Here is a 144,179-nt window from a genome sequence, read left to right as displayed (position 1 = left end):
TTAAAAAAATAAATAAATCAGCTACTTTCAATATGTTCAAGGAGCTGACTGAAACATTTATAAAGAACTAAAGAAAAGTTTGAGAATAATGTCTCACCAAACAGAAAATATTAAGACATGAAATTTATTTCAAAAAGAACCAAATACAAATTTTAGAGTTGAAAAGCACAATAACTGAAATAAAAAATTTACTAGAGGAGGTCAACAATATATTTGATCAGGCATAACAAAGACTCTGAGAACTTGAAGAGAGGTCAACTGAGATTATCCAGTCTGAGGAAGAGAAAGAAAAATGAATGGGCAAAAGTAAACAGAGCCTTAGAGACCTCTGGGATATCATTAAGTGTGCCAACATATGTACAATAGGACTCCCAGAAGGAGAGGAGAGAAAGGAGCAAAAACAATATTTGAAGAATAATGGCTGAAAACTCCCCAAATTCAATTTAACAAATTAATCTGCATATCCAGGAAGCTCAACAAACTCCACAGAGAATAAATAGAAAAAGGGCCACACCAAGACACACCATAATCAAACTTTGAAAGACAAAGAGAGAATCTCAAAAGCAGCAAAAGAGAATTGACCCATCACATTCAAGGGAGCCTCAATAAGATGAATAGCTAATATCTCATTAAAACCATGGAGGCCAGAAGCAATACAACACATTCAGAGTGCTAAAAGAGAAAAAAAGTGTCAATCTTCTATGTTGGCAAAACTATCCTGCAAAAATGAAGGAGAAATTAAGATATCCTCAGATAAATCAAAAACTGAGAGAATTCATTAGTAGCAAACTTGCCCTGCAAGACATACCAGACAGAGTCCTTGAGGCTGAAATAAAATGATACTAGATAGTAACCTGATCCCACGTGAAGAAATAAAGTAAAGGCAAGTTTATAAGTAAACAGAAAAGACAGTATTCATGTATTTTTGTTTGTAAGTCTTTTTGTTCTCCTGTCTGGTCTGAAAGACAACTGCATCAAGCAATAATTATAAATCTGTGTCAATGTCACTTAATTAATAAAGATGTAATCTGTATGACAATAAGAGCACAAAGGAGGGAGGGAAGAGAATGAAGCTATATAGGAGTAAAGATTTTGTTTATTACTGAGATCAAGTTGTATTAGTCAGAACTAGATTCTGACATGGTAAGAGGTTCATTGGGCAACCAGCAAAACAAAAACTCAAAAAGAAATGACAAAGGAATGAAAATGACACAGTAGGAAATATATCTTTACTACAAAGACAGTAAGAGAGGTGTTGGAAGAAAAGCAAGCAGAAGTGCAGCATGAGAAGATAAAATTGGATGTAGGAGGGACCCTAATAGTTTTGCAAAGACTGGTAAGCCACGACTGGGAGTTTGGAGTCTATTCAAAGGGCAGAGGTACAGGATTCCGAAGTCTCTGTCTCTCCCTTTGTTTCTCTCTCCCTCTCTCTCTCTCTTTCTGTCTCTCTCTGGTAAATAAAATGAATAGCAGGCAAAGTCTTGAGTGTACTTCCTGTTTCATGGGGACCCATGACTGATACAAGGGTAAATAATGTGTAGAACCAAACTAAGAAACTAAGATGGTTTAGACCATCAGATAATTAATCATTCAAGGAAAGAACAACTTTGAAAGCACAAAAATAATGCATAATTAACTGTTTTGATGCATTGCTACTGAGGTGAACATTTTTCTATTTTGTGTGAAGTCAAATGTCAACTTGGACACCCTCTGGAGTATTGTAGTGCTGATTAATGAGGCTTAATTTTATTAAATACTTCTTGGTGGCAGCCCGAACAAAATCCTTTCAAAGCCTTTCCTAATGTCTTGGTATGACTCACAAAAGGTGAAGCCATAATATTCCTTGCTCTTCATCAAAGTTGGCAGGAAACGAAAACAGGGCAAATTCTTGCAAGTATGTCACCATGTGAGCTGAGTAACCGGAAACCTGGAGGGGTCAAGGTTACTGTGTTTGAAAACCAGTTGTTGAAGAGACTCATAGTGGATCTTATAGGAAGTTTCAGAGAAAATTGAAGGCTTGCACCCCAGATTTAAGCAGAGGGATTTTTCCTTTCTTCTTCTTCTCCTTCTCCTCCTCCTTTTTTTAAGGAGGCTCCACCCCAGAATGGAGCCCAACGTGGGGCCTTGAACTCACAATCCTGAGGTCAAGACCTGATCTGAGATCAAGAGTTGGACACTTAACTAACTAAGCCACCCAGGCACCCAGATTTTTCCTTTCTAACTGCACTTTTAAGAATGGATACTTCATGTCCCATGCCTTGTCTTTGTCAGAGCTCCTACATTACAATAACATCAGGCAAATTAAAATAAGGCTTTAAATGGGAAACTATTCCCCCCACCCCTACCTTCCACAATTCTTTTTTTTTTTTTAAAGATTTTATTTATTTATTTGAGAGAGAGAGAATGAGAGATAGAGAGCATGAGAGGGAAGAGGGTCAGAGGGAGAAGCAGACTCCCCGCTGAGCAGGGAGCCCGATGTGGGACTCGATCCCGGGACTCCAGGATCATGACCTCAGCCGAAGGCAGTTGCTTAACCAACTGAGCCACCCAGGCGCCCCTTCCACAATTCTTAAAACATACTCATTCTTATCCTATTTCCTCCTTTGGTCCATCCATCTATAAGGTACATTGATGGCTTACAAGATTTCATTCATTCATTCAATGAACATTTACTGATGCACCAACCCTGCCCTTTGGGTATGCAAAGATGACTGTGTTAGTTATGACTCTTGGTTGTAGGTAGCAGAAACAAACAAGAATATTCTGGAAGAAACAGATGGGAAGCAGGGGAAACGGGCTTGGAAAATGGACAGGAGAAGGAGCAGCTATGGAGAACCAATAAGCAGGAGGACAACCACCATTTTTTAGCAGAAACCACTTGGTTGGAATGCTACCCACTGCCACTACAGGTCACTGCTGGATGCCACCATCACCATGAGCAAGGCCTGCTCATCTCACTGTCATCTGTGTCATTAGCTCAATATTCTAGATGGGAGAAGCGATTGTCCAAGCCAGGTCCCATGTCCATGCCTTGGTGGCTGGAGACAAAGAGTGTTTCTTGTCCTTTTATGCTTCCATAGTGGGAGGTAAACTATACAATGGCAGGGGAAGGAGGGAGCTCAAAAATTGGGAAGGGCCTTGGTAGCTAAAAACAACTACACATTTCAAAAAAGGAAGGCACTGACTTTGCTCATAAGACATTCCAAGTCTTGTAGGAAAGACAGACAGCAAATAGAGCAAACCCAACATAGAACATGAAACCAGAGACATGATCAGAAAAAAGCACAGTGCCAAAGTTCTGCACACAAACTTGCAGTCAGTTGAGTTGGGGTTAAATCTTGGTTCCACTAGATGTAAGCTGTGTTACCTTGAACAGTCATCTAGTCTCTAGTTGCCTCCTGACTTGTAAGGAGAGATGAATAATAGTAATCTCTTCAGAGGATGGTTCAAGATAAAGTATACAAAGTGGTTGGCATAGTGCGTGGTCACAGTAACACCCCAGTAAATGTTAGCAATGAGTGTTATTACAGAGGGCCATGGGAGCCCTACCAGAATTGGCCAGAAAGTTCATTGCTCACATGCACAAAACTGAGACCTACAAGCTCTATCCACTCACATCTTTCCAGAAAATAGAATCATTCTAACTTTGCCTTTGGAAGCAGGTGACTCTGCCTAAAGCAGGGACATAAACTACCAGCTTATCTTCCTATCTTTTCCCCAGTTCCTCATTTAATTCATAGAAAAATGGGCGGAGGTAGGTCAAAAGACTTGCTTCATATTCACAGAAGGTTGAACAACTTCAAGAACAAAGTTGGGAGCCCCTACCCTAGAAGGAAGCTGTGCAGAAAGAGGTTTTGAGAATCGTGATGTTGGGAGAGGAACTGGAATTATATGCACATACCCAAGCAGGGATGTCCAGAGAGGCCAGGTGAAGTTTTTTAAAAACATTATCCACCTTTCCTGCCTCTCTGTCATCCTACCATTATTGAATATTCTGGGATTATTTAAGAGAAGAGTGTTTCTCTTTGTGGTTCCACTGCCTTGTCTTATGATCTCTGCCAAACCAGACAATCATTTCATTTCTTTCATCCTCCGAAGCTGCCCTGTCCACTAGAATTTTCCACAATGATGGAGACGTTCTCTATCTGCACTGTCCAACATGGTAGCCACTGGTTATTAAGTCTATTAAGAGTCTTTGAAATATGGCTAGCTTGACTAAGAAACTGAATTTTTATTTTAATTAATTTAAATTTAAATAACTATGTGTAGCTAATGGTTACTATGTGGGACGGTTAATTTTATGTCAACTTGTCTGAGTTAAAGGATGCTCAGATGGCTGGCCAAACATTATTTCTGGCTGTCTGTGAGTAGGTTTCTGGAAGTAATTAGCACTTGGATCGTACACTGAGTCAAGAAGATCACCCTTACCAACGTGGGTGAGCATCATCTAAACTGTTGAGGGCCCAAATATAACAAGAAGGTGGAGGAACAGTGAATCAGAGCACAGTCTTTTAAGATTTTGGAGCAAGACCCTTCCATTTTCTACACATAACCACTCTGCTTTTGAGAAACAGCTTTTGGCCTCCTACTGGGCCCTAGTAGAAGCTGAATACTTGACAATGGGCCATTAAGTTACCATGCAACCTGAGCTGCCTGTGAACTGGAAGTGTTCTATGCCACACCAAGCCATAAAGTTAGGTGTGCCTGGCACCACTCCAACGTCAAATGGAAGTGGTATATTTGTGATCAGGCTGGAGCAGGTTCTGAAGGCCCAGGAAAGCTACATGACTGAGTGGTCCAAATACCCACGGTCCCTACTCCTGCTACGCTGCCTTCTCTCCCCCAGGCTGCACCTATGGCTTTATAGGGAGTTCCCTATAATTAGTTGACAGAGAAAAGACTCAGGCCTGGTTTACAGACCGTTCTGTAAGATATACAGGCACTGCCCCAAAATGGACAGCTACAACCAACACTACAGCCTCTCTCTGGGACACCCCTGAAAGGTAATGTTAAGGGAAATCCTCTCAATGGGTAGGACGTCGGGCAGAGTACCTGGTTATGCACTTCGCTTGGAAGGAGAAATGGCCATACATGCAGTCATGTACCAGTTCATGGTCTGTAGCCATGCATGTCAGGGACTTGGAAGGAAATGATTGGAAAGTTAGAGACAAAGAAATTAATGTAGAGAGAGGTATGTGGATAGACCTCCCTGAACGGGCAAAAAATGTGAAGATATTTGTGTCTCATGTGAATGCTCACCAAAGAGTGACCTCAGCAGAGGAGGATTTTAATAATCAAGTGGACAGAATGACTTGTTCTTTGGAGACCACTCAGCTTCTTTCCCAACGCACTCTTGTCATCGCCCCATGGGCTCACGAACAAAGTGTCCGTGGTGGCAGGGATGGAGGTTATGCATGTGTTCAGCAACATGGGCTTCTACTCAACAAGGCTGACCTGGTTACAGCCACCACTGAGTGCCCAATCAGCCAGCAGCAGCAGAGACCAACACTGGCCCTTGATATGGAACCCTTCTCGGGAGTGTTCCACCAGCTGCCTGGTGGCAGGTCCCTTCCACTGAACCTCCACCATCATGGAAGGGGCAATGTTTTGTCTTTCCTGTAATAGACACTTACTCTGGATACAGACTTGCCTTCCCTGCATGCAATGCTTCTGCCAAAACTACCATCCGTGGACTTACAGAATGTCCTATGCCCTGCCATGGTATTCCACATGGCATCACTTCTGATCAAGAAACTCACTTCACAGCAAAGAAGTACAGCCAGGGCCCATGCTTATTGGTCTTAGAATGTTCCCCACTGTCCTGAAGCAGCTGGCTTGCCAGAACAGCAAGGTGGTACTATGCTGTTGAGCTATAGCAAGGTTCTCCAGAGTCAATAGATGCTCCGAGTCTGTGTCCAATAGATGGTTCTTCTATCTGGTAGCCTGGACCCACTGGTCCAGGAATCAAGAGGTGGAGATAGGAGTGGCACCAGTCACTATTACCCCTAGTGACCCACTAGCAACATTTTTGCTTCCTGTCCCCACACCTTTATACTCTGCTAGCCTAGAGGTCTGTTCCAGAGGGAGCAATGCTTCTACCAGGAGATGTAACAATGACTCCACTGAACCGGAAGTCAAGCCTGCCACCCAGCCACTTTGGGCTCCTCATGAATCGACAGGCAAAGAAGGAAGTTGCAGCAAACTGGGTAGCTATTCAATAATGAAGATAAGAAGGAGAATGTCTGGAATACAAGAAATTCGTGGGGGTGTCGTTTAGTATTACCATGCCTTGTGATTAAGGTCAAAGGAAAATGACCACCATCCAGTCCAGGAAGGACTCCTAGTGGCCCAGACCCCTCAGAAATGAAGGTTTGAATATCTCCAAGTAAAGAACCATGATCAGTTGAAGCACTTGCTGAAGACAAAAGGAATATAGAATGAGTAGTAGAAGAAGGTAAGTAATTATAAGTACCAGTCATGACCATGTGACCGGCTACAGAAACAAAGACTGCAATTAGCATGAGTATTTCCTCGTTTTGTGATGACTATGTCTGTGTGTATATGCGCACATATTAGGCAAATATTTTAAAATATATTTCATGCATACTATATAATACATATTCTATACATATACCTTATATAGAGAAATATAGGTGTAGGTACAGACATTTGATATAGATCTCTCCATCCTATTGGTTCTGTTTCTCTGGAGAACCCTGACTAATACAAGAACCAAGATTCACAAGCTAGGGCTCCCCCCCCAAAAAAAAACTTAAAAAGGACAATGTATGGCTTCAGTAATGGGAGAAGAGGTTCTAATCTAACACATTCTGATGATAATACCAATAACAGCTAACATTTATGATGTGGAGACACTGTTCTAAGCATTTTATGTGACTCTTTTATTTTTATTTTTATTTTTTTAAAGATTTTATTTATTTATTTGAGAGAGAGAGAATGAGAGACAGAGAGCACGAGAGGGAAGAGGGTCAGAGGGAGAAGCAGACTCCCCGCCGAGCAGGGAGCCTGATGTGGGACTCGATCCCGGGACTCCAGGGTCATGACCTGAGCCGAAGGCAGTCGCTTAACCAACTGAGCCACCCAGGCGCCCTATGTGACTTTTTTAATAATAGCTTCATTCACATACCATACAACTGACCCGTTTAAAGTATACTTACAATTCAGTGGTTTTTAGTATGTTCACAGAGTTGTGCAACTATCACCACAACCAATTGTAGAACATCTTAATCACCCCAAAAGGAAACCCTGTGCCCATCAGTAGTCCCTTCTCATTTTCCCCCAAGTCCTCCAGCCCCTGGAAACCCTTAATCTACTGTTGTCTCTATATTTGCCTATTCTGGACATTATATAACTCATTCTAATCTTCACAACCACCTTATGAAGTGGGTACTGTGACTGTTCCCCTTTTATGCATCAGGGAAGAGAGGCATGGCTCACACAGGCAGACAGTGGTAGAGCTGGGGTTTAAACCCAGTTTCTCTCTGTAGTCCACAGGACATCACCCAGGTCTCATCAGCGGGATCTGCCCTTTTGAGCTATGTTTGAGCAAACCACTCCCTGCATCCCAGGGAGCTTGAAGGTAACGCCCCATGTAAATCCCATAAACCACAGAAAGATAACAGCTAACACACTTGAAGTGGATACTACCAGCTAAGCACTATAGTCCAAAATAACCCCGTGAAGGAGAAGACCTCAGTTCCCCAAGAGGATTGCTTCTGTCTTCCTTCCTAACAGATGTCGCTGTATCAAGAGCAGCCTACAGAAAAATCAAAATGCATCCCCAATTTCACTGTCAAACTTACAGTGTGAATTGGGGAGGGACAGATGTCCATCTTGAGTCTAAATTTTGTTCACCACTGAGATTCACCATGTCAGGCCCATCTTGGAAGCATTTGGGGAAGAGAAGGGCTAGCAGCCAGAACACCAGGTAGCTGTGTGCAGGCTGGGCTGAGAAGTTTATGGGGAAGGCTACCTCTCAGGTTGAAGGGGAAGAACCACAGGCTTACCTAAAAACAAAGCCTTAGTCACACAAGTCAATCATTCCTAGGACTGCAAACTACCTTGTCTTCAAACGCGCCCCTGGCCCGATCTCAAGACCCACGCCTGTATCCTAGGGAAGGGAATTATTCATCTGGTTGATTTATTTTTTAAGATTTTATTTATTTATTCGAGAAAGAGAAAGCCAGAGACAGAACAAAAGCAGAGGGGGAAGGGCAGAGGGGGATGGAGAAGCAGACTCCCCACTGAGCAGGGGTCCTGGGATCATGACCTGACCTGAAGGCAGACACTTAACCGACTGAGCCACCCAGGCGCCCCATCTGGTTGATTTAAGCAGGACTATGTGCAACAGTGTGCTACCAGCCTTGCTTGAGGCTCTCTCGGAAAGCAGGAAGAGAGAAAGTGAGCACTCACACCTCTACGTTGCCTCAGGCCAGGAGTATCTCTAGGATTCAGGTACATCACTAGGACTCTGCAGGGAGCTGGTGAGAACGGTATTAGGACCGCTCCTTTTCCCACCGACAGCTGTTAAGTGGAGGACTGGGGGACTGATGAATGGAAATGTGGTTGCCTGCGCCCAACTCCAGAGTCCACCAAGTAGATACCTTGCCGGGGGCAACGGGACTGCCTACAATGTGTGTGCGCCTGTGCACGGAGATGAGCTGCCCCTGGAAGCCCTTAGCAAAGCTTAGCGCCAAGAACCAGTGGATTTGGGTTTATTACTGCTAATATGACCCCTTGAAACGCAGTGTCCAGCCTCTGATTAGGTTTTAAGAAGCACAAAACTGATCCTAAACAGCCTTCCTACTTTCATTTCCTCTTCCTCTGGAAAAATGTTTAGACTTCCCTTTACATTTTATTTGTTCAGCCAACATCTGTTAAAGCGCTTACCACATGCCTGGGGTTATGCCAGGCCTGAAGACGTGCAGGTGAATAAAAGTGGCCCTTGTCCTGGAGGATCTTACGGTCTAGGGAGAAAAGCAGAAGCAAAATGGGCAGGACCAAGCTGGGAGGCGGGAGAGCACAGGGAGCATTGAGTGGGACGCACCTCGCCTGGGGGGAGGAGGGAAAGCCCACATCCCCCAGGGTGTCTCCTCTTTTGACTTCGGAATGACAGTTTTCCCCCTAGAAACTCTTCACTTAAGAGCTCAAAAAACCCCCTCCACGGCCCAAGTCTATTGCTACATTTTTACGGTCACCATCTGTAACCTTCTGCATTCTATTTGAATAAAAATGGAAAGACTATACATTATCTTCCTTAGGGTTACTCATAAAAACCACATTTGACCACCTTTGCCCATTTCACCCACCTCCCAAAAGTTTGTACAGTTTGAAGGTGATTAAAAGGTACAAACTTCCAGTTACAAGTCTTGGGGATGTAATGTACGGCCTGGTGACTATAGTTAACAACACTGTGTTGTATATTTGAAAGTTGCTAAAAGACTAGATCTTAAAAGTTTTCATCCTAAGAAAAAAAATGTAAGTGTGTGGGTGATGTGTGTTCACTGAACTGATTGTGGTGATCATTTCACAATATATACATATGTCAAATCATTTTGTGTGCACCTGAAACAAACAGTGTCATTTGTCAGTTCTATCTCAATTCTAAAAACTGAAAAAAGGGGAAAATACATTATTAGTATTTACTTTTCCATTAAACAAGAGTGAGCGTTGCTTACAAAACTTGGTAGTAGAGTCATGCGATGGATATAAAGCAAACAAATATTTACCCCTTAGAATAAATCAGAGAGAAGGAGAGACATAGTTAAGGACCAGTTTCCTAATAACAATGTTTATTCTATTAATAATGCCATATTAATAATTAACTTGTTAATTACCTACCATTAGTCATTACACTACTATCAATAACTATGTTGTTAGTTATCAACAATAAATAATAGATGGACCCTCCTAGAACCTAGATATTCATTAGCAGCTCAAACATTCAACCAACCTTCATTTCATAGGATCTTTAGGACTTGAGCAGTTCAGGAGAAGAAGGCATTATTCTACACCCTTTTTCTAATCACTCTTTCTGAAAAGCATTTCTAGCTAGAACTAGTAGTCTAACAAATCGGTGACCCATGTTACCTCTTACAGGTGCTGTGTGGAGAAGTAATAGTCCAGGATTGGTCCTTAATTGCCTTTGGTTATTAAGATACCATTTGTTTTATGGCTTCTCATAGTAGGTTGATTTATTATTATTAATTTCTTGTTTTTCATAGATTTATTTAAACCTTCTTGTGTTTAGGTCAAGTATTGACTTAAAAAGCTCTAGAGGGCACCATCAAGGGTGAGAGAGAATCACTGAGAACTTACTCTACTCTCAGGAAAGTAACTCTTGAGTAATAGTGTAGTCATTTTCCAAGGTGGCAAGAATCACTTTCACCTCATCAACACCAAGTGCATGTCTGCATGGTGAGTGACCCTGGCACAGTTGTAGCTTTTGAAAGTTTTTCTAGGGGCGCCTGGTGGCTCAGTTGGTTAAGCATCTGCCTTTGGCTCAGGTCATGGTCCTAGGATCAAGCCCTGCTTCGGGCTCTGCTTAGCAGGCAGTCTGCTTCTCCCTCTGCCTCTGCCTCCCCTCCCGCTCATGCTCTCTCTCTCTCTCTCTCAAAATAAATAAATAAATAAAATCTTAGGCCGGGGGGAAGAAATTTTTCTATGTCTCACACATCCTTGGTCATTAATTTCTTTAAGAGCTGGCCAGGCTGCCGTCAAACAAAACATTCACCTTGTGGGGTTCAGGACTCTTGCTCTCTTCTCTCTGGTTTAATGACCTCGTCCTGTATTTTCTGGGCCAAGGGAAGAACCTCCAACAGTGCTTTTTATTTATTTGTTTGTTTGTTTATTTTTGTTTGTTTTGCTTAACACCATATAAATGTATTATCTTATAGTTCTGGAGGTCAAAAGTCCCACAGAGGTCTTTGGGGCTAAAAATCAATGTTTTGGCAGTGCTGTATTTATTCTGGAGACTCTAGGGGAGAATCTGTGTCCTTGCCTTTTCTGGAGGCCACCCACATTTCTTGGCTGTGGCCCCTCCTTCCATCTTCAAAGCACACCACTCCAACATCTGACTGCAACCTCATGTCTTTTCTCTGCCTCTGACCCTCCTGCCTCCCTCCTATGAGGACTCTTGTGATAACATTAGGCCCACCTGGTAAATCCAGGATACTCTCCCCATTTCAAGATGCTTCAGATTAATTTCATAACACCTGCAAAGTCTCTTTTACCATGAGCTAGAGGCTGAACATTTGTGTCCCCCAAAACTCATATGTTGAAATCTAATTCCCAGTGTGATGGTATTAGGAGGTGGGGGCCTTTGGGAGGTGATTAAGTTGCGAGGGTAGAGCCACCACGAATGGGTTTCGTGCCTTTATAGAAGAAGCCCCCGAGAGCCCCCTCAGTCCTTCCACCATTGGAGGACACAGCCAGAAGACAGTCGTCTGTGAACCAGGAAGCAAACTCTCACCAGACCCTGAATCTGCCAGCACCTTGATCTTGGACTTCCCAGCCTCCAGAACTGTGAGAAATACATTTCTGTTGTTTATAGGCCCCCCAGTCTATGGAATGTTACAGCAGCCCAAACAGACTAAGGTGCCGTGGAAGAGGAACATTCACAGGTTTGGGAATTAGGATGGGCACGTGTTTGGGGACCATTATTCAGGCTGCCACAGTGAGGTTTTTAAGCTGTGAGCTGCCTATAATCCTGCTTTTACAAATGAATCAAAAATGGAATTTGGGGCGCCTGGGTGGCTCAGTCGTTAATTGTCTGCCTTCGGCTCAGGTCGTGATCCCAGGGTCCTGGGATCGAGCCCCACATCGGGCTCCCTGCTCAGCAGGAAGCCTGCTTCTCCCTCTGCCCCTCCCCCTGCTTGTGCTCTCTCTCTCTCTCTCTCTCTCTCTCTCTCTCTGACAAATAAAATCTTAAAAAAAAAAAAGATTGGAAATGTGTTGCTTAACAGTAAAGGGAATAATACAGGTTACTTTAAATAATATCTTTACCTGAAAGCCCCAAGGTCCATCTCAACAAATCAGCGGATGCCGGTATTTTATACAACTGAGCGAACAATGACATTAAAGATATTTCTGTGTTCAAGGAAAACAGATGGCACAATTTGTTGCGCCATTTTATTTTTTGCCTGTGAGCTCATTCTTTTTCAATGATCTCTCACCCAGAGGTATGAGGAAATGGAAGAGCAGAAGGTAAAAAGCTCAAGGGTACAGGGCATCCACCTGAGGTAACAAGACGAACACCCGAGAACAGAATCCAGGTCCCGTCCCGCCTACTCCTGACCTACTAATCATTGGTAAGTCGTCCTAAGCAATAGCCCTGGCTTTTCAACTGAAAACTTGTCATGAGAGACACTTGCTTCATTTCTCCACGGCTGTGTCTTTACCTGAAAAATATCAGTAAGAATGAGAAACTTGAGCAGGGGACACTCTTCACGTTTTATTTGGAGTTCTAAGTTCAACTGGTCTGCGAACCGCTGCGGAATGGGGTTGACGAGGTAGATGCAGAAACAGAGCACAACGTACAGAATCCAGCGAGTTCCTAACAGGCAGAACATTAGCTGCAGCCCAGGCTGGGGCTGGGGAACGGTCGCCAGATTCCATCTATTTAGAAAGCAAAGACTGATACCAATGAAATGTCAAAGATGAGCAGAATGTCTGATGCCCTGGGTGGAGACATTGTATAATTAACTCCAGTTCAAAGATGTGGGCTTGAGAGCCAGGTGGAAAAAAGCCTGAACGGGTGCTTGTGTGGCCTGGCGGACCCAGTTCCCCAGTTCTGGCTGCCCTTCTTGGCCAGTTGCCCTGAACCAGTCTCGGGGGGCCCTAGCAAGCAAGCTTGAGAAGCTTCCAAAGCTCTCCATAAGGGGACGAGTTTGCAATCCTAGAAAGGCATAAATAATAAACCTACACATGACGAGGAAATAAAGTTTTGATTTAAATTGTCCATCCTGGGGCACCTGGGTGGCTCAGTTGTTAAGCGTCTGCCTTCGGCTCAGGTCACGGTCCCGGGGTCCTGGGATCGAGCCCCGCATCGGGCTCCCTGCTCAGCGGGAAGCCTGCTTCTCCCTCTCCCGCTCCCCCTGCTTGTGTTCCTGCTCTTGCTGTGTCTCTCTCTGTCAAATAAATAAATAAAATCTTTAAAATAAATAAATAGTCCATCCTTGTGTGAAAAGTTGTATACATTGTACTTCTTTTTATAGGCTTTATTCAGTTTTCAATGGTTTGAAACATTTCAAACAGTCTGATATACTAGAGAATTTAACATGTAACTTTAATTATAATCCTAAGGAAGATTTAACTAAGTGTGCAGTCAACATTTAAAATGCTGAAGAGTTTTCTAAATGTATAAGTTTGATTTTTAAAATACAGAAGTGTTTTAGGATTTTTGTCTTGGGGCACCTGGGTGGCTCAGTCGGTTAAGCATCCAAGTCTCAAATTTGGCTCAGGTCATGATCTCAGGGTTCTGGGATCAAGCTCCACGTCGGGCCTCCTGCTCAGTGGGGAGTCTGCTTGTCTCTCTTTCCCTCGGCCCCTCCCCCCTCAAATAATAAGTCTTTAAAAAATATTTTTATATTACTAAATGTATTTTTTTATTTATTGGATAAAAGTTATCCAAATCCCTTTCAAAACTGTATTATTAGATTTGTAAGGCTTTTTTCTTAGGTGCCTACAAAATTCAGACTTAAGGAAAGGAAAGACCTTAACCTTCCTACATAAACCATACAGGAGAATAAGTTTTTTATGAAGAATACCAGCTAATGAATTCAGAAGGAATGATAGGCTTGGAAAGGTATCTTTCTGCAAACTTTAATAAAGCAATGATTCTGGGCAATGACCATCACCTGCCAAAATCAGCAGTGTAAAGCTGAGGAGTTATGTTAACAACAGATACATCTGGCAAAACCTGAATCCATGGATCCTTCTTCACATCACAAAAAGAGAAACAACCAGTTATTATTTATCTCCTGATGGAAGAACACAACACGGTATTGAATGTATTCTTGCCAAAAAACCAAACCTGAATGTGATCAAATCTCTAGATTATGGTTGCCAAATTTAGCAAATAAAAATACAAGATGACCAAATATTGCAAGGAGCATTCTTAAACTAAAAAAAATTCACTGTTAAGTTGAAATTCAAATTTCACTGAGAGTCCTGTATTTTCTTCGGAAACCCTGCTCTAAGTCTACCTACCAGTTCGCAGGAAATACATAGGCATGCAATCAGCAAAATGTAGAATGTAGAAAATTCTACTAGACAAACGTCCTTCAACAAATAAATTGCAAAGAAACAACAGGGTTTTTTTTTCTAATTGGAAGAGAAAAATGATTTGTTCCTTGACAGGTAAATTGCAAGAATGGAAAAGAGTGGAGACCTATAGATCCTTTAGATTCAAAGAGACTAAAAGGCATAGCAATGAATTTAATACATGGATTCTGGATACTGACTTGAATAAACATTTGTGGCACAACTTAGGGAACTTGAATGCTAACTGAATACTTGGGAATTATTACTACAAGTTTTAAGTGTCAGGGTGCCTGGCTGGTTCAGTCAGTAGAGCATGTGACTCTTGATCTCGGTAGGGGAGAGGGGGTGGTCGTGAGTTTGAGCCCCATGTTGGGCATTTACTTAAAAAAAAAAAGTTTTAAGTGTCATGGCTGTGCTTCACAGAATATTGGCCTCCTGATGATACATACTGAAGTGTCATGCATGAAATGATATGCTGTCCCAGATTTGCTTCAAAACAATCCTGGGACAACATGGGATGGGAAAGGGGCTGGGCTAGAGATGAAATGAGATGAGCAGGTGCTGACAGGTATGAAGCTGGGTGGGAAATGTGTGAGGGTTCTTTATACCGTATGCTCTTTGTATATATTTGGAATTTTTAAAAAAGTTTTTTTAAAGGGGTGTTTAAGGAAAACTAAAGCTTAAACGTGTAACTTAAACAGAATATTAAGATGCAATCAAGTATAAATGAGCATGCCTTCATAATAATTGAAAGGAATGATGCAGGGGCGCCTGGGTGGCTCAGTAGCTAAGCGTCTGCCTTCAGCTCAGGTCATGATCCCGGGGTCCTGGGATCGAGCCCCACATCGGGCTCCCTGCTCAGCGGGAAGCCTGCTTCTCCCTCTCCCACTCCCCCTGCTTGTGTTCCCTCTCTTGCTATGTCTTTCCTTGTCAAAGAAATAAAATCTTTAAAAAAGAAAAAGAAAAAGAAAGGCATGACACATTTAAAGTATAGCTTTAGTGAAAATAAATATGCTACCGTTTCCCCATCTGTTTACAGACTCCTTGAACCCACCCAGAGACTCCTCTGGATCCCTGAGGGTCCATCCATCTCAGATTAGGAACTCTGAAGTTAGCATAACAACAACAACAAAAAAACGGTTTTGGAGGTTCCCAGGAGTGGAAGTGAAATGTAGGCGGAGAGGGTCGGCATAAAGATGGGGGACCACATGGAAGAAACATTTTGGAAACAGAAAAATGTATGCCTCACACTCTTTAATTCCACAATGGCTTGAAAATACACCTGAAGGGAGAAACCTCAATATGCAATTAGCACTTAGAAAACCTGAAAGTAGTTAAAGAACTGTTGGTGCACTATCACACCTGGTTAGAACAATTTAGCAACTATTTACCAACCATTTCCCACAGTATTTAAGTTATGATACCGTAACTTCTGTATGATACCATAATGATGGAGATACATGTCATTATACATTTGTCCAAACACATAGAGTGCAGGACACAAGAGTGGCCCTAAGGTAAAGCACGGGCTTTGGGTGATGACAGTCTCAGTGTAGGTCCATCAATTGTAACCAATGAGCCACTGTGGTGGGGAAGGTTGATAATGGGGAGGCTGTGCATATGTAGGCGCTGCAGGTATGTGGGAACCGTCGGTACTTTCCATTCAACTCTGCTGTGAACCTAAAAACTAAAAATAAAGCCTTTTTTTTTTTTTTAAGTCTGGTATCGGGATGCCTGGGTGGCTCAGTGGGTGGAGCATCCAACCGTTGGTTTTGGCTCAGGTCATGACGTCAGGGTCATGGGATCGAGCCCTGGGTCGCGCTCTTCACTCTGCGTGGCATCTGCTTGGGATTCTCCCTCTCCCTCTGCCCCTCCCCCTGCTCTCACGCAAGCGTTCTCTCTCTCTCTCTCTCTCTCAAAAGAAAAAAAAAGTGAGGTATCACTGCCTATCTTGGTCTGCCTGCCACTTCGGGTACCCACACTGATCTGTTTAACATGTGTATTTCCAGAATGTTCTAGGTTTTGTTTTGTTTTTTTAAGATTTTATTCATTTGAGATAGCACAAGCAGGGGGAGGGGCAGAGGGAGAAGGAGAAGCAGACTCCCTGCTGAGCAGGAGCCCGACGTGGGGCTCCATCCCAGGACCTGGGATCATGACCTGAGCCGAAGGCAGATGCTGAACCCACTGAGCCACCCAGGCGCCCCCAGAATGTTTTCTACATGGACACATACATGCCCCACAGAAAATGCACAGCATATCATATTGTGTGTTGTTGTTCACTTGTCCTGAGCAACTTTCTTGCCATCATCTGACAGTTATATGACCCCTGATTAAGGTGAGGAAATCAAGATACTGACGGATAAACATTGTGAAAACACTCTTGTATAATTTGTTAAAAACAAACATAAAACGACTCCTTCAGGCTAACAAAAAAACACCAAGAAGCTAAGGATTTGGGTTAGTAGATAAGAACTTGCTGTGTTGGGGCACCTGGGTGGCTCAGTGGTTAAGCATCTGCTTTCGGCTCAGGTCATGATCCCAGGGCCCTGGGATCGAGCCCCGCGTCGGGCTCCCTGCTCAGCGGGAAGCCTGCTTCTCCCTCTCCCTCTCCCCCTGCTTGTGTTCCCTCTCTCGCTGTGTCTCTCTGTGTCAAATAAATAAATAAAATTAAAAAAAAAAAGAACTTGCTGTGTTACTGACAGTGGCGTGAGCCTGAGGCAGGAAAGCAGCCCCCCGCCCCCCACACTGTCCCCCCGCTGGCCACCCTCTCAGCTAGGTTCTGCTGTCCTCCTGCTGAGCATCCACAGCGGACAGGGCCACTCTGGGACCAGGACGGAGCCAAACAGAACCCGGACCGCAGGTACAACCTGAATACCATTAAGCCATAAAGTACCAACCACCCCCTCCCCCAGCCAAGGTGAGCGGCCCCTGCTGCGGCTTTACCAGTACCAGGGGCAGCCTCTCTCTGCTCTCCCCTTCCTGTAACCTTTATTTAATGTACCCAATCATAGAACGAGCCTTGCTTCCCACGGGAATGTAACATCCAACTCAGAGCAAACCTTCGCTCCCATGGCCCCACATGGAATCACCTCCCACAAGTGCAGATCCTGTAATAAGGCCCCACCCTCTCACGGAGCGAACCAGGGGGCCCTGGGGAGTGCTGGGCCTCTCTCCGTGGAGGAAGCCAGCCAGCTTGGTTACCGACGGGTGTTCCTGGTGATCCTAGCCTCGCAAGCTTTTTTTTTTTCCTTGAAAACTTTAAAAACTGCCCTCAAAAACTCATAGATCCCCTCTCATTAACCATTGTTTCCCACAGTGGCTTTAGTGATCTGATCTCCTTCCCAATATCCATCTCCCGTGTCTCTGGGTAACCACCACTACTCTCCTTCTTTTGGGAAACCGCCCCCACTCAGCCTACCTGTTCAACTCCTTGGCTTCCAAGGGCCCCAGAGCCTCAGGTCCTCAAAGAGGCTGGTGTAGACCTCCTCTCCTGCGGGTCCCACGGAGCCACCGGGACCACCCTGCAGGGTCCTCCCAGCTGACTGCCAAGCACCTTCCCCGGGGCTGGGCGGGCCCAGGGCCTCACTTTACCCAGCCCCAAGGACCCACAGCTGCTCTGTGGCGGAGGGGCAGATGACCTGGAGTTGGAAATGATTCTTATTCCATGTTTATTTTTTTCCCTTAATCCACATTTAAATGTGTGTGCAGGTTTTTGTTTGTTTGATAAAGTTGGAATTCTAACATAATAAATAAAAGTTCTTCACTGTATATTTTTTTCCTAATATAGCATCCTTGGCTCCAAATAGCTCCTAATTTCTTGAATTCAAATGTCTTGGAACAGACCTCAGCTCATCTATTTGAGGTAAAATCTCTCTTTTTTAACTCTTTCTATTCAACTTTTGAGACTATTTTAGAAGAGTCCCTGGGGTGTTTGGGTGGCTCAGGCGGTTAAGCACAGGACTCTTGATCTTGGCTCAGGCCTTCATCTCAGGGTTGTGAGTTCAAGCCCTGCATTGGGCTCCGTGCTGAGTGAGGAGCCTACTTATACTTGTATTTATTTTTTTTGCAAGAGAGAGAGCGAGCAGGAGCTGGGGGGAGGTGCAGAGCGAGAAGCACGCTTCCCACCGAGCAGAAGCCTGACGTGGGACTCGATCCCAGGACCCCGGGATCACGACCTGAGCCGAAGGCAGACGCTTAACTGACTGAGCCACCCAGGCGCCCCCGGAGCCTACTTATAAATAAATAATGAGGAGTCACATTTTCTTGGCGCCATTGTCATTCCGAGGACTATGTAATATACACAATGACAGCACTTTTTAGGGAAGGACTTTTAAAATATGCTTTTGTCACTACCTATTAATAACTAAGCTATTAACCTTAAGGTAATGATGACAGTCTGCTTCCTTGAGACCAGAGTGATACTGTGTTTGAAATGGGAAACACACCCATAAATTTTATTTAGTGATAAATCTGTTCAATAGAACCTTTAAAGCACAAGCACATATTCTTTGGCTATGGGCTTTTTCGGCCCGTATAAACGTGTTGCCTCAGGTACAGCTGTCCCATTTAAAACAAAATTGAGGGACTCAAGTGCTTTGCACCTAGCTGTCTCCAGCACACAAAAATCTTCTCAGTCAGGCACTGAGCAGCCAGCAAAAACTTCTTTTTCTATTTAAAAAAAGTTGCTTGTTTGTTGGTTTTGGGCAAGGAAGACTAATAATATTTAACTAGTGTTTTTTTTTATTTTTTACATTAAAGAGTCAAAGCAACATAGTAAAAAAAAAAACAGTTCTAAAAGTTAAAAATAAAACATAAACATCTTTTTTCACCCCAAACCCTTCCAGACCTCTTCTCCAGAAAACATTCCTATGACTAGCATATGCTTCCATTTATAGATGTATACGTATATATTATTCTTTTAAAAAGCAGAAATAGGACCACAGCTTATGCACAGTTTGGGTGTCTTTTGACTTAACATATATGGCAGCACATGTAATCCGTGTCCATGTTTTTCCAATGGTGCATAATATTCCATCGTATGGACATAGCACAGTTTATTCAGGCCCCTCTTGATGATCATTTAGGTTGTTTCATTTTTTTCTGCTAGACTAAACAATGTGAAGGTCAACATTTTCATACTAACATATTTTTTGAAGATTTTATTTGACAGCGAGAGAGGGAACACGAGCAGGGGGAGTGGGAGAGGGAGAAGCAGACTCCCCGCTGAGCAGGGAGCCCAACATGGGGCTCGGTCCTAGGACCCCGAGATCATGACCTGAGCCGAAGGCAGACGCTTCATCAACTGAGCCACCCAGGTGCCCCCTAATCCATTTTATTTTAGAGGAGTTTTAGATTTATAGGAAAATTGCAAAGATGGTACACAGTCCCCATATGTCCCACACTCAGTTTCCCTCTTCGTCAACACTTGACATTAGTTGTCCCTTCCTGTCATTTTTCTGTTCCAGGCTCCTATTCAGGATCCCACATTACATTTAGCTGGTCATGCCTCCTTTAGTTCTGCTTGGCTGTGATCATTCTTCAGACTTTCCTTGTTTTTGATGACCTTGACAGTTTTGAGTACTGGCCAGGTGTTTCATAGAATGTCCCTCAGGTGGGATTTGTCTGATGTTTTTCTCATGATTAGGCTGGGCTTATGGATTAGAGGGGGGAAGACCCCAGAGGTAAAGTGCCCTGTTCATCACACCGTATCAACTATTATATCATACTGTCAACATGACTAATTACTATTGCTTTTGACCTTCACCACCTGGCTGAGTGAAATACATTTATAAACTTCCTGTGTTGACATAAGCAAGGTTATGGTGATGAGTTGAGTCTTGAGGGTTTCCAAAGTAAATTGTGGTGGCAAGGCTGAGTATTAGGGGACATGAGACCTCTAATTCTCTAGGAGACCCTGCCAGGGGAGTGGAGAGAACTGTATGCCAGAGTACAATGAACTTTGAGGCAATACTGGAAATGTATAAATACGTTGTTCAGAATAACCCCAGTGGGGTAAGTACAGTAGTCTTCCCTTAGTGGCAGGGGATATGTTCTAAGACCCCCAGCAGATGCCTGAAACCACAGATAGAAACAAACCCTATATACTGTATTATGTTTTTCCCCATGCACACATACCTATGATAAAGTGTAATTTATAAATGAGACAAAGTAAGAGATTAACAACAATAACCAATAAAGAACACTTATAACAATACACTGTAATAAAAGTTACATGAATATGGTCTCTCTCAAAATACCTTCACTGTACCGAACTACCCCCCGCGCCCCCCGTGAGGATGTGAGATGATAAAGTGCCTACGTGATGACTTGAAGTGAGGCGATTGGTGTGGGTGTTGACCTTCAGGCTACTGTTGACCTTCTGACCATACATCAGAAGGAGGATCATCTGCTCCTGGATCAGGGCCGACTGTGGGTAGTTTCACAGAAGTGAACTGCAGATGAGGGGGACTACTGTACTGTTACGTACAGTTTGCAGAGGAGGAAACTGAGGCACCATGCTAAGGACACCAGCGAGCTGAGATGCAGTCCACGAGGTCTGGGCACAGGGTCCAGGCTCCTACCACTGTGTGCACCGCCTCACCAATGGTATCATTAGCCTTAACTTGCATTTCTCGGACCATTAGACCAGATAAGTTGCCTTTGGTTTATTAGCTAAGGGAAGTCTTTTCAAGACCTCCTTTGTTGCTAGTGCCAGCCGCTGGGATCACCCCAGGGTATAATTTCGGCATGACCTTGGGCTAGGGTTGCCAGATTTAGCAAATAAAAATACAAGATACCCGCTTAAATTTGAACTTCAGATGAACCACAAATAAGCATGTTCCAACTGAAATTCAAATTTGCCTGGGCATCCTGTACCTTACCTGGCAGCCTACCCTCTGGCTACAAGGGCCCCCAGGCCTGATTTCTCTGAAGTTGAATGAGAAGTATCACTACTCTGAGAAACTTTTCAGCCATTCTCCCACGTCAGCAAATTTCTCACTCAGCGTGTCCCTCCCTGGGGCTAGACCTACTGCCAGGTGTCTCTCTCCTCCCCACAGCTCCCCAGGGAGCATGCAATTCCTCTCACCTTATTAGACGGGAAAATTAAGCTTTATTTTTTTGTATCTTTTCTTTAATGGCGCTAGAGGCAGCCCACCTCTCATACCCAAAGAGGCTCATCAAAGTTATTTCGCTATACATGAGTAATCTGACTACTTTATGTTATACCCCTAATATGTGAAAGCCGTTACAACCAATTGTTTTCATTTGGTCCTGCTATAGTTCCAGGGAGTTGAATTCTATTTCCTTGTAACCTGTTTCCATTAATCCTCCTTTTGACTTCTGGAACTACAAGAAAAATCTGTCGGCCATTGGACGTCAGTGTCTCATGCCTTCTCTTCATCTTCTCTTTACAGGTCAAAATTTTCCAACTTTTATAATAATTCTTCATTTTATATAGTTTCCAAACTCTTCCCCGCCTTGCTTATTCTTTGAACTCTGTTCCTCTAAAAATGCCCAGGAATTGAACAGAATGATCCACAAGCGGGCATAAAGAGAACTGTTACCTCTCTCTCTTCATCCAAACAATTAAGGCTGAGATTTTGTTGACTTTTGGCCATAAATGCACCTTGGTTGGCGCATACTGAACATGTAGTTAGGTAAAATCTCTAGGCCTTTTTTTTTTAGATTTTATTTTTTTATTTGAGAGAGAGATAACAAGTGAGGGGAGGGACAGAGGGGGAGAGAGAGAGAGGCAGAGAAGCAGAACCCTTAGCTCTTGATTTGATGCAATTATCCCACATCCAAATTACACATCTCAACTCTGTGTCATGGGCCAGTCTTAAACAAATACATTTTCCCATAGGCCATACATCAGAGATTGCTGCTCATTCTTCCTGTTAAAGCAATGACACCTGACTTCAGCTTTACGTGATGATTTTATTTTCTCCTTACTTCAGGTTCTGCCTTTCTCACTCACTTCCAGAATTGATACTGGTAGAATCCTCCAAACCACCTCGCCCACCACCTGTATTTTAACTAGGTTTCTCATTTAAAAATGCGATTTAAAATCAGTCTTAAAAGATCAGATTTTAGGGACACCTGGGTGGCTCAGTCGGTTAAACGTCTGCCTTCAGCTCAGGTCATGATCCCAGGGTCCTGGGATTGAGCCCCACTTCGCTTCTCCCTCCGCCCGCCGCTCCCCCTGCTTGTGTTCTCTCTCTTTCTGACAAATAAATAAATAAAATCTTAAAAAAAAAATGTCAGATTTTAGCAGTGTGTGAGAAACGTTCATACTCAAGAAGGTGTGGGACGGGATTTCAAATGGCTTTTCTTTTCTGATGGTATACGTTTGTTCAATCACTGGATCAATGAAACTAGGGTGAATCACAGGTGAGGCAGATCTTCCATTTCGCCAAGTAGAGAAACAGGTTTAGACAAGTCTGGATTAACCTTTATCCTCAACCTCATTTCAGACTGAGGAATTGATGAGGGATTCTCCAAACGAGGTCTCTGCTGCCCCCTGGTGGTAATAATTTCTCAGCCTCAAAGATGTAAATATTCCGGAAGTTCTGGGCTCTAAAAATTACACCTTGAGCTCCTTTCCGCCATCTCTGCTTCAGATTTTCCAACTCTATCAGAGCCTTTTGTGGAGAAAACAAGAAACAGTATATCTTCTATTTCTACTGCACAAACGTTTACACTCTGTTGTATCATATGTGTCCAAAATCTTCACAGGAGGAAAAAAAGTTTTGATTCCTTTAAGGTTACAGATTGACCCAAGCCTTTTAAAGCCAACAAAAACACTAGTTACTGGGATGCTTTCCAAATGGGAAAGAAAAATCACTTATGTTGGGTTTTCTTTCTCTTTCTTTCTTTTCTTTTTTCTTTTTCTTTCTTTTTCTTCTTTTTCTTTTTCTCTTTTTCTTTTTCTTTTTTTTTTCTTTTTCTTCTTTTTCTTTTTCTTTCTTTCTTTCTTCTTTCTTTTTCTTTTTTAATGTCTTTTTTTCCATTTCTGATTTCCAGTAGGAAAAGAACAAACATAGTATTGCCAGGTGCTCTAAATTAAGAAAGTAACAGGAGAAAATAATGTCTGGCCTGGCCCTGGCCTTTAAGCCAGAGTCCCTCCCAGCCTGGGCCAGGGTGTCCATGCTAGCAAACTTTCAACCTTCTGAAAGCAGGGGTGGTGGGGGCGGGGTGAGAGACAGTGCCTTCCTGAATGGCAATCCAGAGCCCTGAAAGCCAAGAGCTCAATGACAAAACAAAGGTCATTTTTAACCTAATCATTTTCTCTTCCTTTTTATGACATCCAGCCTTAATGTAGCAAAATAAAGGTAGGAAGGAAAGATTGTTTTCAGATCTAGGCTACCGTAATAAGTATTTTTATGACAGAAGAAATGTACTTTTCTCACCGTTTTTCTGTTAGCCCAATCTGAAAGAGTTTATCCCTGGGCCTTACCCATACACGGACAGGTAGTCTCCCCAGGTGGTGGCAGCTGGGGATTTCTGAAGTCTGGTTTGGGAGGGAATAACCAGTCTCCCAGGATGAGTTGTATATTTTCAAAGTGATAGCAGATGCTACATGTGTCATCTACTTCTGGGAGGTTTTTTTTTTTTTTAAAGATGTTTTTATTTATTTGACAGAGAGAGAGAGCACAAGTAGGCAGAGTGGCAGGCGGAGGCAGAGGGAGAAGCAGGCTCTCCGCTGAGCAGGGAGCCCGATGCGGGGCTCAATCCCAGGACCCCAGGATCATGACCTGAGCTGATGGCAGCTGCTTAACCGACTGAGCCACCCAGACGCCCCTACTTCTAGGAGTTTTAACTACCTTTCGGACCACAGGTGTGGCTGGAAAATAATTACAACCACCATAAGGGAACAGAGTCAAAGGACTAAAACTGGAATGAGACACTAGAACCTAAGATGGAGGAAGGAATTGATTTTTTCCTCCCCTACGTCGGGGAGGACAGAACAAGCCCACAAGCCCCTGTGCGATCGGTTACAAGACCCACTGATCATGGAGCACCTGGGTGGCTCAGTCGTTAAGCGTCTGCCTTGGGCTCAGGTCATGATTCCAGTGTCCTGGGATCGAGCCCCGCATCACGGCGGGAAGCCTGCTTCTCCCTCTCCTACTCCCTCTGCTTGTGTTCCTTCTCTCGCTGTGTCTTTCTCTGTCAAATAAATAAATAAAATCTTAAAAAAAAAAATCCACCGATCATTACCCAAGAAAGTCTTCAGTTAGGTCCAGAGCAGGTCTAGCATGTCCCAGTTGATGCCCAAAGTTCATACTTGCTTCTCAGAAACCAACTGTGGTGAATCACAGTGTCTCGCTTTTTTTTTTTTTTTTAACAAACTTTGAGATAATTATAGATTCACATGCAGTTTTAAGAAATAATACAAAGACGGGCGCCTGGGTGGCTCAGTTGGTGAAGCGACTGCCTTCGGCTCAGGTCATGATCCTGGAGTCCCGGGATCGAGTCCCGCATCGGGCTCCCTGCTCAGCAGGGAGTCTGCTTCTCCCTCTGACCTTTCCCCCCTCTCATGAACTCTCTCTCTCTCTCTCTCTCATTCTCTCTCTCAAATAAATAAAATCTTAAAAAAAAAAAAAGAAATAATACAAAGACACTCTGTACCTTTTGTCCAGTTTCCTCCAAAGGCAACATCCTGCAAGACTTCAGTAGACTATCATACCCAGGATGTTTCCCCCCCCCCTTTTTATAGCTTTATTGAGCTGTAATTAATATTCTAAAAATTGCACACTTTTAATGTATACATTTTGATGATTTTGGATATATGTATAAACTTGTGATACCATCACCACAATCAAGGTAATAAACACATCCACATCTCCAAAAGTCTTGTCACACCCAGGATATTGATTATTCACATTTCTCCAGTTTCACCTATTTGTGTGTAACTGTGCAATTTTATCACACGTGTAGGGGTGTATGTGCCACAATCAATATGCACAACTGTTCCATCATCACAAGGATTCTTGTGCTGCCCCTGGACAACCATACTTCCCACCTGCCCCTCCCCCATCACCTGACAACCAGTAATCTTTTCTCCAGCCTGATAATGTTGTCATTTCAAGAGAGGTATGTAATGAGAATCATACTACTTTGACCTTTTGGGATTGGCTTTTTTTTTACTCAGCATAATTCCCATAAGAGTCATCCACGTGGTTATGTGTATCTCTGGCTCATTCCTTGTTATTGCTAAGTAGTGTTCATGGTACAGAGGGGCTATCATTCACCATTCACTTGCTGCGGGACATCTGGGCTAACTCCATTTGGGGGCTGTCACAAATCTTAGCCATTTTAGTATGATTTTCTTTTTTTTTTTAAGATTTTATTTTTAGGTAATCTCTACCACCCAAATGGGGCTTGAACTCACAACCCCGAGATCAAGAGTCACATGCTCCACCGACTGAGCCAGCCAGGCGCCCTGGTTTCCTGTTTCTCATGTCTCACCTTCCTGTGGTTACTTGAACATTTTTAGAAGCTCATCTCGATTTATGTATATATTTTTTTCTCCCTTCAAATTTTTCCATTGTGACCAAATATACAAAATATAAAATTTATTATTTTAGCCATTTTTAAGTGTTATAGTTCAGTGGCATTAAGTATATTTATACTGTTGTGCAGCCATCACCCCCGTCCATCTCTATAAATCTTTTCATCTTAGAAATTGGAAACTCTATATTCATTAAGTAATAACTCCCGATTCCCTCCTGCCCGTAGCTGCAGGCAACCACCATTCCACTCTCTGTTGATGATTTTGACCACTCTAAATACCTTATGTAAGTGGAATCATACAGTCTTATGACTGGCTCATTTCACTTAGCATAACGTCCTTCAGGTTCACGCATTTCGTAGCATATTGCAGAATTGCTTCCTTTTTTAAGGCTGAGTAATATTCCCTTGTATAAACATACCACATTTCACTTACCCACCCAACGGATGATGAACACTTGGGTTCTTGCTTCTAGCTATTGTGACTAATGCCACTACAAACATGGGTGTGACTAGTGCCGCTACAAACATGGGTGTACAAATACTTCTTTGGGACTCTGCTTTCAATTCTTTTAGGTTCATACCCAGAAGTAGAATTGCCATTAGTTCCACATAGAGCTGTGTGGTAGTCCTATTTTTAACTTTTTGAGGAACCACCATACTGTTTTCCACAGCAACTGTACCATTTTACATTTACAGTGTTTTTGAGTGTATCGCACTATATAGTTCTCTTAGTGGTGGTTCTGGGTATTACAACATGCATGGGACAGCACAGCCTACTTTACCCCTTTGGGTGAAGTGTGGAAACCTTCCTTCCATTTAAGTACCTTTACTTCCCCACTTTTAAATATCATTGTCTTGAGTACCAAATGATGTTATAATTTTTGTTGTGATCGTCAAACATGATTTATATAACTCATGAGGATAATTATTGCATGGACCCATATTTCTGCTCTTGCCACGGTTCCTTCCTCCTTTCTGATGCTCCAACATCCCTTCTTCTAACATTCATTTCTGGTTGAAAACTTCCTTTGGCTATTCTTTTAAAGTATGTCTGCAATTGCAAATTCTTTTTATTTCCCCTTCATCCTGCAGGAGAGTTTTTTTTTTTTCTTTTTAAAAATTTTTATTAACATATAATGTATTATTTGTTTCAGGGGTACAGGTCTGTGATTCATCAGTCTTACACAATTCACAGCGCTCCCCATAGTACATACCCTCCCCAATGTTCATCACCCAGCCCCCTCATCCCTCCCACCCCCCACCACTCCAGCAACCCTGTTTGTTTCCTGAGATTAAGAGTCTCTTATGGTTTGTCTCCCTCTCTGGTTTCATCTTGTTTCTTTTTTCCTCTCTTCCCCTATGATCCTCTGCCTTGTTTCTTAAATTCCACGTATCAGTGAGATCATATGATAATTGTCTTTCTCTGACTTATTTTGCTTAGCATAACACCCTCTAGTTCCATCCACGTCATTGCAAATGGCAAGATTTCATTTTTTGATGGTTGCATAATATTCCATTGTATATATATGCCACATCTTCTTTATCCATTCATCTGTTGATGGACATCTAGGCTCTTTCCATAGTTTGGCTATTATGGACATTGCTGCTATGAACATTGGGGTGCACGTGCCCCTTTGGATCAGTTTATTGTATCTTTGAGGTAAATACCCAGTAGTGCAATTGCTGGGTCGTAGGGTAGCTCTATTTTCAACTTTTTGAGGAACCTCCATACTGTTTTCCAGAATGGCTGCAACAGCTTGCATTCCCACCAACAGTATAGGAGGGTTCCCCTTTCTCCACATCCTCGTCAACATCTGTCGTTTCCTGACTTGTTAATTTTAGCCATTCCTGCAGGATAGTTTTGCCGGATATGTAATTCTGGGTCAATACTTCTTCTCTTTCAGCTCTTGGAAAATGTCCACTTCTTCCAAGCCTCCAGAGTATCAGATGAGAACTTTGTTGTCACTTGAATTGGTGTTCTCTTGGAGATAATGTGTGGTTTCTTTCTGGTGCTTTCAAGATTTTTTCTTTGTTCTTTGTTTTCAGAAGTTTAATTATGATGTATCTTGACATGGATTTCTTTGGGCTTATCCTGTTTTGATAAATTAATAAATTAAAATTTTTTAGACAAATGAACCCCAAGTAGTTGAATAGTAGGTTTATGTTTTTCACTAAATTTGGGAACTTTCTGGCCGTTATTTCTTTGAATGCTCTTTCTTGAAAACTTCCAGGCCCCTTCTGGGGTTCTGATGGTCCAAATGTATCTGTTATTGTCCCTAAGATTCTGATCTTTTTTTTTTTTTCAGTCAACTTTTCTCTCTTCAGGTTGGGTAAATTCTATCCTCAAATTCATTAATCTCTGTCATCTCCATTCTACTCTTGACTTCATCCAGCAAGTTTTAAAAGTTTGCTATTGTATTTTCAGTTCTATAATTTCCATTTATTTTTTATAACTTCTATTTCTTTGCTGAGACTTTTCCATATTTTTGTTTCAAGAGAATTTGTAATTGGTTGTGGAAGCTTTTTTATGATGGCTGCTTTAAAATCCTTGTCAACAGGGCACATGGGCGGCTCAGTAGGTTAAGTGTCTGCTCAGGTCATGATCCCAGGGCTCTGGGATCGAGTCCCGCACTGGGCTCCTTATCAGCGGGGAGCCTGCTTCTCCCTCTCTCCTTCTGCTGCTCCCCCTGCTTGTGCTCTCTGACAAATAAGTAAAATCTTAAAAAAAAAAAATCCTTGACAAGAGATTCTGACATCTATTCATTGCAGTGTTGCATCAGTCAATTATCTTTCCTATTCAAGTTTGTCAGCCTGGTTCTTGGTGTGACAGGTGATTTTCTATTGTATCCTGAACATTTTGGCTATTATGTTAGGAGGTGCTGGGTCCTATTTAAATCTTATATTTTAGCAAGCAGTCACCTTGTTCAGGTTTAATGTTTATAAGTGGGCCTGGCCTACTTTGCTGGACTGCAGTTCCAATGACAATTTAATTTTCAGAGCCTTTGTGATGTTATTTTGGGATGCTTAATTTATCTGGAGCCACTGGGGCTCCTCTGGTCCCTGCTGGTGCTGTCTGAGGGGGCCAAAGGAGTTTTCCAGGCCGGCTGCCTGATCCCTCCGGGCGTGTGGGAATAAAGAGGCTTCCTGAGCCAGGTGCGATGATGAGATTCCCCTTGCCAGTGTCTCTAGCCACTTGGTGTCTCGGTGTAAGTTTGCTCACTGGTCACCAGATGTCTTTCAGTGGGGAAGAGGGTCTCAGACCCAGATGGGAGGGAGAGCATCTCCCCAGTTGCTAGACATAAACGGGACTGCCTCGCTGCTTGATGTCAGCAAGTTCCCAACCAATCTTTCGCTGGGGCTGCCTGGCTCACCTGGCCTTGGTGGAGCTCTTGTTTCACCTGGGCTGCCTTCTACTGCTAGGCTGGGTGTTGGAAAATGCTGGGTGCAGGTTGCTTTCTTCAGCTGCGGGGGGAGGGTTGTAAAATGTCCTCCTTCTATGTTGTTCCTCCAGCCCTGGCTTCCCTATCAAGTCACCTTTCTTTTTCCACCTTGCAGAGTTCTCTGTTTGTCACCTGTATTGTTTCCAGAGTTGACAGTTGAACTTTGCAGGGAGAGGCAAGTATACCCTGTCCTGTCCAGACCAGAAGTCCTGGTGTACTACTGTACCCATTTTGGTATTTCCTAGGTAGTACTGCTGCAAATGAAAAGTTCTTCTTTTACATCTATTACTAGAGGATGTCATAAAGTATTGTCAAGTGAGAAAGGCTAACTGCAGTGTAAAGCATATAATACAACCACATTATTCTACAAACAAAAAATACCTTCTAGTATTTGTTTGCACATTTGAATGTGAGAAAAGTGTGTAAGGATAAGCATAAGGCTGTTAACACTGGTTGCTGGGGAGGCAGGAGGAAGATTATTAACTTTGTTTCCATGTATTCTTTCACCGATTGCAGTGAAAACTTTGTTTTTGAAGAAATTAATTTTCAAAAATCAATTCTGAAGACTGGAAACAACACAAATATCCTTCAGTAGGTGAAGAGTTAAACACACTGTGATCCATCCATACCATGGAATATAAATTTAGCAATAAAAAGGGACAAGCAACTTGGCTGGATCTCAAGGGAATTACAATGAATGAAAAAAGCCAGTCTCAAAAGATTATACACTGTATGATTCCATTTATAGAACGTTCTTGAAACTACACAATCCCAGATATGGGAAACAAATTGGTGGTTGCCAGGAGCTTAGGAGGTGGTGTGTGTGGTGGTGGTGGTGGGGTGATGGTGACTATCACGGGGCACCATGAGGGACCACTACTCTATGTTGACTGTGGTGGTGGCAGATACATGAATCTACATGTGATAAAACCGCAGAGAACTAAACACACACACACACACGGGTGCATCTAAAACTTGTGAATAAGGCTGATGGATAGCACCAAAGTCAACTTCCTGGTTGTGATATTTATTACAATTACACAAGATGTTGCCATAAGGAGAAACTGGGTGAAGAATATGCCAGCTCACTTTGTATTATTTCTTACAACTGTTTGTGAATCTACAATGACCTAAAAATAAAAAGATTAAAAGAATAAATTCTGAAAAACCTCATGGTTACCAGAGGGGAAGTGGGTGGGGAGATGGGTGAAACACAGGAAGGGGATTACGAGGTACAAACTTCCAGTTATAAAATAAATAAGTCACAAAGGTGAAAAGTAATAGCACAGGGAATACAGTCTATGATATAGTAATAACATTGTATGGTGACAGATGGTAACTACACTTAACCATGTAAGTACTGAATAATGTATAGAATTGTCAGATCACTATGTTGTACATCTGAAACTAATATAACATTGCATGTCAACTAACTTCAATAATAAATAAAAATAAATAAAATTTAAAAACAAAAAACTAAAAAAAAAACAAAGTCATGAAATGTAAAAAAAAAAAAGAAGAAGAAATTCTGGCACAATAATAGTGGTACAGAGGGGCGTCTGGGTGGCTCAGTCGTTAAGCGTCTGCCTTCGGCTCAGGTCATGGTCCCAGGGTCCTGGGATCGAGCCCCGCATCGGGCTCCCTGCTCCGCGGGAAGCCTGCTTCTCCCTCCCCCACTCCCCCTGCTTGTGTTCCCTCTCTCGCTGTCTCTCTCTCTGTCAAATAAATAAATAATCTTAAAAAAAAAAAAAGATAGTGGTACAGAGAAGTATCAGCCCCCTGTGCTTGTTCTTAGTGAAGCCGCTCTCTCTGGGAAGCATTACTGAGGCTGACCATACCTATTTCCCAAAGAGAAGGTTTTTCATATCTTTTTGCCTTAGTGTCAGTATTCCCATTGTCGCCGTCCTAATTAAGGCACAGAAATAGACTTCTAACCAGTGTCCCTTTCCACCATCTCTTCACCTCTAATTTGCACAAGGTCAAATTAAAACCTGACCTGTCACTCTCACACTTAACTCTCCTTGATGGCTCCCCATTGTCTACAGCAGTTATTTCTCAAGTAAGATCCTCAAATCATGGGTGCTCCCAATTGGTCTGCAGGTCAAGCCCTCGAAGGGAAAAAGATAATTTGGTGTGTATATGTGTTTCCTCAAATTTGACATATAATGTTAACTACAATTTTAATAAACATCTCATTTCTTAATTAGTATGTTCTTGATATCCTCAAAGACTGCACATGTGCATATAAAGACTGTGTTGGCCATTTCATCTTGTCTATCAAATGAGTATGTTATCTATTAAATTTACATTTTCACTATTACTAGTATGTAGCAAATCTCCAATTTGCAAAAATGGATCAACGGCTTAAAAAGATTAACTGAAAAATAAAAAGTGATAAAAGTGGACTGATTAACTTTCTTACACCACACACAAAAAGTAAACTAAAAATGGATTACAGACCTAAAGTTAGGACAAGAAACTATAAAACTCCTAGAAGAAAACATTGGCAATAATTTATTTGATATTGGCTGTCACAACATTTTTCTAGATATGTCTCCTAAGGCAAGGGAAACAAAGACAAAAATAGACTATTGGGACTACATCAAATAAAAAGCTTTTGCACAGCAAAGGAAATTCTCAACAAAATGAAAAGGTAACCTATGAAATGGGAGAAGATATCTGCAAATGATGTATCTGATAAGGGGTTAATATCCAAAATATATAAAGACATATAAAACTCAACACCAAAAAACCCCCAAATAATCCAAATTAAAAGGGGCAGGATACCTGAATAGACATTTTTCTAAAGGAGACATACAGATGGCCAGCAGACACATGAAAAGATGCTCAACATCACTAGTCATCAGAGAAATACAAATCAAAACTACAATAAGATATCCCCTTACACCTGTTAGAATGACTAGAATCAAAAAGACAAGAAATAACAAGCGTTGGTGAGGGTGTGGAGGAAAAGGAATCCTCATGCACTGTTGGTGGGAATGTAAATTGGTACAGCCACTGTGGAAAATAGTACAGAGGTTCCCCCAAAATATTAAAAATAGAAATACCATATGATTCAGTAATTCCACTACTCAGTATTTACCCAAAGAAAACAAAAATGCTAACTTGAAAAGATACATGTTTATGCAGCATTATTTACAATAGCCAAGACATGGAAGATTTATTATATACAATACCAAGGGTCCACCCACAGATGAATGGATAAAGAAGATGTGATAAATACCATATGATATAAGGAGTTTTGAAAACAAAACATAAGAATAAAAAAAAAGCAGAAACAGACCCATAAATACAGAGAACATGTTGATTGTTGTTAGAAGTGGAGGGGTGGAGACTTGGGCAAAATGGGTGAAGGGGAGTGGGAGGTACAGGGCTTTCAGTTACGGCATGAGTAAGCCATGGAGATAAAAGGTGCAGGCTTGGGAATATAGTCACTGGTACTGTAATAGTCTGTAGGATGACAGCAGCTACACTGGTGCTGAGCATAGATAGCATAACGTACAGAGCTGTCGAATCACTATGTTGTACACTTGAAACTAATGTAATGGGGGCGCCTGGGTGGCTCAGTCGTTAAGCCTCTGCCTTCGGCTCAGGTCATGGTCCCAGGGTCCTGGGATCGAGCCCCTCATCGGGCTCCCTGCTCCGCGGGAAGCCTGCTTCTCCCTCTCCCACTCCCCCTGCTTGTGTTCCCTCTTTAGCTGTCTCTCTCTGTCAAATAAATAAATAAAAATCTTAAAAAAAAAAAAGAAACTAATGTAATGTTTGTCAACTATACTTCAATTTTTATTTTTTTCTAAGAGTTCAAGTCTACTCCACTTTCTTTTTTATTCAACACTTCCATACATCACCTGGTGCTCATCATGACAAGTGCACTCCTTAATCCCCATCACCTATTTAACTCATCCCCAGTCCACCTCCCCTCTGGTAACCATCAGATTGTTCTCTATAGTTAAGGGTCTGTTTCTTGATGTGCCTCTCTCTTTCGTTTTTTTCCCCCTTTGCTTGTTGGTTTTGTTTCTTAAATTCCACATATGAATGAGATCATATGGCATTTGTCTTTCTCTCCCTGATTTATTTTGCTTACCATAATACTCTCTAGCTCTATCCATGTCATTGCAAATGGCAAGATTTCATTCTTTTCTTTCGCTAATATTCCATTAAATATATATACCAGATCTTCTTTATCCATTCATCAATCAATGGATACTTGGGCTGTTTCCATAATTTGGCTATTGTAGATAATGCTGCTATAAACATTGGGATGCATGTATCCCTCTGAATAAGTACTTTTGTATTCTTTGGGTAAATACCTAGTAGTACAATTGCTGGATTGTAGGGTAGTTCTATATTTAATGTTTTGAGGAACCTCCATACTGTTTTCACGTGGCTGCGCCAGTTTGCATTCCCACCAACAGTGCAAGAGGGTTCCTCTTTCTCCACATTCTTGACACCTGTTGATTCTTCTGTTGTCAATTTCAGCCATTCTGACAGATGTAAGGTGATATCTCATTGTAGTTTTGATTTGCATTTCCCTGATGGTAAGAGGTGTTGAGCATCTTTTCATGTGTCTGTTGGCCAACTGTATGTCTTCTTTGGAAAAATGTCTATTCATGCCTTCTGTCCATTTTTAATTGGATTATTCACTTTTGGGGTGTTGAGTTTTGTTTTTTTTTTTTAGTAGACTCCATGTTGGGCACAGAGTCCAATGAGGGGCTTAAACTCACAACTGTGAAATTAGGACCTGAGTGGAGATCAAGATTTGGACACTTAACCGACTGAGCCACCCAGGTGCCCCTGGGGAGTGAGTTTTATAAGCTCTTTATATACTTTGGATACTAACTCTTTATCAGATAAGTCATTTGCAGATATCTTCTCCCATTCTATAGGTTGTCTTTTAGTTTTGTTGATGGTTTTGTTCACTGTACAGAAGCTTTTAATTTTGAGGTAATCTCAATAGTTTATTTTTGCTTTTGTTTCCCTGGCCTCAGGGGACATATCTAGAAAGAAGTTGCGATGGCCGATGTCAAAGAAGTTACTGCCTGTGTTTTCTTCTAGTTTCAGGTCTCACATTTAGGTCTTTAATCCATTTTGAATTTATATTTGTGTATGGTGTGAGAAAGTGGTCCAGGGGCGCCTGGGTGGCTCAGTCTGTTAAGCATCTGCCTTTGGCTCAGGTCATGATCTCAGGGTCCTGGGACAGAGCCCTGCGTTGGGCTCCCTGCTCAGCGGTGAGTCTGTTTCTCCTTCTCCCTCTACTCCTCCCCCGCACTTGTGCTTCTCTCTCTCTGTCTCAAATAAATAAATAAATACAATCTTAAAAAAAAAAAAAAAAAAGAGGGCACCTGGGTGGCTCAGTCAGTTAAACATGTGCTTTCGGCTCAGGTCATGATCTCAGGGTACTGGGATCGAGCCTCACAGGGGGCTCCCTGCTCAGTGGGGAGTCTGCTTCTTCCCCTGCCTCCCACTCCCCCTGCTTGTGTTCTCTCTCCGTCTCTCTCTCTCTCCCAAATAAAAATCTTTAAAAAAGGAAAAAAGAAAGAGGTCCAATTTTCCCGCACCCTTTGTTGAAGACTATCTTTCTCCCATTGGATATTCTTTCCTGCTTTGTAGAAGATTAATTGACCATATCACTGTGGGCTCATTTCCAGATTTTCTATTCTGTTCCATTGATCTATGTGTCTATTTTTGCACCAGTACCATACTGTCTTGATTACTACAGATTTGTGATGTAACCTGAAGGAATTGTGATGCCTCCAGCTTTGCTTTTCTTTTTCAAGACTGCTTTGGCTATTCAGGGTCTTTTGTGGTTCCATACAAGTTTTAGGATTGTTTGTTCTAGCTCTGTGAAGAATGCTATTGGTATTTTGATAGGGATTGCATTAAATGTGTAGATGGCTTTGAGTAGTACAGACATTTTAACAATATTTGTTTTTCTAATCCATACCTGTCCATTTCTTTGCATCATCTTGAATTTCTTTTTTTCTTTTTTTTTCTTTTTTTGATGTCCCATCTATTTGTTACTCTTTAAAAATCTTATTTTTGACTGGACTCAGACTTAGAGGTAGAAGCTCTCAGAGAGGACAGCCTCTGTCTCTTGGCAATCTATTCCTAGAATTTTTCTTTGGCCTCCTTCATTCTCTTGGCCAAACGGTTAGCATATTCTGCAGCCTCTTCCTTATTTTTCTTAGTGCGCTGTTCCTTCAAAGCAATATGCTGATGTTTGTGTGGGAGGACACGCGGAGTAACAGGATGCTGAATCTTGGGCTCTCTGATTCTAGGTTTCTCACCTTCTTTGTTCAGGGGCTTTCTCATAACATACTGGTGAACATCATCTTCTTTAGAGAGACTGGAAGTTTGAGGATTCTGCTGGCTCTCCTGGGCCCCAGGCAACAAGGCACAGTAGTTATCAGTGAGTCCAGGAGTACCCTTCTCCCCTTTTTTCTACAATGACCAAGTTGAGAACACTGAGATTGGCATCCACAATGCAACCCCAAACAGATTTGCCCTTTCTCCAGTCCTCCTTGCTCTGTAGCAGGAATGCTCCTCAATCAGCAGCAGGCAGACTCAGCCATGGGTCGCGACACCCCGTTTCATGGGGAATCCTTGTTTGTCACTGCCACCATTGATTTGGACCACGTAACCCTTCCATTCTTCACCCAGAGCATCAGCAGCAACTTCTGTGGCCATACACTACTCATAAAACGTATGAAGTTTGCGTTCATCATCCACTTCAATGAGTTTCTCACAGCCAGAAGCTGGGAAAGAGATGTTCAGCTTCATCCTGAAGCAGCCTACCACCTCTGAGGTGCCACGAGAAAGAGTATCTTGAATTTCTTTCATCAGTATTTTATTGTCTTCAGAGTGCAGGTATTTCACCTCGTGGATTAGGTATATTCCCAAGTATCTTTTTGTTTTTGGTGTAATTGTAAATGGGATCGATTCCTTAATTTCTCTTTCTGCTGCTTCATTGCTGGTGTATAGAAATGCAACAGATTTCTATATGTTGGTTTTGTATCCTGAGACTACTGAACTCGTTTATCAGTTCTAGCAGTTTTTTTGGTGGGGTCTTTAGGGTTTCTACATACAGTATCATGTCATCTGCGAATAGTGAAAATTTTACCTCTTGATTTGGATGCCTTTTATTTTTGTTGTCTGATTGCTGTCGCTAGGACTTCTAGTACTATGTTGAATAAAAGTGGTGAGAGTGGACATCCCTGTCTTTTCCTGACCATAGAGGAGAAGCTCTTGGTTTCCCCCCATTTAGGATATTAATTGTGGGTTTTTCATACATGGCCTTTACCTGTTTATAATTTTGAGGTATGATCCCTCAAAATTAACTTTATTGAGGGTTTTTATCATGAATGGATGTTGTACTTTGTCAAATGCTTTTTCTGCATCCCCTGAAATGATCACATGGTTCTTATCCTTTATTAGTGTGGTATGTCACATTGATTTGCAAATACTGAACCACCCTTGCAAGCCATGAATAAATCTCACTTGATCGTGGTGAGTGATTTTTTAAATGTATTGTTGGATTTGGTTTGCTAGTATTTTATTGAGAATTTTTGCATCTATATTCATCAGGGATATTGGCCTGTAGTTCTCTTTTTTAGTGGTGTCTTTATCTAGTTTTGGGATCAGGATAATGCTGTCCTCATTGAATGAATTTGGAAATTTTTCTTCCTCTTCTATTTTTTGGAATACTTTGAAGAGTAGGTATTAACTCTTCTTTAAATGTTTGGTAGAATTTGCCTGTGAAGCTACTTGGTCCTGGACTTTTGTTTGCTGGAGTTTTTTGATTACCCGTTCAATTTCTTTGCTAGTTATCAGTCTGTTTTCTTTTTCTTCCTGTTTCAGTTTTGGTAATTTATATGTTTCTAGGAATTTACCCATTTCTTCTTGGTTGTCCAGTTTGTTGGCATACAGCTTTTCATATTTTCTTCTAATTGTACTTCTGTGGTATTTGTTGTTATTTCTCCCTTCTAGTTTTGATTTTATTTGGGTCCTTTCTCTTTTCTTTTTGGTAAGTCTGGCTAGAGGTTTATCAATTTTATTAACTTTTTCTTTTTTTTAAGATTTTATTTGACAGAGAGAGACAGCGAGAGAGGGAACACAAGCAGGGGGAGTGGGAAAGGGAGAAGCAGGCTTCCCGCTGAGCAGGGAGCCCGATGTGGGGCTCAATCCCAGGACCCTGAGATCATGACCTGAGCCACCCAGGCGCCCCTTTTTTATTAATTTTTTCAAAGAACCAGCTCCTGGTTTCATTGATCCGTTTTGTGTGTGTGTGTGTGTGTGTGTGTGTGTTTTAGTTTCTATATCATTTCTGCTCTAATCTATTTCCTTCCTTCTGCTGGCTTTAGGCCTTGTTTTAGGTTGTTTTCCAGCTTGTTTAGTTGTAAGGTTAGGTTGTTCATTTAAGATTTTTCTTGCTCCTTGAGATAGACCTGTATTGCTATATATTTCCCTCTTAGGACCACTTTTGCTGCATCCCAAAGGTTTTGGACAAGTGTGTTTTCGTTTTCATGTGTTTTCATGTATTTTTTAAATTTCTTCTTTTATTTCCTGGTGGACCTATCCATTGTTTAGTAGCATCTTATTTAACCTCCATGTATTTTTGGTCTTTGCAGATTTTTTTCTTGTGGTTGACTTCTAGTTTCATAGCTCTGTGGTCAAAAAAGATGCATGGTATGACTTCAATCTTCTTGTATTTCTTGAGGCCTGTTTTGTGGCCTCATATGTGATCTATTCTGGAGAATGTTCCATGTGCACTTGAAAAGAATGTGCATTCTGTTGTTTCAAGATGAAATGTTCTGAATATATCTGTTAAGTCCATCTGGTCCAGTGTGTTCTTCTAAGCCATTGTTTCCTTGTTATTTTCTGTTTAGGTCACCTGTCCTCATTGATATAACAGGGGTGTTAAAGTCCACTACTATTACTGTATTATCATCATAGATTAGTTCCTTTATGTTTGTTATTACTGTTTTATGTATGAGTGCTCCCATGTTGGGTGTATACATATCTATAATTATTATACCTTCTTGTTGGATTGTCCCCTTTATTATTATATAGTGCCTTTTTTTTTTAAGATTTTATTTATTTATTTGACAGAGAGATAGAGAGCACAGATAGTCAGAGCGGCAGGCAGAGGAGAAGCAGGCTCCCCGCTGAGCAGAGAGCCCGATGCAGGGCTCGATCTTAGGGCACTCGGATTACGACCTGAGCTGAAGGCAGCCACTTAACCGACTGAGCCACCCAGGCGCCCTATGCCTTTTTTTTTTTTTTTGAGATTTATTTATTTGAGAGAAGGGAGGAGGGGGAGGGGGAGAGGGAGATGGAAAGAGAGAATCCCAAGTGGACTCCATGCTCAGCATGGAGCCCGATGCAGGGCTCGACCCTGAGATATGATCTGAGCCAAAATCAAGAGTCAGTCGCTCAGGGCGCCTGGGTGGCTCAGTTGGTTGGGCGACTGCCTTCGGCTCAGGTCATGATCCTGGAGTCCCGGGACCGAGTCCCGCATCGGGCTCCCTGCTCAGCGGGGAGTCTGCCTCTCCCTCTGACCTCCTTCCCTCTCATGCTCTCTACCATTCTCTCTCTCTCAATAAAAAAAAAAAAAAAAAAGTCAGTCGCTCAACCAACTGAGCCACCCAGGTGTTCCATATAGTGCCCTTCTTTGTCTCTTGTTACAATCTTTATTTTAAAGTCTAGTTTGTCCAATGTAAGTATTGCTACTTCTTTCTTTTGACATTCATTTGCATGACAAATGTTTCTCCATTCCCTTTCAGTCTGCAGGTGTCTTTAGGTCTAAAATGAGTCACTCGTAGGTAATGGATGGGTCTTGACCCCACAATCCTCAGTAAGAAATGAATTTATATTGTGATCCATTATACATGTATGCGAGTGTGTGCATATACACTCATAAACAGGTTACACAAAATGATATTCACCACTCTATTTCATTTCTTTAATGCTGGTTTTTATATACTAAATTGATTTCACAATCCATTACCGGGTCCTGACCTGTAGTTTAAAACAGTGATATATAACACATTTTGAGACATGTTCTTATATTTCCTAAGTTAATCAATTTGGAATTATGAAATTCTAAGTAACAAATACATATTCTAGTAGAAATATCAAAAAGATTTCTCGTTCTTGGCACATATAATATGTGAAGAGTTGAAAATCATTCTGAAGAATAAAACAGGTGGACATCTGAGTCACAGCCACTTGGAATGCAGATAAACAAAAAATGGAAAGTCTGTGAGGGAGCCCAAATGAAGACTGGAAGGAACTTACCAGAACTCAACCAACCTGCGCAGTAGCAATGGGAGACTCGAATATCAACGCTGTGAAGCCATCTCATGTTCCTTTTGCTAAATGAAATGATTAAGAGACTCCTAGGGTTGGGGCGCCTGGGGGGTGCAGCCAGTTGAACATCCAACTCTTGGTTTTGGCTCAGGTCATGATCTCAGGGTCATGGGATCGAGCCCCATATCAGGCTCTGCACTCAACGCAGAGTCTGCTTAAGATTCTCTCTCCCTCTTCCTCCTCCCCCCCCCCCCCCCCCCCCCCCCCCTTTATAAAAAAAAAAAATCAAAAAAAAAAAAAAAAAAAGGCTCCTGGAGTTGGAAAGAAACTTAAAATATCAAATTCTATTTTCTCCCATCAGATGACAAGAGTAAATCAGCATTTCCTTTGAAAATCTGAGCAGTGGGCGCCTGGGTGGCTCAGTTGGTTAAGCAACTGCCTTCGGCTCAAGTCATGATCCCGGAGTCCTGGGATCGAGTCCCACATCGGGCTCCCGGCTCAGTGGGGAGCCTGCTTCTCCCTCTGACTCTCTCCCCTCTCATGCTGTTTCTCTCTCGCTCACTCTCATAAATAAATAAATAAAATCTTTAAAAAAAAGAAAAAGAAAATCTGAGCAGTGACTCTGGTCCTATCCCAAAGAGTTAACTTCAAAGAGGATAAAAACAATTTCACTGTAACACTGTTCAACCTTCTCTCTTTTTTTTTTTTCAAACAATTACCTGACTTTTATTAGCCAAGGGAGAGCAGCTTGAAGAGAAATAACAAACATAAGATACATCTTTAGAGTCCTTAAGTACATCATGTATTTATAATTTAAATATTATTTTTAAAAGGCCACTATCCATCAGTTCATTTAAATGTACCAACTTATATCACAGACCTACTTATCAACTAAGTTAATGTCCATTGTCCTTCGGCTCAGGAGACTGTCCTTTGTATCTGACCTTGGTCTGAAATGGCATCAGAAAGGATGCTATTCAGTGGTTTAAGGTTAACACCTTGAAGGTAAACACGGCTCTAGAGGCAGGTGCCTTTCTTCAAGAAGATTTCCACCTGGCAACGTGGCTCTGCACATCTGCCCTCCTCCTTCCTGGTGACATCCACGCCATCAAGAGCCAAACAGAAGAGAAGCAAAAGCTCATGGACAGCTGGTGCAGTGGCAGTCTTTGAGAGGAACATGCTCCAGTCTATTCAAGAATGGCTTTCTGGAGCCTCCCTCCTGGTGGAGACCTTGTCATCCAACATTTATGGAATCCCGTGGGATTTGCAACAACTCCCATGGTCTGTGAGTTCAGAATGTGCTTTCAAGCAGGCAGTGACATCCACAACCGGTGGGACACACCTCCTGGGTCCGAAACCACTCCATCATGTGGCTGGTGTGCCCACCATGCCCGCAGGTCAGGCAGAAATTGGACGATCCGCGTACGGCCACGTGGCAGATGGCACACTGGAACGTGAAGCCTTTGCAGATGGCACACTGCGCGCCACGGACCTCGTTCCGGCAGTGGCTACAGTACACACCAAACTCTGCAGGCGGTTGGAGGGGGCCAAATAAAACACAGGGAGCGTTAGTTCTGCAAAAGGAACCTGGGCATGGTGAGAATGAGGTCTTCATCTTAGGAGTCTGCAGGGATTCTATTACCACAATGATTCTCTCTCTCTCTCTCTTTTTTTTTTTTTTTTAAGACAGCAGAAGCCCTTCTTCCACAATCTCACTACGTCTTACAAAGACACTGCTGTCACTGCAGGCTGGGTGCAGGGGGACAGGGCAGGAGGCGCCTGGCTGTTGGGAGGCCTGGGGTGAAAAGCCCAGGTGATGGCTACGCCTCATCCCCTCCTAGGCCAATGGCTGCAGGGGCCTGGCTCATAGAGGTGGCCACCAACTGTCTGTTGACAGAACTGAAGGACTCGGCGACACCCAGCAAAGCTGATCAGTGTCACGGTGTCTTCCCTACCTGTACACCAGTGACCAAGTGGCACAAGATGCACCAGGTCAGGACCCCGTGGTCAGGAGCTGGTCTCCAGCTCCCCGGAAGAGACGCCGAGGGCTAACCCTACACCCGCACGCACATGCTGGTGCACCTCAGGCACGACCCTGAGTCCGGGCAGCCTGTGTCGATCCCCCGTCTCCCTTGCCCAGCTTCCAGCATGCCGCTGCAGGAACAAACCCTGCTGTGGCTGCACGCTCTCCTCCGACGGTGCCGTCGGCACCTGGCCCTGCCTGCAGCCCACCGCCTCTGCTGGCCTCTGGGGCAAAGGCTGCTTCGGTCTGGAGCCCCGAGGAGCAGTGGGGCAGGAGGGGCTGACCCGTGCCCCATTACTGCCTGAAGACCGCCACCTCTCACCCTGAGGAAATGCCACCTGGCTTCGCCATCCCTGCGTCTTCTCTGCCTTCACCTGGGGCACTCTGGAAACACTCCCCCAACCCCTGTCCCCTCAGGACTTCTGTTCTTCGTTCTCACTCTTCTCTCGACCCCGGTTCTTGGCACCATCCGTGGTGCCTTCAAACCCCACCCCCCAACCCTCTGCACACCTGGCCTCCAAGGGCCTCGCCCATCATGTACTGCCTTCACCCTTTCTGGCGACAGTCTCCCGAGGCCAGCCTGAGTGACATGGACCAACATTATCATTACTTTTTTGCGAGTCTCCCCAACTCTCCCTCCACGGAACTAACCCGCAGAACCTCCAGGCCGGATGAACGCTATCAGGTGCCTACTCCACATCTGCCCCCAGCACTCCTGGGGGAAGGGGCCCCGGCAAGATGCACTTCTCACTAAATACACGACAACCAGCCAACAGCTCCCAGGGCTGCAGAGCGGCTGCTCCGCCATTTTCCCGATGGCGCTTCTTGCTTCCACCACAGCCCATGCACTCCTGCACACCCCTGCTCCCCTCTCTCACCTGCTGGCCCCCCTCTTCCCTGAGAAAAGAGAAGCCTCCATCTCCAGCCACGAAACCTTCAGATTTCCCTACTCGCTCCTCTTCTCCTTCCACCTCTTAGAACAGAGGAAGGCTCCTTTCCTGTACCTGACCCAGTTCCTCTGCCTGAGGACAAATGGCAGTCACAAATGTACCAATGAAGACTTTTAAAATACATGGTTAAGTAAGGAAAAATTTTATGACAGTCCTAGTTTAGGTAAATCCTGTGACAAATTAAATTGGTTTGATAATGTTGGTGAAAAATAGCCATGTCTTGTCCCTTTATGCACAACTTTTTATGTTAGGTAATGTTTACGGTTTATGTTCTCATGAAAAGCTTAATTAGTTTAAATTTCTTAAATTTCCTTTACTGGTTTTATTGGTTGGACAAGATTCAACCTTTAAAATTATGACAATGTAAAAACTGTACATTCAATAAATTGAATTATGTCTTCAAAAAGGTGTTGTTCTTTGACATTTGAGATAACTGTAAAATGTAAACCTAATTATTCTCCAAATCTGGGTAAAATTATTAAAACATCCTCTCCCTGAAAAACTCAATATGCCATTAGGAACTGTGTTTCTCCATACCATGTCAGCTTAAATGTAATCCCTAAAATCGTTATTAACTTTAAGATGTTGAACTAATATTTCATTTAGTTAATTAATGAATCATTTGAGGGGATGTGGCCAATTTCTAGGTGGATATAAATTCACAAAGATAGGGAATACAAAAACACTAAGTCACTAAGTGTAATTTTAATATTTCTCTCTTGCCTCTTATTGTTCTATATAATGGAATGGCCATTAGTTGAGAAGGACAGGCACACATCTGGGCCACAGTGGTGTACAGAATAACTTTCGCCACATGTGGCGATACAAAAGGATGTAGAGTTTGTGTGAAATCACAAGCTGTCAAGGTGTCTTTTATAGGAACACTGACAAACCTGGGGAATCTCAGGGAAGGAAGCATATGCCCACAGGTATAGGCTTTGCAGGTGAAATCTGGCAGAGGCGAAGTGAATCATTCCTGGTTCCCAATGGACAAACTAATAAGGACAATAAAAAATACGTCTAGCACATAAATGATCAAATTACGATTCCTAAGGCTTTATGAAACCCCCAGGCAGAAGCCAGCTCCAAAGGCTTAGTGCCATATGGTCCTACATAAAAAAGAGCTGTCTGTATTAATTACCATCAGTTACACAAATGTAAATAAAACCAGCCAAATAAATAAGACATTAAATAAACGGAAGCAGAAAATTGCTTGACTACCTCCTCAAAATAAATGAAGCCTCGAGCCCTTTCTATAAATCTAACCCCTTAAATGAACACAATTTATCCCTAAAATTTGCTGCTGATATGGGATGACCCTTGCAGATGTGATGAGTCTGAGAGGAAACTACTGATTTTCCAGCAATTTGGAGACTAACTGTAGCTGTGGTAACCCTGGAGTAGTTTTCTCTCAGTATCTGCTGTTTGCTAGATTTGAGAAGTATCTGCTGTTTGCTAGATGTGAGAAGTCCACTTCTTCCAAAGTAATAAATAATGAAGATGAAAATACATAATGCTTTTGTCTGAGTCTATCTTTCATAATCCCTCCCCTTTGAAATCCTACAATACTGTTTGTGACGGTATTAGCTCTCACTATTCATTCTTCAGGACCATTTAAGTCTCCATGAGTTCCTGTTTTACTTCTCTGATTGGATTACAGACTTTTTGACACCACCCCCCCAAACCACACCTTGTGTTTCCCTGTATGGCCAAGAGAACTTGGCAGGATGCTTATAATAATAGATGTCAGTAAGAGTGCAATGTATCAGTTACCTATCTCTGTGATTCGTATATTTTCCTGAAAACTAATTCTAAATCACAAGTTGCTCCAGGCCTTCATTACTCTCTCTGATACACTTTCATGCACTTAGATGCTCTGAAAAACACATTGCCCAAATAACATTTTGCACCTTTGCATTTCCTGAAGTACATACACCAAAATAATCCATATTAAAACAATCCTTGTGGGGCGCCTGGGTGGCTCAGTTGGTTAGGCGACTGCCTTTGGCTCAGGTCATGATCCTGGAGTCCTGGGATCGAGTCCCGCATCGGGCTCCCTGCTCGGCGGGGAGTCTGCTTCTCCCTCTGACCCTCTCTCTCTCTCATTCTCTCTCTCAAATAAATAAATAAAATCTTTAAAAAAAAAAAAAAAAAACAATCCTTGTTACTTGATATCTCAATCTCTGTATTACTCTGGTTTGTTTAAGATTTTAAGTAATCTCTACACCTAACATGAGGCTCGAACTCACAACCCTAAGATCCAGAGTCACAGGCCCCACCAACTGAGCCAGCCAGCCACCTTGTTTGGGTTTTTTAATTAAACCTACATACATACAACTTAAAAGAGTCAAATAATGTTATATGTCTGATTAACAAAATCAGCATTCCCTTCCACTCCCTTCGCCCATCACTCCCAGGAGGAAATCCTTCCAACTCACTTAACTTTTTGTTTCTACCTTCTATCTCCAAACACCCCTGTACAAAGCTAATTCTTAATTTCCACATTTAAGCATTATCTCAACTTTCCCGTGGAAGCTTCTTTCACTCCCCAATTCGCCTTAGCCACACACATCCCTCATCTTCCCCACACAGTTCCACTATTACTTGGTTAGATCAGCGTTCTGTTTTCCCATCATCTATCCAGGTGAACATTATTCAAGCCAAGCCATGTACCATGACCACTTTTCCTTTCTCGCATGCTTAGATTTTCTTAGTAACCGTCTTGTTGTTTTTGTTTGCTTAGTTTATCATAATTCACTTGCAAACCCTCTCTCAAATATCTGAGTCTCTATAAATATACTGGACACTGAAATCCACTAGCTATTTTTCTAACTTTCTCTTCTTGGAGACAGCGCTCTTGAAGCTCCAACCTGGATGGGTCTGTTTCTCGGTCTGCCATGTGGATCTCCCTTTACCATCATCCCGACTCCCTGCCTTCCTGGATAGGCTGAAGGTTTACTTTTACATGTGACTGATCATTTGGGGGCAGGATTCTAAGTTAGAAATCATTTTCTGGAGACTTCCGAAGGCACTGCTACATCGTCCTCTCCTTTCTAGTATCTGGTTCACTGCTCCGGAGAAGTGTGGTGCTGCCCATATTCCTTATCCTCTGCATGAGACCTGTTCTCTCTCTCTGGAAGCTCCCAGGGTACTCTCTTTATCCCGGGTCTTTCTTCACTCACTACACTAGGTGCTTCGTGGGCCCTTTCAAGCTAGAAAGCTGTTTGCCTTCTCTGGAGAACGAAAATTCCAGATTTTCGGTTGTGACAGAGGCAGGCTCATAACCTGCTCTGCAAACTAGGATCAGGGACCTGGGGACCCTAAAAAAGCCATCAAACAATACTCCTGTGTTTAGTCTCACCTTCGTGCCACTTCCAGAGGTGCCATGCATCACTAAATCCTGAGCCATCAGGGGTGGTCGGGGGAGGGGAGGGGGCTGGAGAGGGGTGGGGGTTCTGTCATGTGTGGTACTGTGCGGTACTGTTTTCTGCCTGTCAGTTTAGGCCCTGTAAAATCAGCTACTACTACGCTATCTGCCTCCCTGGTCCCAAATGCTACCAACAACATGATTGCACGATTATGCCTTTTCAGGAAAGCTCTGGATAGACGCTTTGGGGAGGGGGGGCTCTGGGAGAGAGAGGAAATCAATGTGTGTTCAGACTACCCTCTCTGGTGGTCTTCGACATCACCCTTTAAAACTCTTCTCTTAGCTCCTTTCAGATCACGCTCTCGCTTTTCCCCAGAACTCACTGGTGTCCCCTTCTGAGTCTGCAGGTACTTGCTTCCCTCAAGGCCTGGAGTGGGTGGGCTCCTGCTCTCCCTGTACTCTTCCTTCCCACCCCAGGGCCCAGGTCAATGTACCCATTCTCACAGCTCCAGTACCACCTACATGCTAAAGATTCTCAAAATTGCTAGTTCTTGCCCCAGGCCACCCTTTGAGCTCCAGATTCACATCTGGCCGCCTACATGACTTTACGGTCTGGCAGCTCATACACATCTCCAGCTATCCAAAACAGACCTCTTAATTTTCTTCCAGCCTCTTCTATCTTAGAATATGGCACCACCACCTACCCAGTTGCCCAAGCTAGAAACCCAGGAATCATCTAAGCTCTGTCCCTTCCCCTCAATCCCACATCCAATTTGTTATCATTATATGTGGAGTCAACCTCTAAGAAGTATTTTGAATCTACCCCCTCTCTCTACCTCCACTGACATCACCTGAGACTAGGCCGTTGATCTCCCTCTGACTACCCTAACAGTCTTCAAACTTCTACCGCATTGTCCTCCAAACCTTTCTTCATATAACGGCCAGTGATTCTCTTAAAATAGAAACCAGAGCATGTCACTTATCTCTTAATACCCTTTGAAGCTTACCACTGGACTCAGAATACAATCCCAATTCTGAACCATGACTTGCAAGTTCCTAATTACCCTACAGTCTAATTTGGTACCCTTCTTTTTGCTGTGTTCTAGCCACTGGCCTTCCTTCACTAGTTTAATGTGTGCTGCCCTCTGCACAGATGGCTTCTCCTCCCTCTACCTCAGCCCCTCAGAAAGGCCCTCCCTGTACACGGCCAGACATCACCTGCAATTCTCCCTTCCTGCTCTCCCTGCGCCAACATCGTTTTTGTTTGCTCATCAACACTGATCACAACCTATAGTTACTTAATTTTTCTCCCCCACTAGTCTGTGAGTTCCATGAGGGGAAGGAATGTGCTAGCACTGTGCCTCACAGGAGCTCGGTATGTCTCAGCTGAATATATGAATTTGAAATCCTTCAAATCAGTATCTGAGTACAGTATATAAAACTACTTCCACTTAGAAATGTACTCTCGTCATGAAATACAAGGGTTTTCGGAAGGGGAGAGCAGACTCAAAATGCTTCAGAAATTTCCGCCTCTAAGTGAGAAGCTAAAAGACTTCACTCCAAGTCTTACATTCAGGGACAAATTAAATTATAGGACCTTTCAGATAGTGACAGGAAAAGAAGTTCATACTCACCAATCCCTTTATGAGGATCCGGAGGAGAGGAGGCAAACTTCAGCACCTCAGCTCGTTTCTCTCTCAGACCCCAGCGGTAGAGGATTTCTCCATAGCATTTCTTAAAGTCATCAAATTGCTGGGTATTGGCGGGGTCCAGAAGCCTGGATAAAACTCAAAAGATTGCCTGTCAGTTCCTTTAAGAAAAAACAAGCTCAGGGGGCGCCTGGGTGGCTCAGTCGTTAGGCGTCTGCCTTCGGCTCAGGTCAGGATCCCAGGGTCCTGGGATCGAGCCCCACATCGGGCTCCCTGCTCCGCGGGAAACCTGCTTCTCCCTCTCCCACTCCCCCTGCTCATGTTCCCTCTCTCGCTGTGTCTCTCTCTGTCAAATAAATAAAATCTTAAAAAAAAAAAAAGAAAAAGAAAAAACAAGCTCAATACCAAATGAACATAACATAGCTTTCTTACAGCAAGAGTCTTGATTTTGGGGAATCTAAGCATTATGAAAATTGCAGCTCTCACCGGGGAAGGTTGTTACCTTTTATTTTTATCATGCTGATCACGTTCTCGCTCACGGGGATCACTGTAGGTAAGACTCCCAAAGCGGATTTCTTCTGGAGAAGACTCTCCCCAAGGTGAGGAGACATGTTCTGCCTCTCTTCCCGCTGAAGCAAATCAAATGGGAAGGGAAGAGGGAAATTAGACAAGGTTTGGAAAGTGTCTGAAAACTCTCATAATGCAGAGTGTGCTCACTTTAGTCACTGGAAGAAAAATAAGCTAAGCTGCAGATGCTGAGAAATGTAACTAAGCAGAACTCTTTCCTAGCCTTACCTTTTTATTTAGATATTTACTGTTAAGGTAACCTGATAACTAAGTAGACACACAATGATTAAGCCGCAAATTATGGTACAGTGATATAAAATATTAAATAAAGCAGTCATTATTGATAAAGACTTTTTTTTTAAGATTTTCATTTATTTATTGAGAGAGAGAGAGAAAGGTAGAGAGAGAGCATGAGAGGGAAGAAGGTCAGAGGGAGAAGCACACTCCCCGCTGAGCAGGGAGCCCGATGTGGGACTTGATCCCGGGACTCCAGGATCATGACCTGAGCCAAAGGCAGTCGCGCAACCAACTGAGCCACCCAGGTGCCCTGATAAAGACTTTTTAAATGACGTGAGAAAACGTTCATGATAAAATTAAAAACAGAACACAAAATCATATATATAGAATGACCTTTCACACACACACACACACAGATTGGGAAAAATGTTTTGGAATATTAAGAGACATTATTTCTAGGTGGAGGTTCAGTGATTATTTTCTTCTATAATGCTTTTTGTAATACTGGGCATGTATTATTTTTTTTAAGATTTATTTATTTGAGAGAGAGAGAGAATATACATGTGCACACACACACACATGCAGGGCAGAGGGGCAGAGAGAGGGAGAGAATCTCAGACTCCCTGCTAAGTGTGGAACCCCATGCAGGGCTCAATCTCACAACCCTGAGATCATGACCTGAGCTAAAACGAAGTGTTGGACACTTAACCAACTGGGGCCACCCAGGTGCCCCCAAGTAATTACTTTTATAACCTCTCAATTAAAGGAACAAGGTTTCTGTCTTTCCTACCCTATTTCCCTAAATGGGTTTTCCAGGAAAGAGAAACTTCATTTTGTTGAAACATTTTAAAATTTCAAAACATTGTAAAGTTTCATAGTTTTAAAACTATTTTGAATATAATAAAATGAATTTTCCTTACTTCTTGTGCAAACGGTACTGTTAAAATGTTTTTCTGCATGACACAGAATCATTGTTGGCAAGACAGTGATATTCCCTCAGAAAATTATTTGACACTGTACTTACTGGCCACAAACTTCTGTTTTTGGTTTGGGTCTTCTTTTTTTTCTTAATACTTTGTAACTCTTCCTGTCAAACTACCGTAACCACGACTTCTTTGCCTGCCCTGCCTCTAACAGGCGTCACCTCCTACTTCAAAGTCTCTATATGTGTAGCTTCTATTCTGTAGATTGGAAAACTAAATCACCAAGCTCACTCAAGTTCTATATAAGAAAAAATAAAAGAAAAAAAAAAGAAAATTAAGATGATTTTTAAAAAGAAATTTCAAAAATCCGGAAACCACAAATACACTTATTTGTTAAATAGACCTTTACGGCCAGCTGGAGAAATCTTTATTTCTCCACATTGAAAGGAAGTATGTGGGAAGCAACAGCTAACAAGAAGTGGCAGATGACTGGGGTGGGGCAGGGGGCATGTGAGGGAGAAAGAATGAGGGTTGGGTTTACCGGGTAAACACTAAAGTCCCACTGTCAGTCTCTCAAGGTTACGAGTTGAAAAGCCACACAGCCAGGCACAAAGACATACCAGAAACTGGCCTGTTCAAGTCCAGGCCTTGCTAACTACAGCATCCCCACCATATTAAATTTGGAGAGAAATGAGAAGCAAGGAAAATATAGAGTGCATCTATTAACTGAAGCTGACACAGTAACAATTCACACACAGTTTTTAAAGTACCAGAAATCCAGCGTGGCCAAGTCAGCACCATACCAACCTATGTTCCAGCCACCAGTGTTGAGCCCTGGGTCTGACATGCTTGAGCAGGAGCCCGAGGAAGTAAAGCTGGGCTGCAGGACAAACAGGAGCAGAGTCAGAACACGCTTCCCTTTAGGAGGAGTCAAACACAACACACAAGGCCGCAGGCTTACATATCGGCTGTGGGACACCACAAGGTTAGAGGACCGGCCGGGAAAGGGTCCGAAGGGGTTTGGTATTCCCTGAGGCCGTGACTGGGCTTCAAACACGCTGCAGAGCATGGCCAATGTCTGGACATCCCGGAGTCGGCAGTAGTGAGCCAAACTGGAGGAAAAGATGAGAGAAAAAAAGTCAAGAGAAGAGATAGAAGAAGGCTAACTGTCACAGTTGTGGTGGGTTGCTGACAAAGGGATAGAAGGGAGGTTTCTTAATTCTGCTTCACAAAATCGTCAGGAACCAGGGCTTTCTATAGACCTAGCAGACTGTACTTTGAGTATGGCTAAATTTGTTTTGGAGGAGTGTCGGAGCCGCTGCCGCCAAGTCCGGATTCAACCTCGCGTGCCGCTGACGCCCGCCTGCCCAACATGCACTCCCGATTCCTTTTGGTTCTAAGTCCAAAATGGCAACTCTCAAAGATCAGCTGATTCAGAATCTTCTTAAGGAAGAACATACCCCCCAGAATAAGATCACAGTTGTTGGGGTTGGTGCTGTTGGCATGGCTTGTGCCATCAGTATCTTAATGAAGGACTTGGCAGATGAACTTGCTCTTGTTGATGTCATGGAAGACAAACTGAAGGGAGAGATGATGGATCTCCAGCACGGCAGCCTTTTCCTTAGAACACCAAAAATTGTCTCTGGCAAAGACTATAATGTGACTGCAAACTCCAAGCTGGTTATTATCACAGCTGGGGCACGTCAGCATGAGGGAGAAAGCCGTCTTAATTTGGTCCAGAGTAACGTGAACATCTTTAAGTTCATCATTCCTAATATCCTAAAATATAGCCCAAACTGCAAGTTGCTTGTTGTTTCCAATCCAGTGGATATCCTGACCTATGTGGCTTGGAAGATAAGTGGCTTTCCCAAAAACCGTGTTATTGGAAGTGGTTGCAATCTGGATTCAGCCTGGTTCCCTTACCTAATGGGGGAAAGACTGGGAGTTCACCCATTAAGCTGTCACGGGTGGGTCCTTGGGGAGCATGGAGACTCCAGTGTGCCTGTATGGCGTGGAGTGAATGTTGCTGGTGTCTCTCAGAAGAATCTGCACCCTGACTTAGGCACTGATGCAGATAAGGAATAGTGGAAAGAGGTTCACAAACAGGTGGTTGACAGTGTCTATGAGGTGATCAAACTGAAAGGCTACACCTCCTGGGCCAATGGACTGTCTGTGGCAGATCTGGCCGAAAGTATAATGAAGAATCTTAGGCGGGTGCATCCAATTTCCACCATGATTAAGGATCTCTATGGAATTAAAGATGATGTCTTCCTTAGTGTCCCTCGCATCTTGGGACAGAATGAATTTCAGATGTTGTGAAGGTGACTCTGACTTCTGAGGAGGAGGCCCATTTGAAGAAGAGTACAGATACACTTTGGGGGATCCAAAAGGAGCTGCAGTTTTAAAGTTTTCTAATGTACCACTTCACTGTCTAGACTATAGCAGGATTTTAGTTGGAGGTTGTGTATATTGTCCTTATCTGATCTGTTACTCAAGTAATATTAAAATGGCCTAAGAAAAAACATCAGTTTCCTAAAGTTCCAAATAGGAATGGTTCACCAAACCCTGCAGCTGTATCCTGGTACTGGATGATACCTGTCTTTGTAGCCCTAAATTGGTTAACGTAAGTTAGCCCCACCGTCTCAGAGGCTCCACTGCCAGAGCTGCGGTTGCTCTGCATACCAGATGTGTGTTTACTGTGTGTTCTGTCACTTCGGGTTCCTTCCCCCAAAACCCGACATGCCTAGTCCATCTTTTCCAGTCAGTCACGTTCTGGGATCCAATGTATAAATTCAATATTGCGTGTATTGTGCATAACTGTCCTAAAGGATCTTACTTTGTGTACCATGTATGTCAGAATATAGTGTACATGGCCATATAACGTAAAAAGACAATGCAGCCAACTAAGTGTCATACCAACTAAAATACCAAATAAATTTTGAACGGTGACTCTTAAAAAAAAAAAAAAATCTGTTTTGGAAAAGAATGTATCCAAGTATTACAAATGAGCTGGATAACCCATCTGAAAGCTTCTAGTTGGCATCCAGGCATGGCTCAGACTTGAGTGTGGCTCCTCCAAGAACTAAGTGGACTAAACTAACATCTGAATGAGGCCATGCATGTGCTCTTGGTCTCCCCAACTCCAAGAAGGATCATTCTTCTCTCGTAACCTAATGCTACATGAAGGTGCTCAGAACACTGTACCACCACCATGGTATGGAGAGCTGGCAAAAGACACGAAGGTGGAATTATGAATATGAGCTATTAAATAAGAATAACAAGGAATATTTTTAGCTCTTAGGTACTCACATCCTCTCTGCTCCTTTTAGGACCACTATGCTAGGATGTGAGGTAGGGATCAGAACGATTTGGTCTTTGTGATGGAATGATACTGATACTTTCCTACCGAGCAATGTATGGTATTTCTTTTTTTATTTTATTTTATTTATTTATTTGAGAGAGAGAATGAAAGAGAGAGAGAGAGCATGAGAGGGCGGAGGGTCAGAGGGAGAAGCAGACTCCCTGCTCAGCAGGGAGCCCGATGCAGGACTCAATCCCGGGACTCCAGGATCACCTGAGCCAAAGGCAGTGGCTTAACCAACTGAGCCACCCAGGCGCCCCAATGTATGGTATTTCTTAAAGTGTTTTCATACCATCATACTTGAGCCTTATGTGATGTGGATAGAACCACCATTATCATCCCTGTGTCACCACGAGGCGACTGAAGCTTCAGCACAGGTCCCACGTCCAGCCTCAACAAGTAAGTCAAGCAATCCTCCACCTGAAGGAATTACAGCTTTTCTATCTCTCTGTCAGGCTCTGAGCCTCACGGTTATGAAGGTTCAAGTGGTAAACCATTTTCACATTGTATTTCCAGCTTGCCACATTAAAGTGCAATAAATCCAACACAAATTCAATGTTTCCATAAACTGCCAAACGGTAAAAACATTATCGCCCTTGGAAAACATGTAAGTCAACACGGAATTAGAGAGTCTGCTCTTGGGGGCAAAATTCTATAGCACCCAAGAAATTTAGCATTTCAAGAGTTCAAACTCCTGTGTTCAGACTGGTGTGACATGGGCTAAAGCATAAATCTCTAAAGGACACATGAGTCTCAAATCCTTGTTGTAAATGACTAATATTGTCTACTTCCTTCTGCTATAAGAAGTTAGTTCTGCACAGAAATTATCATAGCACTAATGGGAAAGATCTCACTTTTTCCCATTCCTCATATCCCTTCAATGAACATATTGCAAGTGTTTACAGACCTAAAATTTACATCACTCATTTTCCTCACTTTTAGCTCTCAAAACCTACAGGGACTCCAGCAGCTGTCGCCCAAATGGATGTCGAGCCCAGGGTGTTTCCAAATCTGGGTCAGACTTGGGACCAAGGCAAAGATCTGTAGCGACTGTAGCCAGCGACCAAACCTGGAACAGATCGAAGAGAAACACTTGAAGTCAGACTGGTGAGGAAAGGACCAGGAAGCATGAAAGAACCCCACCTTCCTCCACATATAGCCTACAGCCTTGCTGCTCTGAGGACAACAAAAACTGGGAACATTAGGTCTCCTTCCAGACATACCGAATCAAAATTTGCATTTTAACAAGATTCTCTGGGGACTGTAATGCTCAAGAAACACTAGTCTTAAAAACTCTTATTAAGCAAATTTCAAAGAAATGACACCACGCATTAACCCCAAAGGGTTGTCTCAAGTGACTTCTGTTGCTTCATTAGTAAACAGGCCGGGAGAGGGGGGAAAAAAGCATCTCCTATCACATTTCAGATCTGTCCTTTGCCCAAATAAAGGGAAACTTTGTTGCTTTCACTACAAAAGTTGCAGTATACTCTCAAAGCTAAAGAAAAATAGGCCAGGTCAGAACAGACTTTTTGTTGACATAAAGTCTGAGGAATATCTCCAAACTTGAAATCCTGCAGGGCTTGGGGTCATCAAGCAGAAACCAATATTCATTAGGTGTCTATTAACTCCAAGATTCAGCACATGCTAATATTAAGTACATCATGCCGTCAACAGAACCTCCTTCCCTCCACACTTTTAAAAATGGAATACTATTGGGAAATCTTTCTTAGTAGCAATATATCACTGTATGCCCACTAACTGGGAAATACTATCCTAGACTCTGTGAGAAACTTGAAAAGAAGAAAATACGGACTTTAATCGAGGAGTCTATAATCTAAAAAAAAAGAATAAACAAAAATACTGAAAAATGGGTAGGGAAACACGTCAGATATGTAAAAAATCAATTAAATTAGGTGGCACCAATATACTCAGGCACCCAAGTACTGATTAAGACAAAATACATGAGGTTTACTTTTATCTCTATAACCAATGACCCACCTGAACAGTTGATGAGAGAAGTTAATGTCTCTCTGGGATAGGACAGGATGTTTACTATTCGGGCTGAAAATTTAGGCATGTTCCTTCCTCACTTTTTTAAAAAAGATTTATTTTAGAGAGAAAGAGGGAGAGAACATGGGAGGGGCAAAGGGAGAAGGGGAGAGAATCTCAAGCAGACCCCCCTGCTGAGTGTGGAGCTTGGCGTGGGGCTCAATCTCACGACCTTCAGATCATGACCTGAGCCAAAACCAAGAGTCTTCGGAGGCTTAAAGGATTGAGCCACCCAGGCACCCTGTTACTTCCTCACTCTTAATATACATTTCCTAAAGGGCTTTGACAGGAATAGTTGACACTTGGGTTTATTTCTGCAACTCTCTACGAAACAATAGACCTATCATCATCAACATGTGCATAAAAAAGAAAAAAAAAACATTCTTCAAGCATTTGCACCAATGCCATTTCCGTCTCTTTACAAGTACCATGCCACAAATGATGACAATAATTACAGGAACAGAGTGGCGAGTGTCCCATACATTGGATATTTGCCATCTAGCAGATATGGGTATGGGAGTTTTACATATATGACCTTATTCTTTCTCATTGGTACTAGAATCAGGACTATTTCATAGTTGAGGAAATTGAGGTTCAGAAGGATTAAGTGCTGGCCAGGATCACACAATATATATATTTTTTAAGTAGCATGGAGCCCAACATAGGGCTTAAAAATCATGACCCTGAGATCAAGACCTGAGCTGAGATCAAAAGTTGGATGCTTAACCAACTGAGCCAGCCAGGCACCCCTTAAAGATTTTATTTTTAAATAATCTTTACACCCAGCATGAGGCTTGTACTTACAACCCCAAGACCAAGAGTTGCATGTTCTACTGACTAAGTCAGCCAGGCAACTCCCCCACAATTTTTTTTTTTTTAATTTTAAGTAAACTCTACACCACACATGGGACCTGAACTCACAACCCTGAGATCAAGAGTCACATGCCCTACTGACTAAGCCAGCCCCTTGAAACAAAGAATTTTTTTTTAAGATTTATTTATTTGAGAAGTAGAGAGAGAGCACCAGCAGGAGAGGCAGAGGAAGAGGGAGAAGAGAATCCAAAGCAGACTCCGTGTTGAACTTGGAGCCTAACACAGGGCTTGATCTCATGACCCTGAGATCACAACTTGAGCTGAAACCAAGAGTCAGACACCCAACTGACTGCGCCACCCAGGCCCCCGAAACAAAGCATTTTTAAACAAAGCATTTTTAAAAGTATAAAAACCCCAGCAAAACAGAATTGAGAGTGCAAATGGCAAAGGCACAGATATCCACATTTATGTGTGTAACAATCACCATGATACCAGAGTAGAAATGTAATAAAAAATTCTCAGTACATGCTTTAGCATCTTCTCAACTAAGCTCTAATAAGAAGACCCAAAGCGGGAGGGTGCCTGGCTGGCTCAGTTGGAAGAGCATACAACTCTTGATATCGGGGTCATGAGTTCAAGCCCCACACTGGGGGTAGAGATTACTTAAATAAATAAATATTCTTTAAAAAAGAGAGAACCCAAAGGATTTAGAAAGCTGCCCTAGCCCTGCAGTTTGGCAAAGAAAATGGGATAGGAATTGCAAAATAGGAAGCACGCCCTGAAAGATCACTAAACCAAAATTATGAAGTGAAAACAATCGGCTCAAAAAGAAAACTTCAGATGGCCATCAGGAGGGATGCACAATACCTGGACAAGGTCCTTCCTTCCAACAAGCAAGGCAGAAGTGGCATTCTTCTGGCATGTTTCTTGAATATCATTCATATTCAATCTGAAATGTAAAAAGAATTAATAAGAAGTTTCTTTCTAGTCTAACCTCCTAAATCAGTGACCCCTGGTTTAACAGACAAACTAAAAACTGCCTCTTTAGTTGTCATCCAAAATGCTTTATCCATGTTGGCCTTAGGCTTTATTCTTGCTACGTAATATGGAGAAAAAGCTTCCCCGCAGCTCAGGCTGTGGGTTCGCGCCTGGGGAAGGTGAAATTGTTCACCTCTCTGAAGTCAGGACAGGAAGGCAACCCCAAATGTCAATTTGGCAACCGGCTTTTCTGTGGATTTCCCCAGGCTTAACGGTTGAATAAAAGGAATTTAAATATGTGCAACACTGTGGTTTCTAACACAAAGAGTGGTGTGCTGTGTATGTATTACAAAATAAACACTTTTTGTTATGTGTTCCAGTTCAAGAAGAAGGCCAGCCTCTGTATGCCTGTCACTCTTCTCCCAACTCCCTACAACCAAAGTGGCTCTGCTTTTAACTATTTTACAAATAGGTATGGAAAGCAGAATTCTGAGGCCTCCTCCCACCACACATCTAATATAATCCCCTTCCTTTAATTATGGGTGATACCAGTGAATATTGATGGGCTATCACACCCAAGATTAGGTTATTAATCAGTCTGCTGTGAATGTGTCAAAAGGGAGATTATTTTAGGTGGGCCTGACCTAATCAGGTGAGAACTTAGAAAGAAAGTGAAGCATCAGAGAGAAACTCCTGCTGGTCTTGAAGATGAAAATCAACGAGTTCTATGTCTTCAAGGAATTAAATTCTGCTAACAACCTGAATGAGCTTGGAAGAGGACTCTGAGCACTGGATAAGACCACTACCTGGCTACCTCTACAATTTCAGCCTGGTGAGACCTGAGCAAGGACCCAGCTAAGCCATGCCTGGCCCTTGACCCATGGAAACCGAGATAATAAATGTATGTTATTTTAAGCTGCTAAGTTTGTGGTACCTTGTTATGCAGCAATAGAAAGCTCATATGCTGGTCTCCTCCTAAAACGTCTTCTGAAGAAAGGGTTCCAATACTTATTTATTTTTTTTTAGGGAGAGAGAGAAAGAGACACACAGAGAGTGAGTGTGCGCAGGGTGGGGGTGCAGGGAGAGGGAGACAAAATCTCAAGGAGGCTCCACACCCAGCACGGAGCCCGACACAGGGCTTGAACTCACGACCCTGAGATCATGACCTGAGCCAAAATCAAGAGCCAATCGCTTAACCGACGGAGCCACCCAGGCTCCCCAAAAGGGTTCCAATACTTTAATATTTTTAAAATACTTTAAAAAAAAAGAAACAAAACCACATGGATTATGATGACTGTGTGATAAGTATGGCAGACTTACATGTACAGTTCTCCCAGTGATTTGTGAACAGGAAGAAGGCATGCAGTGTCCTGGATGATAACTTTCCCAGCAGCCTTGATTGGTCGATTGCCAGAGTCCGATCCCTCACGCTTGCTTTTCCATCTCCTGGATTTCTGGGGGAGATGACGAGATATAACTAATGGGGACTTTGATGAGTGGAAACCTACAGTCGCAGAGCACATCAGAGTTGGGTCATTGGTTATTTGCAGAGACTTTGCATTACATCATGCCCACAATTAAATGAATCAGCATCTGTAGAAAATAAAAGGATGGCAAAGGGCATTGAGCTCTTGGTTCCAAAATCCTAACAGGAAAATATGCACCTACTGCAGTGCTACAGACATTGTACAGGTGCCCAAAAATAGATACCTTGAATCTAGAATTTAAAAAAAAAAAAAGAAAAGAAAAGAAAGAAGAGCAGGTAAATAAGTTAGTAAAGACCACAAAAATGTGGGAGAAGAGCAACTTTTAAGGTTGGGATCAGCCTTAGGTTCAAAGTTCTTGCCTGAAACTAATCAAAGGTTTTTTTCTTCTCAGACAGCTTTAATAGGATTTGTTGAAAATTTAATTCAGACACAGCAGTGTGGGCTCTGCAAACCTTAATCTGTGGCAGGCAGACCAAGAAACTTAGCAGCTCAAGGAGAATTACCCGGTTTTTCCTAGCAGACTTGAATTACTTCTCAAAGTGATCATTTTAGAATGTCAAAAATACTTGAGCAGAGGGACCTGGGTAATGGACACGGAAGATCATGAGCAACTGTCCTATTTCCCCAGAGCCTCCCCTACAAAGGAGCCTGTGTGTGGGAAATGAGAGATGTCCCGGAAAGGGAGAATTATCAGCATAGCCCCATCTGGTATCTTCAAAATGACAACCAGCTGAGGGAACAATATTCTATTTTATTTTATTGCTGGAAGTTAAAAAGGGGGCCACCAAAGTGATTCAACTCAGGGGGGAGGTGACATACTTATTAACATAGTTGCTAGGGAAGGGACCTGCAATCTGGAGTCAGAAAACCAAGGTATGCTGGTCTTATTACCACCTGTGCTGGTTCAGTGTGACCCTGGGTGAGCTCCTTATTTGCTATGAACTTAGTCTCATGTCATCCTCTTTGCTCACCGATAACTATGCCTCAGGATGAGCTCCTTTCCAATCTTGCAAGTCTAATAAGGCCACAATGAAAAGGTGAGAGTGCAGACTGAAAATGTACAATTAAAACAAATCGGTAGTGATTATAAATGCATTATAAGCCCTCAGGAGTTTAGATTAGACCATTACTTATATTACTCACAAATAATTCATTTTCCGCTAGTGATTTTTCTACACTCTTCCATTCATTAGTCATGGTCTATAGTTAGTCGCTTCTGACCAATGATGTCCCATCTAATCCCCAAAGGTGTCCACGGCATGGAACTTCCTATGGGCTCAGTAAGGGTTATGGAACCTACTAGATCCAGGACACCTGGACTCGGTTCGTGGCAGATGAAGTTTAGCTGAGGTCTCTGAACTGTTTATCATAATTTGTAAATACATGTGCTACATTATCAATTTGGAACTTTGACCCAGTTGATCTTAGGCAGCAATTGAGTTACTTTGTGCTCTTTATTCATACACATCATTACTATCAATACAAGAGAAGCCCTGTCTACTACTGTCTGGCAGCCCTTCGATTCTTGATTTGTGCTGGCTAGTTTCTAAAGAATTATGTACACACTCACAAAAATACTAGCCTTTTAGCCACAAATATCCTGATGAGGATGCAAGTAAGGGGAGAATGGGCTAAAGAGCAAACAGCCTGTCAGAATGGACTGGAGCCAGGCGGTGTTAACCAGCACAGGACAGATGTTGTCCATGTGCGTGAAATAATTTGACGTGACTGGTTGTGGGTAGGGTAATTTTGTGGGCATCTACCAGGCAGTGAATGGAACAGCACAGTGTGGTGAATTGGAACAGGGAGGGTGTTAAGTACACAAACTTTTTCATCCAGGTTTCCAGGAGTTTAAAAATTCCAGGAAACAACACCCGTAGGTCCTACATAATTGAATATCTCAAATGAGATTTGGGGTACTGGATTTAAAAAGTAAGAAAGAAACAAAAGGAAAAGATCCGACACTAAAAAAATTCCACCTGGAATGGAATATGATCCATCTCATTGGTTTTCTGTGTCGGGTGGAAGGCTTCTAAAACACTGTTTCAGGCAGACACTCTGGCTTGTTGTTACAAGAGAAAATGAGCAGTGTTGGAACAACTGGGCACTTCACTACAGCTCCATGTAACTAAAAGGTGGAAATAAATGGAGGCCTCATGAGGGATGGGGTCTACTAGCTTTCAGACCACACTGAAAACCACCACCATGTCCATCTTTTTAAGCAAACTTAATGAAAGCAAAATATTAAGGCCCGTGTGCCAAAAGTGGTCCCTTTGCATACAGACTAGCTCATTTAAAAATGTTTTTCCTAGCAGACATGAATTATTTCTGAAAGTGATCATTTTAGAATGTCAAAAATACTTGAGCAGAAGGACCTGGGTAATGGACATGGAAGATCATGAGCAACTGTCCTATTTCCCCACAGCCTCACCTTCAAATGGCCACAGATGGTCTTATATGTGGGAATTGAGAGATGTCTCGGACACAAGTCCAAGCGTATAAATGTATGACTTAGGATTTACAGATTTGCCTGTTATTATGAACAACAGGAGCTCCCGCTCGGGGCCGTTTCCTCTCTGCGAGCGTGGGCACTACCTCGGCTCTGAAAGAGGGGCTGCTGCTTCCATTTCACAAATGAGAATGTGAGTCTTACTTGAGGCCACACTCCTAAGAGCTGAGATTTGAACACAGGCCGTCAGGCTGCTAAGCCCGTCCTTATTAACCTGCTTTCGAGTGCATGATTTTGGATTAAAAAGAAAAAAAAAAAAAGCCCTAAGACTAAGCTATCTGTTACTATGTAAACAGTTTGGCCCATTTTTAAATGGATCCATTTCTGCATATAAGGAGATCAACATCTGATGGTATCAGGCCTGTCTTGACACCCGTCTCTACAACTGCTCTCATTTCACCTCTCTGCCAAGTATCCCGAGCACATCCGGAGCAGCGTGCGGAATACCAGCAGAGACAAGAGGCGGCCATGGCTACTGGCTTCATGTGGGGCTCACCGGGCTCACACCCAGACACTGTATTTCAGGCCAGGCTCAAGAGCCTGACCCTCACACTGTGTTTCATCCCCTTTCTGGGTGTGGGAGGGGTAGGCACATTCAGAGGGAAGAGAATGGAGTCCAAAGAGATACCTTAGGACCCTTTCCTCTGCCCGTCTGTGGTCCTTGGTTACAGAGATGGGGAGAAACAAACCCGTGGGAGTCATCAATAGGTACTTAATGAAAATGTCCAAGACAGTGGACTTGGACAATTTTCTGTAATCATCCTTCACTGAATTATGGAAATCACAACCTGGATTTCCTGGGACTTGCTTGGCAACTTCTTGAGACAACAGGCTTCTAGGTGGTTTGGCCGATCCGTTCTGATGTATAGGCAATGTGTGGTAGAAACTCACTAAGCTGCCTCTGAGCTTGTAACGGGAGGTTTGCCACCACTGGATCACCCTAACCACAGCTGCCACCAAGCCTCAAACTATAAAAGCAATTATGGGACAGCGCTGTGCATTCATTTAATCCAGCAAGGAATAACTGCAAAACATTATCAAAAATCTGTAAGGGGTCATAAAAGAGTTTTGTTTTTTCTATTTAGTGGTTGGTGGTTTTTAAATACGAAGTACCTCCCCTTCAGGCTAGAGGGGTCTCCCAGTACTCCAGTCTAGTGACTAATTATTCTGGGGATGCAAATATTAACAAGGCTGCCTAAATAAACACATGCTCAATCCCCAATCAGATGTCAGGGCCTTAGGTCCTTGCTGCTCCCGAATGAGCAAAGATAACTTTTCTACAGCAAAAAGGGTTCATGTGCCATCCACACTTCCCCACGGCTTCTTTTTCCCTTACATCTTGCTGGTGATCTGAGGACTCTCTCATCTGTGCAACTGTCAGGTGACAGAACAGCGACACACCAGGCTGAGGCGTGGCTGAACGTTCCCGGTGAGGGGAGGGCACTCTGGCCTAAAAGCCCCCGAAACCTCCTGCATTGCTCCAGTCCCACTCTGACGGGCTTCAATGTGGGTGCTTTTCTGTGCAGTAGGATCAGTCCCTCTGGGAGGCAAAGGGCTCTGTGTTTCTCTTAGGTCTTCTCAATGCCCCATCATAGGAAATGCCCCTTCCCCACAGATTTCATAAGCAGGGATTGAGGGAAGAGAGACAAAACGAGACAGACAATTATCACATGATGAGCACCGGGATGCTCCTCTGAACATACCAAGAAGGCGTTCATGGAATCATAGGAAGGAGAACAGGGAGGAAAGGGCTGGGGGGGAGGGGGAGGCATTGGTGCAAATAGCACTGAAAGACAACCAATATAGCCAGCTTGCGACTGTACCACCAGTGTTACTGCTACAATCGGAGGCAACATCAATGCCAATAAATGGGTTAAATGTAAAAACAGCCCAAGAATAAGCCACCAACTGCTTCGCAGCAACCCCACCAACAATGCAAAATCAGCAGAGTGGGCAGTGAGTCAACATGAGTTCCTATTTCAATAGCAGCAGGAGCAGAGACTTCTGGAAATCAGTGGAAATCCAGCAGTCGGGTTGGCTGGGACAGGCTTTTTGAGGAAAGGCGGCCACGTTGGCTCTGCCCGCAAGTTGTCAGCAGCAGTGGTACGTGCTAATCAGGGCTCCTGATTTCAACTGGGTTCGATATGAAAAGGCTATAAGACTATTCCCCGAAAAATTTTTTACACTAAATAAAATTTACAAAAAAGCCACAAGGCTGCCTTGCACAGCCCAAGGCCACCTTGGCACTACTGAAACATGAAGGGGGTGGGAGAGGAAGACAGAAGAGGGGGGGTGGCCAACAGGAATGAGGAAGAGAGAAAGAAAAGCAAGAGAGGATGTCCACAGCAGAGGTTTCATTGCAATGCAAAATACTGATGGCAAGGAAAAAATTGTTCCAGAAAGTTCCTGAACGATTAAAAACTAGCTTATGCATCATGCCAACGAAGCAGGTGGGCACTTCCCTCTTTGAACTAGACCAAGACGATAAAAACAGAGAGACAAAATGGTGGAAGCCTCTTATATCTTCCTCTGCTTCACCCCATGCCAAAGGTAGGCTTTTGAAAGCTCCAGGAAATTATACAAATACTCCAAATGAAATCAGGTGAGCTAAAAGCTTACAGTTGGGGTTCTTTCCAAGAAACCCAGTGTTTGGCTTCATTTTCAAAGAAGCCCATTCACAATCCTTAACGGTCTCAGTATTCACCCACTTGAAACTGGATGAAACAAGGAGGAAGTCCTTGCCTGACTCCCAAGAGTGAAAAATTTATTGTGCTGGTCCTGAAAACCAGCCAGCCTGTCACTCAGGTTCCTCAAAGCCAGGCAGGTGGCATTTTATTCTTGGGCCTTTGGGCAGACAGGATTAGTCAAGGAGAGCATTTGCACAGCGCACAGTACCGGGAAGTCGTTAATTGCTTGTATGGACCAACGTCGCCGGGCAGAGCGAGGAGACATCTGTGCGTGAAAACGTTACACCCAGGAGGAGGGAAGAAAAACACCAAGAAAATTAAAAGGGAAAAATATAGAATAAAATGAAAGCTTCCCACACATCTGATGGATTAAAAGGTACCACAATTTACTGCAAAATCGGGTTTGAACGACTAAAAATCTAAACCTCAGCACAGCAATATTTGGATTCCCTCACCTCCCTCCCGACCCATTGCTCTCCCAACCCAGCTTCAGTGTCATCATTCTTCAGTTTGAAACACATCTCAAGATATAAGGAGGCTGAGGTCAATGTTGGTGTACTCTACGGAGGATCGCAGGGCAAGTCGAGAAATGGGTGGAGGGTCTCCCCTCCCCATCAAGAGCACATCTATGTGCGAGAAGATTCTCATCCCTAAAAAGGAAAAAGTTCTTTGGTAGACTTGACACCCAACTGTTTCTGATGTGTGGTTTGGTGGGCACTGGGGAAAGTGGAAGCCTTGACCTCAGGGCTGCAGGGCTATTTTCAGAGTGATGGGTAAGCAAGCGTGCATGAGAAATGGAGGGAATGAGGGAGCAAAGCTGAAGAGCTGCCCTCCTGAGAGCACTGGCTAACAACATGAGCATCAGTGTGAAACTGGGGCCGAAAAGCATTGTTTATGGAAATCAGAAATTATTCTATTAACTTCAAGACCGCCTCAGTTATTTACATTAGAGCTATTTTAGTGACATAAACTGAAGCACGGGAACAAAATTTTAGAAATGTTTATAGGCCAAGGCCTAATGTTTATCACAAATTCTGGGTCTTCTGATTTGCCCTAGGAATAAACAGTATTTCGTCAACTATTAATAGTTGGTCCAGTTACCAAATGAACGCTAGCATCTCTCCTGCTTTCTAACTTCCTATGAAATTTGATAGTTGGTTTTTATTGTTGTTGTTTTTTTAGTCTCTCACATTTTTAAGTATTTAGCAACAAACCTTGGAATTCCATCTGGAGAACATTTGGGTGAATATAATAATATGACCTAAGTAGGGCAGGTTAAAAATACATAAAAACAAGAGAAACAAACGGTAAAATCCCCACTGGTTCCATAAAGCGTCTTATAACTCCAAAACACTCTATAATTCCTTCACTGCTATACTTTAACGCAGTTATATTCTTTTCCTTGACTCTTACTCATTTAACGATCTCAAGGGTAGAGATCTGAAAGAGAATAAAAATATGTAGGGGAAAAACGGGCTGAAAATAAAGACTTACGCACAGAGAAATGTGGCAATCTGGAATCATTTTAGGAACAAAAGTAATAAAAGTGGTATTATTTGATATGTCAAACTAGATACCTAAGGATAAGAAAATACTCCTTGAGGGATAAAACTATATCGACCTCTAAGAGTAAGGAAGATGGCCTCTATAAGATACCATGGCCCCATTTCATTTCCCTGACTCCCCCACCCCCGCCCTGTGCCTCAAGTAATGGGATGGACATGAACAAGGTTCAAGGAGAGATGAATTTATTTCAGATTCATCACAAAATGACTCACTTGTTTAACTTCTTATGAGGCTGAACCACATGAAACTTTTTGAGATTAAAAATGGTCAAGTATGGGGGCGCCTGGGTAGCTCAGATAGTTAGGCAACTGCCTTTGGGTCAGGTCATGATCCCAGGGTCCTGGGATCGAGCCCCGCATCAGGCTCCCTGCTCGGTGGGAAGCCTGCTTCTCCCTCTCCCACTCCCCCTGCTTGTGTTCCTGCTCTCGCTGTCTCTGTCTCTGTCAAATAAATAAATAAAATATTTAATAAATAAATAAATAAATAAATAAGGTATCAGTAATTTCATAGGATTTCACCTAGTAACTACTATATGTCACCCACTGAGATGTGCTTTCCTCCCGAGAGCTTCCACGGTTCTTAGAATGTTCTATTTCTTGGCCTGTGTGATTGTGAATTGACTGAATTATATACTTATGATTTGTGAACTTTTCTGTACGTATATTACACAGAAATACAAACGTTTCATATAAAATTACAAGTGTCTGCCCCCATTTTATATGGCCAGTCTCTGAAATAAAACCTAAAGATCACTTAATATATGAGGTCATCTTAAGGGACTATAATAGCCTGTTTTCTGTGGAGAAGCTGTATATTGGGAGTCATCCCAAAGTGAAGTATCACATCCTTCCCCTCCTCCCCAGCGGATCCTGTCTGATAAAAGGTCATTATCTATGTGCCTTTGGTCCCTCTTTATGATTATGGTGTTTATGGTAAAAGAAGCCAGACCATGAAAAACATGTACGTAAGTAAGGCTTTACAAATGCTTTTGCATTAGGAGAGGTCCCATCGTGGAACTGGGGTTATTTTGCCCAGGCATGGCCTTTCTGCACTGTCAGAGTCAAAATGCTAGTCCACCTATTTTCCCAATCCAAACCCAAGCAGGAGTAACACATGACATGACTCAGAGGGGGATTCAGAACTGTCTCTGACTAAAAGATCTCCTCAGCCTGGCCCTGATGCTAAAGAAAATTCCCCCGTTTACCCAACCATGAGTTTGTTTGACTATTATGCCAATAAAATGCCTACTAGCTTGCTTAGAGGGGAAGAACACCTAAAAATTTGGCATGTAAAGGATTTGGGAAGATAACAGGGCCCCGAGGGGCACAACTCTGTCAGAGAGGTGAGGAAGAGGACTGCAGAGCAGCAACAGTCACTGTCCCCATTCAACGGAGTGGTTCTGCCCAAGGCTGATCCTGTCTCAAGCATCAGTCCCTGCTGCTCGTTTCAGTCACATACCAACTCCAAGACTACACAAAGTCAGAGGTGTCCAACTACCAGTGTGAACCAAGGCTAGACACTACATTGCAATCGGAGTGCAGACACCTCTAACACTTCCTGGAAATTGGGTTTTTATTTACAATAACTCAATTTTTTAAAAAACACATTTCAGTGATAGTCAATCCACCATTTCTCAATTAGTTGGGGACAGCAACAAAGAATTCCTAAGGACTGAGCTGGTTAATAGCTTGGTGGTAGCTGTGTTTAAGACATCACGTCAGTCCAAAGGCAGTTTAAACCAGCCTCTCAATCGGACAACACAGAAAGAGTTCTTAGAAGCACTCCTACGCTCTGCCAACATTCTCCATGGTGTCGTCACCAAAGGCTTCTGACAGCTTGATATAGTAGGTCAGGGACGAGGCGCTGCCGGGAGAGCCCAGGAGCCCAGGACAGGCTCCGGTGACTTTCCCGTAAGCTCTTCTGTTCAGCTGGGCACTTCGGTGCGGATTTAGTAAGAGCGTAAGACCCCTCCGAGATCAACTAAAACTTCTCACCGCTATGACGTTCTAAACACATTGAGACCCCAAGCCTTCAGAAGCACCCCTTAACTTGGTGACAAACATCAGAACACCAAGGAAGATCTGCAGCTAAATTATCCTACCTGAAACAGTGGGAATCACCTTAACAAGTGGGGGGAACAAGGATAGGATTAAGTGGGGAGTGACAAGTACGGACCGTAAGAACCAACCCATCCCTCCACACACACCATTCACAGTAGTTAAAACCAACCGGAAGGAACAAAGCAAAGGTCCTTCTTGAACAAACTAATTTTGAAAGTTAAAGACTACAGGGGGATTACTAACCCAGCTGCTTTGCATAGCAGGCAGGGAGACAAAGAACAAAAATCCAGAAGGAATAAGAATCGAAGGCCATGGCTCTGCTGCTTACCCGCTCCTTATAGTAGAAGGAGCTGATGGAGACTTGCTCCTTCTCACTGCGAGTGGGGCTCCCGCTGTATAAACGAAGGTTCCCAGGGGCCTCCGTGCGGATCTTCATGGGCGCAATCAAGCCAGTATGATAAGCAGACAAGGCTGACAGAGACCTGTGGTTGAAAACGCAGAATTATCCATACTGGCTACAGTCTTTCCATATTTCTTTTTTTTTTTTTTTAAAGATTTTATTTATTTATCAGAGAGAGAGACAGAGGCAGGCAGAGGGAGAAGCAGGCTCCTTGCTCAGCAGGGAGCCCGATGCAGGACTCGATCCCAGGACCCTGGGATCATGACCTGAGCCGAAGGCAGACGCTTAACCGACTGAGCCACCCAGGCATCCCAGTCTTTCCATATTTCCAAGTAGTGTCACTCTTAAGCGCGTGATGAAACCAAGAGAAAAGATGGGGAAAATGGGGGAAAAAAAGGAAACAAAAAAGAACAAAATGAACTTATAAAACAGAATGCTTTGCTTTGCTTTGTCTGCAAAAGCAGAGAATACTTCTGACTGTATACATAGAAAATTCAAAGGAATCTGCAAACTAGTAGAGCTAATAAGTGAATTTAAATAGGAGGCCAATCTATAAAAATCTACTTATTTCTATATATTAGAAACAAACGTTTGAAAATAAACATTTAAAAAATTTCATTTACAATAGCATCAAATACCTAGAAACAAATTTAAAATGTGCATTGAAAATACAAAATACAAAATATTGCTGAGAAATTAAAGAAGGCTCAAAACAATAGATATATACCATGTCAGGGGATTGGAAGATTCCATATTATTGTCAAGGTGTCCGTTTTCTCCAAACTGATCTACAGAGTCAACACATTTCCAATCAAAATATGAATAGGCTTTTTTTTCTTTGTAGAAACCAATAAGCCATTTCATATTTTTACAGGAATGCAAAAGACCTAGAGCAACCAACATAATCCTGAAGAATAATAAAGTTGGAGGACACACCCTAGCAGATTTGAAGACCTACTATATAAAAGCTACATTAAGAGGATAGTGTTGGCATACAGAGAAACCAATAGATGAAAGGGGAAAAAAAAACAGACTCCAGAAACAGACCCACAAACATAGGGTCAACTGATTTTCAACAATGTATCAATGCAATTTTTTTAAAAGATTTTATTTATTTACTTATTTGAGAGAAAGACAGCATAAGTGAGGGGAGGGACAGAGGGAGAGGGAGAAGCAGACTCCCCACTAAGCAGGGAACCCAACCTAGGGCTTGATCCGAGTACCCCGGGATCATGACCTGAGCCAAAGGTAGACGCTTAACAGACTGAACCATCAGCGTCCCAATGCAATTTTTTTTAAATCAATGCAAATTCAATGAGAAAAGTGAAATTTTTTCCATGAATGGTGCTGGAACAATTATGTATCTCTACTGAAAAAAGTGAGCTTAGGCCCCTATTTCACATCATACACAAAAATTAATTTGAGATTGACTACAGGCCTTAAATAAGGAGTCTAAAACCATAAATTTTTAAAAGAAAATGGAAGAATATTTTTGTGACCTTAGGTAGGCTAAGATTGTTTTTCTACAACACAAAGACACTAACCATTAAATTTTTAAAGTGACAGGTTGGACTTCATCAAAATTAAAAACTTCTGTTTATCAAAAATCATTAGGGAAGGAGAAAGACAAGCAACAGATTAAGAGAAAATCGATACATACTTCAAGCAAAGGATTTACAACCAGAATAAAAAACAACCACAAATAAATAATAAGGAACACAGTCCTAAAGAAATGGGCAAAATACTTGAACAGGCATATCACAAAAGAAGATACCCAAATGGTCAACGAGCACACAAAAGCTGCCCAACATCACTAGTCATCACCAGGATGAGATACCACATACCCACCACAATGGCTGAAGTTGAAAAGACTGAAAACACCAAATTTTGGAGAGAATGTGGAGCAACCAGAACTCTGAAACATTGCTGGTAAGATGGCACAACCACTGGGGACAGATTTTTTGGCAATGCTAAAAACAAAAATCATACATACACCTATCCTAGGACCCAAGGATTCTAGTCCTTGGGTAGAGAAATTAATATACATGAAAAAAAAAAAAGACCTGAATGTGTAGATCTACTCATAATAGCCCCAAACTGGAAATAATCCAAATATCCCTGAAGAGGAGAATGATAAAACAAACTGTATTATTTCATACAGTGGAACCACTGACATATACAACTATATGGATCCATTTCAAAAACATTAAGTTGGGGGCGCCTGGGTGGCCCAGTCGGTTAAGCATCTGCATTTGGCTCAGATCATGATCTCAGGGTCCTGGGATCCAGCCCCATGCCAGGATCCTTGTTCGGCGGGAAGCCTGCTTCTCCCTCTCCCTCTCCATCTGCCCCACCCCCCACTCATTCTCTCTTTCTCAAATAAAATCCCAAAACCAAAACATTAAGTTGAACAAAATACGTAAGACATAAAATAGCACACACTGCATGATGTTCTATTTAGATGAAGCTCAAGCACAGGCAAAACTAAAACTACAATGATGGAAGTCACAAGACTGGTTTCCTCTGGGTGAAAGGACAGGGAACCCTTGCTCTGTATCTTGGTCTGGGTGCTGGTCATCAAGGTATACATTTCAAATTCGTGTACTGTAAATTATACCTCAATAAAATGCTGTTCTGATCCAAAGCCCAGATACACATATTCTTGTTTCCCTTTGAGAGTAGGCGATTGTTTTTTAGTACAATCTTTCAAATAAAGAACCCAAAGTAGCATATGGGGTCTCTGACACTTAACTCCCTAGTCCTGTTGGCCAAGGTCTCATCTGCCTAGGTTACTGCAGAGATTGACAGACTCTCGGGACAGCAGTTCAATCTCCTTTCTTTCCTGGAAATATGCTGATTATATTACATCCAGCACACCCAGGTGTTTACAGTGGGAAGGCTTCCGTGTTATCCTGGCTGCCCCACCGCAGAACCAGAAGTCTATCATATATAACTGATAACATTTAAGCTTAAAAAACCAGTGGTATAGGGGAGGTTGTGCATGTGTGGGTTCAGAGATGTATACTAGAACTCTCTGGACTTTCCACTCAATTTTGCTATATGCTTAAAACTGTTCTAAAACATAAAATTGATTAATGAAGAAAAAAACCCTTTACTATATGACCCAGCAATTCCACTCCTACATATATACCTGAGAGAAATGAAAATCTAGGCCCTCACAAAAACTTACAAATGCTCATAGCAGCATCATTCATAATAGCCAAAAAGAGGAAATAACCCAAACATCTACTGACTGATGAATAAATAAAGAAAATGTGGCATATACATATGATAGAATATTATCTGGCAATGAAAAGAAAGGAAGTTCTGACACATGCTACATGTATGAGCATTGAAAACATTACACTAAGCGAAGAAGCCAGTCACAAAGGACCACATAACTATATGATTCTATTTATACAAAATGCCCAGAATAGGCGAATTTATGCGCAGCCATCACTATAGTCAGTTCTAGAACATTTTTAATGACCCCCCAAAGAAACTGCATCCCCCAGCTGTCAACACTCCCAAGTCCCCCATTCCTCCAGGGCTGGGTAAACACTATCTACCTTCTGTCTGTATCTGTGAATATACAACAAGCCACTGAATTATTTTAAATGGGTCAACTATATACTATGTGACTTATATCTCAATAAAACAGTAAAAACATAAAAAAAACCAAAAACAAGAACAAAAAATACAACCAGTAGTAGTAATAGGAAACACAGAGCAATGTGCCAGGCATGGTTCTAAATGCTTCTCAGGGATTAACACATTTAATCTTCCCAGCAGCTGAAGGCGGTAGGTGCCACTATCATCCCCAAGTTATTGTTGAGGAAACTCAAGCACAGTTTAGTAACTTGCCTACGGTCACAGAACAGCAGGACCAAGATGGGGACCCCGTGGCTTGGCTCCAAAGTCCATATTCCCATTTGTTACTTTAGATTGCCTCTTAAAAACAGAACAAAACAAATAAACCAAAAACCCACACACAGAAAAATAATGGAGACCAGACAGAAAGCATATTAAATTGCTAACAGTGACTCGCCAAGGAAAAGGAAAGCTTTCAAATTTTATTTTTTTAAAGACCTTTTTTTCCTTTTTTTTTAAGATTTTATTTATTTATTTGACAGAGAGAGACACAGTGAGAGAGGGAACACAAGCAGGGGGAGCGGGAGAGGGAGAAGCAGACTTCCCGCAGAGCAGGGAGCCCAACGCAGGGCTTGATCCCAGGACCCTGGGATCATCACCTGAGCCGAAGGCAGACGCTTAACAACTGAGCCACCCAGGTGCCCCAGCTTTCAAATTTTAATTTAAAATTTCCATATTGTGAGTTTTTCCAACCACTTAACATCATTTTTAAAAATTTAACATGTTTCGGTAATGTTAGAAGTGGTGTATCGGAGTTGTGGACCTGTAGATGATCTTTTTTGTTACTTTTTTATTTTTATTTAATGTTCAAATAATACTTTAGCAATAGGGGAAAAGCACATTAAAAAAAAATTTGCCTTGTTTTGACAACAGCTTTTATCAAAGTACTTCTTCTGGTGGTTTGGTAGTAACCAGATCTCCCAAATCTCAGCTTAGTGGCAATTTCGTGAACCTAATCTTTCATGAATAAATTCTTAGAGTGGGGGGTGCCTGTGTGTGTCAAATAAATAAAATCTTAAAAAAAAAATCTTAGTGTATTTACTGAAGAACTAAAACCACTTGTCCAAAGACAAACTCAGTGCTCATTCCCAGATGTCTGCCCACTTATGGCCCCATGAATGCAGCTGCCATCTGCATCTCCCAAGCTCACCTCGGAGTAGGTTCTGTCGGAGACACTGCTCGATGCATCGTCATTGGCCTTGTGAAATACACCAGAAACCCTGACAAAGGAGACACACATGTGCACATCAGGGTCAATGAGCTGCACGTGGGAAATCCTAAGGAGGCCCTAGTCATTCCTGACTGTGGCCATATGTAACAAGGACAAAGGTCAGAATCTCTAGGATCCAGGAGGGATGGGATGTGTGTGGTGTGGAAAAAATCTTCTCGGTACTTTATATTTCTTTGCTAGGGGACCCGTCCTGTGTTGAGAATCAGGGATCTGAATTAGACTCAAATTCATGCTCACCAGAATGAAAAAAATTAAAACTGTAATTTTGTTGAACATTCCTAGGATATGTCCACAGAAGCCGATTCAGCATCAGACCACTTAACACTACAGCAGTCTTTTGAGTTCCCAGGAAACAGAAACAAATGAAAATTTCCTGATTTTTCTGAGATTTCTTTACAGACTACAGGACATTCTGGGCTTCTTGCTCTCAAAATCTAGAATCAGAGAACCAAAAAAGAGACCAACCTGCTCCACAGAACCTGGCCCCCGAGGTCCTAGGGAAGGGAATATTGGCATCCTGGTATGACCCATAGGCAGTGGTCACTCGGGCAAACGTTGGTAAGGGCGGAGTAACAGAGTTTGGGAGTGCAAAGGGGTTGCTGGAAGTGCTGTCTTCTTGGTTCTGAAATTTAAAAGTTAACAGACTAAAAACCAGAAGCTGTCTTAAAGCTGACTTACAAAATAAGGATACATTAGTTTGGGGAGGAAGAAACGAAACAAAACATCAAAGCATAGGTTGGTACAAGAATCCCACCACGAAAGACTCAAGGCAGGAGACGAGCTGGCGCAGGCAGGGCTCCAAACAACTCTGGTTTCGTTTCACTTTTTGCAGGGAAGTGTCTTTCAGGATCTAGAAAAGGCACGAAACACAGTCAAGAATAGCAACATTCCTTCTCCTGATTCACTTTTCTTCTTCAAAGCCGTGGGAAGTCGTGAAGATGCAGGGAGACTGGAGCTGTGTCTGAGGCTTTGGCATCCTACTTTCCACCTGGCTCTAGAGGCTCACAGAGCACATTCGAGAAGCCCTCTCCTTAGCCAGGGCAGGCACACAAAGCCTAAGAGCACACATTTCTTTCTCGTGAATTCTACTCCTTTCCTCTCCTAGCTGAACCCCTACCCCCTCATGAAAATTTCAGTATCCTAGAAGTAATACCCAATACAAGCCAGGGGGAACAGATTTCACTTCGGTGGAAATTACAATGTATCTTTTTTTCTTTTTGCTTCTTTAAAAATATAAATCCTAACATTTTAAGGCACATGCTATAGACATAAACTGACATACACATACTGAAGACAGGTGTGTAAACTGGGCCTGCGTGGTCCAATATGGAAGTCATTACCCACATGCAGCTACACAGCAGGTGAAGTGAGGTAGTCTGAATTCAGATGTGTTGGGGCACCTGGGTGGCTCAGTCGGTTAAGCGTCTGCCTTCAGCTGGAGTCACGATCTCGAGGGTGCTGGGACTAAGCCCAGCTTCAGGCTACCTGCTCAGCAGGGAGTCTGCTTCTTCCTCTCCCTCTGCCCCACTCCCCTATTTGCTCTCTCTCAAATAAATAAAATCTTTAAAAAAAAAAAAATAGAAAGAAAAGGAAAGGGCCAGCCTCAGTTGTTAGGTGTGTGCTGAATTGAAATGTGCTGTAAGTGTAAAATTCATACCGAGTGTTGAAGGCTTAGTACGAAAAAGAGAATGCAAACTCTCGCAATAATTTTTATATGGACTACATGCTGAGATGAGAATACTTTGCATATACTTAAGTAAAAATATTACTGAAATTAATTTACCTGCTACTTTCAATTTTTTTTTTTTTTAGTGTGGCTACTAGAAAATTTTAAATTACGTGTAGCCTGCATTATATTTTTATCAGGCAGCACTGAATTGACCTTTAAAGATACTTCCTAATCCTATCATTTTTTAATCCTATCATTTTAATAACAATAGGAACATCTTTTTTGTATGTGCAAATAAGACAATGAAATATTCAAATTCCAAGTACAGAAAAACAAAAAACAGACTCCCAAATATAGAGAACAGTTGGTCACCAGAGGGCAGGTGGGTGGGGGATGGGTGAAACAGGTGATGGGGATTAAGGAGTCCGCTTGTCATGATGAGCACCAGGTGATGTACAGAATTGCTGAATCACTATTATTGTACACCTGAAACTAATTTAATATAACACTACATATTATACTTGGATGAAAAATAAAAATTTCCAAGCACAAAATGCACCTATACTACAAAATCAGAGTAGCATTTGAGAGATCCTTACACCACTTGAAAATTTTCTTGGTTACGTATCTTCCCCCAGAAAGATGGGTCAAGTGTGTATGATACAAATTAGGCAAAGGATGTGTAGCATTTGGGTCATCTTGGTTTGTCAGGACATTTCAGTTACTTCACTCATGACGCTGCTCAAACTGAAAAAGGTGTATCATGCCCAGCTTGTGGGGCTTTTTTAATGGGAGATTCTGCCTGATTAGCTCTGATTAGAACTGCCAAAGCAAGTTTCTGAGGCTGCAGGAGCAAGGACCAGATGCCAGGCTAGTCCACCTCCATTCAGGCACCGCCATCCCTTCAGATACCTCACCTGGGCAGCCAGCCAGCCTCACCTGAGGATGACACCACTTCCTTTCTTGGAATGGATTTTTTTTTTTATTGCCTTACATTTTGTTTTTGTTTGTAAGTAGGCTCCATGCCCAGCATGGGGCCCAAAGCAGGACTTGAACTCACGACCCTGAAATCAAGACCTGAACTGAGATCAAGAATTGGATGCTCAACTGAGCCACTCAGGTGCCCCTTGTTTTCCGATGATAAAATACCTTTTAGCTTCAGAATACATCTTGCCTACTGTTTCCAGATAAATGAAAATGTACTGCAGGGTTCTTAACCAGGGATTAATGCATAACTTCAAGGACATCTATGAGCAGGTTATATATAACTATAGAACTACAACTATATTTCTAAATTATGTACAACATTTGTGCAAATTTCTCTGGGGAAGGGTCCACTGTTTTCACTGGATGTTCGAAGGGGGTCCATGATCCAAAAAGGTTAAGAACGACTGCTCTGATGTTTTCCATACACAATGAAGTTAACGCTGAAGCACAGACACACAATGACTTTCAAATCTTATCTACTGGAGTTTTCATTCAACTTTACCACTCAACTTAGATGCTGATGCCTGTGAACAGACGTTTCCTCTTACACTAAGGAGAATGTGTGAACACAGACCCCCACCTTCAGCAGCTTCGCTTTCATCGTGGATGTGATGGTTGTGGGGTTGATAAACTGGAAGGAAGGGGCAGCGTTGTTGGGGTACTGCGCGGGGAACTTCACCAGCATCTTGACACGGTGGCCACTGCAGTGCACGGACACCGTGCAGCTCCTATCCGCCGCGTCCATCTGCAGATGACAAAGGGACAACTGCTCGGGAGATGAACCATCGGGCATTTCCGGACGCAAATGAATTTAAACAAGTTAACTGCAAGCTCTAGGTTCCCGGGACCTGGGCAAAGGGAGACTCTCCAGAGACAAATGAATTTGGAAGATTTAGACAACCTATGTTTAAGACAGATTTTTAATTTTAGCACTGATTTAATAAGTTCAAAGTATTTTGACTTAAAAAAGCTTCAGCCTGAAGCTGTGAGGTAGAACCGAAACTTGTTACATTTATTTTGAGATGAGAAAATAAAGCAGGAAGAAACTGAAATACCGGACTCGAGTTAAAAAGCACTCCTGGGAAAATCCATGGAGACAGAAGGTGGATTAGTGGGTGCCAGGGGCGGGGGCTTGGGAAATGGGATGTGACTGCTGATAGGATTTTTAAGGAATGATGAAATGATGAAAATGCTCTGGAATTAGGGGTGATGGTGGCACAGCTCTGTGATTATACTATGAACCACCAAATTGTACACTTTAGAAGGGTAAATTTTATGGTACATGAATTTTATCTCAATACTTTTAAAAAAGCACTCCTGGAAAAGGAATCAAGATCTCCTTCTTAAACTAGAATCACTTGGCTATCCACACTGTTCTCAACTGTTCTCAACAAAGGGTTACGATCTGAATTGATACAGGTAACCAATTAATCAAAGAATCCTTTCTCTCTCTATTTCTTGGGCTGCCAACCAGAGAAGGCAGCTGGAGTAGAGCGAAAAAAGGCACACACGTGGGAAATCTGGAGACAGATTCAAATAGTATCTCTTCTACCAAACAGCTGCTGACTTCAGACAAGTCATTACATCTCTTAGTGTCTGTTTCCTCTTTTGTAAAGTAGGGAGAAAAGCATGTATTGCAGAGTTGTTTTAAACGCCAAAGGAAGGGCGCCTGGGTGGCTCAGTCGTTAAGCGTCTGCCTTTGGCTCGGGTCGTGGTCCCAGGGTCCTGGGATCTAGCCCCTCATCGGGCTCCCTGCTCCGCGGGAAGCCTGCTTCTCCCTCTCCTGCTCCCCCTGCTTGTGTTCCCTCTCTCGCTGTCTCTCTGTCAAACAAATAAAATCTTAAATAAAAAAATTAAAAAATAAATAAACGCCAATCCTCGCCCACCTGGATGGCTCAATTGGTTTAAGCATCTGATTCTTGATTTCAGCTCAGGTCATGAGCTCAGGGCTGTGAGATGGGAGCCCTGCGTTGGGTTACGTGCTGGGCGTGGAGCCTGCTTGGGATTCTCTCTGTCCCTCTGCCCCCCTCCTCCCAAAAAGGCCAAAGGAGATAATTATGCACATGCACATATCCATACCTACTGTTAGTTGAATGTGGGCAAAAAAGAAATCAAACTTCAAAACTCCTTCACAGACTCAATTTTCTGAAGCAAAGCATTTCAATACCTCCCCAAAAGGAAGAGAGTAAACCTTTCCATGTGTTAAATGAACAAAGAGGTTTGGTGACCTTCTTACTATGAATCTAAGTCATTAAGGAAATGACCACCTTTAAAGGCAGACAGTACAGCAGAGTCCAAAGAACCTGGTGGGGGTGGTGGTCAGGAGGTTTGGCTTCCAAATTCAGCTCTACCACTAACTATACCAGTAACCTGCCAAATCACTAAGTCTTCCTGGCTCTAAGTAACTTCACACATGGTAAAATGAGGCGTTGGAGCAGCTAAGAGGATTTCAAGACACATGAGCATCGGTTTATTCCTTGGTTCATCTTACGAGAAAACACTATGGTAAGACTATAATTTGCATTTGTAAAACATCTATTTCTCTAGAAAACCTAGAAAATAAAAAAGCAAGCAGAGAGATTCACTTGTTGGTGCAGCAAAGCTCTTTGCTAGCTGAGACCAGAGCTGAAAGAGTCCCCTCGCCCCCCGACTGCCATCTGCAAGCAGGGGAACGAGGCCGTAAACGAGTGAGCACCTCCACATTGACGTTCCGGATCTGCACGTTGATCAGCGAGAACTCTTGCTGCAGAGTCTGAGGCAGCCCTGGCTGCTCCGATTTATTCTCTTCCAGGACACTGCTCGGGGGGTCTTCCTTTAAGACTAGCAGGAGAGAGAGGTTCTTCAGTTGTTGGAAAACGCTTTTGAAAATGGGTCCGAGAGCCGTTCTAGGTTATCTGCCGTAACTCTGAGATGCACAGAGGGGCACTTCCCCTGAAACACCTGTTTGACCGATTACCTTCTTCCTCCCCGTGGCTCAAGCTGTGCTGGTGATCTATATCTTGCGTGTGAAGGGTCTTCTCTGGTTCCGGCAGAAGAGAAATGCTCTCAATGAACTCATCGACACCATCTAATATGTCGTTTGCACAAAGCTGCAACAAAGGGTAGAAGATCTAGGTCTACAGATGTCAGTGGAAATGATCATCATGTCTGGTTAGGGTTCTGACTTAAAAATGGGAATCACAAAGGCTAAAGATGTCGGCCAAAAACCGATACAATCAGAATAGGTTTTACCCTCCACCAAATCTCCCTGATGAAATACACAGGAGAACAGACTTTTAGCTACCCTGGAAATTTTTCATCCTGTTCATAGTTTGTGCAAGCCTCAGAAAACATTACTTTACATTCCAAGCCTTTATGGAGTTGCTCAGCTAACCCAAGACCAAAAATGAACAAATGGTACTTTCTGGAAAAAATATATTTGAAAGGCAGTAAGGTGATGATACTTAAACAAAATGCTCAAGCGTGACTTTGTACTGAGCAGTGTTGCAAAATTTTTTTTTAAGACTGATTGATTGATTGATTGATTTTTAAGTTATTTCTACACCCAATGTGGGGCTCGTGAATCTCAGGATCATGGGACTGAGGCCCACATTGGGCTCTCTACTCAGCCATGAGTTTGCTTGTCCCTCTCCTTCCCCCTCTGCTCTTCCCCAGCCCCCACGCCTGATCTCTCTAATTAATTAACTTAAAAAGTATTAAAAAGAGAGTTGCATGCTCTTGTTCCCAGGTTTTGGCACCAAAAAAAAAAAAAAAAGAAGGAGTTGCATGCTCTACCAACTGAGCCAGCCAGGCACCCTGCAGGGTTGAAAATTTTACGCAGCATTTTCTATCTATCCTCTACAGAGCACTGGGGGGGAGGCAGCACAAGGAGGCACAGTTCTGGCCGTTACGGAATGTTGCCATGGAATGGAAGAACCATGTTGAGGCAGAGCACAGCAAGGGCCACGGCAGTTCATACCAGGTACCAACCACTGCGGTTCGTCTAAGAAACAGGTATCATTTATGGGGCAAAAACTGAAAAGGGCTTCATAGGACAGGTGCCGCTGATGGAAGTAAAGGGCTCTGGACACTGTAGGCCCTAAGGTTAGACATTCTAGTTCATTTAGAAGAAGAGAAAGAAATGAAGCCCACGGGCCATTTGCTCAGTCGGCTACCCACACTCTCACACCGGGACATGAGAAAAGGCAGTCAGAGGCTTTTCACACTTAAGAAGTACCCAACACGGGCTCCTGAAGATCGCAAAGCCTCCATGTGGCCTACACAAGCCACTCAGCCAACCAGCAAGTATTAGTAAAGGTCTCTCACGTATCCTCTAACTCCCACAAGTACTAAACCTTGTCTTTTTTTTAAGTTTCTAGCGTACCCAGTTACATTCCTCCACAACAGCACTGAATACATACCCTCTGCATCTGGGAATCCACTCGCCACATTCTCAAGGTCTGATCCCGTGACCACGTAACCAGCTGGTAGTCCTTGGACCCTAGAAATCACCAAATAATAATCCTGGAATTTTTTAAGATTTTATTTATTTGACAGAGAGAGACACAGCAAGAGAGGGAATATAGCAGGGGGAGTGGGAGAGGGAGAAGCAGGCTTCCTGTGGAGCAGGGAGCCCGATGCGGGCTTCGATCCCAGGACTCTGGGATCATGACCTGAGCCGAAGGCAGACGCTTAACGACTGAGCCACCCAGGTGCCCCTGGAATTTTTTTTTTTTTTAATTCAACATTAGTATTGCTACAGGTTGCAATGGGGTGAGATTCCTTTATCCATCCATTCAACAAATACTTGTTGACCATCTCCTAGACGTTAGGCACTGCTCTAGGTACTAGGACAAGCATGAATACTACAGTCTCTGTCCTTATAGATCTCACAATCCAGTGGTGGCAACAGACAAAAAAAAAATACAAAAAAAAATGTCTGGTGTGACAAGTGTTATTAAAAAAAAAAAAAAAAGAAAAGTAAGAAAACATAACACCCAGGATTAGAGAACTGATGGCGGAGCTATTTTTAGAGAGACCTCCCTGAGGAAGTCACATTTGAACAGAAACTTAAATGAAGTGAAATAATATCTGGCAGCTCAGCAGGTGAAGAGGGATGCTGGGATTTAACGTCACATTGAACTTTCGCCTCCACAAATGTTCCTCCTTTTATATGCTCCAGAGGAGCTGAGCATGAATATGACTTCTGTGAAACGAATTGCTTTAAATGCATAACGGCACCGTGCTGTTTAAAAGAATTTTTTGGTAAAGAGATGCATCTCTTTATAAAATGGATAATCAATCGGGGCGCCTGGGTGGCTCAGTCGTTAAGCGTCTGCCTTCGGCTCAGGTCATGATCCCAGGGTCCTGGGATCCAGCCCCGCATCAGGCTCCCTGCTCGGTGGGGGGCCTGCTTCTCCCTCTCCCAATCCCCCTGCTTGTGTTCCTGCTCTTGCTATCTCTCTGTCGAATAAATAAATAAATAAAATCTTAAAAAAAAAAAAAAGGATAATCAATCTTGAGTGTTCTTAATTGACTGAGTTATATTTCCATATATCAGGTCTGGTCAGAGGGAAACTATTCTAAAATCGTTGAGGGAGCTTTATGAAAGGATCAGGGCATTTCTGAGTAATTAGGTCATATCGAGAATCTCCTTTATGGCCATCCTTAGAGAGCAAAGAATTTAAAAGAGTTTAGAATTGAATTTCATCCAATTCCTTCATTTTACAGATGGGAAAATAGAGGCAGCAGAGAACATGATGTGGCCAAGCTAAAAGGGTGGGTGGGTGAGGGGCAGAAGTTCCTTCCCTGTGTCACTGCCCTCAGCTGGGCCTTCGCTCCTCAGCGTGTTGCTGTATTCTTGCGTGTGCCTGAGAGGACACAAGTCTTCTGAACGGCTGCCTGCCAGGAGTCCCCTGGACCCTGTACAGACTCATGTTCACGTCAGCAATCGTCTGCGTTCACATCTGGCTTCTTTTCATGTCCCTGACTGTGGAGAAAAGTTATCCCTAATTCCATTCTAATCCCAACCCCTCCACCAGCGCCTTCACCCCCATTCCAAGGGCCCTTGCCTTCCCACGTACCGCCTCTCTTGCACCCTCTCCTTGCCCTCAGACAGAGAGGGCAGCAGCTCTAAGATCAACTTAGTCTGCTCCTGGCCTGTGAAGCCGACTTCATTCACAAAACCAGTTCCTGCTGCCTCTGTTCATGTTGCCTTACAATCCGGCTTCTAGCCTCAATCTGATTCTGGAACTCGTCTCTTAATGATCACATTGGTTCCTATTTGTACCGCTAAGTGCTTTCTTCTTACTCTGCACCTTGCTCCTTCAGCAACATCCGAAACCAGTGACTGGAGCTTCCTTCACGAAGCATCCCCTTCCCTTGGCCATGACATCCCAATTCTCTTGCTAGCACTCTAAGAGCTCCTGCACCGCAGTGAAAACCCAAGTCGAAGCTTGAGGTAATCCAGTAAAAACTGACTAAGAAGCCATGGAAGTAAAATAAAATGGAGCAGCAGTGGTTGAAAAAGAAGTAAAATACAAGAATACGTGCAGGAGGATTACATTTACAAAAGGTCCAACAAGCGAGCTGAAACTATTTTGAGGAATGCATAAACGGTGGCAAAACTATAAAAATAACAACAGAAATCACTCTCATAAATATTAGGACAGGTTTCCTTCTGGGAAAGGGAAAGGACTGTGATCTGGGGCTCAAGTAATGTTCCCTTTCTAGTCTGTGGTGGTAGTTACATAGATTTTTCACTTCAAAATTTGTAAGATTGTACAGGTTTTATGCAATTTTCTGGACAGATGATACACTTTACAATAAAAAGAATTTGAAGAAACACCTGTAACTTGCACTCAAAATCTCACTACTGACTAGATGGCCCCCATGTACACAATTCAGCCTGCCAGCTCACAGATGACACAGATAACTGAAAATGGGTTGCTAAAAACTTTGTTTCAAGCCAAAACTACAGGCCAACCTCTCCCTGCCAGACTATGAGGAAACGACTTCATCTATTTACGATGGCAAAATGCAAGAAAGAAAGGAAGTTGAAAGTCAAAGTCATGCATGCAAATTAATGGGATAAAGACCAAGCAGCCTCATGTTCCTAGAAGCAGGGATATTCGGGAAATAAAGATGAGAAAATTAAGAGGATGATCAAAAGAGTCCCTTCAAAAACTATCCTGGAAGAGAGGCTTGCGAAGGTCACAAATAAGCCGGAATAAGATGAGTGCTATAATCCCAGGTCTACCCGAAACCTTTCCTGGGACCCTGGACGGGTCACACCACTCCACTGCCTGGCTTTCCTTCCATAATATGGAAAGACCAAGAAATATACTTCCTTTAGAGATCGTGACAATAAGATCTCAGGAAAAGAGAGGCTGCAACTAAGTTTGCATAGTGAGCTGGTGGAGCAGCCGAGGCTGAGGGCTTCTGACTCCATTACACTTGACCCTGCATTAGTGAGGGCTGGCTAGCTGAAGCTGCAACAACAAACAATCCCCAAATCTCAGAGGCTTAAAGCAAGGACATCTTGCTCATGGGCACAGCTCCAGCTGGAGTTTTGCCAGTTGTGGTGGCAGAAGCAAAGAGAGCGTGTAATTGTACAACGGCTGCTGATGCTTCAACCCGGAAGAGATCGTATCACTCTGTTCATGTCTCATGACCAAAGCAAGACATGCGGTCAAACCCATCTTCAAGGAGGCGGGAGGTAAAAGACCACTATGCATTGTGAAGGGAACTAGGCATACGTGGTGGTGGGTGGTGCTAATGATGACCTCAGGTCTCCTTCCTCCCCAGAGTGGCAAGGAGCAAACGCCAGGCTTCTGAGGATTGTGACCCCAGAGTTTTTCAGCCCTAGGGATGATCCAACAGCAAGTCTATCCATCTCTTACAGATCTCTTCCACGCAGGTGAGAGATGATACTGAACCTAAGAGAAGAAGCGGGAGCTTGGGAGAGAAGCCACAGCCACACACCCCTTTACCCATCTACAGTGGGTAGGTGGCGGTCCCCCTGACTCCCATTCCTTAAGCCCAGACCTGAGGGGTCTATGTCCTCCACACTGGACCACATGGCCAACTCTACTGGAGCTTCTGTGGAACAGGGCTCAGAAGGAAATCAGGCTCCCACTCACTCACCCTCCTTCTGTTTCCTCCACTGGAACTCCAGCACCACATCATCATGCCCCACAAACGTGTGGACTGGGGTGTTCAAGTCAAAGACGTTCCACAAGAGGAGACTATTTTCCCTCCGCAGCTGGGGGACCATCACAGTCACCAGTCCATTGCTGAAAGGCTACGGCAGGAAAGGGAAAAGCAGGTGGTTATTCCAGGGAGAGTCAGCTGAATCTTGAATTACCAAAGTTGGAATGCTTTCCTAACTAACATAAATGAGATGATGGAAGGCCCCAACCCATCTGGGGAAATGTATTCCAAATACCACAAGTTAACCATCACGTCTACTTTTCTTTTGCATTTATTCCCTTTTTCTGTGCATGGAAGGGACCAAAGCGAGTAAAAAATAAAGCTAAGCCAAATACTTGGAGAACTTTAAATTCTAAAATAAGCAAATGGCTTTGAACAGAACACACTGTTTCACATCCAGAACGAGTATGCAAGACACACTGGGGAAAACCCCAGAGCAGCGAGCAGAGTTCTTGCCATGTGGAAATGCACCAGAAGCACAGCATCCACACAAAGCATCGCCTTCCCACGGCCCCCAAAACTACAGCTATTCAGAGGGAAACCCTCCAGTTTCAGGATTGACACGTTTTACTTATCGACACCTAATCTGCTACGTAGCTAAGGGGGCCCATTTGGTAGATAAGCAGACTCTGTCCTGGAAGGAATAAACCACAGTCACCTAAAAGCACATTTATCTTCACTTTCCCTCCTGGCAGCACTCCTGGACATCGCTGTTTATTTTTTAAAGTGAACATATTAATCCAGAGAAGTATTCTAATTCATAAGAACAATGGCTGATTTCTTGACAAGCACTCCCAGATGCAAAAGCCATTTAATACCTAAATTATCTTCTATGTTCCACAGCGCCTCAGGGTGACAGCCTAATGCATAAAGGCAGCTTTATTCATCCCTGTACTCCCTTTCAAGCTGACACTGAAGAAAATATATTATCTCTGATCAAAAGCTATCAATGTGACAATGGGAAAATTGCTGAAAGACTAATAGCCTATCCCCTATATCTGTAGCATTTTATGGTTTCTAAAGCACTTTCACATACCATTTTTCAAAAGGAAAGACATAATCGTGCGTGTGCTAAATGCCACCGAATTGCGTACTTTAAAATGGTAAATTTTATCACAATAATAAAAAGGAAGGCCTGGTAAAAATTATATTCATATGCTACAGAGGAGGAAAGTATTGTTCAAGAGCATCCAGCAGCTTGCCCAAGGCCACACAAATATTAAATGGCTCACTGCAAATATGGAAACAATCTAAGTGCCCATCAATGGATGAACAGATAAAGAAGATGTATCTTACACCACACACACACACACACACACACACACACACACACACACACACAATGGAATATTATTCAGCCACAAGAAAGAAGGAAATCCCGTCATGTGCCACAACATGGGTGGGGTTGAAGGCATTATGCTAAGTGAAATAAGTGTACATCTTGAACTTACACAATGTTACACGTCAATTACATCTCAGTAAATCTTGAGAAAAAATTCAAAGGCACGGATGGACCCAAAACCCAGGTCTTCTGAATCTAAAGCCAGATTTCTTTCCACCACGATCTACTGACCGCAAGCCCCACAACTCTCTGGCACCACCTCTACCCCTTCCCTGCCATTAGCGACCACCTGCATGCGCCTGGGCCTCCCAGTCTATGGTGAGCAACTTTCCCACAGATTCTTCCCCAACATTCCAAGGGCAAGTTTTTAAATACATACCAGGTTTAGGCCGACATGTCATGACCGCCTTTGCCCCACCCCTCAGCCAAGACAAAAAGAGAAAACTGCCTCACAAAGAAAATAAGAGAAAAGGGCCCTTGGCCCCCATGTCTGGAACACTAAGGTGAAGTTCCCCAGCAGGAGGTGGTGTGTCCCACTCACAGTGTATCTGGCCTTCCAGACAGGCACCTGGCAAGGGAGAATACTGAGGTATTTCCGAGGCTGGCGGTAATCCCAGAACTGGAAGAAAGAAAACAGGATAATTTGTGAAATAAATACCATGAAAAAACTGCAATTGAAATAAGCGCAGCCTGCAGTCCCTTCACTCTCTGCCCTCAGTGTGTTCCCGGTAGCCCTCCTAGCTAGGGGAGAGGGGCAGACACACAAAACCTTTCCCGTGTATCAACATTACAGGAGAATTCCCCAACCTCACCAGGACCAGCCCTCGGGGCAGATCAGCGTCAGCCCATTAAATGGGCCTGCAGGTGAAAGGTCAGACTGACAAGCTTTCACCCTGTGTCACTTTTACATCATGCAGGGCAAAGTAACGACTAAAGACAGCCGATGTGCTGACTACTTACTGCATTCCAGACAGAGTTGAGAGCTTTAGGTTTTTTTATCCCATTTAATCTTTGCGACAACCAAATAATGGGTGTCATTCAGTTCTTTCTCAAATGTAGAAGCTAAATTACTAAACAATCTAACTTGCCCAAGGTCACACAGGAAAGAGGTGGCCGCTTGGGCACCAACGCACTCATGTACACACTCACCCGCTCCGCCACTGACCATGCGGAACGTGAGGCTCCAGAATGCCCAGAGTGAGCCCAACACACTCTGCCTTAGAGACGCCTGTGCTTTCAAGGAAGAGACACAACTATACTTAGAGCCTGAGCATTTGTCATGAAGCAGAAAATGGTAAAACACCAAAGGCAGGAGGCCCAAAACTGAAACTCTGAACTATTCCAGTATTAAGAAATTATTTTCAAAAAATAGATGACAGTTTGGCAGTTTCTTAAGAAGTTAAACATGCATACATCATTTGACTCAGTGATTCCCAACTCCTATTTGTCCCGGAAAACTGGAAAGTTCCATTCACAGGAAAATCTATATGTGAATGTTTATAGCAGTTCTATTCACAATCATCAAAAAGTGCTAACAGCCCAATCAATGTTCTTCAACGGGTCAACACATAATAAACTGTAGCATATTCATACAGTGGATTACTATTCGCCAACTAAAAGTACATCATCTATCGATTCTTAAAACACCTTGGATGAATCTTGAAAGTGCTATCCTGAGTGAAAGAAGCCAACTCAGAAAGTTACATCCTGCATCATTCCATTTAAATGACCTTCTCGGGGCACCTGGGTGGCTCAGACGGTTAAGCGTCTGCCTTCAGCTCAGGTCATGATTCCAGGATCGAGGCCCGCATTGGGCTCCTTGCTCAGCGGGGAGCCTGCTTCTCCCTCTCCCTCTGCCTGCCGCTCCCCCTGCTTGTACTAATAAAAAAATTTTTTTTAATCTCAAAAAAAAAAATAAATGACCTGCTCAAAACTACAGTGATGGAGAACACATTAGTGGCTGCTAAAAGTTGGGGGTTGGAGGAGGGTGTGACTATAAAGGGATCACATGAGGTAATTCTTGTTTCTTCTGACAACTCTCTTTTTGCCAAATTCAGACTCCATATTCAAAATAATAAAATTGTTAAGATGTGTTTTCTTTTTTTTTTTTAAAGGTTTTATTTATTTGACAGAGAGAGAGACAGTGAGAGAGGGAACACAAGCAGGGGGAGTGGGAGAGGGAGAAGCAGGCTTCCCGCTGAGCAGGGAGCCGGACGTGGGGCTCGATCCCAGGACCCTGGGGTCATGACCTGAGCCGAAGGCAGACGCCTAACGACTGAGCCACCCAGGCGCCCCTAAGATGTGTTTTCCATCTAAACTGCTTCTGGGTTTCCCCTGATGGCTACAGGGAAAACTATAACTTGCTCCCTCAACTTACAAAAGAAGGGAAACTAGAAATCATGAGGTCGGCTTGGCACTCTCCAGACTTTTAATTAGATCAACACTTTGTGAATGTCTTCCTGTTATCAAGTCTACCAATGTGAAAAACAAGCAAATAAAAAAGTTCAACCTCCCTAAGTTAATCACATACAAGCAAACTATTAGTACTATGAATATATTTCAGCAATTGGGTCCTTTTCATGCTTATTTACAGACTGTCACGATAACTGTTAACAAAATCGATCCTTTAAAAAAAAAAAGATTTGTTTCCAGATTTAAATGCGCTCGATTGGTGAGCATTATACCATATAATTATAACATATAATTATGGGACAAGTTAGAGGACCCTGGGGATTTGAGCAAGTCCTCACTCACTTCATAACATGATCTTATTCTCAAGGCAACAACTACCAGTCTTATGAAATGATTATGTGCTGCATGTGAATGACTTCAGTCTGCTTCAACCTGACAGACTGGTCACCGTAAGAACCAGAACAGCCATGCCGTCCTCTCGTCCATAGGTGATTTCTACTTTTCTCTTCCCTGCCAAAAGGCCCTTGCTACAAGCTACAGATCAGAAAGGAAGGCTTCTGAAGAAATACCAGAGGAGCAAGGCAAGAAAGAACCAGGTTCTTGAACAGCCTCGTGGGTACAGGACTCTCGGGAAGGCTGACCTTGACCCACAGGCAGACACACATGTCAGGATGGACCAGGGAACTGTGTCTGAATTTCCAGGACTCTTCATCTAGAAGAAGGCAGTGTTGTAAAATTGACTGTTTAACCCAAGATCGGGGGGGAAAAAAATCATTAAACTGATATGAATTCATCTCATTGTGGTTAATGGTCTACTTTTAATAGCCATATAAGAAAAATTCTTTTCTTTCTTCTCGATCTAGCTCTAACCCTCAATTCAACAGTTTCACAGTTTAATAATTTATAAACTCAGGTGAAACATTCATTCAATGGTATCTTGTTCCAGCGTACCCCTTCAATTCAGAAAATAAAAATATAACAAAAATGTATTACTACAAATTATGAGCTAACCTATCATCAGGTAAACTTAAGAAAATGATTATGTAGGAAAAAATGACATATTGATCCTGATCTACAAATAACTAAAAATGATCGGTGAATATTATGCAAAGTGCCTCTAAAACTGCTTCACTTTTTACAATTATGCTATTTATATACATTCAATAAAAACTGTCTTCCTTCCACCAGGATATAGTGAAATAAATCAAATAACCATGTCAGAAGTCTCGGGGCGCCTGGGTGGCTCAGTCATTAAGTGTCTGCCTTCGGCTCAGGTCATGGTCCCAGGGTCCTGGGATCGAGCCCCTCATTGGGCTCCCTGCTTGGCAGGAAGCCTGCTTCTCCCTCTCCCACTCCTCCTGCTTGTGTTCCCTCTCTCGCTGTTTCTCACTATCAAATAAATCAAAAAAATCTTACAAAAAAAATTTTTTTAAAGACTCATTTAATTCATAAGCTCAGCCTACAAGTAAGGAACAAGGACTGAGTCTCACATGTGGAAACTGGTCTGTTGCTTCAATACCCATGGAATCCAGCCTCACAGGTGATAGAGATGTCACTGAAGAGCGACACACTTGAGGAAAGAGGAGGAGGGGAACTGGATGGTTTCTGGGTTCTGAACTTGGATGACAAGGTGACAAAAACCCAAACCCAAAACAGACCAAAAAAACCCACTCTGGCACATAAAAGTAAATGACAACCCTAAGGGATTTACAAACCTCAAGACAGAAGTTAACTTTTTAGGCCTTAGTGTTATGATTCTAATTTTGCTCACCATACCAAAAAATGACATCGTCCATGTGCCCATGTAAACAAAGCATTACGTTAATGATGCTGAATCACACAATTGCTAAGCAAACTTCTGTGGTCAAATTTCTGTCCTTTCAGACAGGGACCTGACCACAAGGAGGGCCTGTGGAACGAGGCTGGCCCTGTGCCCTGCATCCTTCTAAAGGCACCACATCCCAGAGTCAGGACAGGAAAAACAAACAACAAGAAATGCTGTGCTCTGAGATAAACCAAAAATAATAGGGTCACAGAAACAACATAAACCCTGGAGCATTTCCTGTAAGTTAGAGAGAATCTCTAGTAAAACAACTCTATCCCTGACTGTAGCAATGCTGACTGACGATGTCCTAACTTTTGCAGATATGATAATGATCTGAGAAAATTGCTGGGTTTCCAGCCCAGGGAGACTAATCATAAACTTGGTAACCTTTACAATTTTGTGGGCTTTTTTCCTTTACTGATATATCTGGTTTGGGTTGGTGGTTTTTTTTCCTGAAATCTCACTTCCTGGCAACTTCCTGGCAAATAAACTCCTCCTTTCTAAATGGTTTAGTCTCTGACTTCCCTTCACGAAGGGAAAGAAATCGCTCTGAGCAAATCCCAGGAGCCCCATCAGAGACATGCGACTCCATCGTCCCTACTGGCCCACGCAGCCCCGCCTGCTTGCCCAGCCCCCTACAGCACACACACTGTGCTTAGTGCGGCTTTCCTTCCCAACAAAGTGCTGCTAGACAATCTGATGCCTCCCACACGCAGCTCCCCCAACTGTCCCTGGGGGTCACTCACCTTGACAGAGTTGTCCTGACTGGAGGTAGCAAGAACGTGCTCAATGTCTGGGTGCCAGTCCAGGCCGTGGATTTTGGAGAGGTGGGCTGCGAGATACTCCACTGCCGTGCTGGGTTTCTACAACAGGATGGGCACTGAGCGTTGTCAAGTTAGAAAGAACTCCCTGAGTGTCTACCACAGAACAGTCTGCTGGGGGCTGGATGGGGACACAAACACACTACCAGATCCTGTCTCTATCCTTAAGAAACTCCACTTTGTTTTGTTTAAAAAAACAAAAGGGAGAAAGACTTCGCCAACCCTCCTTCACGCATGCTCTGTATTCGGGCCTGTGAGCCTGATTTCGTCCCGCTCCAGCCCCAGGCATGGCTTTAATGAAGGATACAGGATAGTGGGCGCTCCTTCCCTGAGCAGTGCATCTGCAATCCCTGCTCCCCTTCCTCACTATCACCCAAAAAGAGGGGTTGTGACATTTGAACAGACCTCACCTCGAGACTGGACGTAAAACCACCAATCTTAAAGTAATCGAGTCCCAAGACCCCCAAGAGAATGAACACACATCACAGATCACAGAAGATAACTATACATGACTAATAAGCTTATATAAAACAAGCAAACTTGGGAAGAAACCGCAGAAATATACATTAAAGTCAGATTTTATTAAGCTATCAAATTAGAAGATACTTGTAAACAATACTCAATGCTGGCAAGGCTACATTTGTCACTGCTGGTGTTTATACAAAATAGTACATTTTGGCAAAAAACTTTGACAATTTTTATCAAGCAACTTAAATTTTCCCTTAAGAGAATGTTCCAATTTTACAAAAAGCTAGAAAACTAGAAATAACACAAACAGTAAATGGGGAATAATTAAATTTTAGAGTCAATTATAGTACAGCTATCTGACACAATATGCTATAGCCATTAAATGTTAGACTTAGGGATTATAGCACAGGGAAAATGCTATTAAATGGAAAAAGTATGCATGACCATATACGTGATAGGATAAACCACGTTTTTTAAAAAGTACAAGAAAAGAAAACACCAAAATGTTAGCATTTGTCTCTGGGTAATGGGCCTATAAACATTTTTTATTTTCTCTTCTACATTTTCTACAAAGAGCATCTAACTACTTCTATAATCAGCGTTGCTCTACAAGGTTAAGATCAGTCTTCAGAACCAGCCTCCCTGAGTTCAAATCCCAACAACAAAGCAAGCCTCAGTTTACTCATCTGTAGAATGGGGATAAATATAGTACTTACTTTAAAGACTAGTTATAAAGAGAGTTCTTAGAACAATACCTGTGCATAATAAACGTGTAGTAAATGTTACTACTATTCATCACTGGGGTGTTTGAATGAAATCCAACATTGCCACCAATACCATATTTTTTTAAGCCTCTGATGCTTGGTGTCATCAGTGCTACTTTGACTCTGGAAAGTGCCAGAGGAGTAAAAATATGACCTACAAGTTTTACAATCCATCTAAGCAAAAGCTGTAAGTATTAAGAGCGCAAAAAAAAAAAAAAAGTTAAAACCCTTTAAGCAAAACAGATAAAACTGCTGAGGGAAGTCAGGATTCTCAGTGGACCAACTGGAAGACCAAGGAGGAATAGTTTGGCCATCTCTTTCCGCAAGATAAGGAACACCACTGGTTTTCCAATACTAGTTTGGAAGACAAGTACTGACAGGATTTATGGCTAAGTACCAAATGGTTTATTTTTGCCTATGGCCTGAAAACAGTCTAAAGCAAGTCTGTATGCACGACAAACTGACCAAATATTTTATTTAAACCATTTACTATATTTAAATGCTATGCTAGTGATGAAAGGAACAAAACCCATCGCCACTTTAAGAAATCAAGAGAGGGGAGAATGGCTATTACGAGACAGGACAAAGGGACAGAGACAAATACTAAGACATAGAAGACGTACCTGTCTAACCCCCACTTACAAAATCACCTTCTCACCCAAGAGCCACGTAAGGCAGAGGGCTTCAGCCAGCACATGCCTCCCCAGCAAAATGTGGCAACCAATCCAGCAGACTCCCCATCCCTGCTTCATTTCCTTCTCCTCTGCCTCAATGTCTGACCAACTCCCCGCCACAGGGAAGGGATGGGGCTGCCAGAAGGTGTGCTGAGAGGTGACAGCACCCAGGCTGACAGTTTCAGGAAAACTAAAAGTGGGTACTTCCCACAGAAGCTGAGGAGCTCTAGCCTCCAGTTTCAAAAGCAGGAAGCAGTATGACACCCCAGATCTTACAAAGTCGACTGCCAGTCGGGTATGGGGCATGGGGGTGGGTATGGGGGAGCCTTTGCCTGTATCAATGTTCTCACTGATGCCAACAAACCAAACTCTCAAAAGACTCTCCATGGCGGTGGCAGCCCAGGACCCTGCACCTCTTCCATGCCCATCAGTTACACGGATTGTGAAGGAAGAATATATGCTCTGCAGGCTCTTGTGAGGCTGATGGGACAGCTGGCTGTCTACGGGAGGATTTGAGCACCCTAAGTACTTTGCCTCGGTGATTTATACCAGAAATACCCAGGATGGAATATGTCCTAGAAAAACCAGTTGGCGCTCTGCAATCTGGGGCAGGGATAAGAAGCCTGCTGACCGTTCTAGAATAGTATCTGGTCCCCGGGCTTGACCTCCTCAATGACATACTGTCATTATCTTCGTTTTGAAGATAAGGTAACTGGGCTTGGAGAAGTGTAGTGGCTCAGCTGATATCCTAATTAGGAGGCAGTAAAGTGGGGCTCTAACTTAGGTCAGGCCCAGTTCATTTTCTTAACCACTGATCATAATATTCTCTATCTTCCTTCAACATCAATTTGATCAGGAAGCAAATGTCTTCTGGTACTGTGATCTTAAAAGGGCAATTTGCCGCAGCACACAGGGCACCCTGGCCTCTCAAGATGAGTGCTGCTACTCACAGCATCCTCCTCACACCCCTGGGAGGGACTAAAGACCAACTGGGGTGGGAGAGAAGAGACTACTCACCCGTTTGTCCCATATTCGCACATCCCCGTCATGACTGGTGGCAAGGCAATTAGCATTTTTTTTATTCCATTTGACCTGTGAGGCACCGGCTGCAAAGAAAAATGAGGGGAAGAAAGTGGCTGCCCTCAACCCCCCTGGGACCAGAGTAGAGCACATCCAGGGTGGCTGGGTAATGAGTTCCAGCTGAAGGCAAACAGAACCCTTCAAGTTTCTATGACTGCACCAGCTCCACCGTTAAAGAGAAAATGAGGCCAAAAAATAAAATGAATTAGCACATCAGAACAGGATCGGAGTCAGCTAATTGAGGAAATAGTCTCACTTAGGAAAAAACTCTACAGGTTACCTCCACACAGAATCAGCAGGGAAACATGGTTTCTCACGAGCAGCAGCTCAACATGGCTCTGTAGTTGGTAACTAACTACCCATCACATAGCCTGGCTCTTCATCATCCCCAGCGACCAGCCTGGCGCTCCCACTCAGAAGAGCCTCAGCTCAATGCCTGCTCCTTCCCACTTACTTTCTTACCTATTTAGGAGGGCGACCTTGGAGAAAGAAAGGTTCCTGAACCTCCGCTGAAGAATAAGCCCCCGTGTTGCCCAATTCTGCCCTCAGAAGGATCTGTGCACCATTTCCCTCCTGCACTCTCTCCTCCCAACAGTGGCTGCACATGGCCACTGGCCCTGTATTAAGTCAGGAAACGGGAACATGCCCCGCACTGTGAACTGAGTCCTTTCCCCACTCTGCCAACAAAAAGAGGTAACAACAGTAATGAGGGAGCTATGTGAGAGGAGGCATAGCATGAGATGCCAGAGGGGCTGAGACCTGTGGAAATCTAGGACATATCAGCACTTCTAGCTGACTCTTAAAAATAACCAAGTTATGGCTCTCCTTCCCATCTCTTCTCATCCTTGCTCAGACCACACATATTTCTCCCTTTGGGTGGGTGTTTATCACTGGGGACATCGCCGTGGATCCAGGGCTATGGAAGGCAACCTGATCCAAGAAGTCTAGAGTGGGATTGACACAGCAAGGGCTCAGAATCTGACAGGAAATGGAGTTAAGACCCAGAAGTTACCCTTGCTTGGTTTTGGTGAGGGTATTTGTTTGTTTGTTGTGTTTTTTTGCTTAAGACACAGGGCATCTTAAGTCACCTAGGAACGAACGGTGGAGATCCCTAAAGGAGGAAGCCAGTGTAGGAGACCCAGTTTGTTTGCAAGAAAGGGTATCAGCTAGAGGAGAAAATGAGTAGGAAGAGCCTGCCCCATTTCCTCAAGACAGATTACTCAAACACTTCCAAAAGAAATACACTGTCCCCAGTGTGGGGACTCATCAGACCATGAAGCCTTCCAAAGGGAAGGGAACCCCCTAATTCAATCTACTAGGATCATGACAATGGAGTCAGAGTTCCCAGACCTTTGGTGTTCTCAGACAGAGAATACTCTGGAGTACACATAGGTTCTTACTTCTTCCTACCCCAAAGGCATAAACAACACCATAAACAACTGGCCAAGGTTGCACCTTCAGGGAATGGTAGATCGGGCAGCTTACCAAATCCACAGCCTCTTGTTTGCCTCTTTTCTCCCAGGGCAGCTGTGCTACCACTGAGAAATCTCACTGAGGTGCAAAAAAGAAGTCTCCCACCTCTCTTCTTTAGAGGACTTACAACAGAAGAGAAAGTAATCAGAGCAAGTGGGCTGAAAAAAAGAACTGTCTTTCTTTTTATAGCTCCTCTACGACCAGCCTAACTTAGAAACCTCTAAGTAGAAGCAACAGAATCCCAGGGAGGTAACTGAGGCATTTACAGACCATTTGTATTTCATTCAGTTGGATGTCCTCTGCAACCATGTCTGTGGGCCATCATGTGTCTCAAGTCCTAAGTGCCTAAAAGCTGAGGTGGCGGGAGTAAGGCAGGCAGTGGGGGGCAGAGCAACAGATTTATTTCAGCATTTAGCACACAGGCACAGGTGCCTGATCCCCACTGCCCTTTAACAAACATTTACAGAGCATCTCCTCGGGTCAGAGAGGTGGTCTGACGTTGATCTACAGCACTGAACAAAACAGACATGGTCCCTAACTGCCCAGAACAGATAATCCACCTGCTTAATACAGTCATGATGCTCAATGTCTTTATATGATGAGGCATGGAGATGTGAGAGAGAGAAGAAGAATCATGTAATCATTTTGGAGCAAACACCAAATGTGAATTCAAATGTACCAAAAAGATGCAAAGCAGCAGGATTTAAGAGACAGATAATGTACATTTTTAACAAGGATGCCAAAATACAACACAGACGGGCACCTGTGTGGCTCAGTCGGTTAAGCCACCAACTCTGGGTTTCGGCTCAGTTCATGATCTTGGAATCGTGAGATCAAGCCCAGAGTTGGATGTGCTCAGTGCAGTCTGCTTGGATTCTCTGCCTCTCCCCCTGCTTCCCCCGACTCTTTCGCTCTCTTTGCAAAAATAAATAAATAAATCTTCAAAACACAATACTGATGACTGGGCTTCATCACTGTAAGATATACCAGTTCTATGCCCAAATTCTACTCTCCATAAATATCCCATAACAGCCCCAAAGCAGAATTCCAAAAACAGTCAATTCCAACTGAGCAATGAAAACAGAGGGGCCAGAAAGTAATTTCAAAGTTTCAGTACATCCACATTAAATGACAATATGGGGACACAACTGGCATAATCTAGATTATGGGGAAACCACAGGACAAACAACCTGGTTTCTTCAATAAATAAACCTCAGGAAAAGAAAAATAAACCAAAAAAGGAGAGGGAGAAGAAACCTACCAACTGTAAAAGATGAGAAATATATCAACCACTTATAAGCATGTTTTTTATTTGGATTTTGACTTAAATAATTTGTAAAACAACAACAACTGAGATTGGGGAAATTTGAATACCGCTTAAATATTTGATATTAAAGAGCCACTGTTAACATTTTTAGGTCCGTTTATGGTATCATGATCATGTTTTCTTACAGGATTCTTCTCTTCTATAAGTATCACTTACTGAAATATTTGTTAAGGAAATGATATGACACTCAGGACACACTTCAAAATAATTCCTTTTTGTTTTTTTAAGTAGGCTTCATGCCCAACGTGAGGCTTGAACTCACGACCCTGAGTTCAAGACCTGAGCTGAGATTAAGAGTCAGACGCTTAACCGACTGAGCCACCCAGGCGCCCCTTCAAAATCATTCCAAAAGAGATGGGAGTTGGGGGTGGGAAAGTGGGTAGAGGTAAAGATGAAATAAATAAGACTGGCTGGATGGTGACAGTTGTTGAAGCTGGATCGTGAACATAAAGCAATTTCATCTTCTTCTACTTTCATACACGTTTGAAATTTTCCACAATAAAAAGTTTAAAAACAAACCATTTTGGCTCCTGTCCTTGAATCCTAAAATCAGTTCCTGACCATGCTTAGCACTCCTGACTCTAACTTCTGAGACCTAAAATCCCACCCAGCCGAGCCAGGGACTGGGGCAGGGGCAGTCCCTGTGAGGGAAGGGATGGAAGGAAGGAACTGAGCCAAGGGGGGGAACAAACACTCACCTACAGCGGACAGTGCAACTGTGGGCTTCCTTGTGTCTCTGGAATAGAAAAGTCAGAGATCAAATGCCCAATCTGTATGCCACCACCCACGTGGGACTTTCTACCCTCTGCACACAGTTCTCCACTCCCCTTTCAGTGGGTGCTTAGAGTTCAGAGGGAACGTGAGGGCCTTAAAAACAAGGGTAAAGAGAGGCCTATCTCCCTTCAGGGACAAACCTTCTCAGCTCCTTCAAATGCGGCTGAGGCTGAATTTCAAATCACACAGTTGGAGCCACAGAAAGCAAACTAACTACATGATTCGGCATGGCCTCCATGACCCCGATGCAGGGGTGGAGGAAGCCAAAAGAATCCCTTCCTGGTGCCATTTCTCCTGGTGGCAACGAAGTGACTGTCATGGAGGCTTAACTCTGCAAGGACCTTCCCAGCAGCACTTCAGAGCTGAAGTAAAAAGCTAGTCGCTAAGAGGGGGAAGCAGCCTAAGGGTCCATCGACAGATGAATGGATAAACAAAATGTGGTCTATACATACAAGGGAATATTATTCAGCCTGGAGATGGAAGGAAATCCTGTCGCATATGGTACAACATGGATGGACCTTGAGGACATTACATTAAGTGAGATAAGTCGGTCACAAAAAGAAATACTGCATTATTTCCCTTCCACTTGTATGAAGTTATCTCAAGTAGTCAAATCCACAGAAACAGAAAGTGGGAAGGTGTGCAATGAGTAGTTTTAGCTTTGTAAGATGAGAAAGTTCTGGGGATCTGTTGGGCAACAATGTGAATATATTTTACTGAACTGTACACTTAAAAATGGTGAAGATAGGGGCTCCTGAGGGGCTCCATCGGTTGAGCGACCGACTCTTGATTTCGGCTCAGGTCACAATCTCAGGGTCATGATACAGAACCCTTCATCGGGCTCTGAGCTGCGTGTGGAGCCTGCTTGAGATTTTCTCTCTCTCTCTTTTCCCCTCCCCCGATCTCTAAATAAATAAATAAGTAAATATATAAAATCTTTTAAAAAAACGGTGAAGATGGTAAATTTTATGTTTTGGGGTTTTTTTGTTAAAAACAAAACCCTACTCCTGGATAGAACGGGAGACTCTCAGAGAGACTCCTGGGTTCACTACAAGGCTGGAGGGCAACTTCTCCACGAAATGGTAACGTGACAGAACTGGGCATCCACCCAGAGCTAGGAGGACCGGATGGCCAATCTGCGGCTCAGGCTTACTATGCAGAAAACCTGAAAAGGAATCATCTGTTCAGTGTCCCTTAATCCTTAAATTATGAAAACAATTATTTCACATCAATGAGGAATACTCTAAACTTGCCTCGTAGCTCCCTGGAGTTTTGTGGGGGGTTTTTTGTTGTTGTTTGTTTGTTTTAAAGATTTTATTTATTTATTTGTCAGAGAGAGAGAGAACACAAGCAGGGGGAGCGGCAGGCAGAGGGAGAAGCAGGCTCCCTGCTGAGCAAGGAGCCCAGTGTGGGACTATATCCCAGGACCCTGGGATCATGACCTGAGCCAAAGGCAGACTCTTAACCAACTGAGCCACCCAGTCGTCCCCCTGGGGTTTTGCTTATTTAAGAGCAGCCCCCTTCCATTTCCCCCAGATTTTGGGCCCCTTCCCCGCTTGGCGCTGCCATTAGATGACTCACCACTGAAGCACTAACGTGAGCGGGATGCAGGTGAAGTCAGCTGCGCACACCCTGACTCGCGGTCTCCCTTTCCCCGGTCTGCCCACCTCTCTGAGTAAATCATCCCAGAGCCACTGCCATTTGGGAGCAGAGCAGTCTGCTGAGGGGAGGAGGGGTCCCATCTGGGGGACTCTATGGACTATACCCCCTGGTTAGTCCTCTCGAATTGTTACGGCAAAGGGAATTTGCTCTACGAAGGGACAAGGGAACAGATGTTCATTAAGAACTTATGACAGGCCGGGCCGTGGGCTGGGTGCTCCTTCACTCGTCACTTCCACGAAGAGTAACCCTGAGAGGTGGCTCTCAGTGGCACTTATAGGCAGGGCATGGAAGCCTCACCAAGAGCAAAGCAGATGGGCCTTAGAGCACTCAGTGTCTGCTGTAGCAGATGTGTGTCTATACCCATCAACCCCCCCACTGTCACCTGTCACTTCAGTCAAACTTCCGCCTGACTGGGGCCCCAGGGTGGCTCAGTCGGTTGGGTGTCTGCCTTCAGCTCAGGTCATGATCCCGGCGTCCTGGGATCAAGTCCCGCATCAGACTCCCTGCTAGGTGGGGAGCCTGCTTCTCCCTCTGCCTCTGCCTCTCTCTCTCTCTCTCTCTGACTCTCATGAATAGATAAATAAAACATTAAAAAAAAAAAACAAAAAAACTTCTGCCTGACTTCCAAACGCCAGCACCTCTGTTTCTCTGCCAGAGGGATTCCCCTGCTTGCTGAGGCCTGCTTTGCACACCTCTGTGACGGGCCTAAAGTGCCAGGGAAGGGAGGCCCCAGGGGGCAGGCTTCAACCAATGACTGACAGAGGATGGCACCCCCACGTCCTTAGCCCTTGAGGGTGGGACACCTCTGAGGAGGGAGTTCTGCACTAGCACCTAGCAGTCCCCAGTAGGTGTAAGCACCCCCTGTTCACAGTGGCACCTACGGTGGATAACACGCGCCCTACCTGTAGCCTTCCCAGTCCTGTCTCTCTTCGCCATCCCCACCAGCATTTCTGTCACCTCCTAAACAATGTGCTTGTCATGGTCATGTATCCTCATCTCAGGGTCTGCATCCAGGGGAAACCAAACTAAGACCCCTGATCTCTAAAACAAAGGTCCAGGTTGTGGTGGTTTGGCCTTTTAATTGTTCTTACTTGATATCCCAAATGTAGATGTAGGTGTCCACGGAGCTGGTAACCAGGAGATCTGGCTCAAATACGGCCCAGTCCAAGTCACTGGGAACATGAGAAATAAACAGAAAAACAACGAAGAGAAAAAATTCAGAGTTCAGAGTCCAGGTCCAAAGCACCAGCAGATTTAGTTTCCAGTGGCTTCAGAGAAGTCACCATTCATGGGCCTCCTTAAGATGACTTAGGGCGGCAATCTCCAAACTTCTTTGGGAATGAACATGACTTAACTAAGCTTTAAAGGAAACTTTCAGGTCCTTCCCCCTGTCATCACCAGCTATACTGTCACCTGCTCCCAAAAAAGAAATGGAAGATTTCAACTTCAAACACACACACACAGCAAAAACACGAAGTAATTTTTGACTTATCATTCTCTAAATCAGATTCAACCACAGGTACCTTGAGTAAAACCAACATCTCTTAAAGCAGTGGCAACCTGCCACCTTGCCGTGTAGCTTTCAAAAAGGGCAAGTCCTCCCTACCCAGGTCCTCCCTCCTAGAAAGGCAGTTCCTGCACAATTAACACAGGCAGGGGGTCTAGCCTTTCCCAGCACTTCCTGGGTCAGCTTCCCCACTCCTGCATTCCCTGCTTGCTACTTCCCAGGAGGAGTATTCCCCAGCCAGAAATAGTCACCTAAGGACAGGATGGATCAAGGGACACTCCAGAGGCCAAGGCCACAGGCAGGAGGTGACCGTGCAGCTGGATAACGGACTCTGCTGCAGGAGCTCTGTGTGGTGCCCCACAGCTGCCAGAGAAAGAGCAAAGGGCTGCATCCCACTGTCGGTACTCCTGGGCACTGGTGATTGTGAGCGAAGCGATTCTACTGGCAGAACTGTCTCCCTCCCACAGGAAAGATCGGCTCTAATCCTTCAGTCCAGACTGGGCTGTACCTGTCTAAGTGTCTCCTGGGATCAGGGTTAGTGGTTACACGAATGCTGGTTCCTAAATCCTGGTTGCTCTTCGCTGTGAGGGCCATCACTACCATGAACGCAAAGGACCCAGCAGCCACCCGCAGCCAACGCAACACAGAGGGTCAAGCCATGGAAGGAGGATGGTGTCTTCATTTCAGTTCCCACGGGGACACTGACAAAGTGAGACAGGCCAGGAGCTGGGGAGGGCTAGTGCCTACCTGATGACACGAGTGTGGCCTTGTAAGGTTGTGCCAACTTCCCCGCTGCCATCTTTCCACTTATAAAGGTCGACCCGCTGGTTACTCTGAAAAGAAACAAGGGAGAGAAGGCAGCCAGGAGCACATGAGAACACGTGCTCTCACTGCAATCTGCCTAGGGCTGAGAAGAGGAAGCCATGGAGAAACCAACGTGCATGGCAGAGATCCTACACACTGACTTCCTTACCAAGACATTAGACATGAGTACACTTAGCATCTGAGCCAAACCCAGCTCAGTACCCAGGACCTTAAAGGGCAGTGTTGTCTTCAAAGTGAACCCACCCTGGGGCGCCTGGGGGGCTCAGTCATTAAGCATTTGCCTTCAGCTCAGGTCATGATCCCAGGGTCCAGGGATCGAGCCCCGCATCAGGCTCCCTGCTCTGCGGGAGGTCTGCTTCTCCCTCTCCTGCTCCCCCTGCTTGTGTTCCTGCTCTCACTGTGTCTCTCTCTGTCAAATAAATAAATAAAATCTTTAAAAAACAAAAAAACCAAAGTGAACCCACCCTGAACAGGTACAGACAGTTACACTGAAGCTACAGATGCACTACCGAGCACATGAGTGATGGGTTATGGAGATGTCCCCTGGCCGACAGAAGGACCACCTCCCAACGCAGAAGGTCACACACCCATGCTCTCCAGCTGCTATCACACTAGATGTTTTTAGCTCACCTTTCCCACCTATCAAATGCCTGGAGTCCTTCTACCACACTTTATTTTTTTTTAAAGATTTTATTTATTTATTTGAGAGAGAGAGAATGAGAGATAGAGAGCACGAGAGGGAAGAGGGTCAGAGGGAGAAGCAGACTCCCTGCTGAGCAGGGAGCCCGATGTGGGACTTGATCCCGGGACTCCAGGATCATGACCTGAGCCGAAGGCAGTCGCTTAACCAACTGAGCCACCCAGGCGCCCTCTACCACACTTTAAAAACACATATGCACAAGAAAGAAAACAGAACTAACACCAAAGGGGTGTCCTAGGAGGCAAAATTATACAAGATTCCTTGAAATATGCCTATGCTAAATTTCTTAAAGGCTTAAGTAAAAAGACACAGGAAAAACCGGCCAGAAGAAACCACACTACAATAGGGAGAGGAAAGAAAAAACTACATTTCACTAAAAGAAAAAACAAGCCAGCAAAATATTTAAATATCATAAGCTTATGAAAAACACCAAAAGTGAATAAAAATTATAATCATCTAATTACTAAAAGGTATCGAATAATTTCTGAACTGATACATAAGATGCAAGTACATTAATATCTATATATTACCAGAAATGCCAGTTTCCAATTCTAAACAGGTAAGGTTCCTGGTCAAAAGGTTAGGATTGAAAACAGCTTCCAATGGGAACAGGAATGAAAAGTGAAGTCCCCTCATCTTACAATATGATCCCCTGCCATTTCCAGAGGCTCTGCTAGTGCTAGTTATGTACTAGGAATCTTAAGAGCCCTGCCCCCTGCTCTTTCACACCACACTGCACACTGGCTGTCATCACCCACATTACAGGGGAGGCAACTGAGACTTGGAGAGTTGGGAGAGCACTAGAGATAAAAGAGTGAGTGTCAAAACTAGGACTTGACCTCAGATGTGCCTAACTCCAAAACTCTTTCTCCTGAATAAGGTTGCCTTCCAACGAAGAGCAATAAAAAAATAATAATAATAAATTGAACTTCACCAAAATCAAAACTTTTATGAATCAAAGGACCTTATCAATAAAGTGAAAAGACAACCTATAGAATGGGAGACATATTTGAAAAATCATATCTCTGGGGTACCTGGGTGGCTCAGTGGGATAAGCGGTTTTGGCTCAGGTCATGATCTCGGGGTCATGAGATAGAGCCCCGCGTTGGGCTCTGTGCTCAGCAGGGAGTTTGCTTGTCCCTCTCCCTCTCTAAAATAAATAAATAAAACCTTTAAAAAAATCGTATCTCTGACAAAAGTCTAGTATCAAGAAATACAGAGAACTCTGACAACTCGGCAGCAAAAAGACATACAACCCAATTCCAAAATGAGCAATGGACTTGAAGAGACATTTCTCTAAAAAAGGTCCACAAGTGGCCAATGGGCACATGAAAAGATGCTCAACATCATTAGTCATTAGGGACATGCAAATCAAAACCATAGTGAAATACCATTTTATACTCACTAGGATGGCTATAATTTAAAAATTAAAGAAAAAAGAGGTGCCTGGGTGGCTCAAGTCAGTTGAGCATCTGCCTTGGGTTCGGGTCATGATCTCAGAGTCCTGGGATCGGCCCCTGTGTCGGGCTCCCTGCTCAGCAGGGAGTCTGTTTCTCCCTCTCCCTCTGCTCCTTCCCCTTGCTTGTGTTCTCTTGCACGCCCTCTCTCTCTCAAATAAATAAGTAAAATATTTTTAAAAATAAAAATTAAAGAAAAAAAACCCCAGAAAACAACAATTCTGGTGAGGATGTAGAGAAATCGAAACCTTTGTCCATTGCTGGAAGGATTATAAAACCACTCAGCTACTGTAGAAAACAGTCTGATTGTTCCTCAAAAAGTGAAACACAGACTTAACATATGACCCTGCAATTTCACTCCTAAGTATATGCCCAAAAGAAGTGAAAACAAGTACTCAAAGAAGTACACGTACACGTATGTTCATTTCTGCCTTATTCACAACAGCCAGCCCAAATGTTCACCAGTGAATGAACCGTTAAACAAAATGTGTTACAGCCATACAATGGAAGAGTATTCGGCCATAAAAAGGAGTAAGGCACTGATTCATGCTACAACGGAGATAAAGAAGGCAGAGACAAAAGGCATGTAGTGTATGGTTCCAATTATAGGAAATATCCAGAACAGATAAATCCACAGAGACAGAGCACAGACTGGTGGTTGCCAGGGGCTGTGGGGAGGGAGAATTCGGAGAAACTGCTGATTGATAAGGGGTTTCAATTTGGAGTGATGGAAACGTTTGGGAACTAGAGAGGGGAATGGTTGTATAACATTGTGAATGTAGTAAGTGACATTAAATTGTCCATTTTAAAATGAATGTCAAAAAAGAAAAAGAAAAAATAAAATAAAACAATTGTCCCAAAAAAAAGGGTTATCTCACCACTTATAAACAAATGTAGTGTTAATCCACTCGGGCCAAGTACTGACTGGTCAGCCTAAAGCAGTGGTTTCTAATCAGGGGCGATTTTGCTTCCCAGGGACATTTAACAACATCTAGAGGCATCTTTGGTTGTCATGAATACGGGGAGGGCAAGGAGGAGACGGGGACTCGGAGACAGAGGCCAGGGATGCTGCTTGATCTCTCACAATGCACAGGACAGCCCCTGCCAGAAAGAATTATCTGGCCTGAGATGTCACTAGTGCCGAGGTTGAGGACCCCGGGACCAAATGTCAAATGACCAGGGGCTGAGGGTGAGAGGGAGAGAAAGTCCTAGAGGTATAAGCCAACAAAAAGAGCATTGTTCCTAACACACAGGAAAAGGTTGGGAATGGGAAAGCTGGAGACTGGCCCTCCCTTCCCCTTCGGAACAGTCCCCTAAAGCAGCTCCACCTCAGACGTCTCTGGTGAGAGTCAGACAGTCGGATTCTATTTTGGAAATGATGGGGAAGAGCAGCTTTTTGTTCCTTCTGAAGCTGACAACGTTACTCTTCTTTCTTTTTCCTCAGATGCTTTCCTCTCTCAGACTGTCATTTCTGGTAAGAACAGACCCAGACAGCGCCGTGAATGGTTGCATCTCCTGGATGATAAGACGGGTTCCTTTAAATACCGTCCTCCCGGCCCAGTGCAAAAGGAGCCAAAGGCGTAGATTTCTAATTGTTCTAGGAGAATAGGATGCAAATAGAGAATCTGGAGAAAGATCCCAGAGATGATCTAGCCCAGATCCTTTTTCAGGCATGAATCCCTTGGAAAACCTAATAAAACGTATGCATCTTCTCCCTGGAAAAATTCACATATACACAGGAACATAAAATCTCAGGGGGTTAGCTGATCTAATGAATCCCAATCAAGACAGAATCCCTTCCTTTGAGTGGAAGGGTGTGTGCAGTCCTCTGATCCCTCTGAAAGCGATGAACGTCAGAGTCACTAGCCAGTTACCTTCCTGCCAGTGAAAACAGGTTCCTATCACACACAGAAATGGAGGCATCTACTCATTTCCCTTTCAAAATCTGGAGCCACAGAAGCACAACATCTGACACCACGGGTGCCAGCAAATCTGCTCAAACCTAGAAACACACACATGCACGCATGTGTATATATATGTCAGTAATTTGCCTCCATCTTCCCTCTAGAACCATTCATACTTCTTCTCTGCCTGAGAAGTGATGGTTACATTCTCTTCTCTACATAGAACATAGACCTACTGGCCCCAGCTCACACTTTTAAAAGCCTTTTCCTATACTGCTTAAATGAGCTCACCGAAGCTGCAAAATAGTGTGCGAAGCTGTCGTGAGGGTTCCACTGCACAGCTCCAATGTCCCATTTGCTCTGGCGAGAGATCTTTCGGTGACCTTCGAAAGGGGCATCTAGATTAACGATGTATAAGAATCGGCGGCTAGGAAAACAACATCAACATTATAACGATGTAACAGCATTAGCACTAAGACAGAAAAGTACATTTGGAATTACATATGGTTTGTAAACAGCGCTCAAAAAAACCCCGGATGTGTACGATGTTCATCTACTCGGAAAGGCATACAACCGAAAAGAGGGAGCCACATCCCTGTGCGAGCCTGTCTCTAGACATGGCCTTCCCCCCTGGATCCTTGGAAGTCTGACATCTGCCCACCGGATTCAGCGCCAAGCCTCTCTGGTGCTTCCCAATCGCCCCACTAGGGTTGGTCCCTGGGTCCGCGCTACTCCCACCGCGCGGTTTGCTTGGTGAGGGTAGCATTTATCTCTGTAGTACAACTACTGATGGTAAGGCTTCGGTCCTGAGCCAAATGGGTGGAGTAGGGACCGTGTCTCCAATCTCTGCAGGTCTCTCCTCACCAGGCACAGTGCTCTGCATTCAGTAAACGTGCGCTACACACATCACTCATCTCTCAGTCAACTATCCTGGAGAAAATCTCAAATTCCCTTGCAAGCTGACGACCTGGTTAAGACTGTTGGGAAGGAAATAGTAACCAGTAAAGTAATAGTGAAATTAACATATTAAGCGCTGAGAATGTTCAAGGTGCCAGTCAATATAAAGGCTCTGAAAACAGGAGTGTCCTGTATTCACCTATCTTCCCTCTGCTTTAAGGGAAAAATCCTTGGTGTGTGAATCAACATCTCAGCAGCCATTAGCTGTTGTTAGAGAACACGCCAAGCCCCTGGGTATCACTGAGGATAGGTGGGCTCAATGATGAAGAAAAAGATTCATCGTCCCTGCTCAGAGGAGATAGGAAATGCAAGTTAAAATGGCACGTCACACTCTAGCAGAAACCCGACAAGAGAGGGTTAGGGGGGGAAGCAGGAAAACACAGGCAAGACACAAATTCACAGAACTTCCGGAACTTCTGGTGCAGAACAAAGATCTAGAATCTCTGACACCCTCTGAAGGAATCACCTGATCCTGTAGCAGGGAGGCTGGCATCTTTCCATTAGCACCAACAACAGGAAAAAAGGTCGAGAGCTATCCATGTGGGACGCGAGTCAAGAGGGAAGGTCAGAGGCATGACAGAGCAAAGGGAGAGCCACAGAAAGCAAGTACTTCAGGATAAATATGTCTGATCGAACATACATGTGTATCTTCATTCCCCCATGAAGACCCACGAAAGAAAGAGTAAAAACATAAAATCAAGAAACCCACAAAGACAAAGAGACAGAGAGGAAGTGAAGAGCGCAAGGACAAATAGTAACTGATGGAAAGAAAGCAGACACCCACGTGCCTGCAAAGGGGATGTGAATGACAGGGAAGCTGATGCACGCTGCAGAACCCAAGCCGGCCCAGGAGCTGGAGGCTTCGGCCTACAGAGAGGCTGGAGAAGCAAACGTAGAACAGAACAAGCACGGTTTGAAAGAGCACTAAGGAGAGTGGTTTATGCACACCCCAGAGAGCCGGGTGACCCCCTCTTCTTCACCCGGGGGGGGGGGCGTGCTTTAGAGAAACTACTTGAGGGGAGCCCCAGACCTGGGACGACAGGCACAGCAGCGTGTGAGGATGAGGGGATGTACTTAAAACAGGGCACTGAGGTGGGGTGTGAGGCCCCCCGGCCTCCTCCCTACTCAGTACTCACAACACCGAGCTTTCGTCTTGAGACAACGACAAGTGACAAGAGGATTCTTCTCAGGGGAAAATGACCAGCCCAAGAAAAAAACAAAGGCAACAAGTTAACAACACAGAACCCAGGAGATGACGACATCTGGGTGCCCGCCCAAAAAAGGGGTCTGGTCCCCACCCGATCTCCCTCTGACAAACCCCACTGCCACACACGTAAACTGATCACTCTTTGACAGTAACAGAGAGCCAGTGAGTATCAGTCACCAGAGGCAACATGGGAGACAAGCACCAACACGGTTGAAGGAAAAGAGGAAGTAAGCAGTGCACAGGAAAGAGGAAGCCTGGAACGAACACTGCCAGAGACGGAGAAGAAGACACGGTCAAGAACAGAGAACAAGAGAGAGCTCCTGGAAATGAAAAGCATAACTGAAATAAAGAAATCTGATCAAAGAGTGGGAAGTTAAAGCTGAAGGAAACTCCCAGAATGCAAAACAAAAAGGACCAAAAGAAAATTCACAAAGGATATCCAAGTCGGACTAGGAGCAGCTCCAGAAAGAATGAGAGCGGGAAGTAGAGGGTCGGAAATTACCAAAGACGCAGTGCAGGGAAACTTCTCCAAACTGGAAGACACGGACTTCCAGAATGAAAGGGCCTTCCAACAGTGCTAAAAACTACTCTGGATCTTAATCTGAATGGGGGTCGCATGGGCGTATATATTTGTAAATTTACTTGAGCAGTTCACTTAAGTACATACTTTATATATTTTCAAGTTCAATGTAAGAATACGAAATGGTGAACCTCTAAGATTATGTTGAAAAGTAAGATATATGTATCTAAGAGCACACCAAAACAGGAATGCTTGCCTCACTTCCAGCGAAGTGATCCCATTCCCTCCTAGGATGCTACAAATAACAACAGCCACATCAGTGAATGCAGAAAAGTCTAACATTTGAGACACAGTTATCCCTTAGCACCTCTGTATTTTATGGTTGTTAATATAGCCACATGATGCCAAGTATATGTTATGTTTCTATCTGTTTAGATAAAACAAGGAACGATGTATAAAAAAGAGGGGCTCTGCCCAGCACAATGAATGAAAAAGAGACATACACCAAGGCAATCACAGGAAAAATTTCACACACCTGGAGGTAAAAGTAACACTGGAGACAAAGATAAAATTTGAAAGCTTCCAAAGACAAAAAATAGGTCACATACAAAGTCCAGAATCAGAATGGTATAGGACCTTTCAAAATTACTCTGAGTAAAGAACCCCAAATACTGACTCAGCCCAAAACTGTTACATAACTATATTGGAAGGAGGGGGAGGTCATGTAAGGGACACACAGAGGAAAATAATAGTGCTAAATCCTCATCTATTTTAAGAAGTCAATTTGTTATGGGGCGCCTGGGTGGCTCAGTTGTTAAGCGTCTGCCTTCGGCTCAGGTCATGGTCCCAGGGTCCTGGGATCGAGTCCCACATCGGGCTCCCTGCTCAGCGGGAAGCCTGCTTCTCCCTCTCCCACTCCCCCTGCTTGTGTTCCTGCTCTCCCTGTCTCTCTCTGCAAATAATAAAATCTTAAAAAAAAAGAAGTCAATTTGTTATATCTATGATCTATGAGATATATCTATGATGGATAAATCAAGATACCGAGTATATGTATACTATTTGAAACAATGGAGGCAACCCCAAAGAAAAAGCTAAAAGAGTCTCAGTTGTTTCTAGTGAGTGGGATCAGAGATAAGGAAAAGGTGAGGTAGGATTCTGCTGTCTGACAATATAATCCTTGTAATGCTATACTGACTTTTTCAATTATATATATGTACTTCCTTGATTTTAAAAAACCAGGTTTAAAAACTGAGTAGTTAATGGGGCGCCTGGGAGGCTCAGTTGGTTAAGCGACTGCCTTCGGCTCAGGTCATGATCCTGGAGTCCCGGGATCGAGTCCCGCATCGGGCTCCCTGCTCAGCAGGGAGTCTGCATCTCCCTCTGACCCAACCCCCTCTCATGCTCTCTCTCTCTCTCTCTCTCATTCTCTCAAATAAATAAATAAAATTTAAAAAAAAAGATTTAAAAAAAAACTGAGTAGTTAATAAATAATATATCCCCAAAACCACTGACTTGCACACTTTAAATGGGTAAACTGCATGATTTGTGAATTTTATCTCAATAAAGCTGTTTTTTTTTCCTGAGTGCAGAGGCGGCGGTAAAGAGACATACCAATTGTTCCTCAGCTATGCATCCAGTATGACAAAAGAAAATGGTAATGGTAAGTGTCTCTGGGGAGGGGGTCAAAAGGAAGGAGGAAAACTTACTTCTCACTGCATAGCCTTTTGAATTATTTAAATGTTTGCTACATTTTTTAAGGTAAATTAAAATATGATTTCAAAATAAAACAATGAAATAGAAGATAATTCATTAATTCATAAGTGCGTTCAGGGGCACCTGGCTGGCTCAGTTAGTAGAGCGTGTGACTCTTGATCTCCGGGTTGAGTTCAAGCCCCACGTTGGGTGGAGAGACTAGTTAAAAAAAAAACTGATAAATGGGTTCATAAACAACTAAGTTAATGAAAATACAGCAAACTTAGAGAGGTCGTGAATATGAAAGGGGAGGGGAGATTCTGGCCATTATGTGGCAGCACACTGGTACCATGGCGCAGTGATGAGCAAATGTTGGGATGGTGCTTAGTTGCCAGAATCTTAAAAATGCTGGGCCAGACGACACCACAGAAATTATGTAGCTCGATTTCTCCATAACGAAATCAAACTCCTTCACAAGAAAACTGAAGTCCAGGGAGGCCGAGTGGATAAGTGTCCCGGGACTCACAGTAAATGGCAATGCCAAACTAGGACCCAGATGCCGTCGATCCTGGTAACTACCTGTGAGACCACAGCAGACAGCATCCTTCTACAGAGTCCGGGCGATACACAGAAAACTGCAATTCCAAGACCAAAGTACCAGTCACTAAAATTTCAAAGGAATTTTACTGCTTACATATTAGGGCAGAGACAAAAATAAATGGCAAACAATCCCTCTAAGTACCTCCCGAGGTCACTAGGAGAGCAGAACAAAGCCCTATGACCACAATCCTTAAAGAGAAAGAGTATTTTCCAACTTCCCAGAAACCTCCCGATTTGTAGTTTCTTCCCAGAAATCGCAGCAGGGTAATGCTGCAAGCTCACTTACCCGGAAAGCACAGCATGCTGCCCGAGACGGTCCACAGACATTGCAGTTGCCTGAGAGAGAGAACACATGTTCAGTTTTGCCCGCGAAGCCAGGTTAGGTTGGAGAAGACACGCACGTAGTCACCTCGGGGTCTTCCTCTTCCTATGGCCCAGGTTAAGTCCCCGGCTGGCAGGTAGGATCCACTGCTTACAGGGGACGCTTTTATCCCCTGCTAGTCCTCGCCCACATCTCACACTCACCTGCTACAATAGGGTGGTTGCTATCTGTTCCCCAATACCAGGATTACCCACAAGCAAGCTGGCATATTCTAAATTGAGAAGACATAATCTAAGACCCTTAGAGAATCTAACTTACCTCAGAGCTAACAGAGCTACTAAGAGCCCCTTCAAAGCAAAACTTAACCTAGGACATCACACATGCACACACACACACACGTATGCACACACACCATCCCACACCACCCCACCCCCATGCCTTTCCAAAGGCCATGGCTCCTCCTCCAAGCCAAATGGCAAGTGGTAATATTCAAACACCACCCGTGTTGAATCTATGGTCATAGTCTTGTTACTGAGATGCTCAGCTCCCATTTAATCTGAGATTTCTAGCACATTCTAATGATTTCCATTTCCCAGGTCCCCCAGTTCCTAGGGAGCACCATCTTTTCAGGATCCAATTTCCAAATCCCAAAAGACCAGAATGAATCAAAAGAATCTGCATTCAGCTGAAACATGAGGCTGACTTTAATCATGGCAGTTATAGCCCTAAATTCTCTTATTTGGACAAGTCCAAATCCTGCTGCATTCTCAGGACATTACTGCACACTCTCATACATCCTCAGAAATATGTCACAGGTAGTATCGGGGACGAGAAGCCAGAGCACTCTCACTGGTGGCTAAAAAGTGATTGTTATGCATCCTTCATTGCTCTAGAGTTGTGAGCAGAGAAAAACCCAGCTGGAAAGGCAGGCAGTGACATGAGATGCAATTTCCACACTCTTCTGAACCATTTAGAGACAAAGGTATGAAAGAAGGCAAGATGGTACCTCCAACGAGAGGTAGTACGATCTTTCTAGAGGGTATGTGGTAGACAGAATCCAGAGACGGCTCCAGTATTCTGGGATTTAGCAGACGTGATTAAGGACCCAGATCAGCTGACCTTAAGATAAAGAGACCTGAAACAACCCAAATGATCATGAACAGGTGAATGGCTAAACAAAACGTGGTATACACATACAATGGCCTACATACTATGGGATGGATGAACCTGGAAAATATTATGCTAAATGAAACAAGCCAGGCACAAAAGAACAAATATTGCATGATTCCATTTACATGAGGTTGCTCAGATAGATAAATTCATAAAACCAGAAAGAATAGAGGAGGCAGGGGGCAGGGAGTGGAGAATGGGGAGTTACCGTTTAATGAGTACAGAGTTTCTGTTTGAATTTTTTTTTTAAAGATTTTATTTATTTGACAGAAAGACAGAGAGCACAAGCAGGGAGGGCAGCAGGGGGGAGAGGGAGAAGCAGCAGGGAGCCAGATGCAGGACTCAGTCCCAGGACCCCGGGATCATTACCTGAGCCAAAGGCAGACGCTTAATGACTGAGCCACCTAGGCGCCCCCAGAGTTTCTGTTTGAGATGATGAAAAGTTCTTGAGGGTTGTGGGGAGACAGAGAAACCCAATCCCATCAGCCCTTTAAATCTAGGTCTAGAGGTCACAGACAGAGGCAGTCAGACATTCTAAGGGTGAGGCATTTAATGTGAGGAAGATTTGCTAGCTGTGGAGAAGGTGGGACCACACAGCAAGGCCCTGAAAGTGACCCCTAAATAAACACCAGCAAGAAAACAGGGACCTAGGGGCACCTGCGTGGCTCAGTCAGTCGGGTGTCTGACTCTTGATTTCAGCTCAAGTCAAGATCTCACAGTTGTGGGATCCATGCTGAGTGTGCCTCTGCCCTCCCCACGCCCCCCACCCCCACTCTTGGGTGCTCTCTTTCCCTCCCTCAAATAAATAAAATAAATCTTTAAAAAAAAAAAAAAAGAGGGGCACCTGGGTGGCTCAGTCAAGTATCTGCCTTCAGCTCAGGTCATGGTCCCAGGGTCCTGGGATCGAGTCCCACATCGGGCTCCCTGCTCGGCGGGAAGCCTGCTTCTCCCTCTCCTTCTCCCCCTGCTTGCGTTCCCTCTCTCGCTGTGTCTCTCTCTGTCAAATAAATAAATAAAATCTTAAAAAAGAAAGAAAGGAGGAGGAAAGGAAGGAAGAAAGAGAAAGAAAACAGGGACGGGCCTCAGTCCTATAACCCCCAGGAACTGAATTCTGCCAACAACCTGAATGAGCCTCTTAGTAGATTCTTCCTTAGGCAACTGAGCCTCCAGATGACAACCCAGACAGCTGACACCTGGATTTCAGCTTAGGAGACTCTCAACAGAGAAAGGAGCTGAGCAATGCCTGGACTTCTGACCCACAGAACTGTGAGCTAATAAGTGGGTATTGTTTAAAGCCGCTAAGTCTGTGGTACAGTGATAACAGAGAGTGGCCTGGTAATAACAATGATGATAATAAAAGTCAAGGCTATGACTCAAAAATTCCACCTCCAGAATCCATCAAAACGCAGAAAAACTTTTATACAGAGTTGCTTATTTCATTTTATCTACAAGTAAATGATGCGTATTTATATAACAATATTCTCAGTGTTTAAAAACCACACAGAAAAATCCCAGGAGCCAAAACTGCAAATAGAGTATCATAACTCACCATATCACCTTATCAGAGGAAGTTATTTTTAAAAAGTAAGACACAAAAGCCCACCTAACAGGGCGCCTGGGTGGTTCAGTCATTAAGGGACTGCCTTCGGCTCAGGTCATGATCCCGGGATCCTGGGATCGAGCCCCGCCTCGGGCTCCCTGCTCGGCAGGAAGCCTGCTTCTCCCTCTCCCACTCCCCCTGCTTGTGTTCCTGCTCTCACCATCTCTCTCTGTCAGATAAATAAATAAAATCTTTAAAAAAAAAAAAAAGGCCACCTAACAGATGTGTCCCTACTCCTATCCCAGAAAAAAGGGGTCAACATCATGTTCGTAGCACATTTAAGGAGGGTCACGTTCGGCTGTCCCAAAAGGAAAATGGAGAGGAAGAGAAGGGCACCTAACCAGAGTAAAGCTGGTGCTCCAGGGCGGAGGGACAGGAGTCCCCCCTGGAGGCTTCCCCACCTTAGGGCACCAGGCAGGGACCAGCTGAGAGATGCTAAGTCTGGGAGTCAGGGGGTTAAGAACCGTGGGAGCCACATGATCCCACTGCAGGAGAGGGAGCAGAGCCCCAGTGATGGCTGAGAGAGAGGATTCCCCTGCTTGCTGGCTCATGCTACTTCAGTGGCCCCCACAGCCCACAGGGTGAAGGACGACACCCTTAGCATGAGCGTAAAGATCACTTAGACGTCTCTTCGGCTCACTGCCAAAGCCCGACTTGCGTCTCTCACCTTCCAACCCCATCCCAACACCCCCGCCATGATGAATTCTTTATTATGAATTCCCTCTAGCCCTCCAAATTCAAGCAAGCACCACCCTCTCACCTCTGGACCCCCACACCCGCTGCTTCCTCTGCCTGGATAACACTTCTCTTCCTTCTTCACTCAGCCAATTAATTCCCTCTTGTCCTTCAGGATTCAGTGCAGGCTCATCCCAGAAAGTTACTCTGACCCATCCCTCTTGTACACACCCAGTGCATCACCTGTGCTTCCCTTGTGCTTCCTTAGTACTCAAGGCTTATCTTTACATAGTACTTGGGATACTTCATAATAATCCTCTATTTACTGACACATCTCCTCCATTTGACTGCAATTGCTCACAAGTAAAAATCAACTCACTAGTACAATGCCTGGCACAGTGCACGGTATGTACCGAATAAATGCGAGCTACCAGACACAATATAGGTCTTAAAAGTTTAAGCTGCACAAAAACTTGTACAGAAACGTTCATGGCAGCATGAGTCCTAACAGCCAAAAAGCAGAAACCACCCAAATGTCCAACAATTGATGAATGGATAAACAAAATGTGATATATCCCTACAATGAAATATTAGTCGACCACAACAAAGACTGAACTTCTGCTACATACTACAATATGGACAAACCCTAAGAAGAACCAAGTGAGGGGCTCCTGGGTGGCTCAGTCAGTTGAGTGCCAGACTCTTGATTTTGGCTCAGGGTGTGATCTCAGGGTCATGAGATGGAGCCCTTCTCAGGCTCCACGCTCAGCAGGGAGTCTGCTTGAGATTCTCTCTCCCTTTCCCTTTGGCCCTCCCCCTACTCCCTTGTGCACGTGCTCTCTCTCAAAAAAAAAAAAAAACTAAGTAAAAGAAGTTAATCACAAAGACCACATACTATGTGATTCCATTTCTATGAAACGTCTTAATAGGCAAATCAATAGAGAAGAAAGCAGAACAGTGATTGCTTAAGGCTGGAGTAGTTGGAGGACTGGGGGCTGATGGTTAAAGGGTACAAGATTTCTTTTTGGGGTGAGGAAAATGCTCTAAAAATGATGGTGGTACTGGTTTCACTCTGTGAGTACACTGAAACCCACTGAATCGTGTACACTTCAAGCAATTATACAATGTGTCAACTATATCTCAATAAAACTGCTACCAATAAAAGGCTTATGCTATAACATTTTTATCTTTTAGACAATGACAGGTATGATACTTTACAATGGTCAGGTGACAATGAATTTGGAGATGGATTGCATTACCAATCCATTTCGGATTTACAGTTAAATTTTGGTACAAACACAATGATTCTCTCAGAAGATTTATCTCTCTGGGAAAAATCTGTAACATATAGCTTCATTAAGACTATCTTTCTACCCTGATTCAATGCAGAAGAAAGCCCCTCTATAGAGACCAATGCTATCTGCAGAACAAAATCTCGATTTGAAGGGACTAGGAAAGAAATCAACTCTTCTCTTTCAACCCCAGCTGAATTAGAAAGAGCTGTTCAAAAATATGAAAACACTTTGCCCGTTCATCCTTCCACATGATGCAAAATGGGAAACATCCAAACAACACAAGTGAGAGCTAGGTCAGGTCCCCCAAATCAGTTTGTCACATGCCTGAGCAACGACTGTAATGGAACTATCAGATTTCATAGAATAAAATCACAAACTAAAACCGATGGACATAAAAAGGATCACAGCATTTCAAATGACAAGATCCAGTCTCTTTAAATCAGAGACAGACACTGCTGCTGAGGCTGCTTTTAAACCATCCCCATATAATACCTTCTAGAGGTTTGTATCCGAGGTTGTGTTCACAGACTCAGCACAATGGGTGCTTTCTGGGAAGTCTCACTCTATTTTTTTTTTAAAGATTTTATTTACTTATTTGACAGAGAGAGAAAGCACAAGCAGGGACAGGGGCAGAGGGAGAAGGAAAAGCAGGCTCCCTGCTGAGGACCCTGGGATCATGACCTGAGCCAAAGGCAGATGCCTAACCAACTGCCTTTGGGTTAGGCAGATGCCTAACCAACCATCCAGGCACCCCAGGAAGTCTCCCTCTTTAAAATGAGAACATCCTTGCGTTCTTGCAAGCTGAAATGGCACACACTGGGTATGACTAGGAAAATCACCTAACCTTTCTGAGTCCCAGGTTCCTCATCTGTAAAATAAGAAAGTGGATGAGCTATCTTCCAAAGGTCCTTTCGGCTCCATAAGACTATTTTGTCAGACTATGTGTTGCTTCCTACACAAGTTTTCTAATATAATCATAATCATTAACATGTATCAAGTACTTAACATATGCTGGTCACTGTGCTGAGTGCTCGGTGTTGACTACCTCATATAATCGTCACAGTTAACTGTCAGGTAGTGCGCAGAAGAGTACAGCAGGCATGAGACTGCTCACCTCAGAAAGGCCTGCTTGCAAGGCGGGTTCTTGGCTGGTGTCTGGGAACTTGGGATTTGGAATGTTCCCACCATTCCCTAACTGATAAGAATGGCTCACTGTACCTACACTGTGTGTACAACGTGGTTTATGCTGAGCTCCTGCTGCCCTTCTGGGGTGTGGAGTTGTGGTTCATGCTAGCCACAGGGTGCTTACGTGACCAACCCCAAATAAAAACCTTGAGCACTGAGACTAATGAGCTTCCCTGGTCACATTTCCTATGTATTGCTATAATTCGATGCTGGAGGAATTAAGCATGTCCTGAGTGACTCCACAGTAAAAGGTCTCTTGTACCTAGTTTCCTCCAGACTTTACTCCATGCGCTTTTGCACTGTGAATTTGCTTTGTGTCCTTTCACTGCAATAAATCATAACTACAAATACAACTGTGAATCCTCCTAGTGAAACTAGACATAGTGTGGGGAATCCTGGACACAGGTAGATACTATTATTCTTGTTTCATGGATAAAGAAACTGAGGCTTAAAAGGAACTAACTTGCCCAAGATCACATGGCAGAGAGATGACGCATCCTGTTTGTCTGGTTTGGATTCATTTCCTAGACTACCCAGGTGTAACCTCATGCGGCAGAGGGGGAAGGGAGAAGAGCCCAGGAAAGGGCACTAATCCCACTCAGGAGTGCTCCACACTTATGGCCCAATCATTTCCTAAAGGCCCTACCTCCTACTACCATAACCTGGGGTTAGACTTCAACATATGAATTGTGGGTGGGGCCACAAATATTCAGACCATCATCCTGCCATCTCCAGTGCCTGGCATACAGTAGACTCTCAAGAAGTAATTGCTGAAAGGATGGGAAATTTGAATGTCTGATAACCCCAAGTGTTGATGAGGATATGACTCAAAAGGAATTTTTTAAGCTCGCTGCTAGGAATATAAAATCTGAACCACTTTGGAAAACAATCTGATATTTGCTGATGAGGCTGAAGAATATGCACAATCCGTGGCCCAGCAATTCTACACCAAATAAATACCGTATTTATATATGATCGTCTACAGTAAAAATTGGAAACAACCCAAATGTTTAATGACAGAGGGATAAATCGACTGTGGCACATTCATACAGTGGAACACTACTTCACAGAAAAATTAGTAAACCACAGGCATGGTAGTCAACATGGATGAGCTTCAAAAACAATATAGTAGGACCAAAAAAAAAAAAAAAAACCAAGATTCACAAAATTCATACCATATGATTTCATCTATAGAATAATCAAAAACAATCAAAACAGAACAAAATATTGTTTACAATTACATATATGTATGCTAAAACTACAGAGAAAAACAAATAAATGATTAATCCAGAAATGATTAATCACTGCCTCTAAAGGGTCTGAAGAGAGGGATATGTTCTGGAAAAGGTATCCAGAGGGTAAATTTGACTAGAATGGTCTACTACGTAAGCTATGTGGAGGGTACATTTTATTAATGTTCTTCACATGGTACCCATAGCACTCACATGTGTGATAAATTCCTAATAAAATAATTTTTAAGCCAAAAAATTTTAAAATGTCATTAGAAAAATGCCTCATAGGTGCGGCTGGGTGGCTCAGTTAAGCATCGACTCTTGATCTCAGCTCAGGTATTGATCTCAGGGTCATGAGTTCAAGCCCCGAGTTGGGCTCCACGCTAGGCATGGAGCCTACTTAAAAAAAAAAAAAAAAAAAGTGCCTGGCTCTTGGTTTCAGCTCAGGTCATGATCTCAGGGTCCTAAAATCGATCCCCACTTTGGGCTCCCCGCTCAGTACAGAGTCTGCTTAAGACTCTCTCTCCCTTCCCCTCTGCCCCTCCCCCCTGACTCTCTCTCTAAAATAAATAAATAGGGGCGCCTGGGTGGCTTAGTCGGTTAAGCGTCTGCCTTCAGCTCAGGTCATGATCCCAGGGTCCTGGGATTGAGTCCCACATCGGGCTCCCTGCTCAGGGGGAGCCTGCTTCTCCCTCTCCCACTGCCTGCCGCTCCCCCTGCTTGTGTTCTCTGACAAATAAATAAATAAAATCTTAAAAAAATAAACAAAATAAATAAACCTTAAAAAAAAAAAAAGAATGCCTGATAAAGACTATGCCACAGGGGCACCTGGCTGGCTCAGTTGGTGGAGCATGGGACTCTTGATCTCGGGGTTGTGAGTTCAAGCCCCACATTCAGTGTAGAGATTACTTAAAAATAAAATCTTAAGGGGCACCTGAGTGGCTCAGTCAGTTGAGCTTCCAACTCTCGATTTCAGCTCAGGTCACAATGTTGGGGTTGTGAGATCAAAACCAGTGTCAGGCTCTGTGCTCAGTGCAAAGTCTGCTTAAGATTCTCTCTCTGCCTCTCCCCGCTCCCTGCTTGAGCACACACACGTGCACTCTCTCTAAATAAAATCTTTAAAAAATATAAATAAATAAATAAATAGATAGATAGATGAATAAATAAATAAATATCTTAGGAGGAAAAAAAAAAACAGAAGGGGTGCCTGGATGGCTCAGTTGGTGGAGCGTCTGCCTTCAGCTCTGGTCATAACCTGGGATGGAGCCCCGCATCGGGCCCCCTGCTCAGCGGGAAGCCTGCTTCTCCCTCTCCCTCTGCCGCTCCCCCTGCTTGTGCTCTCTCCCTCTCTCAAATAAATAAATAAAATCTTTTATAAAAAAAACCCTAACTTATCCCTCCTTTGATGAAAATGCTTCAGTGACTTCCTGTTGCCTGTAGAATATAAATTCCTTATTTTGGACTGTTTTATGTGCTGGTCTCGGCCTACTTCTCACATCACATCTTACACCTACTGTCCCCTCCGTGACTGTTTATTTTCATCTTTCTCCAGCTGCTCCACTTTGAGCTCCCTGAGGGTAGACATTTTGCCTTGTTGACTCCTGCTGTCTCCCTGGTGCCTAGAATAGTGCTTGGTATGTGGTAGCACTCAACAAATATTTGTTGAATGAAAAAATATTTAAAAAATCAATTATGTTGATTAACAGTATTAACAGGAATTAGGAAAAAATGTTTAGGTTTTCAAAAAAATTTTAGAATAATTTTAGACTTACAGAAACACTGGGACGACAGTACAGAGGGTTACCATATACCCTACACCCAGTTGCCCCTATTAAAAACATCTTACACTAGTATGGTACATTTTCTACAATTAACGAAACAAAATTGATATTATTAAGCCAAATCCATACTTTACTCAGATTTCCTTTGTTTTTACCTCATGTCCTTGTTCTGTTCTGGGATTCCATTCAAGATACCACATTACATGTAGTCATCACGTCTCCTCAGGCTCCTTGGCTGTGACAGTTTCTCAGACTGTCTTTGATGACTTTGACAACCTTGAGGAGTACTAGTCAGGTATTTTGTAGAATGTCCCTCAGTTGGGATTTGTCTGATGTCTTTCTCATGAATATACTGGGATTATGGGTTTTGGGGAGGAAGACCCCAGAGATAAGGTGTCATTCTCATCCCATCATATCAAGGCTGCTTACTGTGAACATGACATATCACTGTTGATGTTGACCTGGCTGAGGTAGTGCTCGTCAGGTTTCTCCACTGTAAACTTCACTCTTTTTGCCTTCTGTCTAAACTGTAGTCTTTGGAAAATAGTCAGTATATGCAGCCCAGACTTAAAAGAGTAGGGACTGCTTCCTTCCTCCCTTCCTTCACTTCTTTCTTTTTCTTCAATTAGTTGCTTCTATCAGTATGAATTCTTATTTATTTTATACTTCGGATTATAATCCAGTAGTACTTTATTATTTTTACTTTGTTTCTCAAATTGTCCCAGCCTTCACCATTGGGAGCTCTTCAGGGGGTTCATGTGTTCTTGTGACATACTCCCATCACTGTTTTCATTTGTTTGTTTATCTTTTATTTTTTAATTATTTTGTATTATTTTAAAAAAGATTTTATTTATTTGAGAGAGAGAGCGAGATAACAAGAGAGAGCACAAGCAGGGAGGAGAAGGAGAAGCAGACTCCCTGTTGAGCAGAGAGTCCTATGTGGGGCTCAATCCCAGGACCCTGAGATCATGACCTGAGCAGCAGGCAGCCGCTTAACCGACTGAGCAACCCAGACGCCCTATATATCTTTTAAATATACAGTACTCCTTTATTTTCTGGCACTACAAGATGCTTAACTCTTATCATGTATATTTCCTGCTGTAGTCCCCAAAATAGCCATTTCTCTAAGGATCCCTGGTTTCTTTTATCGGAGAATGACATTAGAAACCAAGATCTGGTGTTAGATGTGCTCACTGCTCTTGGGGTGTTATTGCCTCTAGGTACTCTCATCTGACAAAACAGGCAATGTATGTGTGTACTAATCCATGTGTATACTAATCCATGTGTATACATATATCTGTAAATATTTCCATATGTAATCATCTCTATCTATATTAAGCTGAATATGAGTTCATACTTAACATCTTCTACTCTAATCCATTATCACAAGTGACACTGGCTCCACCCTTTGCTTATTGGTAACCTCCCATTCTTACTGTGAGAAACTGGGTCCCCCTGCCATCCTCCATCCATTTACTTACTTGTTCATTCCAAAAGACACGTACAGTGGTTTCAGAATTGTTAACCTGAGCACAGTGCTTATGTATAGTTCTTATCCCCTTCAGTGTTACAGACTCCACTAAGGTTTTCATCATTTTTTTAAAAAAGATTTTAAGATCCCAGGACCCTGGGATCATGACCCGAACTGAAGTCAGATGCTTAACTGACTGAGCCACCCAGACACCCCTAGGTCTTAAAGTTAGGTTTTAAAAAAATCAACTTGATATTTTATCACAGCTTTAATCATAATCGCCAAAAAGTGGTAGCAACCTGAATATCCACAAACAGGTGATTGGATACAGGCTGTGGTCTCTCCATACACTGGAATACTATTGGTGGGCAATAAAAAAGACCAGACTAACTGATGCTCATCAACATGGGTGAATCTCAAAGGCACTGGGTTAAGTGTGACAGGCCAGGCCCAAAGGGTTCTATACCGTACATTCCTTGTCTTACAGAAATCACCTCAGCAGCTGCCAAAGGAAGTGCTATACGTTAACTGTGGTGCTGGTTACAGGACTATATACATTGGCAAAACTCAAAAAATTGTCCACGTAAAAGGGGGAATTTTATTGTACATTAATTATACTTCAATAAACCTGGTTTAAAAAAAAAAAACTGCTCTGGCTCTGGGGAGGATGAATTGGAAGGCAGCATAAAGCTAGGGTGCAGGGAGAGTGGTCCCCAAGTAGGGCCAGCTACTTTGGAATACTGAGTTTGAGACATCCCACGGATGCCAAAGCAGAGACATTAAGCAAACTGCTGCTATGAGTTCAAATTCCTGTCTTCATCACAATCACTTTCTGAACTGTTTCTGCTCTTCCCGTTGGTTTAGAGACTTGTGAACTGCATATTCTGCCATCTTACCTCTTTGCCAGGGGAAACGATTTCAACTCCAATGCACTTTCTAATAGCACAGCCACTTGATAAAGTGGCTATTTAAATGGCAACTAATTCAATTTTAATTAAGTTAAAAATGCAATTTCTCAGTTGCACTAGCCCCATTTCAAGCGTCCAATGGCCACAGTTCCATCATCACAGGAAATTCTATTGGAGAGTATTGCTCTAGAAAGTTATCTCTAGGGGCGCCTGGGTGGCTCAGTCGTTAAGCGTCTGCCTTTGGCTCCGGTCGTGGTCCTGGGGTCCTGGAATCAAGCCCAGCATCAGGCTCCCTGCTCCACGGGGAGCCTGCTTCTCCCTCTTCCACTCTCCCTGCTTGTGTTCCCTCTCTAGCTGTGTCTCTGTTAAATAAATGGATAAAATCTTTAAAAAAAAAAAGAAAAGAAAAGAAAGTTATCTCTAAGTTTTCTTAACACTCATCGATTTCAGGGATCACTTCAGAGTAGTTGCCAAGCACCACAGGTTCTTTGCTATTAATCAGTGACAGTAACATCTCAAGGCATGGTTTTATAAAAGTGAATGACGCTTGTAGAAACTGTAGAAAAAAATTTCACCTTTCAGGCTGGGCTTTTTCTCTGAAAAACCAAAATGCTTTGATTTTTTAAAAAATGATTTTTAGAAGAGGCAGGGGGTTTTGAAAAGTTTACTGTTCTGTCCTCCCTTTTCAGAAAGGCAATATGAAGAGTTTTGATTTTTTCTTTCTACTTGAATAAAGTTAATAAAGGGGGTCTAGATCCCTTCCAGTTACCACCAGAAACAACCACAAAACCATGCTAATTCAAACTAAGTCTTATCCTTCCAACTGAATAGAAAAATCAGAAAGAAAAATAGAAACCCCCACAAGGCAGTTAAATTACCCAATTTACTTTGTTCTCTTCCTATGACCACTGCTGTTCAGGTTTAATTATTTGATATTGCTTCATACATCCTAATATATGTGTCAGCACCCTCTCTGCAGTGTGTCTTCAATTACAGCTCTATACAGAGACTACCTGGGTTTCTCTGAGAATTAAAGCATTTGCAGATTAGTAGCTTCCAAATTAATAGGCTCAGAGGTAACTATACATGACTCTGTTCCCAGTCCCCAGTGAAAGCAATTAACACGAAGGGTAACAGGAATGTGGCGCTTTTTCCCTAGGAGTCTGGCGCCTCCCATGGGACAGCAGGCCTCCCAGAGACACCGTGCTGACAGTGCAAAGTGCCTTAGAATTCTTTAATCCGAATGTTGCTGCTCAAATTCTCCAGGGGGGCTATGTATCAGAGGGAACCACAGAGCAAATCGGTGGGTGGCTCCTCCACTCATTAATCTTTATGGCAAAAAAAGGGATGGAGTTTTAGAAAGAAGAAACCACATCACCCCTTGCTGTAATCCAGATTTGCCTTCAGTACAAATCACCTGAGTACTGATACAGTGTGCAGTGTTCTTCCAGCAAGGGCTCAGTAAATTCCTGTTGCATAAATCCATGGATGGAAGCCTGGCACACAGAAGGTAGTCAATAAATATTTGTTGAATGAATGGAGAGAATCACCCAAGACACTGTCCTAGGTGATGGGGAAGGGGAAATGGGGTATTTATTATGGAATTACTGTATGACAGATTGCTACAATATGAAGCAAAGTACTGCAAAGAACCCAACAAGAGCCCTGGGGCCAGATGCCTGCATTCAAATCCCAATTCGGCCACATAATGGGAGACCTTGGCCAAGTCACTTGAGATCAGCCAAACAGGGATCATCTCCCCTGTTTGGAAAAAAGGGATAACACCGACTTATCTTGGTTCTTTCATGAATTAGAAAAGGTAAATATAGATAAATCACTTAGCATAAGGGCTAGCATTAGGAAGGCACGAAATACAAAAATGGTTAAAAAAAAAAATCCCTAGTAAACGCTAAAGTAACTTGAGGCTAACCACGTGTCTGTCACTGTACCACATATCCTCAATATATCATAAAATTCTCACGCCAGCCCTATGAGGCAGGCACGACTCTCACCTTCACACAGGTGAGAAAGCTGATGCGCTCAGAAGAGATGGCAGGCTAGGGCTGAACCCGGATTTCGAACCAGGGATTCGAACCTGGGCAATACGTGCAGCGCACACTCCTATTCCCTATATGGTATTTTCCACTATTCTAGCATCAGCAACCACCTAAAAGCTTAGCTGCCGAAACAGGTACTTTATAGTTAGTTCTGTGTTTCTTTTAATCGAATCCACTCCAAAGTCCTGTGAGGGAAGGTTATTACCTCCACGCAGCTGAGGCTCAGAGAAGTTCTGCGACTTATCCAAAGTCACTAAGCCTCGAGCACCCAGCCTCGCAGAGCAAACCCTCTCGCTCACCACCCAGGTGTCGGGAAGCCTCTCCTCAACACTAACTCGCGCGCAGTCTCTGCGCTTCGGTGTCCGAAGGCAGACCCTACTCCCCGGACCCCCGCGGGGAACCCCCAAATCCCGTCCGTGCCCGCCCCAACCGCCTCCAACGGTCATCAAGGCTCCCCTCGCCCTCTCGGGTCTGACAGCTCCGGGTCACCCCCTTACCCCTCTTCCCCAGCCCGGGCTGGAGGGTCGCTCCGCCACCCCGGAGACAGACCCGGCAGCGTGGGGGAGGGGAACGGATGAGGGCGCATGCCCAGAGGACTCCATTTGGCCCCCGGCTCACCTGGGAGTCGCGGAACTCCACCACCACGTTCTCGCTGCTCCATCGCGCCGCCATCTCCTGCACCCGACCGCCCCCGCCCCAGGACTGCGCGTTTCCACCCCCCTAAACCCACATTCCCGGGCTCAGTGAGCCCCACGCAGCCCGCGAGTAAGCCCTGCCACGCCCCGTCCCCCTCTTCCGCCAGACCTCAAGCCATTGGCTGACCCAAACACAGGCTCCGCCCTCTCTCCCGGCTCCTCCAATTGCCGCACCGCACCTACCCAAAAACAGGCACGCCCCCTCCACTTCCGTCACTCAGCCTGAGTGACCCACGCTCCCCGCTGCTTTGCAGGCACACGCCCCGTGCCGCAAGCTCTACCGGGAGTCGTAGTCCGAGGGTGAGCAGCCGGTGGGTAACTCGCGGAGAGCTCGCGAGTGCGGGTTTGGCGAAGGGAGGCTATGTAGTAACATGTATGTAGTATATAGTAACAAGTATGTAGTAGTATGTAGTATGTAGTAACAAGCTGAACGTCGGAAGCAGATGTGAGAATCCAGCGGTTTTCTATGAAGCCAGACATTGAAGAGATTTGCCACTCTTCCCACTACAGTTTTTTCATTTTAGGAAACATAGGTATTTTTTACTTACAAAATGTATTATTAATATTAATGTGCATTAATATTCAAGTGAAATCATGAAAAAATATTTTTTAAATTTTCAGTTTTAATTTCTACTAGTTATGTGGTGCATGGGAGGCTCAGTGGGTTAGGCATGGAACTCTTGATCTCAGCTCAGGTCTTGATCTCAGGGTCCTTAGTTCAAGCCTCGAGTTGGGCTCCATACTGGGCATGGAGCCTACTTAAAAAAAAAAATAGGGGCGCCTAGGTGGCTCACTCAGTTAAGTGTCTGCCTTAGGCTCAGGTCATGATCCCAGGGTCCTGGGATGGAGCCCCGAATGGGACTGCCTGCTCAGTGGGGAGCCTGCTTCTCCCTCTCCTGCTCCCCCTGTTTGTGCTCTCTCTCTCTCTGTCAAATAAATAAAATATTTAAAAGATAATAAATAAAAAATAATAATAAATAATAATCCCTAATAGTTACTTACTATCAGGAGATACAGCCCACATAAAAGTTTGGTGGGGAGGGTCCTTAACAATATTTAAGAGCATAAAGAGATCCTGAGATCAAGTAGTTTGAGAACCACTGTGCTAACAATGTGGTGAGTGGTCTCTCTTTTTTTTTTAGAGATTTTATTTATTTATTTATTTGTGAGAGAGAGAATGAGAGATAGCATGAGAGGGAAGAGGGTCGGAGGGAGAAGCAGACTCACTGCTGAGCAGGGAACCCGATGTGGGACTCGATCCTGGGACTCCAGGATCATGACCTGAGCCGAAGGCAGTCGCTTAACCAACTGAGCCACCCAGGCGCCCGGTGAGTTCTCTTCTGTCCCACCCTTTCAAATCTTAGCTTACCTAGCTTAGCTTCAATTTCTTTATGAAAAGGAGAAATGACCTACTTTGTTCATTTGTTTCTTGTAAGGAGTTAAGCACAGGGCCATGAATGTAGTCAATACTCTTGCTCTTGTTAATATTACCACTATATCTATGTACAGGTCCTTGAGTGAATAGAGATGAGAAAGATTACCTTCCCTCCCGGAGTCTTGCATGGAATGGGGAAAAAAGGCATATCAACAAATTAGGGTGACCAACTTGCCCAGGAAACCCTTCCGTCCAGACAAAGTGGAACAATTGGTCACAGTACAAGTTTACACTTGGGAGAATGAATTGGGTTTTATAAAAGACTGGCAAGCAATGTGCGGGGAAAGGACAGCCTAAATAAGAAACCCGATGTGGCATCCTGAACAAGGTGACATTTAAGATTTTCAGTATAACATTAGCATTTTCATAGAATACGCTATCAGAAAAAGCATTTCAGCACTGAAAGTGAACAAAGACCCTTAAGGGTGAAGAGGGGGGATGAGTTCCAAAGATAAAGCAGTTCTCCAAAAAACAGTCACAGACCTGTGCTGCTTCCTTTTCCTTTGGAATACACATCACAATTTGTAATTCAATATCTGTTTGTTTAAATAGTTTCAAGCTTTGGGAGGAGAGGGACCAGATCTGTTTTGTTCAGCCTTGCATGGTGACTACACATCAAGGCACTCCCCATTTGTCCAATTAATGAATGCGAAAAGCATATAGAGTCAGGTCCTCAGAGTACTGTCCAGGGAAAAAGGATGCCTTCTGTGAAACCAAAAGTAATTTCTAAAACCATTCAAGGTCTTCACTTGTAACTCTTTAAACTCACAAGGGGATACAGAACCACAACATGTTATCCTCAAAACCCTTCACCTATTAGCTATTCTCACACACTGCAGCCCTTTAAAAACTCCTCCAGCCCTGGCCTTCACCCTCCTGTAGTGGCCTTTCTTCTTACCTCCCAGTTTCCTCCCAGTTCTCTATCACAAAAGGCCAAAGCCTGCTCTGGAAAGAAGGGCCTCAAGCTCACTGGGCCAGGAAGGGGAAAAACTGCAAGCCAGGTTCAAGACCAGAAAGAAGGAAAGATAAAGAATATTTTCTATGCACATTCACGCTGTCACATGGGAATAAATGAATCCATTCGTCTAACATGCCATATTCTTATTTGTTTATTTGCCTACAGCCTTGGATGCAGTAGGTGCTCAATAAATATCTGCTAAGTGACCAGCAAATAATCAGGTATGACTATAACTTAGGGTATATGACAGGATGTAGCAAGAAGTACGCTAAAAAAGCTGGAAAGGGCTAGTGAGGAAGGCCCCTGCTTAGGCATTTGAGTTTTATTTTGGAGATAGAGATAGAGAAACAGGTATTTCAAAGCTCTCCGTCTATATATAGCTTGGTAATCTGTTTCCCACTGGAACTGGTAGGATTGCCCTCGCCTGAGCATTTCTGCAACCCTCCCCCCACTCCCACCTCTTTACTTCGTATTTGTCTAGTTCTCAAAATCTGCTTGTCATGGTTCGTAGGCACAGAAAGTACTTTGGGTTTCAAGTCCTTGGTGCTCTCTGTTCTTTCAATGTTTTCCCTCTTAGATGTGAAAAGGGCCCCAGTAGAATTTTTGAGAGAAGGAGCATGAGCACCTTTCATACTGCCCCCGGGGTCCCTTCCTTTTCTATCTCCCACCCACACTGTCATCACAAAAGAGTGGGGACTCTGGAGCTAAATCTAGAGCTCTCTGGCTCCTTCTCAATTGCTGTGTGCCTCCAAGACCCACAGATGCATGTCCTGTCTCAATCAGAGACTGGGGACTGTTGGGGGTCCCCTGTCAAGTAGATCTCAACTTGCTGACCAGACTACAGGGCTCTGATCACCAAAGCAAGCTCTTTCCAGAAGGTCACTTGCCAGCCACACCACAGGAAGGCAGGGGACGTGCATGGTCAACCCAGAAATCCAGGGCTTTGGCTGGCTGTTATCAGCAGCTACCCTTGCAAGTTTAAACTCAGATCCTTTATCTTTCTAGGCCTTCGCTTCCTCTTCTGCAGAATGTGGAGTTAGCCGACCCCTCAGTCTCTTTACATCTGGGAATCTTGGAATCCTGCCCTGAGCCGCACTAGTAATTTTCCTCTCCATCAATCAACAAATATTTGTGGACGTGCACACATGCTCGTGCTCCTCGCTTTGTGCATTCGGTTGCTCATTGCCCTGGTTTCTCTAAGTTTTCTCTTTTCAAGCAAAATAACACAAATGTAAAGTGCTCTGAGAAATCTGGGGGGAATTTTCTTACTGGGAGACACTTATCCACACCCAGAGGCAGTGCTGGGGCTCCCTCCAAAGCCGTGGCTTGGGGAGACAGAGAGGAAGGAGGCCACAGGTTTCCCAAGGCTTCTCAGAAGCAGGCCCCAGCTAGCTGTTTCCCTCATTTTCCGAACCTTTCAGGAACCTCCCAGACTCTACATTCTCCCAGAGATGTTGGAAACTGGGGCTGTGCAGCATTGTTATGCACTGGCATTTGTATGCTTTGGCAACACCAAATTTATCAGTCCTTTCTCCTGTCAGTCCTGGTAGGTGGGTCAGTGGTTTATTAACCCTGTTTCACAGCTGAAGAACAGCCAGGAAGCAACTCTACCCAGGGTCAGTGAGAGCAGAAAGATAAAAAATAGTAAAACAGAGTCCTAAATCTATCGGGGGCCCTTTCTGCCTCTGACCGTCTTGCATCGAGAGCATCCAAAACACCTCCCCTGACCCATTAACTTTGAACCAGGAATCCACAGGAGAAACTTGCAGCAAAGCCCACACTGGACTCTCAATGCAACAAATGACAAAATGAAACTAATCGGAGGCTGCAGGTCTCTGTGGATGCCTGTTGCTATGCCATGAGTCACTCTCCCTAAGATGTAAAGGGTAGAGTCAAGCTACTGAATGAAGAACTTTCCCTGCTCTGTATTTTAATATTGTAATTTCAAAGGAAATTTGTTCTTTAATAAGTGTACAAGGAGATAACAATGGCACTGCCTGAGAAAGGCTGCCCCTCAGAGTCCCACAGGGCACCTAAACCTACCGTCATCACACTGCGGAGAGTCAAGGCTTCACCCACAGTTCAGGTTCTCAGGTGTTCCGTGGTGCCAGGTGTGAAAGAGGCTGGCCTCTCAATATCAGTAGATGGGAATATAAACCTTAAAGGCAAATTCTTAAGGTACGAAAAGAAATAGAGCTGTTAAGCGGATCTACTCTTTTTCACCCCATTGACGAGCATTCAGAGAAAATGAATTTGTCATCCAAAGATTCCTTGATGAGCATGTTCACTGGAAAGCTTAGAAGTCCGGCTCCGCCCCTACTGGCCAGGTGACTTTAATGCCCGTGTGTAGACTATCTCTCTGTCTCTCTCAATTTACATGGCTTCAACACTAAAATACAAAAAAGTACATAATGAAACAAAATCTTTGTCTGCATCCTGTCTCTCCACCGCTCAGTTCCCACTGCCCACCCCTTAGGGGAACTACATCATATTGTTTCATGTTTCTATCCAGTATCCTTATGAATCTAGAAGCTGAGAAAAATATAGGTCTTTATTTGGGGAGGGAGCAAGTTTCTTAATTTTTCAAGTCTTGACATCTTCAGTGCTCATTAGTCACTGGACATTCTTATTTGTACTGATAATGATGTTGATAAATCTTCCCAGAGCTCTGTATCCCATCGGGATATGGTCCGTGCTCCCTACTGTGGCTCCTAGGACCCTCAGGTTTGCCCCTGAGGACTGGCTTCATCTTCAGTTCCCACATCCTATCAGCTTCACTGCAGCTTTCAGTTCCCTGAAGATGCCATGTTCTCTAGGCCTTCAAACGTGCTAGGAACATGCTTGGAACATGCTTGTCTTCCTGAAGCACATTTCTCCCCCTGCAACCCCATTCCCAGCCTCGTCACCAGCTCATCTTTTAGGCCTTGGCTTTGGATCACTGTTGGTGCCTGTCTCCTTCCATCAGCACCATAACCTTTCCCTCTCATGGCACTTCATCATTCACTCATTTATTCATATGGAGGGCTAACTACACGCCAGGCACAGTTCTAGGCCTATCTGTCGCAGGGTATTGTCACTGTTTACTTCAGCACTCTGTATGGCACTGCACTGTCATTCACATACCATCAAATTCACCCTTTTAAGTGTGTAATCCAGCAGTATTTAGTGTAGTCACAAGGTTGTGCAAACATCACCATTCTTCTTTTTTTAAAAAAAGATTTTATTTATTTGAGAGAGAGAGAGAGAGAGCACGAGTGTGAGGAGGGACAGAGGGAGAGGCAGACTCCCCACTGAGCGTGGAGCCAGGCAATGTGGGGCTCAATCCCAAGACCCTGGGACCAAGACCCCAGCCCAAAGGCAGACGCTCAGATGCTCAACTGCTCAACCGGCTGAGCCACCCAGGCGCCCCTCCTTTTTTTTTTTTAAGTAGGCTCCACCCCCAGCATGGAGCCCAACTTGGGGCTTGAACTCACAACCCTGAGATCAAGACCTGAGCTGAGATCAAGAGTCAGACGTTTAACTCACTGAACCACCCAGGTGCCCCAAACATCACCATTATTTAATACAGAACATTTTCATCATTCTAAAAGGAAACTAACCCGTTAGCAGGCATTTTCCATTCTCGCCTCTCCGTTGGCTCCAACAAACATTACCCTTTCTGTCTTGGTGGATTTGACTATTCTGGAAATTTCATATAAGTGGAATCAGACAGTATATGGTCTTTTGTGATTAGTTTCTTCTACTTAGTGTGATGTTTTCAAGGTTCATCCATGCTGTAACACACATCAGCACTTTATTCATTTTTGTGGCTGAATAATAGTCCACTGTATAGATACACCACATTTGCTTTATCCATTCATCGGACAATAGACAGTTGGGTTGCTTCCACTTTTTAGCTATTACGAATAATGCCACTATGAACATTCACATATACGTTTTTCTGTGCATATATGTTTTCATGTCTTTTGGAAATAGACCTAGGAGTGGAATTGCTGGGTCATACAATAACTCTTTGTTTAATCTTTCTGAGGAATCACCAGACTGTTTTCCAAAGCAGCTGTGCCATTTGCCATTCCCACCAGCAAGGTATGAGGGTTCCAATGTCTGCACATATCACCAACACTCGCATTTGTCCCCTCTGATTATAGCCATCCTAGTGGGTATGAAGTGGTTCTTCTGAAGCTTTGTGAGAACCCAGACTCCATCTGTCTTGCTCACCACTGAATCCCAGAACCCAGTGCAGTGCCTGGCACTTACTAGACATTCATATTTTGTTCGATGTGCTAAAAAAGTGTTGAATGGATAGGTAAATCAAAAGCTACTTAGATGGTTACAATAATCCTTACTGATTGTGTATTGTCTCCCCAGTACAGATCTGTCAAGGGATCTAGTATCCTTTTTCCTGCGCAGCACCATACCACCCCTCTTCTATTACCATACTCTTTCTTCAGGGAGAAAAGTGGGTTAAATTTAAGCTTTCTTATTTTCCTTCAGACCACTTATTTGGATCTTAGGTGTGCACACATTCCTTATTTAGGCACTTACAGATAATTTCTTGGGTATTGGAACATTTTGTTTTTCCCTATGTTCATTTCTCAAGGAGAATTCTCTACTTCCTTCTGCAGGGCTTTCTGCCCTCCCCTCAGCACTCCATGCTTGCAAATAAATAGCCTTCCTCCTGTTTCTTTCCAAGCTGCCCACACTGGGACAGTCAATACCTGTAACAGATCAGCTCTTCTTTTTGGGGGGTGGTTCACTTAATATCTCTCTACACCCTGTTTTGACTCCTTGATGTGGAAGTATATGGGGACATTTAGAGCAAGGAAGTCAGAGCAGGGACTGGGTGATGCTCATAGCCAGCACCCAGCACTTGAAAAATCGTTGTTGAATGAATGAATGGATGGATGGATGTGAATATGTGAGAGAGACATATTGCAAAATGCAGACTCGGCGGACAAATACTGAGTACCCACTGTGTCCCACTATGGTGCATGTTGGAATAAAAGGTAAACAAAACCAGGGACTCACCTTGGACTAGGGAGTTTCTAAAATCACCAGTTCTGGCTGTGTCTTTGTCTTCTCACTTTCTATCCTACACCTAATGATTTTCAGGATCGCATTTTAGCTAAGGAACCCACCCACGGCTTAAGCCTCAAATAGGAAGTTCCGATCTACTCTTGGCAAAATCCCGAGTCACAAGTGCCCCAGTGCCCTGTGTACCCCCAAACAGTTAAAAATCCCCGCAATGCTAGGCTTCCTGATCTTAGGGGCTCCTGGTCGGGAAACCTCCGCAAGAATGGACGACAGCACGTCCACCAGAGGGTGCTGTGGGGGCAAATTTGCGCAGGGAGGGAGGCTTGACCAGTGACCCTTAGAGCCAGGTAGGCGTCTCGAGTAATTTTCATTCTTCTTTGCGTTTCCTTCCCAGCCCCTTGAACCGTCGCCGCCCCTCCTCCCATAGGGGGTTCCCCCTCAATAATTAGCCATTTTCGGGGCCTTTAAAAAGAGTGCTTGCTTTGAAAAGACGCCTGGCTTCTGTTCCTGACGCCCCGTGGCTCGGGCCACTCAGGTCACAGGCCGGTCGCGCTGGGTGGGTGGGTGGGGACCTCCCGGGCGTCAGCGGCCCGGCGCCGCAGGGGCCGCGAAGGGGTTAACCCGGCGGGGGGGAGGGGAGGGGGCGCGGGCCGCGCCTGCGCTCTGCCGCCCTCCATTGTCTCCACGGCGGCGAGGAGCGCCGGCGAGCGCAGCCCGGGACCGAGCGGGGCGGAGCGGCTGGCGGGGCCGGCGGCTGCTGGAGCGAGAGCGCGACGCGACCGCGGCTTCCCGAGCTCCGCCTGGCCGCCCAGCGCCGCAGCCCGCCCGAGGCCTGGAGGGGTCCGGGCCGGCGTCCATGGTTGCGGCGTCCTGAGGCGGGGGACGCGCCCGGTGCCCCCAGCCCTCCGCCTCCTCCTGTCCGGCGGGCGGCCTCCTCCGGCGCCTCCCTGCGCCCGCCCGCCGCCTCCCTCCCTCCTTCCCTGCGGCTCCCCCGGCTTTCGGGAGCCCGGGGGCGGCCTGTGGCGCGCCGAGCCCGCGCCGGACTGCGCCTCTTTGGACCTTGAGGGGAAACATGCGTTTGGCTTGGATCGTTTTAAATTCTTAGTTTGGGATCCCCGCCCGCCTGGCTCTTCCGCCCCACGGGTTTTCTTTTCTTTTTTCTTTTTTTTCCCTTTTTTTCCCTCCGGGTCTCCTTTTTGACTCCCTCCCCATTTATGCTCGCCCAACCCTCCCCCCGCTGCTGAGAAGTGGGGGAGGGTCTCGGCCTCCAGGTTCCCGCCCCACCGGGGCCCGGGCGAGCATGGGGGGCAAGCAGAGCACGGCGGCCCGCTCCCGGGGCCCCTTTCCGGGGGTCTCCACCGATGACAGCGCCGTGCCCCCGCCGGGAGGGGCCCCCCACTTTGGGCACTACCGGGCGGGCGGCGGGGCCATGGGGCTTCGTAGCCGCTCGGTCAGCTCGGTGGCGGGCATGGGCATGGACCCCAGCACGGCCGGGGGGGTGCCCTTTGGCCTCTACACCCCCGCCTCCCGGGGGACCGGCGACTCGGAGAGGGCGCCAGGCGGCGGAGGGTCTGCGTCCGACTCCACCTATGCCCATGGCAATGGTTACCAGGAGACCGGCGGCGGTCACCATAGAGACGGGATGCTGTACCTGGGCTCCCGAGCCTCGCTGGCGGATGCTCTACCTCTGCACATCGCACCCAGGTGGTTCAGCTCGCACAGTGGTGAGTCCGCGGGCGGTGGAGGCCTCGGAGGGTGGAGTGCAAGGGAGGGCGCGCCGGGGCGCCCCAAACCTTCGCGCGCTTGCGAAGATTTGGATGTGGAGTGCGCGACCTGGATCTGTCTGCCTTCCCTTTGGTTCCTGGGGATGAATGGGCTATCTCCCCTTTAGAAAAGAGGCTTCCTGCGAGGCTGCGGAGCCGGGCGTTTTAGGACTTCAGGCGTCGGTTCACTTGTGGATGAGCAGAGTGAAACCTGCCCATTGAAGTCCCATTTATCGGCATCACCGTCCTCAGAGAGGAGGTCTTGTCTGGCTTATAGCAAGTCGGCCTCGATGCTTCCTTTCTGCCACTGCAGCATTGTGCCTACCTCACCGTTAACAGAGAGAAAGGGATCCACTTTGACCAAGCGGTGTCTCCCAAAGAGTGTGAAAAGAAAGAAAATTGGGGGCAAGTGTTGTTTGGATTAGGGCTCTCACTCTTGCTGGGAGAAAGGGATGCCCAATTTTGCCACCCTGCTGGAGCTGTGTTTGAATTGTTTAAAATGGAGCAGCCGGAAGCCTGCTGCTGCCATAGACAGGTATGGCCTGCCCAATGGAGGGCCTAGCAGGGAGCCTCCCTGTCTGAGGCTTTGCAGGACCAGGGCTCTGGTGGCGGGTGCTGCATTCAGTAGGCTTGGCTGCATGACTGTCACATCCCTCCATCTTTTTTCTTCCCCTCCATGCTAAGTGCTAGGTCTGCCTGGTAATCTCTCTCTTTTTGTAATGAGAGGTGGGACTTTATTGCCTGGCTGTTGTTGGTGCATTACCTGGGAAGAGGAAGATTCAAAAAATCTGGATGAATTCATTTTGTGAACTTCTGGTGACAGGCCAGCAAAAAGGATTTCCCAGGCCCTGACTGGCAGGGCAGAAAAGGCACACTGGCAGGAGCTTCTGGAGGAAAACAGGTCTGTCTGCTCAGCTAATTTGAGAAGCCAGGTTAGGCTTCTAGAAAATTGGTCAGAAGGGGTGTGGGGCCGCTATTTGCTAATTGGCAGGTCGGAGTGAAGAAGTTAATGTATTCAGACTGCTTTGGGAGAGTTAAGAAAATCTAGATATTGTGTAGAAAGAAAGATTGCCTTATGGAGGGTGTATCTATTGGATCACGGTTCTAGCTATTGTGAAATAGGGTAGACTTTTTGAATCTTTTTTTTAATTTCTGGAAATAGTCTGGCTTTTGTTTCAATTCTATAAATTTAATTTGTGAAATATTTTTTTGAGAGGGAAATAGTGACTAATTTAGGGTAACACTTGAAAGTGGCTTTTGAATTGCTGAAATGGTATTTTAATTCCTGAACAGACCTCTAGATATCATCGGAGCTTCCTTGAACTGCATCAGTCTCTGCCCTGAATAAGATGCAAGGTGTGACTGCTTTGGGCACTTTTAGACATTTGATCATTTTTAGACATCCTGAAATTAATAATTTTGCTTATAAAATTTGGTCCAGAAAGAGTAAGCTGTATTTGTGAGATGACTGTGATTAACTTTTTAAAAGAACTGTCATTAGTATCTGATTTTAAACTGAAAAGCAGTATAAGAAGCTTCTTCTAAAATCACAGAATTTTGTGTGTTGCAAAACACATATAATCTTATGGACACTTGTCCGGGGAAGGAGTTCCTGTTTTGCTAAAATTTATGTCTCTTACTAGAAACTTCTTTTTCCTTATTCCACCTGGTACCAGGTTCCATGTTGGAGTTATGAACTTACAGTTGGATTCCAAAATTTTAGACTCCTCAGCTGTGAAACTTCAGTTTAATTTTTTTTCATCCAGCTGTGGTGAGGGTAGGAAGAGCCATGGAACCATGAGAATACATGAAAAGTGGGGGCATAGTAATCCCTCTGGGATTAATATGAAAGTGTGTGTGAAGCTGCTCCTAATATTTTGGGTAATACATTCTTTTTCCAAATTATATATATGTATATATTTTTTTAAAGTAATCTTTATACCCAACATGGGCTTCAACTCACGATCCCAAGATCAAGAGTCTCATGCTGTACTGGACCGAGCCAGCCAGGCCCCCTGGGTAATACATTCTTTATAGGACCATCCTGCCCTTTTCTAAGACTTCTAAGCGTACCTGGCCCTGCCCACTACATGCCTCCACAGAATTTCCAAATGCTCTTGTACAGGAGTGGGACACCATCCCAACTGACAGCCACTGCTCTAGGGATTCATTCTTTTATTCAAATAAAGTAATTAGTTTTTCCTTTGCAGTTCATTTAAGATGAACCTTCGTATTTCCACTCTTCTGCACTGGTGGTTCTGTCTCACTTTCCGGAACAGGCCACAGAATCTTCCTTCCAGGACATCCCTTTCCTCTCTTGTTCACTGCTGTAAGAAGAGAAACTTGTTTCTATTTTGGAGCCTTTGAGTAAGGTCCAAGCAGTTTTTGCTCCTGTGTCGTAAGAGTAAAGGATAAGGGCTTCGGTGCACAATTGACTAGATGCCTAGAAGTTGATGTGATGCTGCTGCTTGTGTTTTTAAGGTGCTTTTGGAACTCTTCATGGGCACCGATGACAGTTGTCAGTGAAGGAAGCCGGGGAGTTCAGTGTGCAGGAAGCTTCCTCAGAGGGAGGGAGCTGATGTTGTGTCTGGAGGTAGAATCCTGGGGTCTCAGACCCTTCTCAGAGTAGCTGTGACCTTGGGGAAGACACATCACCTCTCTTGAGCCTCGTCTTTGTTATTTTTAAAATAGATGTGGTAGTCTTTGGCAGCCGGCCTGGAAAGGTTGTTCCCCAAATCCCATGAGGATACATAGCCGTCACATTTGTCTTCTCGCAGTTCCTACACTTCCCCAGGTTGTGGCCCTTGCATGCCCTGGTCCCTATAATTGGAATGTTTTCCCTTCCATTCTGCATATGGATAGCTCTTTCTGATCCCTCATGATTCAAACTTAAATTTCTCCGTAGAGACCACTCTTAAAATTTGCCTCTCTCCTGTTAATCTTTCCAGCCGCTCACCTGTTACCCTAACAGCACTTCACACACTTGATCAGTATCTTATTTATCTGTTCGCCTTCACTATTTAGTTTGACTGAATTTTAAGGTCCACGAGGGTAGGACTGTGCCTCTTGCTTACTATTGTATCCCTTGCACTGTGTGTGCCTGGCACAGATATTTGTCGAGGGAATGAATCTGAGTGCCCCATGTCCATCCTCTCATTTAACTGTCACTATACCTCTGTGAAGTAGATGGTTTCATCCCCATTTTAGAGATGAGGAAGCGGAGATGTAGGGCGAGGTAAGGAGCCGACACAAGGTCAGATAGCAAAGAGGTAGCAGAGCTGGGATTGGAATGTAGGTCTGCGGGGGTCAAAACCCGGCCCCTAAGCATTACACTGCACTGCCTCTCATCCTGAAACACAAGGAAGCTGGCTGGTGTCCTGGAAATCATGCTGGCTGGTGAGCCAGAGGGCTAGGCTCATCTGCTGCTTGGGCTACCAAATCACTGCCTGACTTGTGACCTTGGGCACGTGAGTCATGTAGCCTCCCAGGCACTGTTTCTCTCAACTGTGAGATGGAGATAATGCCTGTCCTGCTTACCTTTCAGAGTAATCGTGAGACCGAGACCGAGCTAGTGTTTACAAAAGCCGAATGGCATACATAAGGAAAGGGGTGTTCCTGTAGGGGCACTTCTACAGTTCTCTGCTCTCTTTCCTCTCTGCAGAATTTGCTAGGCAGGGAGATTGAGAACTGTGTGAACTGTTTCCCCAAAATGGAAGCTAGTGCTCTCTACAGAAACCTGACCTACATTGACAGGCCATTGATAATAATGAATGTCACTGAGAAGATCTCCTTTATAGGATGAGAGTTAGTGCCCCTTCCTTTCCACATTAAAATGTCAATTTTGCTATAAGGTGTTTAACCTCCAAATGGTCTTCTGGGTGGTGTTCTGGAGGTCTGGTCATTCTTTTGTAGTAGCCCTGTTTATCTCAGAACATGGATTTCTAGGCCACCTGGGTGGCTCAGATGGTTAAACATCTGCCTTTGGCTCAGGTCATGATCCCAGGGTCCTGGGATCGAGTCCTGCATTGGGCTCCCAGCTCCGCGGGGAGTCAGCTTCTTCTCCCTCTGCCCCTCCCCCTCCTCTTGCGCATGCGTGTGCGCGCTCTTATGCTCTGTCAAATAAATAAAATCTTAAAAAAAAACACATGGATTTCTAGATGTGGGAGTGAAAACAGAGCATTCACCATGTTGGAAGGAAGAGTTTGCCTGTTTTCTGGGTCCTGCTATAAAATGTCTGGTCATTGAGGGTTTCACTCCAGCTTCTTAGTCACGTGTACGTATATACATGTGCATATTCAGAAAAATCTAAACTGTTTTTTGTTGTCACCAAGTCATCAACTGGGACTGATAAAAAGTAACTTTTGATAAGTCTTTGAACAAACTAGCAGGATATCTCCTGGATTCTATTTGCTGCCATTCTAGGGTTCTGAAGTGATTTAATTGTCTCTTCTTAAATAATTAAACAGAGCTGCTGACTCCATTGGAGTGGATCAGAAAGCCTCTTTGTGCCTCACCATAGGTGTGCTAGAGGTAATGGTCCCTTACCTGGTTTCTGGGGAAGGAAAAGAATTCTGTGGTCTTCAGAGAGCATGATGGGTCTCCTGCCCTGCAAAAGTTCTATTCTTAATGAAAATTTTTCTGTAAAGCAGAGTTTATAGTTCTCTATTACCATGAGGACTTATTTTCACAAAATAAAATTTTGAAAAGGTCCCTTGAGAAGCTGATAATTCCTTGAAGGTCACAGTTCACTCTTCCTCACTGGGGTTTGAAAGGTGTTGGAAGAAACAGTCGTTTGGCTCTTAAAGTGTTTGTTTTATGGGATGTGTGCATTTTGCTATTAAGTAAAGACACACCCCAAACATGTCACAAGGAATACTCTTGAGCCAGGCCACTCTGCACCGAAGAAATGCAACTCTGGTTCCTTTTGGGATAAGGAACATGCTTTGTATTTTACAAATGTATTGATATTCAACACAAGCTTCTTGGACACTAATATTTTAGTAAATCCAATTATAAAACTAAACATCAATTTTGACAGTTTCAAAATTGAGAAAACTTCAGAAAAGTGGTCGTAACATAAACGGACTAGTCTTGCTCCTGCTAACCCTTAAATAGGGGTACTTCTAGTGACAGTGGCTACTAAGGCTGTTAGTACCAGAATCTTGGAGTTAGCTCAAAACCTACACCCTAATCCCAGTCTTCTAGCATGGTGGATGAGTATAAAATACCATCTGTTTCTTTTCTAAACTTTGTCATGGCCTAGTCTGTATCAGATAGTCCTTATTGATTATTGTGGGTATAAGCTTGAGTATGAGACGGCACTTCATACAGACCCAGCAGTTTTCACTTCTGAATCTTATTTTCTCATAAGGACAGAGGTCTATCCTGGAATGCAACACTTGGTTTCCTGGTTTTGATATTTGAGGGGTGAGTTGTGGGTGTGAACGAATAACCGGAAAACCAACAACCTTCAAGTGTGGAGCAAATGAAGAGCCAAGTTTAATCTTAAAGCAGCAGCTAGGGATAGCTTCTAGACCAATGAGACTGTTTACTCCGAAATCTCCCTGGAGTTGTTAGAATTGTGAGTACAACCTTCCTCTGCTGGAAGTAAAGAGGAAGGGGGAATTCACTGGGTCCCTATAAACACCAAGTTAAAGGAGGCATGGTAAGAATTTATAGTGCACTCTTTGGATCTGTAACAAGAAGGAGGCAGAAACAAACAGAGCTCTCTTGATTTCTGTGAATGGTTCAAGGGGTTTTCAAACTTGACTGCCCAGTATTCTCTGGGGGGCTTGTTAACAATGCAGATGACTGGACCTCACTCCCAGAATTCAGTAGAGCTAAGGAGACACCTAAGAATCTGAACTTGTAACAAATGATTCTGAAAATTCTCATCCCAAACAAAGAAAGAACTCTGAATGCTTTTTTGGTACACTCATTAGCATTATTTTCAATATTACTAAATGAATCAAGTATCCCGTAAGCAGGATCCATACAGATCTTCCTTTCAGCTGCTCCAGAGGGTAGATTCACCCAGCAAGAGCATTGGTCATGGTTTGATGTTTTTCTTTTACATGGAACTAAGCATTTTTCTCCCAGAGGTAGGCCTGAGCCCATCTGCCTTGGTCCTGAGAATTGAAGTTGCTCAGAACAGAAGGTAATTGTGGTGGTGTCCCCTTCCCTTCTGTGCTTGCCTTCCCCCTGATTTTTCTTCTAAGGCACGGCTGCCTTTGGCTGCTTGTGCTACAGAAGGGTTTGCTGAGCTAGATCCTCTTTCATGTGTCCTCAGCCAGCAGCTAGATAAGATCCTACAATGAATCCAGACTTTAAATGAACAAAATACCTATCTTTTCTTTTCTCCTACAGACCCAAAAGTGGGAGACTTTTTAATTGTGTGTATGGAGGTTTGTTGAGCTAGACATTCATTTATTCAACTGGTATTTATTGAGTGCTTCCAGTATACTAGGACCTGTGTTAGGTGCTGGGAATGTATATTTATTATAAGGGTGGTTAACATTACTTTGTTCTTTCTAAGAGTCTTTGCTTCCTTATTCCTTAAGAGAGAGTCTGAGTGTTGCAGCTTAAGGGGAGATTTTTACCTTCTTCATCAGTTGTTCTGTTGAATAAACAAATTCAGGGTTTGGTCCATGAGGCTGTTACACGGATGGTGTTTGCTCCCTACTCTTCACTGTCACTCTTCGTTCTTTCCTAAACCCTGTGTCTCTGGGCTGGAGCAGGTGATCTTTTCTTTGTGGCTCCAGCCAAGTGCCTTTTAGGAAATTCCTCGTATATCCTAATACAAGTGGTCCTCTATCTTCTCAGTGAGACTATCAAAAGGAAAAACTGTTTTGCAAACTCTTTGTGTGTATCTTTGGCTTTGGTATCTTTGTCATCCCTAGAGCCACTTTTCTTTCTGGTCATTGAACACTGTTTTCTAGAAGCATGATCCACCACTTTAGTTATCTTGTCTCTGTAAAATTTATCCCAAGCCACAAATATCCATAAGGAAATATGAGGAACAGTTTTTCCCCTTAGCCTTGTATGTCTCTGAGCTCCACAATGTTGACACTTTGTGCTATTTTAAGTGATTTTTAAAGCTTTGTTTATGATAGCCAACATTGGTGACTGAAATGTCCTCCTCACCTTCCCCGAAAAATTATTAAATGTGTATTATATTCGAGTATTTTTTTTTTGCTAAAAGTAATGGGTTTAAAAGAATGCTCCAAGCTCAGAGACTTAATGTGGGCCTTGGCTATAAGATGATACCTTAATTTTTGGAGAAACCTCACCTTTTATTTAGGAGTATGTAGTCATCTTGATCTTAGTGAATTAGATTTGTCATAGCTTGGCTCTAGCTTTCTCATTGGTAGTACCCTTTAGCCCTCTAAAAAGTATAATTAAATAAGCCATGCTTCACAAGGAGTTGTTCTGAAATTGGTCAGCTTTCATACAGTATCTCTTAAGGTCAAAACTGATTTGTTAGCATGTGGGAGAAGCTTAAATCTGGAGTCACCCAGATGATCTGGGACAACCCAAGACCCTAGACCCCAGACCCCAGCCATTTTGGTCATTTTGCCCATATTTCTCAACTCTTTGGAGATGTTTTCATTTGATTCCTCTCCAGTAACTTTTTTTTTTTCCTGCTAAGAGGGTGCTTTTCCTTAGGGAGAGCCATGAGAATTCTTTTATCCTGATGCCTGCCTGAGTACTCTGGGAATCCTACAAGGCCTTGAGGGGGTCCTTGGGATTACAGCCCAAACCAATGAAGTACTTGCTGACGATAAATACAAATCAGCTTTCGGTGATATTGTTCTGTTCTACTTAGACCATTTACACTTTTAATGCCCTGTAAATTATAATGCTATCTAAGTCAGCTTTTCAGAGAAACTTACAACACTGCTCATTACTGTAACAGGCATCACCAGATACCCCATGTACACCATATATTATTAGATTTCCTCAGTCCTGGTCAGATGTGGCTGAAATAGTCATACCATTGCAGCCAGTTGCCCTGGAGAACTATGGCGAGTCTAATACCTCTGCGGAGGGCTGGCAGAGACACACTTGACGAGCCCAGTCTTGTTAGCTGTATTTAATTCATCTATTCCCTCAGCCTAGAGGCCAAGTGCAACATAAAAGGATAGTGAATCTAAGCATCTCCAGTATTTTGAGGTATAGGAATCGCCTATGAAGTGGCAGACCTTTGAGAAATAGTATTATGAGCTGTTCTGTTTTTGCTGTGGCTTTGGAAAACCTTTGGATTCTTCTACTGAAAATTTGTTTGAAAAAAAAAAAATCTTTTTAATGAAACAGTGAGTCACAAAGCAGCCACTCCTTCTCATAATAGCATTTCTCACCAGGGGAATTTTTGGTAGCTGTTGGGGGAGGGATTTGAGTAGGTTGTGGATGATAAATCCCTGGGTGGAACATAACCAGAGGCTGCCATATCAGAACTCTGGTGTTTTCCATGCTGACAGTGAGCCCTGAATTCAAAGTGCAGGACAGCAGAATAGAATGGGGGAGGCCTGTGCTCAGTGAATTGCCACAGTAGCATGACCAATGAGATTGGAGTTGAACATTCAAACTCAGTTTACATTAAAACACCATTGTAGTGTAAAAGGTTCGTGAAACTGAGGCCTTGGGTCAGAGGGCCTGAGGCCTTTTACGTGAAGAGCGTCCCATTTCTGGATTAAGGGATGGCTGTAGACCTAACGATGACAATGTAAGAGTCAGGAGTGTGCCTCCTTTTTCCATATTGTGAAATGGTGGCCTGGTGCTTGGCACTGACTATAGGACTACTTTATAAGGAGACAATTCATACAAGGTCATCTGTGCTCTGAAGACTTTGGGTCTTGATAAAGCCTTTATAGGGGTGCCTGGATGGCTCAGTCTTTAAGTGTCTGCCTTCAGCTCAGGTCATGATCCCAGGGTCCTGGGATTGAGCCCCGCATCGGGCTCTCTGCTCAGCGGGAGGCCTGCTTCTCCCCCTCTCACTACCCCTGCTTGTGTTCCCTCTCTCGCTGTGTCTCTCTCTGTCAAATAAATAAAATCTTAAATAAATAAACAAATAAATAAATAAAAATAAAGCCTTTACAGTGACACCCAAAGAGAACACATTACCCAGTCAGCCTCTGTAGGATGGTGAAAAGGAAATGCTAGAGATAGTAAGAGTTTAGAACAGAACAGGATTATGCTATCAGCATCCAAAATGCTGTCCTCAACCTCTCTGCCCACCTAAACCTGAGTTTTAACTGTTCCCAACTTCAGTGACCTACAGCTCTTCAGTCCTTGTGTCTGAACCACTGTCTTATGTAAGCTACAGACAGAGGAAAGTCTGAAAGGTTATTACAACCATGTTAAGATCTGCTTTCCTTTGGAAGGTGGTAGCTGTCTCCACTCTGTTTTCCTGGCTTTGTACTTTTCTTCAAAGTCTCTTACCAGTTCCAAGGCCCCAGAGCTCAATAAAGAGGAACAGGAAGTCAGCAGTTAATGCCTAAGAGCCAGCAATAACTAATAGAGAAAAAGGCACAAACAAGGGACTCAGAGGGGGATTTCTGGGCCTGAAAGCTCTCAGGCCTGTGGGATTATAGATCCATCCTTTAGGGGTGACTTTGACCAGGCCTTCAAACAAGGAGAGAGCACGAGGAACCTCTACTCTAGAGGACTTTTTCTTGGGTTATATGGTGGAAGCTCAACATTTTTAATTGATGGCATAATTACAAAGTATCTTTTGCCTAAGGAAATCAAGACACTGAAGGAAAAAGTGATGGTCACTTTTTTTATTAAGATTTTTTTATTTGGGGGCGCCTGGGTGGCTCAGTTGGTTAAGCAACTGCCTTCAGCTCAGGTCATGATCCCGGGGTCCTGGGATCGAGCCCCGCATCGGGCTCCCTGCTCAGCTGGAAGCCTGCTTCTCCCTCTCCCACTCCCCCTGCTTGTGTTCCCTCTCATGCTCTCTCTCCCTCTGTCAATTAAATAAATAAAATCTTTAAAAAAAAAAAAAAGATTTTTTTATTTGTTAGAGGGAGAGAGAGAGAGAGCACAGGCAGGGGGAGTGGCAGCCAGAGGGAGATGCAGGCTGTCCAGCTGAGAAAAGAGCCTGACACAGGACTCGATCCCAGAACTCTGGGATCATGACCTGAGCCGAAGGCAGATGCTTAACCCACTGAGCCATCCAGGTGTCCCTTTTTATTAAGTTTTTAATTTTAATTCCAGTATAGTTAATATACAGTGTTACATTAGTTTCAGATGTACAACATAGTGATTGAACAATTCTTTATATCATCCGGTGCTCATCAGGATAAGTGTACATTGAATTCCCAGCACCTATTTCCCCATTCCCCCAACCACCTCCCCTCTGGCAACCATCAGTTTGTTCTCTATAGTTAAGTCTGTTCCTTGGTTTGTTTCTCCCTTATTTTTTTCCTTTGCTCATTTGTTTTGTGTCTTAAATTGCACATATGAATGGAATCGTGTGGTATTTGTCTCTCTCTGACTTATTTTGATTAGCATTATACTCTCTAGTGCCATCCATGATGTTGCAAATGGCAAGATTTCATTCTTTTTGTATGGCTGAGTAATATTCCATTGTATGTATATACCACATCTTTATCCATTCATCTATTGATGGACACTTGGGCTGCTTCCATTGTTTGGCTATTGTAGGTAATGCTGCAGTAAAAACAGGGGTGCATGTATCCCTTTACAAATTAGTGTTTTTGTACTTTTTGGGTAAATACCCACTAGTGCGATTACTGGCTTGTAGGATAGTTCTATTTTTAACTTTTCTTTTTAAGTTCTGCTTATTTAAGTGATCTGTACACCCCAAGTGGGGTTCCAACTCAGGACCCTGAGAATCAAGTGTTGCATGCTCTTCCGACTGAGCCAGCCAGGTGCCCCTCTGTGTGCTTATTTTTATGCCAGTACCACACTGTTTTGATTACTACAGCTTTGTACTATAACTTGAAGTCTGGAATTATGATGCCTCCGGTTTTTTCTTTTTCAAGATTGTTTTAGCTATTTGGGGTCTTTTGATGGTTCCATACAAATTTTAGGGTTGTTTGTACTAGCTCTGTGAGAAATGCTGTTGATATTTTGATGGGCACTGCATTAAATGTGTAGATTGCTTTTGGTACTATAGACATTTTAACAATATTTGTTCTTCCAACCCATGAGCATGGAATGTCTTTCCATTTCTTATCGTCATCTTGAATTTCTTTCATCAGTGTTTTATAGTTTTCAGAGACAAGTCTTTCACCTCTTTGGTTAAGTTTATTCCTAGATATTTTATTGTTTTTGGTGCAATTTAAAAGGAATTGTTTTCTTAATTTCGCTTTCTGCTGCTTCATTATTAATGTATAGGAATGCAACAGATTTCTGTACACTGATTTTTGTATCCTGCGACTTTACTAAATTCAGTTACCAGTTCTGGTAGTTTGTCGGTGGAGTCTTTTGGGTTTTCTATATATAGTATCATGTCATCTGCAAATAGTTGAAGTTTTATTTCTTCCTTACCAATTTGAATGCCTTTTATTTCCTTTGATTGTCTAATTGCTGTGGCTAGGACTTCCAGTATTATGTTGGATAAAAGAGGTGAGAGTGGACATCCTTGTCTTGTTCCTGAGCTTAGGGGAAAAGCTCTCAGGTTTTTTCCCCATTCAGTATGATATTAACTGTGGGTTTTTTCA

General features: G+C 43.7%; 2 protein-coding genes and 1 pseudogene across 16 annotated transcripts; 2 read left to right on the top strand and 1 right to left on the bottom strand.

The window, feature by feature from the left end:
• Positions 1-39,192: 39,192 nt before the first annotated feature.
• Positions 39,193-123,378, bottom strand: WDR59 (WD repeat domain 59). Of its 15 annotated transcripts, XM_073880002.1 has the most exons (28): positions 123,226-123,376; positions 121,969-122,046; positions 109,198-109,249; positions 108,838-108,946; positions 104,227-104,362; positions 99,797-99,882; positions 98,634-98,714; positions 95,805-95,842; positions 92,244-92,332; positions 89,246-89,362; positions 84,804-84,881; positions 82,855-83,011; positions 79,131-79,210; positions 77,687-77,819; positions 77,426-77,550; positions 75,311-75,475; positions 72,829-72,924; positions 72,540-72,696; positions 71,994-72,063; positions 67,121-67,274; positions 57,804-57,937; positions 56,373-56,454; positions 53,600-53,712; positions 50,244-50,394; positions 50,090-50,162; positions 48,058-48,184; positions 47,541-47,683; positions 39,193-41,093 (listed from the first exon to the last, which is right to left on the bottom strand). In XM_073880002.1, the coding sequence occupies exons 1-28, from the start codon at positions 123,277-123,279 to the stop codon at positions 40,858-40,860; spliced, it is 3,114 nt and encodes a 1,037-aa protein (XP_073736103.1). In that variant the 5' UTR covers positions 123,280-123,376; the 3' UTR covers positions 39,193-40,857. The 15 variants fall into 15 exon arrangements, with proteins under 15 accessions (XP_073736103.1, XP_073736105.1, XP_073736104.1 ...); XM_073880004.1 differs by lacking the exon at positions 121,969-122,046 and having other exon boundaries at positions 109,198-109,247; positions 123,226-123,378; XM_073880003.1 differs by lacking the exon at positions 108,838-108,946 and having other exon boundaries at positions 104,227-104,318; positions 123,226-123,375.
• LOC112836896 (L-lactate dehydrogenase A chain-like) lies at positions 50,648-51,772 on the top strand (annotated as a pseudogene).
• Positions 123,379-131,415: 8,037 nt separating the features above from the next.
• On the top strand, positions 131,416-133,525 carry ZNRF1 (zinc and ring finger 1). Its single transcript, XM_025888856.2, has one exon. The coding sequence runs from the start codon at positions 132,030-132,032 to the stop codon at positions 132,618-132,620; it is 591 nt and encodes a 196-aa protein (XP_025744641.1). The 5' UTR covers positions 131,416-132,029; the 3' UTR covers positions 132,621-133,525.
• Positions 133,526-144,179: the final 10,654 nt, after the last annotated feature.

This window comes from Callorhinus ursinus, unplaced genomic scaffold (assembly GCF_003265705.2).
Source record: "Callorhinus ursinus isolate GAN/ISIS: 27379988/994484 unplaced genomic scaffold, GSC_fseal_2.0 scaffold37, whole genome shotgun sequence".
NCBI lineage: Eukaryota > Metazoa > Chordata > Mammalia > Carnivora > Otariidae > Callorhinus > Callorhinus ursinus.
Note: the sequence above shows the minus strand (reverse complement) of the source record. Positions and strands in the feature narration are given on the sequence as shown.

Excerpts from the sequence above, each read along its gene's own strand:
- WDR59 (XM_073880002.1), bottom strand. The coding sequence starts at position 123,279 with ATGGCGGCGCGATGGAGCAGCGAGAACGTGGTGGTGGAGTTCCGCGAC. Across the intron at positions 104,363-108,837 it reads GTTTGGCATTGCCATTTACT|CCGCCGATTCTTATACATCG; the intron begins GTGAGTCCCGGG and ends TTGTTTTCCTAG. Across the intron at positions 98,715-99,796 it reads GGCCACACTCGTGTCATCAG|TGACTTGGACTGGGCCGTAT; the intron begins GTAGGCACTAGC and ends TCATGTTCCCAG.
- ZNRF1 (XM_025888856.2), top strand. The coding sequence starts at position 132,030 with ATGGGGGGCAAGCAGAGCACGGCGGCCCGCTCCCGGGGCCCCTTTCCG.